Here is a 144,179-nt window from a genome sequence, read left to right on the forward strand (position 1 = left end):
GAAGACATACACATAGTCTCAGTGAGCCTCTGGTCTGGTAAAAGGTCAGAAGTGCGAGAGGTGACATCGAGGCTGAGTGAGGTCGTGACACACACACTTTAAATTAGATTTATTTAGAGGATGTTTGGCTGTAACTGCAAAATTGTCTTGGTAAAAGAGGAACCGTTTCTTGGTGTCTCGGCAAGAAAGAGGAATAGGATAAGAACTGAAAGGTACACAGGAAGTGCCAGCCATGAAAATAGACGATGATGTTCTGTGTAAAAGGTCATTGTGGTGTTGATTTGACGTATGTATAAAATGTATCTGTGACGCATGAAGGGGCGTCAGTAAACAAACCCTGATGTTATAAAATAATTGTTTGTGCTTTAGTAAGTCGAAGATCAATTGCTGTTTCCAGTGATCTTCCCACGTGTGAATTAAAATCTTCGTTTGACTTCACCCGGCCGGACCAGTGTGGTTATTTTTCGATCACCTCTTGTACCCTTCCTCAATTTTTGAATCTTAACACTGCTCTTATTATATATATATATATATATATATATATATATATATATATATATATATATATATATATATATATATATATATATTTTATTTTATTTATTTATTTATTTATTTATTTTTTTCTTTTTTCTTTTTTTTTTTTTTGCCTGTCCCGTTTGGCTCTTTTGCCATCAGAATTGTTGTCTAAAGGCAAAGAAAGATGCCCAACGGATTTACTTTACCAAATTGACCATCCCAGCCTTGCCGTAATGGTCCATTTGATTCACCTTTTATTGTTTATTTTATTTTCACTTACTGAATACGGGACAGACTTGACTGGGGGAAAGAAGGGGAGAAAGAAAGAGGGAAAGAGAAACAGCTGAGAAGAGGGACGGGGGAGAAGGGCAAAAAACAAAAACCAACAGAATGAGCAGAAAAAAAAAAAGAAATAAAAAATGCATATATTACTTTTGTAAACATATGCTTACAACCACTTACTGGACATGACACAGACCTGCCCTCTGTAATATGATCGTTTAAGTGAGACACTAGCTCTTTCACTGTTTGGAAATGGCGGGCACATAATGAAACCGCACATTTTAAATCTGCAACAAGAGCTTTAGGAGTAGCTTGAAGTGCAGGTGCATTGTGCACACGATAAAAATGCCGCTTGAAAGCAGAGTATGTGGTGAATGTTTGGCTGCAATTGGCGCCAACACATTTAAAAAAACAACAAGGCTCATTCTTGTGTACTCTGCAATGTAGTACATAGCCTCTTAATGTGACCAATACCTTTTTACAAAAGACGCAGATGATCATTTTTAGTATTTCAAAAGTTTGCCTTTGCTTTTCAGCTGAACTAGCATGCTAGCGCTAGGTTATTGAGCATTGGTCTAAATATCAACTGGTGCTTTTATCTCGAAAAAAAAGTTGCCAAGATATTAAACTTACCGTGCAGACTTTCTGACGAATAAACACAGATCCTCAAAAAAACACTTGAATTCGTATGTTTGTAATTTGTCCTAAAAACGTAGTTGCTAAAAGTTCGACGTTTTCTTCTCCCGTCTTCTCTCTCGTGCTGGCTTGTTAGCTATAGTCATGAACTAGTGAACTAGCCACGAACTGTAAGTTTGTTTAGCCTGTAATAATGAGACATTGCTAACCTAACCCAAAAAAGTAGTCTTGTCTAAGTATCACATTGCCATTAAAAGAAACATAAAGAATACAAGCATTACTTAGTCGTTAAATAATAATTTCTTATAGGTTACTCTACAATAGGCTGCAAATAGCCCGAATGATTAAAAAAAACCAAAAACATAATGTACACAATTTTAATTGTATATTTTTATATAGCCTATAAATAGAGAGGCAACCTCTCAGGTTCACAATGACATCTTCTGTGAAAACATTTTTATTAGTCCTATCCCTGAATTTGCATCATTTCATGAATCATGTTAAAAGTAGGCCCAGTACATCCATGCAGTTGTAAAGTGCATGGATATATATAATACATATAATTCTTGTATTTTTAAAAACAACTGACTAAAACTATAATTTTTACAATATTTGCATGTCAAATTAACATAATTGTTTGGTTGTGAGTATTAAGGTATTTCACTGTTTTTATTCAAAGTATTTGTAGTTTTAACCAATAAATTTGATTATAATCACACATTTAATCTGACAAAAGCCGAATGACGAATTAGTGCTTTCAGTCAGAGATTGAGCATGCACCGGTTTATTGTATTTCCAGACTTGCTTTCGGCACAATTTACAGTGCGCGCTTATGGGCAGAAATCTGTGCCATCAGAAACTGAATTTGAATAAGTTAAATTTGAATTTGAATTGCTCAGATTGAATCTGAATTGTAACTTGAATAAATGCTTTTGAAAACTGAATTTGAATTAGTCTAATTTGAAATTGAATTTATGGTTTGAAAATGATCATCACTAAATTGAAATTGCATTTTATATTTTGAAAATGAATTGATTTGCTTTGAAACTGCATTTTATCCTTTAAAAATTCAGCTCTCGAATAATTTCAGTTTCACTTCTCACCATTCAGCTTCAGTTCTACAATTCAATTTCAGTTCCAAAATTCAGTTTTTTGGAACTTACATCCGGTTCCGGTTCAAGCGCAGATTAATAGAACTACGTTTTACTAGCGGACCGAAAGTGTTACTGATGGGAATATACAGCGTCTTGAGCTGAATTAAGACTTCAGAAGTCATTCGTCATGTCGAATGACCAGCGGATAAACTCTCAGGTTGGTAATAAATGTATTACATGTATAAGAACAAGCGTCAAGTTAACAAATAATAGCCGTAAGGTAACTTTTATGCTTATTGTAGCTGTTAGCTAAAAACGCTAATTTAGCATAGTTTGCCCTGAATTCAGCTTTGACAAATATGATCGACTGTTTCTAGTAGAATTCCAAAGTTGTCATCTTGGACCCTCTCAGAGTACCCCCTCTGTATGCTTGCAGAGACCCCTACAGTAGGGAAACATGCAAAAAGGTGTCCAAACCTTTGTATTTTAGCTTTATTTATGTCTTACACAGCATCCCAACTCTTTAGCTAACTTAATAACTTTAGCTAAAGTGAATAGTTAGTCTAATTCATTAGTGCAGCATTACTGGGTCACCTCTGTTTGAAGTGATATAGTATGATATACAACTATCACTGAAACAGCAAACTTTGTAAATAAGAATACAACACTTCTCATTCTCTAAACGTTTGGCCACAGCTGTAGATTACACTATCAGTGCTTGTTCACTCTTGACAATGATTACATTTCAAAATTTACTTTGTGCATTTACAGGTAAACAATATCTAATATTTTATCTAAATGACTGCTTTGTCTTTGAAAAGGGTGAAGAGCTTGAGGCCGGTGACAGTCCAGTTCTACTCTAACTACATCCTTACAGTGGCTCACAGGACAAGGCCACATTCCTGTCCTGCCAGAAGAGAAGAGAAACTTCAGTGTCTTCATGCAGTTCAACCACACCTGTCATATTCCATATGACAGGGGTCTCAAACTCCAGTCCTCAAGGGCCAGTGTCATGTTTGAGACCCCTGCCGTATGGTGTTCATGCTGTTTTCCACCCCCCATTTACAGCATGTCTGACTGCCTGTTCAGCATATGCAAAAATATATGATGAGTTTAAGCATGTGATGACTAAGGCCTTCCATTATGGTGTTTGTCATCACATGTCACAGACATCTGGATGATCATTTGGAATAAACAAAACTAAAAACTTGTTACTTCATCTTTTATCTTTATTATTATTATTATTGTTCTTATTTTACATTTTTCATTGTTAGGCATTGGGTTTATTTGTAGTAGTCCTTTCCAACGTCTTTCCCTCTTCCATGTTACTGTGTCAGCTTGTCAGCATCTATTTGGGTATGTAAGTGGAACAGAAAGTAAGGAAATCCAAAGTGCCATTAAAACCAGGAGAGGTTCTTATATTTCAGAAGAAGGGATTAATTCAAAAGAAATGACCTCAATGCCATATTTTATTTAGGAACCCTAGAGAGCACTTTGCAAAATAACACATTCTTATAATTTCACCCTCAGATGAGCCAAGCTACAACTGTCAGGGAAGGTGATGTAGGTACAGAGCATATGAGAGTGGTTAAGTTAATGTCTCTTGTCTAGATGAAGGCACAAGAGGGATCAATGGCAAGGCGTAGAGATTCAGTATCTTCAGTCTTCAGTGGACACTCCATTTCTGGCACAAAACACCTGTAAAAGATGGTCGATTTAGGAGGTGACCCGACAACTTCAGCCTGTCAAACATATTAATGGAGCAGTATGTTTAAAAAAAAAAATCTAATTAAGCATGCACTCAGTACCCTAAGAATTATTATAGTAGTTAAACACAGTGATAGTTGTATATCATGTTATATCACTTCAAACAGAGGTGACCCAGTAATGCTGCACTAATGAATTAGACTAACTATTCACTTTAGCTAAAGTTATTAAGTTAGCTAAAGAGTTGGGATGCTGTGTAAGACATAAATAAAGCTAAAATACAAAGGTTTGGACACCGTTTTGCATGTTTCCCTACTGTAGGGCTCTCTGCAAGCATACAGAGGGGGTACTCTGAGAGGGTCCAAGATGACAACTTTGGAATTCTACTAGAAACAGTCGATCATATTTGTCAAAGCTGAATTCAGGGCAAACTATGCTAAATTAGCGTTTTTAGCTAACAGCTACAATAAGCATAAAAGTTACCTTACGGCTATTATTTGTTAACTTGACGCTTGTTCTTATACATGTAATACATTTATTACCAACCTGAGAGTTTATCCGCTGGTCATTCGACATGACGAATGACTTCTGAAGTCTTAATTCAGCTCAAGACGCTGTAGATTCCCGTCAGTAACACTTTCGGTCCGCTAGTAAAACGTAGTTCTATTAATCTGCGCTTGAACCGGAACCGGATGTAAGTTCCAAAAAACTGAATTTTGGAACTGAAATTGAATTGTAGAACTGAAACTGAATGGTGAGAAGTGAAACTGAAATTATTCGAGAGCTGAATTTTTAAAGGATAAAATGCAGTTTCAAAGCAAATCAATTCATTTTCAAAATATAAAATGCAATTTCAATTTAGTGATGATCATTTTCAAACCATAAATTCAATTTCAAATTAGACTAATTCAAACTCAGTTTTCAAAAGCATTTATTCAAGTTACAATTCAGATTCAATCTGAGCAATTCAAATTCAAATTTAACTTATTCAAATTCAGTTTCTGATGGCACAGATACGCGCTACTCTGTTTTTTGTCAGACTTGAAATAGCCGAAATACCTTCACACTACGGAACTTCTATGGCTCTTCCGTTCGACAATCTCTCCGGCATTGGAACCATCATCTGTTTTCTCTTCGGTCATGCTCTCGGCACGGCGGCTGGCTGCTTCCCAAACAAATACACATGTGCGGCTTGGCACTTGTGCTGTACGTAACAAGTCACGTGACGTGACGTTGCGGCTATGATTGGTTCGGCTCTGCGCTAGTTAATTTGGATTGGCTGTTCTTTTTTTTTTTAAGAGGACAAGAGAGATGAGGCCAATCGCAATAGTTTAAGTTTTCTATCGAGAAAAAGTTATTTCGCAATACATATCGTTATCATTCTATCGCCCAGCTCTACTTAGGATACAGTGTGCAATACAAGGGGAATTCAGAAATAGTTACTGGGACTGAATTACTATGTAATAGTTTATTCATAATTATCTCTTTCATCTTAAATGTAATCCCAACACTGAGAAATACAAAAAAGTAACTATTGAGGTTATTTTTTCAAGTTGTTACAAAAGATCCAACTACTATCAAAGCTTTTTTTTAAAGCTTTAGCTCTTAGCAATGTAATGTGTAAACCACTTATTGAAGCCTAAACAGAAACACATGAAAGGAAATCCTGTTTCTTTATTAATCACTAGAGCATGTTGCATAAAAAGAGATGATGTGTGCGAAAGTCAGGGTTTAAAAGCCGGACAGTGTTTTTTGTTTTAGTTTTTTGTTTTTTTACACAACACCAGAACGACTGCAGGTGTCCGTAAATTGCGGTATTTGAGAAGAGGAGCAAGAATTCAGAAGAGGAGAAAGCATAAAGGGGGTGACTTTTTAAAAATGTCAGGTAATTTAAAATGCAAAGTTTTTATCAACTCAACAAACATCAGCAAACACACAAACTTGTGTGCAGCGTGTAGTTTGTCACACAGTATGTTGCTAGCGCAAGCTCCAGCTGCTGTATTTCACAGGGAAAGAAAACAAAGAGAGCTAACTTCACTCAGAGATAGAGAAATATAAGAAAGACAGGACAAGAGAAGAGAAGAAGAAGAGAGGAAGAACTGCTCAGTGAGATTTGATAAACTGGAAATCCTCATGTTTTTAAGTTAGATATTGGGTCTGTACATGTGACATAATATTTTTTCATATTGTGAAACATGCTGCAAAACAAACTGAGGCAGACTAATTGTGCTATTTAAAGGCTGCATGAAAATCCTCTGCAGGTTAATTCAGGATAGCAAACCGGTTAGTTTGCTGTACTGTGATGGATTTAAAGTAAAAAACAGTGTGTGACTGGTGTGGCTGTGGTTTCTTGGTCAGAGTTAGGTTACATCAAGTGAAGCAGGGATTTATATGAAATTTAGCTGATGATGCTGAGATTCATTTACTCAATTCCACCTTCATACCAACTTTATACTGTCTAATATAAAGACAGTGTACTGTAAGTGTAGAGGATGAAAATCAGGCAGGACAACTCATGAAACATCTTTTGACATCTGGGCCCTGTTTCAGGAAGCCGGTTTAGTGGAAAAACTGAGTAAGTATACCCTGAGTTAACGAAAACTCTGGGTTTTCGGTTTCACAAAGCGAGTTCAGCTGAAGCCTGAGTGAGTCACTATGACGACACACTCCGTGAAGCTAACCTGCCCCCTAGCAGGTTTACTACAACTAACCCTGACTGTCTCCGCCCCTTTGTCGGAAACCTGACAGTAGGAAGTGTCGGACATGGCGTGTCCCTTCCTTGAAGAGCCAGTAGATCGTGAAGCCCAAATTCTCCGCAGAGCTCTCCGCCGGGAGAGAGTGATCAGAGCGCGTTTGGACATTTTATCATTTCCTGATGATTTTCTGTGCGAACGTTACCGTTTCTCAGCACAATCTATAATTTATTTGGATAACATCCTCAGGCCATATATTACGCATGTGACACATCGCGGACATGCTCTCAGTTCATTGCATATTATTTGTATTGCACTTCGGTTTCTTGCAAACGGGAGCTTTCTGTATAATATTGGTGACGCTGAGCACGTTTCCAAGGCTACCGTCTGTCGGGCAGTCAGGAATGTTACAGTTGCACTGAAACGTCTCCTGCACTCGTTTGTGGTGTTCCCCGGTCATAGACCCACAAGATTTATCAAAGAGGGATGCCACAAAATTGCAGGTATCAGGATGACCAAAACTTAATGTATGATGTGGTGATACTTGGACTACTACTTAAATTGCACATTTATTTTCAGGGTTCCCAGGCGTGATTGGCTGTACAGATGGCACTCACATTCCAATCATTGCTCCTTCAGTAAATGAAGGAGACTATGTGAACAGGAAGTCTTTCCACAGCATTAATGTACAGGTACATAGTTCCCTGTAGCATGTCAAACTAACAAATTATTTCATTATAGTAATGGATGCTAATTTGTGTTCTCTGCACTGTGAAGATCATATGTGATGCTGCCAACATTATCACAAATGTGGAAGCCAAGTGGCCAGGCTCTGTCCATGACTCACAAATATTCCGTGAATGTACACTGAGCACAAAATTTGGACATGGTGAGTTGAGAATACTTTAAAATATATAAAGACCAATTGCTTCAGGGACATTTGAACTGAAGTGTACCCTTCTGTCTTAGGAGAGTTCACTGGCTACTTGCTTGGTGATAGGGGGTATCCATGTTTACCCTATTTGCTTACCCCTTACCCTGACCCTGAACCGGGCCCACAGCAGCGATATAATCTGGCTAATTGCAGGACAAGAGCCAGAATTGAAATGACTATCGGAATGCTTAAGGCCCGGTTCCAGTGCCTGCAAAGACTCAGGGTCACCCCAGAAAGGGCATGTGACATTATTGTGGCATGTGTGATTCTTCACAACATTGCCACAATTAGAGGAGAACACTGTCCTTCTGAACCAAACATCAGCAGTGATCCAAACCATGAACATCCTGACCCTCCCACGGACATACAAGATGGAAGAGCAGTCAGAGACACCATATGTCACAATCATTTCTTTTGACCCATCACCTCAACATGTTGAAAGAAGAATAAACAGATTTTTTGTTCAACTGGCTTTATTGGTCGCCTGTATTTCCTGTACACAAAGTATTAAAAGATGTAAACCTCATAAAGTGTCTCTGTTGCTTCCTCCTCTGTAACAGCTGTCAATGTTTCTTCATTATTTTCCTGTAGTAAAGAAATAGACAACATTGCTGTTCTACTGTAAACTCATATAATCTGTGGAGTATTACTCACAACTGCATGTTGGTCTGGCTCAACAGGAGGCTGCACCAGATGCAGTACACCATCACCATCAACTGATAGAATATGAGGTTTATACAGGTCACTTATAACTTACAAGGGACCAAATGGCAATTAACAAACATACCAAGCACCTTACACTTCATTGTCATTATGCTCTCAAAGACAACCAAGGCTGAGGGAAGGCAAGATCAGTCGGAAAATAACTTCACTACAAAATAATCCATTATGGTAAAGAGTTTATCAAATGAATGAGTAGCACTGCAAAGGTGACTGTGAAGAAAGGATGTATGCACATCATGTATTATTTTGAATTTACCCCTTATGTAGGCACTTGTGTCTTGCGGGGTTATTGCCTCAGAGGATGTCCCCGCAGAGATGCCTTCGGCCACAGGGCGCCCACTGTTTTGGCTGAGGGCCAACTGCTCAGCCTCTGTGAGTGGTGGTGGTGGAGGACCCCCACCTGTTTTTCGGGCCTCCGCTTTTTTTCTGTTGGCTATAACGGGCCACATTTGAGCATACAGAGTAAGCAAATATGTACTTGTAATGTGCTCAGATAATTTCAATAAGTGCTTACAGAAAGAAAATTAATGTAGCCTCTAACTGCAATTGATTTACATGGGACAAACAGACCAAGCACTATGGCTCATAATACAATTACACCTTACCTGTTTGGACTATATTTTTATATTTCATTTTTACTTGCTGCCAGGCACGTTTGGGGCCTGTTGGGTTGCACCTGCGCTCACATCACATCACAAAATAAAATGTATAAAATAACAAATAAAATAACATATGATAAAATAACGTGTTAAATGGGTGGAAATCCCTCGATCAATGTTTATATTAACACTCACGCATTGACTCTGTCGGCTATGTTTTGCCATGCATGCTTTTGCAGCTGTGGCTGTGTTACTTTTTTCCGCGGAATTTGCATGTTATCAGCATATGCTGCCATCAGAATTTCGGCCTCAAGCGCCTTCTTTCCCTCCGTCTCCATGGTGACTCGCTTAATCTGTGCTCCGCTTATCAGGGCTTTATGTATCCTCGTCCGCGCGCTTCACTTGGGGTTAAAGCAACTCCGCGTTGACTGAACTAATTGTTATCAGCCTTTCTGAAACGGAATATTCCGAGTTGGACAGTTCGGGGTTACTCAACCGTGAGTGTCGTTTTTCACTCTGAGTTTTCCAAACCGGCTTCCTGAAACAGGGCCCTGGTCAATCCACTTTACATATTCCCATCTAGTGATATTATTTTATCATTGTGTTAATATATCACAAGGTTCAGTTAGCTTTGCACAAAAATGGAAACCTCCAAAGAGCTACTTTTCATCTTGAGTACATTTTTACTTGCGTAAAGAGGTTGAATCAGTACTAGAGTATTTTTTTTTAACAGTAGTATTTGTACTTCAACTTAAGTACAGAATGTTTGTACTTTTGTCAACTCTGTTTATACATACACAAACCTCGTTAACTTTAATATCTGAATTCACCATTGTGACAGGATGTATTACAGAAAATAAGAAACAGCATAACAAGCCCACTTTAATACTATCCACTCCACCTGTTTGACAAGCCACCATGTTTGTTGCGCAAGAGGTTTATTGAAGAAAGTAGCTGAAGCGTCAGGTTCATTGATGAAGAAACCCACACAGATATAAATCCTCGATGTTCATCAGGTGATTTTAGTTACCTTTGAGGGACAGGATGATGCATCACCTTGTGCAGAGGTTTGAAAATGGAAGGGCATTCCTGCATTATTGTGAACAAACAACAGGACCACACAAACTTTGTCAAAGTTATTATTGTAGAATACTTTGATTTTTTTTTCTTTCATACAGACAAAAGGTGTTGGACTTAATTCCCATTAAATTCTCTTAGATTTCCATACAGACTTAGTCTACAGTATACAGGTGTGTTCTTTCTCATATATAGATATTTATTCGCTTAAATAACAGGCAGGTAACTCTTTAATATATTCAATAGTCTTCATGGTTTGTTTTTTTTTCTTTTTTTTGGTCTTTTTTTTTTTTTTTTTCCTTTTTTTTTTTTATTTCAGCACAGTTAAGGCTGCATTTTCTGTCTGCAGAACAGGACTGCTTTGTGCAAGAAGGGGGACCATTCCACACATAATATTTACAATAGTATGTATAATGAATAATGTAAAAGCCTTCATTTGTTCCTGTGGTAACATGGCAGTAAATACTGGTGGCAGATCTAAAAGAGCAGCCTAAACAGCACATGGAAGCACTGCACTTCTGCAGTCTCTAGCTCTGCATTGCCTTCTGATTCTCCATCTTCTGGGTCCCCACTTTGTCCAGTCTTTCAGACTATAATGAGGTACATTTGTATCTCCTGTTCTCTATTTATAGAGTGGTGTCTCTGGTCTTAAGAGACTGTAAGCATCTCTGCACCTCAGCACACTTCAGGGGCTGTTCACTGGACAGAAAACACAGCCCTCAGAATATGCTCAGGAGAATGTGCAACTGTCTTTCCATCAGTGGGAGCACCGGTGGAGAAAATCAAGAATAATAATCATAATAATAACAATATAATACAAGCGCTTCCATTTTGTTGTTCCTCTCTTTACAAAAAGCAATTCAAATAAAAGAAAGAAACATTTAAAAAAAAAGTGTAACAGGAACATAGTACCTGTAAATCAAAGATCCACATGTGCACATTTGGGCGATCTGTACAATGGTGCAGTTGTACAATTTAGAATTTTGATAAATAATTCTGATAAATATATTCTTCTTCACATTGTTTTGTCTTTTGTGAATCTGGCTCACAACATCATGATGTAACATGGCTGGACAGATGGACAGAGATGCCTGGACAATCAAATTTACACCACTTGAGATTATTGCCCTGTAGTCTGGTGTGTGTGTGTGCGTGTTTTCATACATACAGAAAAAAGCACTGATGTAGCTGTGCTGAAATAGAGGAGACTTGAGCAGGATGTGCGCATGCGTGCGTGTGTGTCTGTGTGTGTGAGAGACAGAAAGAGAGTGAGCGAGAGGAAGAGAGCAGATGTGGAGAGATCAGAGCCTAAATGACTTACCAACACATAAAGTGTGACATTAATGATACCAAATGCATGCTTCAAAACAGACAGACCTATTGGTCACCACCTGCCCCACCCAGCTCAGGTCGGTTTAGGGTGGTGACGATGATGATGAGCATTCAAGAAGACAAGAGTTCTGTACAGGTAAGGGTGTTCCCAGAAAGCCCTGCGCACTTACTGAAACAGAACTAGCAGGACAGATGCGTTCTCTCACTGTGGTTTTAATCCAATGGTTGGGTGCGTTTGTCGACATGGCAGTCTTTTGCATAACGTCTGCCCTTGCCTTAGTCTGGCGGTGGGACAAGTCAGCTGCAGGGGAGGTGGAGGGGCAGAGAAAGGGGAGGTAGCAGGAGTTTGCATTGCTTTGAGGTGTCACACTCTGAGGCAACATGAAGTCAGCGGTCCACCCACACCTAGTACAATATGGGATACAGGAGGGCGCTCTCACAGCTGCTCTGGAATGTGATGTTTGGAATGTATGTTCCATGGAATGTCAAGGTGGAGGTGATGTCACTGGTGTCATCACTATGGTGGATATCTGATTTTTTTTTTTCTCTTCTTTTGTTGTTTTCGTTGGGCTGTGTGCTCATGCAGTGTGTTATGGCCTTTTAGGTTGGCAGCTTAGACATAATGTCTGGCAAAGTGGCAGACTGGGTTTCTTGTAGTGAGTTAGATAAAGGCATGGGTTCAGCAGGAAGTTAGCTTAGTTTAGCTTAGCTTGACATAAAGACTAGAAACAGTTCAGTTCTTCTAGCAGCACGTATAAAGCTCACAGGTTAGATGTGGTTTAATACAGAAGTGTACTTAGCCTGACCCATAAATCACTCTGCACACAAACCTTCCTAAAACCATGACTTATCCTTCTATTTCTAACCATTTCTTTTAGGGATTCTCAAAGTTTAGATGATTGGTTTCCAGCTTAGCAAGCCTACATTTACTTCACTGTTTGTCTATCCAGATGTTTTTTTATATGGGTAATTGTGGTTAATTGTTTGTTTGTTTTTTAAACACTAGTGAGCTGTTCTATTTTTTTTACACTGAAATTGAGTTGAGTCATATCTCCTTCTGCACTGCATCACACCATGGTGTGATCCACAGATGTACAGTAATGTAGTTGCTGGCTATGTTTTTAAGGGCTATGACCTGGAAAGGACTTGGTTGATACTTTTGTTTGTTACCAGAGGCTTTGGCCTTATTTCCTGGATGTGTGTTGAAAAGTGAATGAAATGCAGCAAGTTTAAATTCCATGCCCTTTCATCTTTTATATGATGAGGCACCACAACAGCAAACCTTAAGAAAGCTCTGTTGTAAAAACTGTAATAGATCTAGATTAGTGTCACAAAGAAAACTTACTACCTGTTTCATGAGCCTGCTGTCCAGAGTCTGGCTGGGGATGTTTTAAGCCCTGAAATCTTTATTGCATCCAGTTTTAATTTTAAAATAATTTAATAAATGAGACTTGGACCTGCATAAACAGCATAAAGTGGAAATAATGTGTCAACAACTATGAGACCATTATTGGGACTGTGAGCTTTGTGGTGTAGCAGCAGCAGTTCCTCTTGTTTGCTGTCTAAAACATCCTCCTGCAGCACAGTCCACTGTCACCACAATGATGCTCTTTCTTGTAGCAGTTTGATGTCTCTTGACAGCCAAGAGAGAAGAGATTTTGACCTGCACGTGTCCTGTGTTTTTTAAAGGTTACAGAACCATCAATGTATAGGCTTAACCCCTGTATCAAACACTATCAGCCTTCACTCACTACTATTGTTATATCTGCATTTAGGATGGCATTTACAGATCCTTATCTGTGTGTCATATGTTTTCATAGATATTGTGACAATAATAATGCATTGGATTTATATAGCGCTTTTCAAGGCACCCAAAGCACTTTACAATGCCACTATTCATTCACACACTGGTGGATGTAGCTACGGTTGTAGCCACAGCTGCCCTGGGGCAGACTGACAGAAGTGAGGCTGCCATATTGCGCCATCAGCCCCTCTGGCCAACACCAGTAGGGTAAAGTGTCTTGCCCAAGGACACAACGACCAGGACAGAGAGCCCGGGGATCGAACTGGCAACCTTCCGGTAACAGATACACTTCCCAACCCCCTGAGCCACAGTCGCCCCAATATGAAAAGCTGTCAGACTTTAACTAAGATTTTGCTTGTTTCCCTGGCACAAAACAAAAGCAACAAAATTGCATAACTCAAAAATTTAAAAGGGAGACGTCACGTGGTAATTGGAGTGCTTTACAGGTGTTTCTGAATAAGTTAGGCTAGCTCTTTATGCTAAATGGAGCTAACTAGCTAAAACACATAGCCTTATATCTGTACAGAGTAATGAAGGGGAATGCGCAAGGACATAATAACATTTACAATATGCTCTTCTTGGTTGTATCTGATATCTAAAAGTGAACACTGACATTAGATGCGGGCATGTGGTTGAGACACTGAGCAGGTTAAAATGGCACAATCCTTTTGTCTGCGCAGAGGGCGCTGGTTACGTAACAGAGATGACCTGATCATGTGAGCAGGAGGGGCTTCCAACCGAGTGCACGTTAAGTCTTAAAGGGCCTTCGCCTGTGCATTGCGTGTTTGATGGCATTTAAAGGGTTAATGCTTCCCAAGCATTCAGCTTTTTTTTCAAAAAGAAAAAAGCTGACACACACGCACCGACAAACTCTTGGACGTAATGCGACAAAATGAGCAAAGGAGGAACAGCAAGAGAGAAGACGATGGGACACGGAACAGAAATGAAGGGACTGGAAGAGGATGTCAGCCATGGAGGTTGCCCAAGGTGACAGGTGCAGATATTCCCCATGCATACTGGGGATATGGCAGGAGGCTTGAAATGAAATTTACACAGTAATATATCCAAATTAACATGACATCTCATACACTGTTCATCTCAGAGCAATATTCCAGATAACAGGTCATGTGAACAAATGGGGCAGCATTCAAAGACAAAGTGAGGTGATGAATGAGTTCTGTGTTGTTGCTTCCCAAACATTTATATCTATGTACCTATAGACAGATACATAGATATAAGTGCCCTGATCTTTTAGACATTGTCACAGCCATTGTATTTAAATGAACAGCAACCTTTTTTTGTTATGCTTTTGTTTGTTTTTTTCAGAAGAGACAAGACAATATACGTACACACAATGAACGAGAAAGAGGGATGAAAGAAAAATAACTCAAAGTTTCTGAGAAGAAATAAAATGATATATAAGAACGAAATAAATGAGCACCATTATGTTGGGAAATAAATGAATGGGAAATGGAAATGACTGTTAAAGCTTTAACAAAGCGTTTTACTTATACTACAAGCAAAGTAGTGACTTTGAAGCGGCTGCAGAATCTACCCAGATAAATGGTGGTAGATAAATGGTGGTGGAAAGTGGGTGACGACAACATTAATGATGAACACCAATAGAAATGGAGTGAGTCAGCCCCCATAGCCGCATGGCCTTGTTCTGCTGAAGCATTAGGGAATGTGTGGTTTTCTTCTGGACGTCTGCCCCCCCCCCCCCCACTCAGACCCTGCCAAAGCAGACCTGCAGTTGTGTGTGACAAGAGCGTGCATGAAGTTGGTGTGCAGCTGGGCAGGGTGAGTGGGGTTCCACAAGAAGGGGGTGACAGACTGAGTTGGATGGTTTTGTGGGTAAAGGAGGGGAGGGACTGGGGTGAAGGTGGGAAGTCAGACTGAGAGGGCTGGGGTAAGGGCAAAGGGAGGGAAAGTGGCAACATGTTCTCAGGGAGTTGTAAGCAGAAGTCTCCGGCCATTGTCCACTCCCTCCTTGTCCTTTGCTCCCTCTTGTGAGCTTGTTGAAAGGGCGATTAGATGAAAATGTCATGTGTGTAGGTCCTCAGCCCTCTCTTTTTCTCACCCTAACTTCATCCCCCCTTTTTCCACCCCCCCTCCCAAACCCAAGTTCAGATCAGTTATAAGGAGGTCTCCACACAGTAGAGATGGGCCGGGTAGGGGGTTGAGGGTTTCACCGGCCTGTCCCTGCCATGATGATTATGGTGGAGGTGGTGGTGGTGATGACGGGGGCTTCGGTTGTAGGTGATGACTGCGTTGGTGCTGTTTCGGTTGCTGTAGGCGACCATTGAATCAATGCTGCTGCTGCTGCTGCTGCTGCTGTTGTTGTTGTTGTTTCGGTTGCATGGGGTCACCGGGAGGCTGTACTGGCGGTAGGGCCGGGTGGGATGGGTGCGAGGCGGGGGTTGGGGCTGGGTGGGAGGCGGGGGCGGCTTGCGGAGGGCCGGGTGCAGGTGCTGGTATCTGCTGAGTTCTGATTCGTCATCCACATCGGTGTCGTCGATCAGCGGGATGTTGTGGATGAGGTCATTGATGAGGAACTCTGGGTGGACCATGAAGTTGTGGATGGAGTTGCGGGATTCCGGTTTCTCCCGGCCCTCGTACAGTGAACTACGGAATGCTTTCACCACTCGCATCTGCCCAGAAGAAAAGAGATCAGGGAGAGACCACAAAAAAGACAGAGGAGAAAGTCAGAGAAAAAGAAGAGAAAAAGGAGACATGGGACCCCAAAGACAGACCCACTTGTGTCCTCCAGCAGACAAACAGAGTAAGAGACAAGCAGACACTCAGGGCCAGGTGGCTGCAGTTAAAATAAAGGCAATGTAACTTCTAATGGTCAGTTAAATTTTTGACCAAGAGCTGCTGTGGAAGCTGAAATTAATAGGACTTGCTCAGGACAAAGGACAAAGGCACATCAATCTTCCACTTTTTAAACAGAGTACAAGTAAAATAATATTTTGAAATGATAAAATATGCTTCATTTTTTTTTACTAAGATTTAAGGTGTTTTGACACTGCAAGTGACTAGTGCTCTTCAGAATGATATCAATCATTCTAATCGACACATCAATATTATTTTCAAGGATAAGAAACCCTTAATTGTATGGTAAGTTCATTCTCTTAACTTTGGATATGGTTAGGCTAGCGCTATATCTCTTGCTTTTTTTTGTTTTTTTGTTACTTAAGTTAAGCTAAACATAAACATCAAACTCTTAGTATGAAGAAAGATTTTGAAAAAGATTTTTAAAATGCTCAAATACACAAATCTGAACTGATACCCTTCTTGTGTCAGTCTGCTAAATATAAATGTACAGCTAGCACACTGTTAGCTAGGTCTTGATTCTGATCTTCTGCTCTTGATTTATCCTGTTTAAAATCCCCATCGGAGCAGTAGCTTTAAAAAAAAAATGAATTTATTTATTTTACATGAATTACATTTAGAATTTAAGTAAAAACACAATAAAAGCATTTAATAAATGATGAATAAGTGATATTATATTTTAGGCTTTAAGGTGCTAAATAGTATGTGTCATCTGAACAACTTGACAAATTAGTTCAAATCCCTACTTAGCTGTTTTCGCTCTGCCCCACAGATGCCTTTTTGAATCATGCATCTTTAATTGCCCAGAGTGATCAAACCCAACTTCTTCATGCCCTAAGCCCCTTGATGTCATAGATTTTAACACTGTATTCTTAAAAGCAGCATAAATACTGTAAGACCTATGTTTTTAATATTTATATTATGGCATGGATTCAGGTAAGAAGCAAGTTAAGAAAATGCTATAAAGATGACGTGAGAGCACAAATTGATATAATCATTTGACTGGTATGGAAGAAGGTTGACAAATAGCCATGGAAAGGAAAACATGGATTAAATAAATATATTTATAACTTTGTTTAGATAGATGTTGTTTTAGGTAGTTTATTTCTACATCTGGATCTGCATGATGTCATTGAAAGTGGACATCCCTAACATAGACAAAAACAGCCCTGGCTATGAGCACAGAAGTCTCTTCTAGCTGTTGCTTAGACCTGTTGTTTATGAAGGGAGGCCAATCAAAAGAAAGTTGGCTTAAAGTGAGGGTAGTGTTAAAGGACGAGTTTCTTTCAGACAGGACCTCTATGACCTGAGAGGTTGTTATAAGACAGCAGAATAGGTCATCTTGAAAATAAATTGGTGCATTTCATTTAATTGAGATATATCACCATATCATGTAATAACCACCTAAGTCCTTTGTGTTGCCTGCATGTATGATCCATTCTGGATAGAAACACATTTTTCAGAAGCTACACCACATTGTTAAATAAGCAGAATAGATCTTGTTTAAAGTTTTTAACTATATCACCATCCAAACCATGGCACTGCACTAATTTAATAGCAATCTGTCTGACAATTGAAGATTAATTATACTGGGGTAACATCATATCTGGATTAATTTAGCGTCAGCTAGACATCCACCTGATCCTGTGTGTCTCCAACACACAAAAGTGAAAAATAAATAGTTTTAAAATGAGTTGGCTGATGACATGTTTCTGTCAGTTCTCACACATCGGTCACACCTTACAAGACAAAAACATTCAGTAGCCACCATCACAAAAACACTAAAGCTGCAGAAACTTTACATCACACACACTTGGCATATGTGTCTATATGGCTGTTTGTGTGTGTGCAATCTGTTGGGCTGGTGATACATTATGCATGGGAAAAACACTCATACCTCAGCACACAGGATCACAGGCATGCACACACAGATGAAGGTGTTTGTTAGGCACAAATGGAGAAAGAAGCAGGAATGGTGAGTGTGTTAATTCAATATACAATAAAAGAAGAATTTTGCAAGAACCTATAGCAGTGACCAAACACACATACACACATAAATAATACATGCATGCAGCAGAGTGGACCAGAGTTATCTCCACATCGTGCAGTTTGGAGTCTGAATTCCGCATGCATCGGGCAGCTGTCAGTCATGGGAGCTGTTTGTTAAAGAGAGCTGCTTTATAAACACAGCCAAACTGTGAGTCATTCAGTCAGCACCCCGACACGTGTGCTCATGCACATGTGCAAAGTGTTCTGTGTGCCATGCAGCAGTGACAGACAGGAGAGCAGAGTGACAAGAATGATGACGATGAAGTTGCTGCGGGATGTAAAATAACAAATCTTGCAAAACAGAAAAGTGACATCATGAAGAATCAGCAGGTTAGAACACTATGTGATTAGCTAGATTACTAGTAAGAAAAGAGTGAAGCTTGGGTGTCAGCCCTGCCACAGAGAGAGACAGTCAGGTCATGCTTAATCAGATCTTTGTCACTTACACTCTCTTTCTGTCTCTCCCTCTCTCTCACAGACATGCTCGCACACAAACACACGCACAAGTGAGTTTTACGAGTGCACTTCAAGGTGGTGTATGCGTGCATAAACACATTCCTTTGCCATAGCAGTTGGTCCATGCACCCATCTCCAACGCCCAAACAGAGGAAAAGAAGCAGCATGAGCTCAAAAGAAAGAGAGACAGTTTAATGCAAATATACTGACAGGCAGAGGCAGACAGAGCCTTATACAGAGACAGTTTGGCCGAATGAGATCGGCAAAGAAAAAGCTTCATGTTCACTGCAACACCTACTGGAGTCCCAACTGTGATTATGAGAGGCGGATGGTCAAGCAGCTGAATGGAGTTCAATGCTGCAGTTGGCCAAACTAGGAGAAGTCTCTATATATGACTCTGGCTCATATGATAGACTGAGAGACATACAGATGTACAGACAGACGGTCAAGCGGTAGGTTCAGTGCTTATCTGTTTTTCCAAAGAGCATGTCAGACAGTAGAAAAACACCTCATGCAGCCTGAGAAGGTTTCAGAATGTTACTTTCTCACTTCGTCAGTGCTCGGTTTGTTTTCATTTTGTCTCCATGGTAAGAGTAAACTTTCGAGTATATGACGCCCACCAGTGTGACCAGAGAGGCCCGGAGGTCAGGGCACTGCTGTGTTACTTATTCCTCTCAACCATTTCTTTTCTGTCTCTCCCTCTCTCCCTGTTGGCTCTTTCAGCAGTGCTTGATGGAAAAACAATGATGGTTAAAGTACGAGGAGAAAAAAGGGCGCTGGAAGATAGAGAGGCAAAAGAACTGCTGATGAGAAGAGACTGCAACATAAATACTGGGAGAAGCTGTGAGGTAGATGACTGGTTAATGGTTCTTAATTCCCGAATTGAGGCCCAACTGAAGAGGCATTCACCCCTGGTATAATGAGCTGTAATCCATAGTGACACCTTGTGGCATTAAGAGCATCTTTTCTTCATATGTCATATGCTCACATCCCATTTAAGGGTGGAGGCTGATGTATTTTTTTAATTTTTAATTTAAAAATTCTTTACTAAAGAACTGAATGGATTAGAGTAAAATAGCTTATTGCCCTTTGTTTTTTCCCGACAAAAGTAAACTTAAAGGTTAATCTCTTTAATGGGACTTGCTCATGGAATTAACTAACTCAGCTTGAAATGAAATGAAACTGGATCCATAGATCACTTCTAAAGATCCAGAGGAATCTCTAAGATCCAACACAGCTCAGGTGAATGACGGCAATAAACAAAGACTTTTATCATTTTTATATCTCCACTTATTATTTGTGATATTTCCTTCGGATTTGCCTTTGCTGTCTTCTCATAGAATTGGTCAGGGAGTCAGTGGTGTCAATGTCAGGGTGTAGGCACACCATAATTCAACAGGGCACAAGTCTGGTTGCTTTAGAAAGAACTTTGGGTAGTGGATTAGAGTCTGTCCCTGAAACAAACTGTGGATAAGCAGCAATGCTGGGGGACAGGCCACTCTGTTTGGATAGCACATGGGCATCTGCAAGTAATGTGAATTTGGTGCTTTGGTCCAATCAGACAACCAACCCCTGGCAATGAAGAGGACATTTCCCTCATCTTAAGAGGTCATTAAAAAAAAAAAAGGGTGATAATATAAAACAATTTCCTGAATTGTGACAGCTTCACTGCCAACTTAAACTTGTGGTCACTCATAGTATTACAATCCAAATCTCTTTCACACTGTTAACAAATTAATATAAATAATCATAGAGTAAAACTGTTTACAGGACAGCCACAACTACTACAAGGCCAATTTTACCTTAAATATTTTTTAAAACAATTTTCAGTCCATTTGCCCCAGAAAAGTATGACTATCCCAGCTGACACTGGACGAGTTGCAGGGTATAAACTGGACACTGCATCAGGTCATATGCGTACATGTTTGCACTGGCATAGAAGAGGAAAATACTGAAAAAAAAGTGGGGATTTTATTTCTAAAAAAATGTCACTATAAAAAGATTAATTTATACCCCTTGTAAGCTGTTATAAAATCCAGTTCTAGCTATGTGTTATGTGTGCAACTACGCTTGCTTACACACCGCTTGTGAAAAAATAAAAATGGTGCTCACAGATTTCCAATTTCCAATAAACATTCAAATTACTGTAACACAAAGTCAAAAGAGAGCCATGACTTTGATTTTCCTCCGGATTGTGGGTGTAAAAGCACACTTTACCCACTGTAAGCAGGTTAGAATGCGGACATTCACTGATAGCAGTAATGTCTACAACCAAAGAACATCTCAATACTCACAAATTTCTCACAAAAAATGGTTAAGCATTTTTATCACGATTTTGACCAAAGGGACTATAGATGGCATATTAGGGCCACATTAAGAACAGAAACATTACTGTTAATTTTGAGAATAAAGTCAAAATCTTGAGATGAAACTCAAAAGACAAAAGCTAAAACACAATTTTGACTATGCAAGTTGTAGAGCGTATAGTAGCTGTGGCAGTGTTTGATTTGAAATGACAACTTAAATCTCAACATTCTGACTTCATTCTCAAAATATTATTTTAACTTTTATTTTAATAATATTTAATCTCAAAATCTCTTTCTGTAATCATTACAGAAAGCACTTAGAGTCCGTGGTAAATCTTTAACAGAAGAATCAGCATGCATTAGCTGAATGGTAGCATTTTATGGCAAAATCTTGGCCCACGTAAAGAAAGTGTTGTTTTGTTTCAGTTAATACAGAGGGAAAGATTCACCTTGACTGGCACATGCATAAAGAGCCATGGCTGAATACTCTTCCAGGCACATTACAATATGTGTTAGCACCATACTTTCATTGTTGGTTCACCTGACCTCTCGTTTAAGAAAAACCCTTTCTGAAATATATATATATATATATACATTTCTCTGGCTTAGGCTTGTGACACATTCGGATTCATATTTTCTGCATAAACCAAGCTGGAGTTGAGAACAATGGGAGATTTTATTTGACCACTGGATGCCTCCAGACAGCACAAAGTGATTCAGAGAACACAACCTGGGTCACATCAGACTCAAAGTTAATGCTTGGTCCTTCACATTCTCTCCCTGTTCCATTTGTTTGTCCAAATCCATTTTGTTTCCCATCAGGGGCTCAGCCACTACAGGATGGCTGCAAAATGTAAAAAGTATGTGTCACGCTGCTGTTGAGTAACAGATTTGGACATAACAAGCTATTCGAATTAAGGTAGAAGACTAGAAAAAGCAAGCAAATGAGCTAGCAGACCTAAAAACTTGCTTCATACTTGGACTGTACATCCCTCCTTCCACTCCTCTACAACCAACTTTACACCAAACCAATGTTCTACTTCCAGTGTTGATTTTTTTAACATGCTATATTATAAAGTGTTGAAGTGAAGGATATGTTTCCAAAGTACTTAAACAAAGGCCAGGTTCCTCCTACTGTCTGCACAGGGTGATTGTGACAATGAGGTGTCAACAGTGCTGCCTTGGGCCTCTCTGTATTTACACCTACATGTGATGAGAATGGTGGAGAGGAGGTCAGCATGAAATGGAGGAAGGGAAGGATGGACGGAAGGGAGCAAGAAAGGTAAAGAGAAGCAACTGAGAAGACGGTTGATGACAATCAAATGAAGAGACAGCACAAACACACACATGCATGCACGCAGTCACGCAGACAGGTATACGAGCACAGGTGCACACACTCACACGCCAACAGAGAATACACACAAGTCAAACTGCAGCTCTCGGATATGTCAGCAAAGAACACGTGTTCAAACAGGCTTTCACACAGACGTGCAGAACTGACATACAAAGAAATCAAGAGAAAAGATGGAAGGGTGATTGCTATTCTAGTAAGAAAATGGAGGATGACAAAAAGGGATGAGGTAAAGGACAACGTAAGGTCCAAGAAAACTGAGAAAAAAAAATTAAATGAAGAGAAACCTACTAAAGAAATCTTATCAGTATGCTACACAAGAGCCTGTATTTAGATCTGATAAAATCTAAATACCACTACAAAAGAACAACTCTACTTATGAAGAACAATTAGAAAACATTTCACATAATATTTCTGCAAACAGGGAACCTGTAATATCTCATAAATAAGGAAGAAAGACAAGAAAGAGAAAACTGCCATTGAGAGAGAGAGAGAGAGAGAAAGGGGTGAGGAAAAACAAAGTGGACAGAGAGAGAAATCAGGACTTTTTGGAGACGTCAGGGGGCCAAACTTGTGACGTTGGAGCTGGAAATACTGTTACAGAAATAACCAGTTGACAACAATTTCAGCACCGAACAAAAGTGAGAGAAGAGGAAGAAGGAAAGCTAGAAAGATAGAGGCAAAAGGAACCGTTTCTTTATAAAACTACATTCTTAAAAAGAGCAGTGTGTTATAGGGCTTTTATACTCGAAGGTTTACAGTATTGCTGAAGCCACATGGAAGCCTTTTGTTAATGATAATGAATTCTATGGCAGTGAAAAATATTTGTAGCATTTTCCAAAGTATGTAGAGACTCAAGAATGTATTAGAGAAGTACTACATTGTGTTGTTGTTCAGAGAATAGAAAGACACCTTTACAATAGAGATTTTTACAACAGAGGCAAACCACAGTAACTACGCTTGACCTCAGTCACGGACAAGAAATAACACATTGTGCAGGAGGAGCTGTTATCTGCTCTCTAAACTTCAGGATGCATCCGTAGCTTCTGAGAATTATGCATAACAAAATCCTTGTTTTTTTAAAATCTGAGTCACTTATAAAAGTGTTGCATCTTTTGCATCAGGGCACATCAGACAGAGAGAGAACAGTTAGCTCCCTCCTGCACTGACAAACAACAAAAACAGTCTCTGGCCTGGGACCAGGAGTGGGTTGGGACCAGACCAGACAATACCAGAACTACACAGCCGTGGCAGGATTGGGTGCTGTTTGAAAGGGAGAATAAGAGCAAAGAACAGAGGACACATTGCACACAACACGAGTAGCGAGCGAGCCGGAGGGACACAACCATAGAGAGTCAAAATACTGCAGTCCACGTGCCGTGCAGCTGTGTGGCAGTGTGTGGGTGGTTGAGTGGGTGCGAGTGTGTGTTTCTGTGTCTCTGAATGAGTGTGTGAGTGTGTGCATGTATGCACGAATGCTTCTGTATGTGTGTACATGCGTTCGGCGGACTCACTCCCAGGGGCTGGGCTGGTATTGGCTGTTGCAGTAGAGAGAGCTACGTGAGAGGGGGTAGAGATAGTGTTTACGTCGTGGAGCTGACTGAGCACAGAGGAGCGCCGTCTCACCGCTCCCTGAAACGAACCGCTTCGCTTGAACGTGCTCACTACCTCCATCTGCAGGACAGAGATACAAACAGCATCATTCAGTAAGGGCAGGAAAGTCCAGTCTGAGTGTGTGCGTGTGTCTTTGGTCCTTTTAAAAGATTCTCCTGTCACAGACAGAGTAAAAAATTCTCTGATTTCAGTGTATCATAACTGATTCATGAATATTACTAACAAAATCTGTGCATCTACACACTACGCACTCAGACCAAACCCTCTTAATGAAAAACTGGCCACTTTATGCAAAGACAGGCACTTAAGCAAAGAGTCTGGGCTGGCTCTCTGACACTCCTTAGGAGGAGACTGCTGTCGTTTCCCTGTCTTAAAGTCCGCTCTCACACAAAGTTGTGCAAGAATCAATCAAAGCAATCAAGCGAATCAGTGGCCTGTCTAGTTGCATAAGCTTGCGTACAACATGTAAATACTCACTCCTGCACGCACAAACATATACACACACATACACTCACACCATTTATCTCCTGTTATGTTTCTGAGCATCTAAAATAGCACTCTCAAGGTAGAGAAGGCCATTGTGTGATTGTGACTTTGTGGAACAAAAAGGTTAGCTGCGTTGGGGAGAGAGAGAAAAACAAAAACCTGAATCATTATGTTTGGCACAATTCAGAAGAGCACAACAGCATGGATGAGAGAGACTGACTTTTGAAGAGTAAGAACAAATCTAAAATTGTAACTCTCAAAGAAGAGTCAAATATGCAGCACTTCTTTCTTTCCAAAAGTCTCTTTAGTTAGCGTGTGACGGCCATGATACTAACAGTTTATTTAGGCAGTAAGAACACTCCCATAGTAATGTGGATTTTATCATGCTGCACATGACTAAAGAAGTGCAGCTCTTTGTGATTACATACCACATCTTTTAAAGATTCCCCAATCTATCTGTAATTAACCTTAAACAAACTGCTTGTGGTCATGACCAAGTGAAGCTTCTGGCTGACATGTCTAGAAATCTGTTGGTGAGACTTTTGGTTAGGGCCTGGTTAAACAGTACCTGGGTCTGGATACGGTTGAGGCCTCTGAACCAGAGGATCTGTCCACGGCGCAGCTCTCTTTCTGCACAGTCGATCTCCTCCTCATCCTCTGCCAGCTCCTCCCCTTCCTCCTCCCCTGGTTCTAGTCCCAACCCCGCCTCCTTCAAACACGGCAGTCGCTCTGCAGGAACTGTAGCAATCACCTGGAAGCCAGATTTGTAACAATGTTACTTGACCAGAACAAACCAGAGTGACAAAATAATGAGCAGCGTGTGTGCTTTTCCAACCTTAGTTCACATGCAGTGGTTTATTATTTAACTGTCAGTTTTAGCACAAAATAGCTCTGAAGTGTTCTCTCAGGCAGTGTGAATATATTTCCTTAGCCTCACCTTGGAAAAAACCAGGTCTGCCAGCCTACACTTGCTTAGTGTTGTTTGATTCAGCAGGCTAAAGAGCTACTTACCTGCCCCCAGAGCAGCTCTCCAACTCCCACAAACAGACACCAAAGCCACTGCTCGATGTTGAGAGGAGCACAGCTGAAGGGTTTCCCTCCAAACTGCACAATCACGATCTGCAGCAGAAACACAGGAAAAGAACTCATTACACATATACACAAACAAAGCAGAAAGCAGTGCTACACCATGTAGCTCTGCTCTATCCATCACTAACTTTCACACTTCTTAGCATATGACACAAGTCCCATGATAGGGGCAGAGTTCTCATGCCACCAAAACTTACAATCCCAACAAAAAGGGGAGTCCTAAGGGCTTAACACTGAGCCCTATTTCATCATGCCCAATTTCATCTAATCTTGCAAACTAATTAGGGTCGAGATTGGTTAGTACATAGATGGGTGATTACCGTTGAATACCAGAGCCTATTTGAGTGGTTGTGGCTTAGAATGGGTCAGCAAACAAAGAAAGTTTGTAATTGATCCTTGGCTCCACAAATCTATATGCTGAAGTATCATCAGGCAAAGTACTAAAGCAAGAGGTTCGTACGGAATCAGCCATTGGTGTGTGTGTGAATGTGAATGTTGTTGTTGTTTTTTCTACTCAGAGGACAATGTCTGAACATCAGGCTTTTCAATATGTTAGTGCTAACACTGATAAGTAAAAACCACAAATGATTATATTAAATAAAGGATGATATTACTTTCAGGTTGTGATTAATGTGGCAGAGGTATGTTCACATACATATGAGGTCAGAATTACTAACCTCCCACCCAGAAAATGTCTGTTATTAAAGTAACTCTCAGGTGTTGTTAAATGGAACAAGAGAATTTCAACACAGCCAAATATCCTAGTTTTATGTGGATGCTTATATTATTTTACTTTGAAGACAGAAATACTTTTTTTTCCACAAAAAGCAATCATTTGCCTATCCTTTTTGCTCGATAACAGCCCGCAGTCATTTGTTGTCTCACTCATGTCTCCTGAGCAATCCACGCGGACTCTTCTTTGGTGAATCTCTCAAGCTCCTCCAGATTTTATGATCTTCTGGCATGGACCTTGGTCCACGAATTTTCAATGTGATTCAAGTCAGTGCTTGGTGCAGGCCAGCCAGTAATATTCACTTTGGTCTTCTGGAGGTATAATTTGGAACATTGTCGTGGGGGAAGGTGACAAAGTGACAACCCAGACCCAGTTTTGCTTCTGACTACTTAAAGCTTTCTTTCAAAATCTTTACATACAGTGGCAAAAAAGTATTTAGTCAGCCACCGATTGTGCAAGTTCCCCCACCTAAAATGATGACAGAGGTCAGTAATTTGCACCAGAGGTACACTTCAACTGTGAGAGACAGAATGTGAAAAAAAAATCCATGAATCCACATGGTAGGATTTGTAAAGAATTTATTCGTAAATCAGGGTGGAAAATAAGTATTTGGTCAATAACAAAAATACAACTCAATACTTTGTAACACAACCTTTGTTGGCAATAACAGAGGTCAAACGTTTACTATAGGTCTTTACCAGGTTTGCACACACAGTAGTTGGTATTTTGGCCCATTCCTCCATGCAGATCTTCTCGAGAGCAGTGATGCTTTGGGGCTGTCGCCGAGCAACACGGACTTTCAACTCCCGCCACAGATTTTCTATGGGGTTGAGGTCTGGAGACTGGCTAGGCCACTCCAGGACTTTCAAATGCTTCTTACGGAGCCACTCCTTTGTTGCCCGGGCGGTGTGTTTTGGATCATTGTCATGTTGGAAGACCCAGCCTCGTTTCATCTTCAAAGTTCTCACTGATGGAAGGAGGTTTTGGCTCAAAATCTCACGATACATGGCCCCATTCATTCTGTCCTTAACACGGATCAGTCGTCCTGTCCCCTTGGCAGAAAAACAGCCCCATAGCATGATGTTTCCACCCCCATGCTTCACAGTAGGTATGGTGTTCTTGGGATGCAACTCAGTATTCTTCTTCCTCCAAACACGACGAGTTGAGTTTATACCAAAAAGTTCTACTTTGGTTTCATCTGACCACATGACATTCTCCCAATCCTCTGCTGTATCATCCATGTGCTCTCTGGCAAACTTCAGACGGGCCTGGACATGCACTGGCTTCAGCAGCGGAACACGTCTGGCACTGCGGGATTTGATTCCCTGCCGTTGTAGTGTGTTACTGATAGTGACCTTTGTTACTTTGGTCCCAGCTCTCTGCAGGTCATTCACCAAGTCCCCCCATGTGGTTCTGGGATCTTTGCTCACCGTTCTCATGATCATTTTGACCCCACGGGATGAGATCTTGCGTGGAGCCCCAGATCGAGGGAGATTATCAGTGGTCTTGTATGTCTTCCATTTTCTGATGATTGCTCCCACAGTTGATTTTTTCACACCAAGCTGCTTGCCTATTGTAGATTCAATCTTCCCAGTCTGGTGCAGGTCTACAATACTTTTCCTGGTGTCCTTCGAAAGCTCTTTGGTCTTGGCCATGGCGGAGTTTGGAGTGTGACTGTTTGAGGCTGTGGACAGGTGTCTTTTATACAGATGATGAGTTCAAACAGGTGCCATTCATACAGGTAACGAGTGGGGGACAGAAAAGCTTCTTACAGAAGACGTTACAGGTCTGTGAGAGCCAGAGATTTTCCTTGTTTGAGGTGACCAAATACTTATTTTCCACCCTAATTTACAAATAAATTATTTACAAATCCTACCATGTGGATTCATGGATTTTTTTTCACATTCTGTCTCTCACAGTTGAAGTGTACCTCTGGTGCAAATTACTGACCTCTGTCATCATTTTAAGTGGGGGAACTTGCACAATCGGTGGCTGACTAAATACTTTTTTGCCCCACTGTATGCTTTTTTCTTCATAGTTCCTTCCACATTGATGAGATTCACAATTCCAACCGCTGAATAATATTCCCCCCACCGTGTTTCCGTGTAGGAAAGGTGTTCTTGGATTGTACATCTCGCTTTTCATTCTCCAACCAAAAGAGTGTGTCTATTCAATTCTATTCTATTTATACAGCGCTAAATCACAACAGTCACCTAAAGTCGCTTTATATTGTAAGGTAGACCCTACAGTAATACATACAGAAGAGCTAGCTCTATGGCTAGAATTCTAGTTTCAGCTCATCTTAACAATGGATGCATAATTGTTATGACTGCCGTCGTGTGCTGGGGTTCTGACATGTAAATGTGAGTGTGCAGGTGCGCCTCCAGGAGTGGTGGATCCCGAAGATGGTGTGCCCGGATTGGATGCTGCTCTGGAGGCGGAGTAGAAGATGGCGCGGTTGAAGACGGCAATCCATCCATCCTCGGTTTTACCCCAATCGGCTGGGGCTGCGTCATGCCCTGTGTTGCTTTGTGAATCCAGGAGGAAGTTGGGCACAGTTTTCTCATGTTTTGTTAGTCAGGAAGGTAAGTGATTATTGTTTGGTTATTTTTCTCTGGGGCTAGGCAAGCAGTTGCTCCTCTGAGTTAGTTTCCTTTTCTTTGTTATTTTGGCATGGGTCCACCCCAAAGCCTGAGTGACTCCTATGAAACCCGTTTTTGTTTCGTTCCTGTAAATAAACCATTCCTTATTTTAACTGATGGTGTGATGTGCTGCTTGGGGTCGAACTGGGGGTGGATCATTCCTCTTGCTGCGGTCGGGTCCCCTAGACCGGCCATAACAATAATCTTTTCTCAAGGTTGTCGATAGTATGCTGCAGTCTAACTTGAACTCATCTGCAGAAGTGGTTTTTCTTGGTCTTGTTAAAGGTAAACCTTGTTAGAGAAACCATAGTTGGCAAGCACAGCAGTAATGCATATCTTGTAGCTGATCACCAGGTTTGCACAGATCTTAAGAATGATTCTGGGAAACGCTCCAAATTCCTTAGTTGTCTTGGCTGCCATTTGACAGCTTAAAGCTTCAGCTCCCTCCACAGCTTTTCTACAGGACTGAGGTCTGACTTCTAGATAGACCTTTATGTGGTTCTTCTTTAGCCACTCCTTTGTTGGCTTAGTGGTGTGTTTTAGGTTACTGTCATGCTGGAGAACCCATCCATTGCCCATTTTCAGTATTCTGGCTCAGGTAATTTGTCCTGTACGCTTAGCACAAATACAGCCCCAGAGCATAATGGTTCTACCTCTGTGCTTGAGGGTGGGGATGATGCTCTTTGGATCATAAAAGCATTTATATTGCTTCATTTGACCACAGCACTTTATTCCAAACCTTCTCTGAATCATTTAGATGGTTACTGGCAAATTTAACACAGGCGACTGTGGCTCAAGAGATGGCAGTTCGTCTTGTAATCAGAAGGTTGCCAGTTCGAGCCCCGGCTCCGACAGTCTCGGTCATGGTGTCCTTGGGCAAGACTACTGGTGGCGCCAGTGTCCGGCAGCCCTGCCTCTGCGCCCCAGGGCAGCTGTGGCTACAATGTAGCTTGCCATCACCAGTGTGTGAATGGGTGGATGACTGAATATAGTGTAAAGCGCTTTGGGGTCCACAGGGACTAAGTAAAGCACTATACAAATACAGGCCATTTACCATTTTTTATATACATGTGCCTTCTTGAGCAGGAGGACCTTGTGGGTCTTGTCGCTGCAAGATTTCAATCCATTATGGTTTTTTCATCATTTGTCTCTGCTGTAGTAAATAGGCAAATATCAGCAAATAGGTTTGATAATAAATAATATCAACTCATTAATATTGTTAGATTTGTATTGTTGATTGTCATTTATGCTTAGAAATATTTAACCATATATGCTTAGAGGTGTATAATCATTTGTAGATAGAAAGGATGTCTCATCCTATTAACTCTGTGTAGAGGGGGGTGCATACATTCCTCTACTCAGAGTGTCCTGGCATGGATCACACTCCCTAGGAGAGTTTATCTTCTCCTTATTGATTTATGGTATAGCAAACACACGTATATCTGTTTGAGTATAAGAGCCTTTTGTTCAGACGTCCTGGCACCAGCCTTTGGGGAGTCTTCACAGGGTCACATCTTGACCTCACACACACACACACACACACACACACACACACACACACACACACACACACACACACACACAGTATTCTTTGTTCACATGTATACCTATGTAGACGTCATATGTTAATGAACCTATGCATATTCATGTAACCTCAATAAAAGAACAGTGGTACGGGAGAACGGACGAGAGCAACTGGGGTCAAGCGAAGGAACGGCGTTTGTCCGGTCTCTCCCGTGCACGAGAAACATGAAGAACTTTGCCTACTCGTGTCTTGCGTAATTGTCTTGTGTAATTATATTGTCCTTAACGTTCCAGCGGATAGGTTCAAGCTACAAACCTATCAAATATACTGGCCTAAAATGTATAAGGCCATCTGCACCCAAAAGCCTGTATCAGGCCAGCTCTGATAAAATGTCCTTTATTTCAGGACATTTTATCAGTCTTGCAGTCTTTTGTACAACACAAAAGACTGCAAGTGTTTTAGTCTTATTGCTGCAGGGAAAACACTCAACATTGACAAATAGAATATGTTCCTGCTGCAGTGTGCTGATTTAAACGAATGAGATTTGAGTTTAATGGAGTATATAGTCACTGAACACTTTAGTAATTTTTTGTATTTCCCAGATTTCTTTGAGTGTGGATTCTTCTGATTCCAAAAACAATCAACTGGAGAAGAGGCTTGCAGTTGCCCTTTACTGGGAGATGAAGCTTTTTTGTTTGTTTGTTTTATAGAAACAGGAAAACATGGAGTGGGCTTTGAGAAGAGTGAGTGAAATCATATGACCTCCATATATGTGAAATATATTACTTTAACTTATCTTCAACCATCAGATGTACTGCTCTTGTGTCACCCTGCAAATATTTGTTGGTTTCTAAAAGCACACTTAGATCAAGTGACACGAGTTAAAACTTTGCATGAACTCTGAACTCTTCTACAAGTACAACCTCTTCTACTTTTTCCAGATTATCTGTGATACAGATAAAAACATCAACATTACATAATCATACAATGCTGCTCTTAAAACTGGATTTTACCACTACTTGAGTTGTGGAAACTTCTGGACCCCTGGAGATCTGTGACCCCTGGGCAGATTCATCTTTGGTAACTCAGACTTGATTGTAAGCTGAGAACAGGGAATCTCTGCCATATTAGGCAGAGCAGTCAGTCTGCCCCAACTTACATTACTGTGTAAAAAGATGTATATAATGTATAGAACTAAACTTTAAGAGTAATTATTCCAAAACAATATATGTGGCTTGCTCAAACCACTTCTTTAAGCTCAAAGTAAAGCAGCACTCTTATGTCCTCTAAGGTCTACATGCCTCAGTGGATGTACCAACAGCACTTGATCATTTACACGTGGAACAAGGCTTATCAGTGACACTGCCATCTTTGGACCAACCCAGAGAGTCAGAAATCACACTGTGAATACGATCCATCATATCACATATAATATCATTTTGTAGCTTTCTTACTTATTTCTTCCTCTTTCACCTCTCTCAAGCTGCTTCCACTCTTCAGATCTCTCTGATTTTATTTTAATACAAATCTGTTTTTTCATCACTATTATACCCCAAATCCCTGCTCCTCCCCTCAAGCCCCCCCTCTCTTGTTTTTCTCTACCCAGGGTAACAACAAGCACCGTAGAGTTCTGAAAATATTCTTCTTCTTTCTTCCCTCCTCTCAGTCTCTCTTTGTTTTCTTGTCTGTATTTCTGTGTACACAGAGTTCCTTTCTCATTGCATTGCTAATGTGTTCAGCATGAGTCAATTGATCCAAATATGGACTGAATCTATAAAAGTGACCAAAACAGCAAAATAAATGACTAAAATATAAAACCCAGTTACAGTCTCACTTCTTTTGGGAACATTACTTTTTACCCCAAACTAAACTATGTTGTAATCCTTTACCAAACTGTTGAGAAGAGACATTCATTTATGTCTCACTATAAATAATTATGATACAAAAAATAATTTAGAGTTCTGGATATGGAAATGTTAAAATAAATCACATGTCAGTGACATGCCATTTATGTAATGAAGTTCCAGTAAAAAAAACATGTGTTTTGTAGACTATGAGCTTCCATTGCTAGTCTTGCATCTTAGAATAGAACTTAACTGAACCAAATGCAAATGGTCATTTTTAATAAGAATTCATCCCTCATACGGTTATTATAAAGGTGAGAACCTTAGCCATAAATCCAACCCAAGCTATTTTTGTAGCATGCTGTAAACACTTTAATTTCATGGACTTAAGTGTGACATTTTAACACTGGAGTCTGTGAGGTTTGATTCACTCTTGAAACAGCCACAAGTGGTCATTGGAGGAATTAGTTTTTGGCACTTGAATAACACAGTATGCTGTACCATAAGAAGGACAAAACATCAGCGGCTCAAAATTTCCTCTATGAAATACTAAAAGGTGTTAAAGGATTAACCTGACCTGCACAGCAAAAGTTCCCAAAACAATGGAGCAGAAGATTGGGTTAGAAAAAATGCCATCAAAAACATTTCTCTCTCCATGGATTTTGCGAGCATTGATCTCGTTGAAAAGCTGCATGAGGACAAAGGTGTTGAAGATAATGGTGTAGTGCTCAGAGGGCGGGGAGTGAAGCGGAGCATTACGACCACTGTCAATGTTGAACATTCGTTCGCCTGGAGAGCACAGAAAAAAGGAAGAAATAAAAGAACATTCAGACTTGGTCTTAGTAGTAAGATTATAGACAGGTTTAGGTTAGGGCTAGCATGGCCAATTAATTCGGGATGTTACCATGCTGCCAAAAAACAATTTTAAGTACATAAAGTCACAAAGAAAGGTGCAGTTGAGTGTGTTATATTATTCTAAAAATTTTCTAAGGTTTTCTTCCATATTGCCAAACCCTACTTCTGAACTCGCTAGTCCTCAGTGCAACACAATATTTTACCTCAATGATATAACACACTGTTGGCATTAAAGAAATTGTTCATATTTATTTGATAGATTCCAAACTGAGCATGTAAATGGGAATTTTCTTCACACATAAAAGTTATGGAGTTCCACAGGGTTCTGTGCTGGGACTAATATTGTTTCACTTAGACAATATTATTAGAAAAAATTATAAATTTTCATTCTTTCTCCATGAAACCAGATGATACAAATCAGCTAGTAAAACTACAGGTATGTCTTAAAGCCCTAAATGCCTGAATTTACTTCTTTAAAAAACTGAATGGCAATGGGCCTAGAAAGAACAACCATGTATTAGCTTATGCAGTGGCTCCTTTTAAAATCCAGAATTGAATTTAAAATCCTTTTCCTCATAAATTTTTTTTTAACAAGTCATACTTTAAAGAACTCATAGTACATTATTATCCAATCAAAGCACCAAGAATGCACGCTTACTTGTAGTTCCTAGAATTTTTAAAAGTACAAAGGAAGACAGAGCCTTTAGTTGAGGCTCCTGTGGAATCCAGTTTGGATGTGGAAGAAATACACTCTCTAATTTTCTGATGAGAAACTTGCCTTTTTGATAAAAAGTTATTGTTAGGTGACATGATAGGTGTCCTTTGTGTCTCTCTGTTCTCTTCCCTTTCCCCTCACTCTTAACTGGCCATGGTAAATGATCGCCCTACCCTGACCCTGGTTCTTCAAGAGGTTTCTTCCCGTTAAAAGGCAGTTTTTCCTTCCCATCAAATGTTTCCTAACAGGGGATGTTGCTATTTCTTTCTAATATTGTCGTACATATTAGCCTACAATACAAAGTGTTTTTAGGTGACTACTGTCGTATATTGGGAATATAGAAATAAAATGTAATTGAATTGATTAACCTCTTAAGCCCCAATGCCCCCCTGATACGGGGGCAAAAGGCAGGAGATCAGTTAGGCTTGGGGCTTAAGAGGTTAAGGTTAGCATAAAGGGAAGGATATCCTTAAGTTATACCCTTAAGTATCCTGAGCCTGTGTATCAACCAGTACTCAATCTGAGTATATAGCCTGTATGTGTGTTTATTTTTAAGTGTATTTCTGTACCTATGAACAGCAGGGTAAAGATGATGACCAGCTGGTACACTCCATGGCCCAGGATGTTCTTCATCATGGTCAGTGAAATGAGCGGGTTGTTCCGGCCATAAGGCTTTCGTAGCAACAGGGCCTCAGTGGGGGGCTCGGTAGCAAGGGCCAGAGAAGCAAACGTGTCCATGATCAGATTTACCCACAGCATCTGCACCGCCTTCAGGGGAGAGTCCTGCAGAGAGATTTGCAACCATGGGTTGGTATCACAAATCGTGCATAAAGTTCTCCTGCAGTAATTTATTTCTTCTACAGTTGGAATTACTAATTATTTTATTAATTGTCTATGTGTGTCTGCGTGGTAAAAGTAATCTAAAAGTGACTGTAAGGTTGCTGAGGACAGACTGTCTGCAGTTAAATTCGTTTTGTATTTTCCATTTGTTTTTATTTAGTTTAACATTTTTATCGTCAGTTAATTTCAGAGTAGGTTTACTAATTTAACTTTTGTTTTTATATGTGTGTGTAGGTTCTCGGTCATTCTGTCATGAATCGCTGTACGGTAGGCAGGAGTTGGACCCAAAATGCAGGCACTCAGGCACGAGGTTTAAACACAAAGAACTCAGCTTTATTTGCTGGCAGGAGTTAGGATGCCTGGGTCGTTGACCCAGGGTTTTTGAGTTTATTATATTATTTATCATTTCTAATCTTGGGTTTCTTTGTTAGAGTTCTCTTTTATGGTTTATGTCTCTGTGCATCGTTAGTTGCTGTCTCCCCTGTCTGCGATATCCCCGTATCCAGTCAATGTCTGTGTCTGTCCTGGTCCCACGTCTCTGTTCCCTCTGTTGCAGTGCCTGCGTGTGAGTCTGTGTCTTTAGTTCAGTCTGTGTTATGTTTCCTGTTTTATTTTGAAGGTCCATGTCTGATGTTAATGTATCTGGTTTCGCTTCCCCTTGTCTCGTTAGGCCTGATTTGCCCCAGCTGTGTTTCCCTCCTGTTACCCATTCCCTGCCTGATTGCTCCCTCTGTGTATTTAAGCCCTGTGTTTCTCTGTGTCCGTGTCGTGATCTACCCTCATTCATGCTGTGTGGCCTGAAAATATTCCTGCCTGCCTGCCCTGCCCTGCCCTGCCCTGCCCTGCCCTGCCCTGCCCTGCCCTGCCCTTGCCTGCCTGCCTTTCCTGCCTGCACACAGCCGGACAGCAGGAGAAAGTCATACAAAAGCAAACTAAACTGGAAACTCACAAACTAAACTCACAGTGAGACACAGGGATATCCCAAGGTAAGTTTTCTGTTCCACATTCGGAACAGAAAACAAAAGCAGTGCACAGTAAACACCGGAGCCCAAGAAAACAGCCCAAACACAGTTCAGTTCAGGGGGCCGACCGTGCGGACGGCTACGGCGGCGGCGTGGAAACAGTTCAGGCGGCTGACCGTGCGGACAGCAACGGCGGCGGCGACTCAGACGAAGGAGATCTTGGGGAAGAGCTGGCCATGCAAGGTGTGGACGAGGAAGTGGCGAGTCAACCGCAGGACCAGACCACACGGCAGCTTAGCAGCTGCGGGACCAGAGGAAGCTGAAGCTGACGCTGCAGACGAAGATCTTCATCTTCGTCTGCAGCCTCGGATGAGGCTGGACCAGACGTGGATGAAGACTCGGATGAGGCTGGACCAGACGAGGATGAAGACTCGGATGAGGCTGGACCAGACGAGGATTAAGCTGGACCAGGCCGTAGCATCTTGGACCCTCCAGCGGAGACGAGGAGGTTCTGGCCAGGCTGACCTGAACCCCCAGCGGAGACGAGGAGCGGCTGGAGAGGTTCCCCTGAACCCCCAGCAGAGACGAGGAGCGGCTCGAGGGGTTCTCCTGAACCCCCAGCGGAGACGAGGAAGTGCTGGCCGGGCTCACCAGAACCCCCAGCGGAGACGAGGAAGAGCTGACCGGGCTCACCGGAACCCCAAGCGGACGAGGTAGATGGCGGCGCGGGAGCCGCAGAGTGCTTAATCTGCTCATTCGAGCCTCCAGCAGGAGCAGATGCAGGGCTAGAGGGTGTGGGGACCCCTGACTGAACATTAGGCTGACTAGGTGGGTGAGTGTGTGGCTGACCAGGGAACTGAATTGCTACAAGGGACTGAACTGAAGTCTGAACTGGCACAGGGGACTTTGGGGTCCCTAAGGACCCCAAAGCGCTTTACACTACATTCAGTAATTCACCCATTCACACACACATTCACACACTGGCAATGGCAAGCTATACTGATGGCTGTAGTGATGGCTGATGGCTGTAGTGAGAGTGGTGAAAATGGAGTAGGTGGTGGAGTTGATGACTGCACAGGAAAATGAACTAGGGGTGACTGCACAGGAAACCGAACTAGAGGTATTAATGACGATTGGGGAGAAAGTGGAGCTGGTGGTTGAGTAGATGACTGAGCTGGAAACTGAGCGGCGACTGGGCGACAGACTGTACTGAAGGAGACTGAAGTGCTACAGGGAACTGAACTGGTGGCTGCTGAGCTGCAGGAGACTGAACTGGGGACTGTAGTGACGGTTGTGGTGACAGGGACATGGGAGACTGAGCTACAGGGAGTGGAGACACTGAAGACGGAGTTATGAGTAGCAGGGCTATAGGCTGTGCTGCGGGCAGCAGTGACGATGGTGGTGGAGGTGTAACGGGTGGAGGAGTGGCCGAATTGGTTGCGGGCCGGGCGGCTAATGGCTCAGCCACAGAGTGCATTAATGGCAGGGCTATAGGTTGAATGACTGACTGAGTAGCAGCCTGAATGGCTGAGTGTAGTGATGGTTGTGGTGGAAGAGAAGCAGCTGGTAGTGTGGATGATGGAGCTAAGGGCGACTGAGTGGCAGACCGAACTGATGACTGAAGCAATGGTAGAGGTGAAAATGGAGCTTGTGGTGGAGTTAATGACTGTGCTAGCGGGGACACAGGAGACGCAGCTAAGAGAGCTACAGGAGGCTGGGCAGCTAAGAGAGCTTCAGGAAGCTGGGCAGATTCACATTACTATCCGTAGCACAAAACACAACCCCTGAATGAATAGTCCCACGGTTCGACACAGAAAAAGAGAGTTTATGAGAGTGAGGAGAGAAAGTCAGGAGAGAATGGAGCCAGCTAAGAAGAGGAGGATGTCCTCCCCTGTGTGGGAACATTTTGATTTTATTCCTCCCAACAAGGTATGTAAATTTCTACAGAAGATGTATTTTCATAATACTGATGGTGCAATACAATTTATGTTAAGGGGCTTTACTTTTGTACAAGGTGAAGTGTTTGCTATGTGCCAGGGAGCTGGGATATAACAACATCAGATGTGCACCTTGTTAGGCCTCTGGCTTACCACCACATATTTTAAACGCAATGCAGGTTTCTGTAGAGGAAACCCTAGATGTGCCATGGGCACATTCTTTACATGGAGGAAGGGGAAAGTAAAACTCTTGGCTCTTATAAAGGGACAGCACCTAGCCACTGGTACAGACACCAACTAGGGATGAACAGAATGACAAACAGTGCTGAGGAGTAACTAGGGATGGGTACCGGTATCCGGTGCCATGATGGCACCGGTTCTGACATAAACGGTAGTAACCAGACCGAAAAGCAGCACACATTTCGGTGCTTTATTTCGGTGCTTTATTTCAGTGCTTTTTTTTCCTGAGCTGTGATACACTTTAGATTCTAGCCAATCATTTTACGTTTCCGAGGACAGTAGGCAGGTCCAGGTACGTACGTACGTTCTTTTAGAGCAGAGCTACAGATTAAAAATGCCCTAGGCGAAGCGGTCAAAAGTCTGGCTGTACTTCACAGCAAAAGATGCAAACTCAGCAGCAACAAGTGCTTTAAGCTGATACTGTGATACTGTCAAAGGAGGTAACACCTCAAATCCGATGAAACACCTGGCGACGCATAGCGGTTTTTTTTAAAAGCCGAGAAATGCGCCGTATTTGATAGCTTGCTGCGAGACCTCACACCGTGCACATCTACTGCGGGTGGGTTGCCAGTTATCGGACCCGGAGCAACATCCCCCAAAAACCCGAAGAATAAAGTCCTGGCCCCTAGCCCTGCCAGTGTAGCAGAAATGATGACGGATGATGATGGCAGCAGCCGCCGTTCTTCTCTGCGTGAGTAGCTTAATGTTGTTCGTGTGTAATTTACGTTGAGTAGGCTATTAAATTAATGCATGTAAGGTGAACTAACAAACATCATCATAGCTACATGCGGCTGTCTTCTTGTTTGATGGCAGACACTCCCTTCACCATGGCCAAAAAGGCTAAAATGACCAAAGAAAAAGTGGAAAACAGTTAAACATGAGAGGTTTTTGGACAAAGTTTGTGTTTTTTCCATTGTTTAAGCACTGCTTCCAGCCAAGAGTGATACCATATATGCCCCATAGCTGCAGAAAAGGCTAACATTGTTATCGTTTTACAAAAAAACAGCTGAACATGAGAGGTTTTTGGACCAATTTTGTGTTCTCCATTCTTCAAGCACCGGTTTGAGCACCGTTTAAGCACCGGCACCGTTTCAAAAGTACCGGTTTGGCACTGGTATCGGATAAAACCTAAACAATACCCATCCCTAGGAGTAACACAATACATGTACCGGCGTTACGTATTTAAAATACAAAATATGAGTAACTGTAGTGCGTTACAGTTACCGTTTAAATAGGTGATAATTAGAATACAGTTACTTTGTTGAAATAAACGGTTTATACGGCAGTCTTTTCCTGTTTCATATGTTAGGCTCTTAGGCTCCCTCTTTAATTTTGGATTCTTAAACGCATTGCCAGAAACCCAAAGAAAACATGCGAGAGGCTCTAGTGTAAGCATCCTGTTAATGTTGGTGGCATCAGTTATAAATGTGTCACTTCAGTCTCTTTGATGTACTATTGCTTGCTGTGTGATTTCTTACTATTACTGAAGGCTACTCACCACCGAGCTAACATTGTTAGCTGGCGTTAGCTAAGGTCAGTTCACAGACTACAGACTGTTAGACTTGATGGACAGCATTAACAACCTGCTAGCTGCAAACAATCATGTAGAGTTCTGAAAGCAGACAAAAAGAAAACATATTACTGATGAAAAGGTTTTCTATACGAAATCACTGCAAGAAGTGCAGCCTTACCTACTGTTTTTTTTACTGTTACTTATTATTTATATCTTTAACATGTTTCTTTCCACATGTTTCTTTTTCCATAGCCGACAGCACCTCTGTCACTGTGGACGGGTCACTGTCACATGTTGAAATGTAAACTGATGCAGTTTTAGAATGCTCAAAAACAGCTGAATTTAATTTTTTCATCTAGATTTTAATAGTACAGAATATAGCCATTTTTAAATATGTTTCCAGCTTGTTTCTAATGATATGATACAGTATGAAAGCATGTAATGTGAGATAAAAAGATATATGATCTGATACTCTTTTGCAAACTGACCAGAACCATTGGTGTCCTATAATAGTCCACTCTCAGTGAAGTAGTGTGTGTGGCTGTCATCTCCAAGAACAGGAACTATTCTTTGAGAACTAGCCTTCTTTCTAGTTACAGCACCTCTTCCATTGTGTCTGCCTGCAATGGCAGATCTAGAAAATTGTACTTTACATTGGGTGGGGGCAAATCAGTCTAGGCAGGGTGGCACATACCTCTTAGTAAAGTATGTGGAAATCTGCCTGGTCTCCTCTGAGTTTCAGCCATGACTTAGGGACTGAAAGCAGCAGTTGCCCAGCTGACCGGAGGGAACTAGTGGTTACATAAGGCTTCAACAAATCTGACAAATAAACGGGGCCAAACCATTTAAGGATTTAAAAAACAATAAAAGAACTTTAAAACTGATCCTAAATTTGATTGGAAGCCAATGTAGAGAGGCCAAATGTGGTCGAACTTTCTTCTACCAATTAAAAATCAAGCCACAGCATTTTGAACTAATTGTAAGACCAGCCCCTATTAAAATGGAATTACAGTAATCCAGGCGTGAAGTAATAAAGGCATGAATTACAGTTTCTAAGTTACATTTGGAAAGAAAGGGCTTGCCTTCGATAGACGTCTGAGGTGGTAGAATGCTGATTTTACCACCCCATTCATGTAGTCATCAAAGGTAAGTGCAGAATCGATCTTTACTCCAAGATTTATGTTTGAACTATTCAAATGAGAGGTCAGAACAGCGAAATCAACATCTGGAGGGTTGAAAAATTGATTTGGGCCAAGTAAAATCGCTTCCGTTTTACGATCGTTAAAATTAAAACTTTTGTTAGACAGGTATGATTTAAACCTCAACAGTGCCAAGTCAGAAATTCCCACACAATGGTGAAGGTGGGAGATCAATAGATTGTGATCCACTGTGTCGAAGGCAGCGGTCATGTCCAATAAGACCAGCACTGCATATTTACCACGATCAGCAGCTACCAGAACATCATTGATAACTCTTACAAGGGCTGTCTCCGTGCTGTGAAAAGGCTTAAAACCGGATTGAAAAATTTCAGACAACTGGAAGTCATTCAAGTAGTCCATCAGCTGAGTATAAACAATCCTTTCCAAGATCTTACTTAGAAAAGGAAGCTTAGAGATAGGTCTAAAATTTGACATGATTGAGGTATCTAAGCCAGGTTTCCTAAGCAAGGGATGTATAACTGCATGCTTAAACTCACTAGGTACTTGACCAGACAGAAGAGTAGTGTTAATAATGTTCAGAATTTGAGGTCCAATAATACGAAATACCTTTTGGAGAAAGCGGGGAGGAACCACATCATTCGGAGAACCACACGGTTTAGCATTTAACACCAGTTTCTCTAAATCAGGCAGAGCAATTGGTAGGAAGGTGGATAGCAAACATGAGCACGAAACATGCTTAGAAGGGTCGGCAATAGGAGTTGGAGGTCTCATGCTTTCAACCTTGTCCACAAAGAAATTAATAAACTTATTACACAAAGCCTCAGAGGACGGCACGGAAGCATAGCAAGTACAGAATTTATAGTGTTATACAGAACACAAGGGCTATGCCAGTTTTCTTCCGAGTGGCTGCTACTCAGAAGAAAAAACAAACAAAAAAGAAAAACAAAATTAAGTGCACGGTGAAAACTAAATGTCTGAGATGACCTTTAGTACAAATGTACAAGTTACGTCTGACCCAAAAGCTCAGACTGCTTTCAAACATTGTTTCAGAGCATTTTTCTACACTTGGCTACCAATCTAATTGTTTGCAACATTGGCCAAATTCAATATAAGCATCAAGATGCTTGGAAGCATGATAGTTCCTTCTTCGTAATTAAAGATTGTTAAAGTTGTTCATAATACAGAAATACAAACATGTAGTCACTAGGGGTGGGCTTAAAAAATCGATTTTCCCAAATCAAAACTATTTTAGTTTGAATAATGCGATATCGATTCATTAAATCCTGTATAAATGTATTTTGCCAGAAACACCAGAATCTCAGGTTAAAGCTGACAAAACTATTTCAACAACCATCAAACAGCTAAAACAGCAAATAAGAGCAGGTAAACAGATTCCGCAAAAAGATGTAAACACAAAGCGCGGATCTCGCCGTTCACCCGGTGGCACATACGCGACACGCCATTGGGTGCCGAAAGTCGACATGTCACAGATTCTGAAACTGCAGGTTTTGTCACTCTCCCACCAAAATTCACTGAACCAGCAGCAATAGAAGATCAAAACTACGCTTCATGTTTGAAAAACATTAACATGATTTCTCTCTTGCTTTTGCTGTTCTGCTTCCACCAAGATAAAAATCATACTTCCTGCACAGCTATGTGTAGACCAGTTTACCATCAGAAATCTGTTTTCTGCATTATTCGTTTGCTTATCAAACACCAGTCTACGTTGTGCACAGCACTGTCGCCCGCTGTGTTTTTTTATTCAAAAATGACCTCCAACTAGAAAGTCTAATTTCTGCTGTTCAATATTGAAAAAAGTTTAGTTTTTACAAAATATGCCTAATTGCAAAATACTTACCTCTGCCTCTAATAAAACCCCTGCAAAAAGCCAGGCCAGGAAAATCTCCTTTATGTTTTTCTATGCTTTATCCTCAGTTACTTTGACACAATTTTGACTGTCTGAGTCAAAACTGAATCAAATCAAATCAGTTATAGAAATAGAAATCGATACCCAGCCCTAATAGCCCTATTACATAACTGTGCATTTCTAAGTTGATCATCATTACTTGTCAAACATATAGAAATGTTTCCAAGTGTCAGGACATCACTGCTTATATAAGCTTGGTGTACAAATGCATAAAAAAGCATTGTGCATTACGTTTGCCCTAGCAGGTATAAGTGAGCGACATTTACAGAAGTGATATCTGTGTATGTGTGTAGGAAGGCACATGTGTCAGCATATATGTGTATTCATCTGTCTGTCTACCTGGGTGATACAGGCCCCGGTGAAGGCCACGATGACAGCCACTACGTTGACTGTGAGCTGGAACTGTAGAAACTTGGAGATGCTATCGTAGACGTTTCTTCCCCACATCACTGCCTTGACAATGCTGCTGAAGTTGTCATCAGTCAGGATAATGTCAGACGCCTCTTTAGCCACGTCCGTCCCTGCGATACCCTGACAGAGATTGAGACAGAGTGAGGGGGAGTCAGAGACTCATGACATGATTCATGCAAGCATTCAAGCATCCAAATTACTTTGGAGTGCTACTGTCTCAATATCATGCTGTCCTGCCTCCAAGTGCTACCACTTGGCATGAGTAAGAGCTGTGGCCAAAATAAAATGCACACTACTCAAAACACTTGTTATTACAAAGTACAATGGAAAATACTCTGTCCTTTACAGATTTATAATAGATGTATTTTATACATCTTGAATCATAAAAAGATTTACTTCAAAAATACAGAATAAGAGACTGATTACTACAAAAAATGTCATGACAGAAGCACATTAATCCCAAATAAACACTAATGGTGAACAGTATCTCAGGTTACCATGGCAAAGCCCACATCAGCCTTCTTCAAAGCTGGGCCGTCATTAGTTCCGTCTCCTGTTACTGCAACAACCTGCCTCTGTTCTACAACGCTGCTATCAATGATGCCTGGGTGCAAACACAAAGGAGGAAAAAAAACAGTTTTAATTGGCAGTGAATCGGTTTGTATATGAGTGTGTGTTTTGGTTTATGGACTCACCTTTAACCAAAGTGTGTTTATCAGTTGGTGAGGACCGAGCCAGCACGCGCAGTTTGGGCCAGATTTTATCGATACGCTCCTGTTCAATCTGTTAGTTTAAAACAAAGAAAAGCCATAAACTAGTCTCTGCTTTAACTACATGTCACTGTGGATTCAAAGCGTTAAACATGTTACAAAGGTGTGACTGACAGAAAAAAATAATAAGGAGAAGAAGCACTTGATTCTTATATACTGCCCTCCCTCATTCAGTGTAACCATCCTGTACCCTTGTATAGTGATCACTTACACACAGCATTTTTAAGTATACATTTAAATTCATACTCCATAGAAAACTAGAGCCACAGCACTAATCAACAGCCATCTATCCCATTAAGCATTCTGCTAAATTCAAAGCCTAAAGCTAAATAGGCGGGATAAAAGCATTGCCCATACAATTTTTTGCCTTTTATTGTGTACACTAACTACAGTGGATACAGCCATGCCAGAGGTAATCTGAACCTCTTTATATTGGTTGCAAACCTAAATAGCTTTCCTTTGATAATTTAACTGATTTTAGATGCCATCTTGGTGCAAGTGGACTATGAAAATAGAGTAGCTAATATTCTGTGTGCTGCATCCTGCATGCTCTGTCTAGGCATCTACCTCGCACAGTGTACTTCCTATAATTAGAATGCATCTGACTCCTAGTGTGTTTCATTTTAGATTTGTGAATTATTTGTGATTTGTGAATAGTTTCTCCTCCTGTCATGGTTTGGCAGCCCTCCCCAGTCGACCTTCACCCGATGTGTCTGTGTATTGTGTTTTGTTTTGGTCTTGGCTCCCCTCTGGTCCTCTATTTCCCTGTTTGTGTGTATTTGTTTTTGGACGTGTGTGTGTTTCCGGAAGTCCGGTTGCAAACGTCTGCAGACCCTGAAGATTTCCTGCGCTGAAGTCAGCCACACCTACTGCTCATCAGTTCTCGTCAGCTGCAGCTGCTTGTCATCGCGGGCAGCCTCCCTACTTAACTGTGTGGCTGAGCTTCAGTCGATGCTGGATTGTTGAGTTTAGTTGTCAGTATAGCCCCGGCTCAATAGTGAAAACTTTGTGTGTATATCTGTGTGTTGCTCGCTAGACTAATCATTGCGTCTTGTCTTGCCAGGATTTGGGATTGGAGCCCCTGTACAGATTGAAATTTGGAGTTTCCCGATACACGCCACAGACATGAACACTGTGTGGGATTTGGGAGAAATCGCCACGGGGGCCACAGTGCGGGGATTGTCACATTGTTATTCACCTTTGTTCACTGTAAATAAATTCACTGTCTCTCTTTTGGAAAAGTCCTGTGTTTGGGTCAGATTCTTACCACAAATGTCACACCTCCCAAATGTCATAAATTGACTACAAATTTATGACAGAAAGTTTTTTAAAAAATTGAGCCACCTATGACTTGTCAGTTTATCAGCATATTTTACATATTGACACATTAAATAATCAGGCCCCATCTTATCTTAATGACCTTGTAGTACCATATCACCCTATTAGAGCACTTCGCTCTCGCTCTGCAGGCCTACTTGTTGTTCCTAGAGTATTTAAAAGTAGAATGGGAGGCAGAGCCTTCAGTTTTCAGGCCCCTCTTCTGTGGAACCAGCTTCCAGTTTGGATTCGGGAGACAGACACTATCTCTACTTTTAAGATTAGGCTTAAAACTTTCCTTTTTGCTAAAGCATATAGTTAGGGCTGGACCAGGTGACCCTGAATCCTCCCTTAGTTATGCTGCAATAGACGTAGGCTGCCGGGGGATTCCCATGATGCATTGAGTTTTTCCTTTCCAGTCACCTTTCTCACTCACTAATAGACCTCTCTGCATTGAATCATATCTGTTATTAACCTCTGTCTCTCTTCCACAGCATGTCTTTTACCCTGTCTTCCTTCTCTCACCCCAACCGGTCGCAGCAGATGGCCGCCCCTCCCTGAGCCTGGTTCTGCCGGAGGTTTCTTCCTGTTAAAAGGGAGTTTTTCCTTCCCACTGTCGCCAAAGTGCTTGCTCATAGGGGGTCATATGATTGTTGGGTTTTTCTCTGTATCTATGAAGCGCCTTGAGGCGACTTTTGTTGTGATTTGGCGCTATATAAATAAAATTGAATTGAATTGAAATTGAATTGAATAAATACAAGCTTATATATAATAAACCCGGATTAAAAAGATGCATAAATAGTAAAAGATAAGTAAAGTCTGAGAATATAAATACCAAAGAGTAAAATTCATTTGTTCAATTTTCTTGTATATTAAAAAGATCAAAGTTCATGTAAAATGATTAAAAACATGTTTGCATTGTTTAAAATAAGTTATCTTTCTTTTATTGGGAATTGCTTGTGAGAACTGTAATTTCCTACGGGGATATGGTCTATGAAGGTAACACAGGGTGGAGAAAGAAAAGGAGAAATAAAAAGACAAGGCAAGAAGAGAGGGCGGTCTTGTTTTTATGTAATGTTAGTAAGTGTGTTTTGACTTTTCGTAAAGACAAGTCACAATGTCGATAAGCTAGTGACATTACACGTAAAGTTTCAGCGTGAGTCTGCTGGACTGTGTGTTTTGTTTCTTGTGGCCGCGCACGCATTTGAGTTAAAGTGAGGCTAACCCAGCCGTTCGCTAATAAGGACTACTGTAGACTGCCGTTTCTCTAAAGTTGTGGAACGTAACAAGCTGCAGAGGATCGTTACTGAACTGGATAACGACGGACAGACCCCAGATAGTCACTTAGAGTACCTCTGGCAACGTGGGAAGCTAAAACAGGTAGCTTGTGGAGCACGTGGAGATCACAGACCTTCCTCATCTTTGTGCTACTGCATCCTGTTGCCTGGATTAATCTGGTGGGAGTTGCAAGTTTCACAAGGTATTGAGTTTATTTATTTTTTGCTCATTGAGTGAAGAACTTCCGGTTGGGAGATCTTTTGGATTTATACTGGAGCAATACAGGCCTGCAACGTAGGGTGTATTTCTGACGGCTTTAGGGTTAGGGACTATAATTGTTTTATCACTGGTGGTTTACATTGTATATGAGGAAATTCTGTGTACAGCTGGTAAATTGCTGTGTGTATTTTGCTTTGCCTGAATACTGAAACCTGCCATTTTATTATTTTATTGTTTTCATTGTTTGGTAAATTGAAGGAGGGTTGCAATGCTCTACTTTACATGGTGTATGACATAATTTACTGCACTGTAGACACTAGTGTTCATTTTCCCGTGTAGTGCTACTGTTAAGGAATAAGCTTCATTGATCCCAGAAACAAAAGAGAAGTTAATTTAAAAATATCATACGAGAGTACACTAGAAAAAGAACCCAAAGCCCATTTATTTAATGGTATTGAGTAAATGAGGGCTACATAAAATGGAGGCACCGCTGGGATGTTTTTGGGTTTCATAGAAGTATTAAAGGGGCAACACACTAAAAAAAAAAAAAAGTTAACCTACAGTAGCTAGTTTACATTTCTTAGTATTTTTTGCTACAAAGAGTATGGCAGACCACACCGGGCTTGCTGCAGAGCTGAAGAGTTGGTGTCGGGGTGAAGGTTTGGAGGAAGCTAAAGCACTCTTGGTTCTGGTTCCAGAAGAAGTGGAAATAGCCCAGATAGAAGAAACCTGGGAGACTATTAAGTGTCTAGGGCGAGTCCGGGTTAGAGGGCACTTGTTCCACACCCCCTTGAGCTGCCTAATGGTTCTCTGCGAATGCAAACAAAGTATACCTAAAGATAATGCACCCAAAGAAGTGCTGGACCAGCACAGTGGTAAGAAATGAATGTGCAGCTCCTGACGATTTTGCTGTGAAGTTGAAGAGTCTCTTAGACACTGAGGGTAGGACTATGGAAGACATATACAAAGCTTATTAATCAGCCTTGCTCCTCCGCAGCCCAGCTCTGATCCTTCCATAAACTCCACTGAGTCTGTCTTGCAAGTGGTTGGTGATTTTTTGGAGAAGGCACATAAACCACAAGCTGAAGGTGGTTATTGGCGTTTGAGGCTGTTTTCAGGGAACTTGCCAGTTCCCCCTAGTGAAGACCCCTTTGACCATTGGCTTGAGCAGGCATGGCTCATGGTAGAGGAAAGGGACTGTACAGACAAGGAGAAAAGGCACAGGCTGATGGAAAGTTTAAAGGGGCCAGCGTTGGAGATTGCCAAATCGGTTCGTGAGTCAGACCCCGAGGCAGGTCCCGTTGAATACTTGGAGGCGTTGGAAAGCACATTTGGCAGTGCTGAGTCTGGGGATGATCTCTATTTCGCTTTCTGCTTAATGCAGCAACAACCAAGTGAAAAACTGTCTAATTTCTGAGGCGTCTGGAAAGGGCCCTTACTAAAGTTGTCCAGAGAGGATGATTTCCAGCTTCTAGCAAAGACAATGCTCACCTAGAACAACTTCTGAGAGGGGCTGTCACTTCCGATCTCATGCTAATTAATCTGCACCTGAGAGAAAGAAAGTCCAAACCCCCAACTTTCCTCCACCTCTTAAGTGAGATTCGCACAGAGGAAGAGTGTGAGGCATCAAGGAGAAAACTAAATACCTCAGTCCAGCATGTACAGACAAAACCTTCAGGGACTGGCAATACAGAATACAAAGTCTCGAAGCTGAAGTTAAAGAGCTTAAGGCCAAGTTAGCCACTTGAAGTCCCCTGATGTCATAGATAAAGATTCGTCCTCAGTACAGTCAAGTGAGCACAGTGACACCAGAGAACTGGCTGCTTTGAAAAGACAAGTGAAAAGACTGCAACAGAAAGTAGCCCAACGAGATACTGCTCCAGACTCTTCGGTAAAACTGGCTACCATGGGAGCAGTAGAGGCTACCTCAAAGACAAGGACCCTTTACCAGAACAGAACGCCTTTGGATGAGCAGTTCTGTTACCATTGTGGGGAAAAGGGACATTTTGTCGCAAAGTGTCAAAATCCTGAAAATCAGAGCAAAGTTATACGAAAGCTCATCCGAACTGTCAAGACACTGAAAGAAAGTTCAGGTACTTCAACAAGTAATGCCACTGACACTGACTGCCATCTCAAGCAGTGTCTTCTGACTTCTTCCACCCCAGCTGGAATTCCAGAAGGACTGATTGGGCCGCCAAGTATTGTGCCACTTAAAGTGAATGGACAGCCCTGTGATGCCTTATTTGACAGTGGATCACAGGTCACCATAATATTCGAGTCCTGGTATAAAGCCCATCTGCCTTCCATCCCAGTGCATCCGCTCACTGGTCTCAACATTTGGGGTGAGTCCAATGTCAGTTACCCCTACCTTGGCTATGTTGTGGTAGATGTTGAGTATCCGGCTGAAGTGACTGGCACCAAACACACTGTACCAGACCTTGCCTTGATCTGTACAAGCCCAAAAGAAGAGCAGATTCCTGTCATTGTTGGCACTAACACCAGCCATGTCCGCAATTTGGTACAGGAATGCAGAAAAGAGGGGCTTGACATAACCAAAAGCCTGGGCATCCAAATTCACAGGGAGTCGCTACCCACATTCACAGACTCCCTCACGCTAAGCTCTCGAGATGACCAGGTTGGCTGTGTGACTTGGCAAGGTTCAAATCCCTTGTCCTTACCCCCCAGAAAAGACTTGCAAATAACCTGCAAAGTTAATTTTCAGCAGACAGTTGGCAAAGAGATCTTCATGTTTGACTCTTCTCCCTTAGCTCCTCTGCCAGGTGATGTCCTGCTACAGCCCATGGTTGTGCCCGCCAATGCGGTACAAGTTAACAGCTTCAGAATCCTGGTGCAGAACCAGTCCGCCAGGGAAACCATTATCCCTGTTGGAACCGTCATGGGTCACCTTTATCGCACCGAAAGCGTCATCACCATGCCAAGCAAAAAACCAGAGATGACAGCATTTGACAGCAGCCAGATCGACTTTGGTGACTCTCCTGCGCCTGAAGAGTAGAAGGACCGGCTTAGACAGAAACTAGCGGAACGCTCCCACGTCTTCTCAGTCCATAAATGCGACGTTGGCCTCGCAAAAGAGGTGGAGCACACCATCCGCCTGGCTGACACAAGACCTTTTCGGCAAAGATCACGTCGACTGGCACCTGCAGACATAGAGGATGTAAGAAAACATCTGCAAGAGTTACTATGTGCATCATTAAAGAGTCCCGTAGCCCCTATGCCTCGCCGATTGTAATTGTTAGAAAGAAAAATGGAACCATACGGATGTGCATAGACTACAGGCTCCTTAACAGCCGGATCGTGCCCGACCAGCAGTGTTGGGACTAACGCGTTATTAAGTAACGCGTTACAGTAACTACGTTATTATTGTGGTAATGAGCATGGTAACTAGTTATTATACCAAAATCAGGAACGCGTTAATCATTACTGGGATTTAGATAGGCTCGTTATTCGTTACTTCGTGTGGTGGCATCGCGGAGCTTCCACAGATTCAGTAACATTAGCAAGTGGTGGAGGCCAGCAGGTGGATGAGGGAAAGGGGAGGCAGGAGGAGCAGAGACCTCAGGCGGCCACCGGTCCGGTCCGAGTGTCAGGTGAACTGAACTTCAGGTAAGAAGTTGTGACCTGCAGTCTATCTGGGTCAGATATAAACCAAGTTTAGGTGGAGTTTATTTTCGTTGTGCTGGCTTTTTCGTACTGCGTACTAGCTAGCATGACGGGGTTTCTATACAGCTGGGTGGGTGCTATGATGTTAACTGAACTTTATTTTGTTCATAAGGTTAATTATTAGAGTTGCCAACCATCCCGTAAAAAACGGAATCATTCCGTATTCAGAGAAAATATCATGCGTTTGGTATTGAGGTGAAAAGGAATGCAGTTTGTCCCGGACTTCAGCTACAATGAAAAACAGACAAAGCTGGAGTTATTCCGTTTCTTTACGCTGCAGCTGCTTCTTCTTCTCTCATTCTCTCCCCTCCCTCTCCAGTTTCTACTTCAATCATGAAACTGATCAATGATCAGCTGATCGGCTTTTCTCTCTTGTTTGTTTATCTTGTCCCAGTCAAGCCCTGTATGCAGCTCATCTGCAGTCTGGTGTTACCTACATCTTCCTATTCAGAAGGCAGAATTTCCGAGTTCTTAGTATAATCGAAAGCACCACGACTGCAGTTTTTGTGTTGGATGTAAAAAGCGCACATGACGCTGTGACGTTGGCTAGAATCATGTCGGCGATCAACGACGGTCCAGGCGTGGGATTTCTTTCGTGGAAATATGCAGATTATTTTTTCCTTTCTATTGGTAGGTGGCACAGTGCACTTGTGGCAAGTAAGCAAGCTAGAAGACTGGCAATCTTGCTGGGTATCCAGTTATGGAAGCAACACATTAACAAGAGAATTCTGAGTAAAACCAAAGTTACTTTCCCTAGTAACTAGTTACTTTGAAAGTAACGAGTAACTTGCAGTAACTGAGTTACTTTTGATAGAAGTAACTAGTAATGTAACTAAGTTACTAATTTAAAGTAACTTACCCAACACTGCCGACCAGTACATGACCCCCTGCATTGACGAAGCACTGGATTCTTTGTCTGGGAGCAAATGGTTCCCAGTGCTGGATTTGCGTAGTGGATACTACCAGATTCCAATGGCAGAGGAAGATAAAGAGAAGACGGCGTTCATCTGCCCCCTAGGCTTCTTCCAATTTGAGAGAATGCCGCAGGGAATAACAGGAGCGCCTGCGACTTTCCAGCGTCTAATGGAAAAAAACAGTCGGAGACATGAACCTCCTCCAAGTCCTGGTATACCTGGACGACCTGATTGTCTTCGGAAAGTCACTGGAGGAACATGAAGAGCGGCTCATTAAAGTCCTAGATCGTCTTGGAGAAGCAGGACTAAAGATCTCCCTGGACAAATGCCAGTTTTGTCAGCCACAGGTGAAGTACCTCGGGCATATTGTGTCTGCCAAAGGTGTCTCTCCTGATCCGCAGAAGATTGAGGCTGTTACCACCTGGCCTCAGCCCCACGACCTAAAGTCTCTGAGATCGTTCTTAGGTTTCTGCGGGTACTACAGGCGATTCATTGCTAACTACGCCTCTTACTGAACTGACCTATGCTCCGATACAAAAGAGCAAGAAAAAGAGTCCAGACCTCAACAAGTCCTACTTGAAAGAGTCAGAACCCTTTGGAGATCGGTGGGATGACTCCTGCAGCAAAGCCTTTCAGCAGATCATCCACTGTCTAACCTATGCACCGGTATTAGCCTTTGCTGATCCTACCAAGCCTTATGAGCTCCACGTGGACGCAAGCTTCAAAGGACTGGGGGCTGTCCTATACCAGCTACAAGAAGGGGACCTAAGGCCGGTTGCATTTGCCAGCAGGAAGCTAAGTCAGGCTGAGAAGAGGTACTCCATACATCAGCTGGAGTTCCTGTCGTTAAAGTGGGCTGTGGTGGATCGCTTTCATGACTATCTGTATGGGGTGCACTTTACATTGCGTACAGATAATAACCCCTTGACTTATGTTCTGTCTACGGCAAAGCTCAATGCCATGGGACACAGATGGTTAGCTGCTTTGTCCACATATGACTTCGATGTCCATTACAGACCAGGCAAGCATAACATAGATGCAAACATCCTCTCCAGAAACTTTGACACTGACACTGAATGGGAGACTATACCAGAGGCAGCTGTTAAATCCATCTGCAAAAGAGTACGTGTGTCAGAAAGCCCAGAGTTACCCACCAGATGTGTCGACCAAACCGGGGCTTCCCCGGAATACATCCCTGACATCTATGCATTTCCTCTTACGATGGAGTTACAGTCACTGGAACACGTCTCAAAATCTGATCTCGCTAAGGCACAGAAAGAGGATTCAGTCATTGGTCCAGCGGTCAAAGCTGTCCAACAGAATTTATGGACAGGCAACAGTCCGGAGCTGTTGCTCCTAAAAAGAGAGAAAGATAAGCTGACTCTCCTGAGTGACGGTCTGCTCTACCGCATCACCAAACGTCACTCAGTGGAGGAGGTCCGTCAGCTAGTCCTGCCAAAGGTGTATCATGACGTTTTGTTGAGATCAGTACACAATGACTCAGGACACTCTGGATTTACTCCGTCGAAGGTTCTACTGGCCAAGAATGTTGCAAGACACTGCGCAACATATCAAAAGTTGTGGTGAATGCATAACACGTAAGACTCCTGCCCAGAGAGCCGCACCACTTCACCAGATCTCCAGCAGTGGACCTATGGATCTGGTGTGCATTGACTTTCTGTCAATGGAGACGGATTCCAAGGGCATAAGAAATGTCTTAGTGGTCACCGATCACTCCACACGCTATGCCCAGGCATTGCCGACCAAGAATCAGACACTCAAACAGTGGCCAAAACCTTAGTGGATAAGTTTTTCGTCCACTATGGTCTTCCGGCTCATATCCATTCAGACCAGGGGCGAGACTTTGAGAGTCTTCTGATCAAAGACTTGTTGAAGAACATGGGGATACAGAAGTCGCGCACTACTCCGTATCATCCGCAAGGAGACCCTCAGCCAGAGCGGTTCAATTGAACGCTGCTTTCAATGTTGGGTACTCTAAGCACAGAGAAAAAACATCAGTGGAGCCAGCATGTCCCTTATTTGGTCCATGCTTATAACAGTACAAAATGTGATGCAACTGGTTTTTCACCATACTTCCTAATGTTTGGTCGTGAAGCCAGACTGCCAGTGGACTTGTTGTTTGGGACCACAATTGACAAAGCTGAGGAAAGTCACTCATGCTATGTGTCAAAGCTTAAAGAAGATCTCCGTCAAGCCAACAAGCTAGCATCCGAGAAAGCAGACAAAGTCCATCAGAAGAACAAAAAGGGCTATGACAAGAGAGTTTGTTTCCAGTCTCTAGAAATAGGAGACAGAGTCCTATTGAAGAACTGGGGTCTCAAAGGGAAGCACAAGTTGCAAACAAGATGGAGTCCAATACCTTACCAAGTTGTTGGAAAAATGCCCAATCTCCCTGTCTACCAACTAAAGAAGGAGAATGGAAGTGGTCGTCACATCCACAGAGATCACATCCTTCCTATTGGCCAACATGTAAAATTGCCAATCCCTGAAGTAGGCAATAACTGTTGTGACAGACAAAAACCAAAGGGCAAGAAACCAAAGCAGGCCACAGTTGTGTCTGACCCTCAGCTGTCACAGGATTCTGATTTGTCGTCAGAGAGTGAGTACTATGAGCCTCAGAGGCACTACTATACTCAAGAAAGAGTGAGAGAAGCACTAAGACAGGCTCTTAGATCTCAAGCAGTGCCACAAGAGGATTGTGCAAATGACCAGGACAAGGTCAGTGATGAAACTGCTTCTGATGAGCGCAGTGAAAATGAGGAACTGCAACCGGAGGATGGAGGCATTATTCAGGACAGAGAGACTGAGCCCGACCAAATGGTGGATATTAAGGAGGAGTATGACCAAAATGAAGAAGATGATGAAAATTCTATCCCAGAACCTGATCTGGATCCCAGAACAGCCTGTTCTGTCTGCCAAAACTGAGAAACCAAATACACACCGTGATCTGTTGGGTGACACTCCTAAAATAAGGCCTAGGAGACAGATTAAACCAGTAGTTCGTTTAACTTATGATGAGCCAGGAAAAGCTAAAGATCAGCCTATCACTATTATACATAGAGGGGTTGTCATCACTATAGGCAAAGACTAAGAACCATAGCATGTAAAAAGGATCATCCTAATTCCCAAGAAGTTCTTGTAGTTCCTTGGTAGTCTGTTGTAGTAATGGGTCGGGGATCTTTGACGTGAACGACGCGAGTCGGCTCCTTATCGCGAGCCGTGGGGGTTTTTCTTTCTTTCTCTCAGCCTCTCTCTCTCTCGCACTTTTTTTCCACTTCACTCCGCATGCGAGCCTTGTGCATTGCGCTGGGAAGAGGGGCAGTAGTTACACTCGGTAGCACAGGAACAGAGTAGGAGAGAGAGACAGAAAGAGCCAGGGACAACAGCGTCACATTAGAAAGGTATAGTAATCATCCACAACTATTTTCAGTTGCAGATGATAAAGGATTCAGAAAGTTTATTCATGCAGGCCCATATGACAGAGAATATGCATGTTCTTTTTGTTTTCATATTTTAATTTATATTTAATTGTGTTGTTGTTTGCAGTGTTTTGTGTTGTTTCACTTTAAATTTGTAAAAGGAAAAAGCTGAAAATTTAAATAGTTAAAAGTTGAAATGTGAATAGTTGATTTTTGTATTATATGATTTATTTATTAAATTTTATGTGGAGTGAATAAATAAAAGTATATTTACGGTGGCCCCTACAGACAAAGCACATACAAACTTCAAATCACATACGAACTCTGAAGCACGTACAAACTCCAAAACACGTAAAAACTCCAAAACACGTAAAAACACGTACAAACTCAGAAGCACATAAAAACTCTAAACACGTACAAAAGACAACAGAAGTGATCCAGGATGCTAGGTGCAGTGTTGAGCTTTTGTTACCTTGTGGCTACACAAGCCAGCAAGTACCAACGACCGGATTTGGTGTGTGGTAATAACAGGTAAATGAACTTTTTTTTTAAATTATTTGACTATAAATGTATAAATACACAAACAATGTACATATGCTTTCATGCTTTCAATTGTGTAATTTAAGTGATCTAGGTAGCTCTGTTTTGGAAGTTCAGTTCATGCTAGAAATGTGTTTTGGAGTTTGTATGTGCTTTTTGGAGTTTGTACGTGCTTTGTCTCTAGGGGCCACCGCATATATTTTTATATAAACATATATAAATAAAACCACTTTTTTTTTTACATTAGTAATTCCTTTTGTGTATAATTTTATATTATTGTTAATAATAAATTAATAAACCCTCTGGGTTTGTTCAAAATCACTACCCTTTCAGCTTGTTTGTGGCCAAAAGTGGCCACCAACAGATTAGGTCTGTAATTTTTATTATTTTTGTGTTTTTATGCCATTTTTTCTGCATAAAGCTTTTAAGTAACTTCAGTTCTTTTCATAAATATAAAACAATTATTACTTTTTAAATTTTTAACCCTTTAAACACCAGTTTGTTTGTCCACTGCACTAGCTGGAAGACAACCTCAAATTTCGCAATTTTATATAATTGCATTGCTACTGAAATTTCTTGTATTGTTAATAGTAGAGTCTGGGGCATGTAATTGATTCACATCAACATTGATTATAATGCATTGTTATTTTTGTGCAGAGAGAGCAAAAACATAAAAACTCCCTCTCAGCTTGTTGGTGGCCAAAAATGGCCACTCCTTGTTTACGTTTACAAAATGCTATAAAATTCATATATATTAAGAAAAATTTCCACTTTTTTTGACATGATTTTTTAGATTAGTATCAGTGCTGTTCATGAAAATCAAAATTTCATTCAAATTCAGAATTTTAACCTTTTAAATACCAGTTAAATCAAATAATCCTAGGAACTCATAAATGGAAAAAATCACAAAACCCCAATTTTTTTCCAAATAAAACATGTCGTCTGATTTATTTTCTAACCATGGTGGAGGTTAGATGTATAGCAATAATTAACAGTATTAATGACTTTTATGCATCTTTGTTTTTTTGCGCAGTGACAGAAAAACAAAAAAAATCCCTCTCAGCTTGTTCGTGGCCAAAAATGGCCACCTCCTGTTTACGTTTACAAAATACTATAAAATTAATAAATATCAAAAAACATTTTTCTACTTTCATTGACTTGATTTTTTAAATTAGCACCGCTCCTAGTCATGAAAACCAAAATATAATTCAAATTCAGATATTATACCCTTTGAATACCAGTCAGATTATGTATTATTGCTACGCTTTTGGGGGAAAATAGTAATAAAGGTCAAGGTCAAATTTATTTATATAGCACATTTCAAACAGCCGATGCTGCACAAAGTGCTTAACAATATAAAAATGGTATTAAAAAGCAACAATGTAATACAATAATAACAGTAAAAAAAACAATAATAGGACAGTAAAAGAATTAAAACAATAACTAAACTAATTCAAATAAGACCAAAATGCTTGGGTCATAGTGTGTTAAAAGCCAGGGCATAGAAATGTGTCTTTAGTAATGATTTAAATTGCTCAAGTGTTTGTGCAGATCTAATATTTAAGGGGAGACTATTCCAAAGTCTGGGACCTGCCACAGAGAAGGATCTATCACCACGGGATTTGAGGTTAGTCCGTGGGATGGACAGCATTAGTTTTGAGCTAGACCTCGTGGTTTTTCCTGGAGCATAGGCAGAGAGGAGCTCAGACAGGTAAGGAGGGGCTCGGGCATTAAGTGACTTAAAAACAAAAAGTAGAAGTTTAAATTGGATCCTGTAGGAGACAGGAAGCCAGTGTAAAGAAGCCCAAACTGGAGTTATATGCTCTCTCCGTTTGGTACCAGTTAGCAGGCGAGCAGCTGCATTTTGAACCATCTGAAGACGATGGATGGTGGCCTGATCTAGACCATAATACAATGAATTGCAGTAGTCTAATCTGCAAGTAAGAAAAAGGTGAATAACACGCTCAAAGACGTTAGCCGGAAGGTATGGCTTTACCTTGGCTAGCTGTCTTAACTGAAAAAAACAGGACTGAACTACTGCACTCACCTGCTTATTCAATTTAAAAGAACCATCAATGTAGACACCGAGGTTTTTTATATGTGTTTTACAATATGAGGAAAAGGCGCCCAGAGTGCTGTCGATATGATTAAAGTTGCCAAAAATGACAACCTCAGTTTTATTTTCATTTAGCTTTAAAAAATTTAATGACAACCAATGTTTGACATCATCCAGGCAGCGTAATAAGAGCTGCGGATGGTCTAAAGTTCACATTTTTTAGCATATGAATGGTGAAACCTAATATTTTTTATCATCATTGCAGGTCAGTAACAGTAACTGTAACAATGATTTATTTTTACTTTATTTTTTTTTTCTTTGGGGGGGGGATGAATGGCCAAAAAGAATATCACACATGGTGTGTTAGTGGCCAGAAAGGCAATTTAATGACCAAATAACCCCTGAAATCACCAATAAAATGATCAAAATTTATATTCCAGTATGTGTGTGCTTCTGTGTGCATCATCATTAGCAGCAAGATGTACTAACCAGATTAGAGTGGTTTTTGTAGGCACACTTTCTACACCTGGTGCAAGGGGCTGCTGTTCCAATCCTGGAGGTGCGCCTTTTGCACCTTCTTCTTATTTTGTTGGTGGGGTGTGGGTCACACTCTGGTTCAGACTACTCTATCAAGGTTCAAGGTTCTTTATTTGTCACATGCATAGTTATACAAGTATAACACACAGTGAAATGTAGCCTGACACGCTCCTCGACATGTGCAAAAATTGGGGGGGGGTGTAGAGGAAGAACATTATATATATATATACATACATATTGTATATACACTGGGTGAATGTGCAGTAGTAGCAGCAAGCAGGTGAATTCTGTACATTAATATGAATAGACATCTGACTATTTTACAGGATAGACAATATAAACATATTTAAAATTAAAGGAATTGAAATGTACATTGTGCCTTGGTTTAGAGTGTCTGGAAGAGAGTCCTGTCTCAGTCAATTATAGATGATGTGAGAGGGCGGGTGTGTGTGTTTAGGGCACGGATGGCTTGGGGATAGAAGCTCCTCTTGAGTCTCTCTGTCCTTGCCCGGAAGATGCGGAACCTTCTACCAGATTGCAGAAGTTGGAACAGTTTGTTGCCAGGATGGGACGGGTCCTTCAGTATCTGCGCTGCTCTAGTCCGGCATCTCCTGGTGTAGGTGTCCTGAAGCGGGGGGAGAGCAATCCTGCAGCAGCGTTCTGCTGTACGGATCACTCTCTGGAGAGCTTTTTGGTCCTTCACACAGCTGTTCCCAAACCACGATGTCATGTTCTGTGTGAGGATGCTCTCCACAGCGCCTGTATAGAAAATCCTGAGGATCTTTGGAGAGACCCTGAACTTCCTCAGTTGTCGTAGGTGATACAGGCGCTGCCTAGCCTTTTTGGTCTGGATGTGGGCAGCCCATGTCAGGTCTGAGGAGATGTGGACACCAAGATACTTGAAGGACTGCACCCTCTCCACTGGAGCTCCATTGATGATGATGGGCTTGTAGTCTCTGTGCTGAGATCAATCTTGAGATCAATGGCAGAAGTGGCTGAGAATCAGGGAGAAGGGTGTATTGCAGTTGTTGAGGTCACCAGCATGTGTCCCAGCTCTCCCAGGATCACTTTTCATTTGTAGGTTGTAGAGGACTCCCCCACTTCAGTGAAGTTGTTTCCGGCGGGACAAAGGCATCATATCTATATCCAAGACATCCAGGAACTTGGAGAAAAGAGCCATCAGCCATCAGTTTTCCTTCTACAACTCGAGGTGCCAACATCCTCTCTAAGTTATCCAAGCAATATTTGTGCCTATTGTAGTCCAGGATTGCTTCTTGCTTTTACGCATCCTTTATTCCCCATCACTGACTGCTGGTTCCTTGTGTGTTGCTGTCAAAAGAAACACATTCCTCCGTTGCTTTGGCATGTGGGATATCGCTGTGGTAGTTTTGGTGAAGCCAAAGACAGACAACAAAATCTTCCTGCATTAGCAGCCTGAGATCTACTTTTGACTTCTTTATAACAAAGGAGATCTTTTAGCTGCTGTGCACCCTTACAAACCTGCACGGGAGGCGAAGGTGTGAGGATTGGAGGATTATAGATGAAGTGGAGATGTGAGCCTAAACCAGAATAAAGCAATACGTAGCATGTTGGATGACAACACTGGAAGTTCTCAGGAAGTAAAAAAGGGCAAGGGGTTCAGACTCCAACTGACGGAGGAGCCCCGAGGACAACGTCTTTACTTCGGTCACCTTGGCAGAGGAACTCCTCAGATGAAAAATGGCACAGGGGAAACATCCCAGAGCGTCCTCCTCAGCTCCTCCAGTTGCAACAGAGGGAACTGCATACAGGGTGACCCCTGGTTTGATACCAGTGGGTACTGGATTGTAGAGCAGTTTCTCTTCAGTGGTGGGACCCACATGGTTTTCCTTTCATGAGGGATCCACTCAGTCACCGGCTCCTCTGTCTCAGAAAATGCTCCTATGTTCTTTTCCATCATCTGCTCAGCCTCCACCTCCATGCCCCCCAACCCCAATCCTCCCCCAAAGAAGAGGATTCAGGCACTGGCTGGTACTCAACATCAGTGGTAATGCAGTCAGCCTCTTTGGAGATTGTCCCCTCATCTTCTGGAGAGGAAGTTTCTTCATCTTGGGTAGATGACTTTTCTTCAAGGGCAGAGGACTGCTTGCTGTCCTTGCTCTCTGACCATCATATAGGCAATGCTTGAAGCAGTGATGACCTTCTTGCCTTATCGCCAGAATAAATGATCTGGAAGCTGTTAGGCTTACTTACAGCAGTAGCAACGTCTGCACCTGCATAAACTCCAGGACACGTTTACAAACAGTGTTTGTTGTTTGTGCTGCATGTGGGTGAAGTTGCCCCCCCCCCCCCCCCCCCCCAACACCTTCTTCAAATCCAACAAAAGTGGTATCAAACATTTGTGCTGGTTTGTGCTGCAAAAAGTTTCATTTGTGCTGCTATCATTTTAAAGATATTAATAAAAATTTCTAGAGGTCATCAGAGGTCAACCAGCCCCCCCACATTACCCAAATCCAACAAAAGTGGTATCAAACGTTTGTGCTACATTTGTGCTGGTTTGTGCTGCAAAAAGTTTCGTTTGTGCTGCTATCATTTTAAAGATATTAATAAAAATTTCTAGAGGTCATCAAAGGTCAACCAGCCCCCCCACATTAATGGAATCAAACAAAATTGGTGTCAATCAACTGTGCTATGTTTGTGCTGGTCTGTGAAGGTTCTCAGTCATCCAGGTCATTGTAGTCAAAGGAGCTTGCAAAGAAAAGCGTCTGGACTTCTTTAAGTTACTTGAAGACGTTTCACCTCTCATTCGAGAAGCTTCTTCAGTTCTAAGGTCAAATGGTGGAGAGTCCCAGGTATAAACCTAGTGGGAGTTTCCCCCCACAGAGGGACAAAAAGACCCCCTGATGATCCTCTAATCGCCTGAGCCAAGGTGTGAAAATGGGTGTGGGTCCCAATCAGCCAGAGTTTCGGGTGAGTTCATTGTGAAACCTGGTCATTTCACATTTTGGACAGAGAGAACAGATGGTTTGAAAGAGGAGTGAAAGAAGCCATCTATGTCCACTGTGAGCGACCATCTTTGAACAGAGGCGGTGGTTTACGACACCAACTCTCTGCCATCTATAATCCAGTTTTGAGATCCCTTCCCAGACGCCTTAACACCCACTCACATCCTGGGCCATCTGATCTCAGGAATTCGCATGATAAGGTGGGGCCAGGTTTCACAATGAACTCACCCGAAACTCTGGCTGATTGGGACCCACACCCATTTTCACACCTTGACTAGGTTTATATATGGGACTCTCCACCATTTGACCTTAGAACTGAAGAAGGTGAAACGTCTTCAAGTAACTTAAAGAAGTCCAGACGCTTTTCTTTGCAGGCTCCTTTGACTATGGTTTGTGCTGCCTAAATTGTCGTTTGTGCTGCTTCTGTTTTAAAGATATTAATGAAAAGGTAAAGGTCAAAAGGTCAACCAGCTCCCCCACATTACCCAAATCAAAGAAAATTGATGTCAAACGTTTGTGCTACGTTTGTGCTGGTTTGTGCTGCAAACATTTTTGTTTGTGCTGCTAACATTTTAAACATTTTAATAAAATAACGTCTTGATGCGTGCTTAATCATCCAGGTAAGTAAATCCCAAAAGGTTGATTCTGTTCATCTGGACATTTTCAGTTGGAGAAACGTTTCGTCACTCATCCAAGTGACTTCTTCAGTCTCAGCTGACTGCAGGTTTCCCCAACCTTATAAACAGTACATTTGCATAGTGAAGGAAACTAGCACCACTGAATGAACAATGGGCTCGGGGGTTAGTTCCATGATTGTTAGTATGCAAATTCTTATGACCATTGATCAATGACAACTAATCAAAGCCTACTGATTAATGGCCATGAGTACCATTCACAGAAAGTGGGGAATGGCTACAATCACAGCATTGTAGGATGGCGAAAGATGTACCCTTGGGCCCCCCTTCTCGATTCAGAGATGGTCAGCATCCTGACAGCCCGATGGACGAAGCTGTCTCTCAGTCTGTGTGTTCTGGTCCGGAGGCTCTTCAGTATCCTTCCTGATGGCAGCAAACTGAAGACGCTGCTGAAGGGATGAGTGGAGTCACCTGTAATGGAGAGGACCTTCCAGATGAGGCAGGTGCAGCTGCTCTCACTACCCGTTGTTATTTTTTCCTGCAGAACCCAGTGCAGGAGTCATACTTGTGCTTCTCAGTTTGCAGAGGAAGTAGAGTCGCTGTTGGTCTTCTCCACATTCAGGGACAGGTTGTTGTTGTTTTACCACTCTGCCAGATGGTTAACTTCACCCCTGTAGTAGATCTCGTCGTGGGTCAGCAGAGTAAAGAGAAGAGGGCTCAACACACATCCTTGGGGAGCCCCCGTATTCAGTGTTCTTGGGCTGGAGTTGTTGCTGTCGACCCGTATTGTCTGCTGTCTTCCTGTCAAGAAATCTAGCAGCAAGGTGCTGATCCCCAGCAGATCCAGTTTGTGAATGAGTTGCTGGGGAATGAATTCAAATTCAAATTCAAATTCAAATTTTATTTGTCACGTACACAGTCATACACAGTACGATATGTAGTGAAATGCTTGGACAATTGCTCGTGACCTAAAGAAAACAAAAAAGGAAAAGGCTATGAATAAGATAGGAAATAAATATGAAAAATTAAAAAGGGTAAATTTAACTAGGAAGGAATAAAATATAAATTAAGGTTAAAAATGAAATAACTGTACAACACAAATTAGAATATGATGATGCTGAAGGCTGAACTGAAGTCTATGAACAGCACTCTGACATATGAGTCTCTAGTGTTGAGATGTGTGAGGGCTGAGTAAGGGGCAGTTGAAATTCCATCATCACTTGAGCATTTTGACGAAAGCAATAATTTGATTTGATGCATGACTAACCGTTCAAAGCACTTCATAATGATGGAAGTGAGTTTGACAGGACGGTAGTCCTTAAAGCAGGAGGTAGATGACTTCTTGGGTACAGTAATGATGTTGGAGGCTTTGAGGCATGTGGGAACGGCGGTACTGATTTTGGCAAGGGATCTCCACACACTGTCTGGGGATTGTGTCACCACGGTCTGCAGAGTGGGCTTGTAGTCTGTGATGGTTTGTATTCCTTGCCACTGCCTCCAAGTATCTCTGCTGTCGCTGAAGCTTTGCTGTAGCTGATGCCACGTGATGCCCTTGCTGTTCTTTGGCTCACCTAATTCTGAAGGCTTGCATTTTTCAACCTTAGGAGTATTTAAACCTGACCTGTGAGCCATGGTTTCTGATTGGCCCGGACAGTGATAGGCCTGGTGTCACGACCTGCAGGATTGGCAAGGTGCTGATCAGAATCTCTCCACTCCTAGCCCTCCTTCTCTTCTCTTTTTCCCTCTCTCTCCCCCTCTCTCCTTCTCTGCCCTGTTTTGCAGGGGCGGAACTCATGGCGACTTCACGCCCTCGGTCCACGCCTTCCTGGATTGGGAACACCTGGGCCTCATCAGACCAGCTGGTATATTAGAAGGAGGAGATCAGCTGTTCAACGCTGGATTGTTGTGAAGGTTCTAGTCAGTACACGTCTAGCTCAACTTTCCTGTGCCTCCGTCTCAGAGACTTAACGAGTGTTTCTTTGTTCCTAGATTCCCTGTCTTTCCCTGTGTGGAGTGTGGAAGGAGTGACTGGTCGCTAGCGGAGAAGAGAGAGGTTGAACTGAGCGCGTGTGTGATATCCCTGTTTTCCCAGGAGCCCTGCCCCTCACGTCTTGTATATAGCACTAACCCCGCACTGTCTGTACATACACTTGGTGAAGATCTGTAAATAAACCGTCTCTGTTTAAACGCTACTCAGGAGTCCTGCGAGTGGATCCTCTAAGCAACCCGTGACACCTGGTCTCTGTGACATCATCGATGCATTTTGGGATGTAGGCAGTAACAGTTTCTCTATATTCCTGAAAGTCTGTGGTGTTGTCGTGTGTAGCAGCCTGTGGTGGAAAAGCAGTCTTGCAGTGCCTCTGAGGACCCTTCTGGCCACACCTGTACCTGCTTACGAACTGGTTTGGTGACTTTGACCAGGGGCCTGTTGGAACCCATGGCACACCTAGGTTTCCGCCTGTACTGACCCTTATGCAAAATAAGTGGAATTAAGACACAGTTCCAAAAGCAAACACAACTGATCAGTGCTGAGAGTGGTCCTGTTGCTGAGGTTGGGGTGATCCTGTAATCTTTTATGAACTATCTCCAAAGCATCTATGACTGGGATGCAAGTGAAGACAGATGTAACATCTCTCTCTCACCGTACATGTACTGTTTATAAAATTAGGGAAACACAACCTGCACAAACAAAATAATTTGCAGGACAAATGTTTGACATCAATTTTGTTCGATTTGAAGAAGGTAGGGGGGGAAATTTCACTCACATGTGTTTATAAGGTTGGGGAAACCTGCAATCAGCTGAGACTGAAGAAGTCACTTGGATGAGTGATGAAACGTTTCTCCAACTGAAAATGTCCAGATGAACAGAATCAACCTTTTGGGATTTACTTACCTGGATGATTAAGCACGCATCAAGACGTTATTTTATTAAAATGTTTAAAATGTTAGCAGCACAAACAAAAATGTTTGCAGCACAAACAAATCAATTTTCTTTGATTTGGGTAATGTGGGGGGGCTGGTTGACCTTTTGACCTTTACCTTTTCATTAATATCTTTAAAACAGAAGCAGCACAAACGACAATTTAAGCAGCACAAACCAGCACAAGCATAGCCAACACGTTCTCACTCCCAAAGCGTAACATTTTACGCTAGGTGACAAATCGTCAACATATTACATTTTCGGCTACCCACCACGTTCCTAAATGACGACCTCGGAAAAAAGAGGAAATATGAGAACCGTCTGGACTCCATCTACACATGTTCGCTCTTTTTCTTCAAATCGCTTAGAAACACGCTATTTCACATCATTATAGTCCTGGTTAAGATCAGGAATAAGGTTATGGTTAGGGCTAGGGATAAGGTTAGGTTTAGGGCTGGAATACAGGGCTGCAACGTCTATTACCGCGGGAGCCATAACCCGCGGCGTACCATAAGAATGCAGAAGGTCTCCTTTCATGTTCCTCAGGAACGCCGCGGGACGTGACAAAACGTCGACATGTTACGCCTCGGGAGTGAGAATGGGCTGACATAGCACAGTTGATTGACACCAATTTTGTTTGATTCCATTAATGTGGGGGGACTGGTTGACCTTTGATGACCTCTAGAATTTTTTTTAATATCTTTAAAATGATAGCAGCACAAACGAAACTTTTTGCAGCACAAACCAGCACAAACGTAGCACAAACGTCTGATACCACTTTTGTTGGATTTGGGTAATGTGGGGGGGCTGGTTGACCTCTGATGACCTCTAGAAATTTTTATTAATATCTTTAAAATGATAGCAGCACAAACGAAACTTTTTGCAGCACAAACCAGCACAAACGTAGCACAAACGTTTGATACCACTTTTGTTGGATTTGGGTAATGTGGGGGGGCTGGTTGACCTCTGATGACCTCTAGAAATTTTTATTAATATCTTTAAAATGATAGCAGCACAAATGAAAATTTTTGCAGCACAAACCAGCACAAACGTAGCACAAACGTTTGATACCACTTTTGTTGGATTTGAAGAAGGTGGGGGGGCTGGTTGACCTTTTGACCTTTACATATACATTAATATCTTAAAAACAGAAACAGCACAAACGACAATTTTAGCAGCACAAACCAGCACAAACGTAACACAGTTGATTGACACCCATTTTGTTTGATTTAATTAATGTGGGGGGGCTGGTTGACCTCTGATGACCTCTAGAAATTTTTATCAATATCTTTAAAATGATAGCAGCACAAACAAAAAATTTTGCAGCACAAACCAGCACAAACCAGCACAAACGTAGCACAAACGTTTGATACCACTTTTGTTGGATTTGAAGAAGGTGGGGGGGGGGCAACTTCACTCACATTTGTGCTGCAGCTGCAGCTGCAGGTTTGAACTCTGCAAAATGTCCTGTGATTGGGGGTTTTTTTGTTTTTGTTTTTGTTTCTAGAGTTAATATTTTGGGTATGGTCTCTTTTATGAAAAATACAAGAGTAAAAGTGCTTTTAACATGTGCTTCAATGCTAAGTTTGACTGGGAACATCAAAGCTCAATAGCCTGCATCCACAGAAATTCACTGGAGTCTATGTAATGTTTGATGCATCATTATTTATTCCAGTCTATCTTGCAAATACATGTTTGTGCTGCAATGTCATGCACAAACACAAACTATTAGATCCGTAAGATCAAACCTGTGTCAAAATTGTGTCATTATTCTGGTCCATTGGAGTGTGGTAAGCCATCAAAGGCCACTACTAGAAACTAGGAATATTACATGAAATCGCTTGCTTGGCCAAAAATGGGTAAATGATGTAATTTGGTAAAAAACATTAAAAACTACAATTTCCATGTGTTGAGTTTAGAATGAAAGCAATTTTACCTAAATCGCATGATATAGTACTGTCAATGACAAGGAATCAAAAGAGGTGGTTATAATGGGTTTCAATTGGCCAAAAATGGCCACGATAGAGCCAAGTGGAACAATTTGGTGTATAGTGTATATTATTGACATTATTAATTTGCATTAACAGATCAAAAATGGTTGAAAAAAGAAAAGTGAAGTGGCCACAAATGGCCAGGATAGAGCCCAGAGGGTTAAAGCAACAAAACAACCTGAACAGCCGGTTTGGAACCGAAAGAGCCGGCTCTTTTTAGTGAGCCGAGCCGAAAGAGCCGGTACTTAAAAAGAGCCGGTACTCTAAAAAGAGCCGGAAATCCCATCACTAGTGGGAAGCTAAAACAGGTAGCTTGTGGAGCATGTGGAGATCACAGACCGTCCTCATCTTTGTGCTACTGCATTAAGAGCAGGTGACAGGTTTGGAGGAGCTGAAAACAGCCTGTTGCCTGGATTAATCTGGTGGGAGTTGCAAGTTTCACAAGGTACTGAGTTTATTTATTTATTTTTTGCTCGTTGAGTGAAGAACTTCCGGTTGGGAGATCTTTTGGATTTATACTGGAGCAATACAGGCCTGCAATGTAGGGTGTATTTCTGCCGGCTTTAGGTTTAGTTTGGGACTATGATTGTTTGTCACTGGTGGTTTACATTGTATATGAGGAGATTCTGTGTACAGCTGGTAAATTGCTGTGTGTGTTTTGCTTTGCCTGAATACTGAAACCTGCCATTTTACACTATTGAGTTCCTGTTTCTCTTTATTCTTTATTTTTTGTGTGGATGCCCTCAAAGGGCATTCACTATTTGTGTGGACACTATTGAGTTCCTGTTTCTCTTTATTCTTTATTCCACTATTTACTAGTTGCTTCCGTACACTTTTTGGCACTCAACTACTCCCACAGTTTTCAGCCGATTTTCGGCATTCAAAGTTTAAAAAATTCTGCTCTTTCTGCTGATGCCGGCTATGACTTTTGGTGCTCATAACTTCTATACTTTTTGAGATATTGAATTTTTTTTGCAATATTTTTTGCCCATTTCTGCCATATCATCAGTGGCCTCACTGATTTTCCTTGCTGGGTTGACCTGTGTTTTAGCTCAGTGAGATGAGCATCCGTTCTCAGACTGGGAGGCCCGGGTTCAAATCCCACTTATGGCAACATTTCTTTCAGTTAACATTTAAACTTTTTTTAACTCTTTTGAACACAAATTTCAGCTTTTTCACCCCTTTTCAGCACAATTTTAATTTTTTTCACCACTTTTCAGCACAAATAACAGCTTTTTCAGCTGTTTTCAGCAAAAACCTCTTTTCAGCAGAATTCTGCTCATTCAACTCTTTTCAGCAGAAATTCTGCTAATTGAACTAATTTCAGCAGAAATTCATCTGATTGAACTCTTTTCAGCAAAATTTTCAGCCTTTTCACCTCTTATTAGCACAAATCTCAGCTGTTTTCAGAAAAAACTATTTTGAGCAGAAATTCTGCTAATTGAACTCTTTTCAGCAGAAATTCTGCTGATTGAACTCTTTTCAGCAGAAATTCTGCTGATTGAACTCTAATCAGCAACTCTTTTCAGCATAAATTCTGCTGATTGAACTCTTTTCAGCAGAAATTCTGCTGATTCACCTCTTTTCTGCAAAGTTTTTTCACGACGTTTTGTAACTCCAAAAAACAGCGTTTTTCGCATCTCACAGCTATCGAATTCTGGCTGCTCATCACCCTGTTTTCCAGGCGCCCGCTCTCTTTGCCAGTGGCGCAATTGGTAATGAAACGGATCTTCAGACCAAAGTTCAAGGGTTCAATTCCACCATGGCCCAAATGTTTTTTTCACTACAAATTGATACACTATCACAGACCTGTAATTCATATTGATAATTTATTACAATTCGGCAATGTTTTATGATTTTGGCAGCTTTTCTAATATGGACCTCAGATTCTTGTTAACGCTCCATGGCAGAAATACATACAAATACACAGCCTGATGAAGCAGACAGAAGCAGTACCTCTGATTGGTTCAGCATTTTCACCTCTTATCAGCACAAATCTCAGCCTCTTCTGCTGCTTTCATTAGAATTTTAAGCTTTTCCAGAAATTCTGCTGATTGAACTCTTTTCAGCAGAAATTCTGCTCATTCAACTCTTTTCAGCAGAAATTCTGCTGATTAACCCTTGAGACCAGAAGGACAAGGTTCGAATCCTGCTCAGGGCAACGTTTTTTTCAACTTTTTCAGCTCTTTTCAGCAGAAATCTTCAGCGTTAAGGCATCCACACAGCATTTTCGCAGAAAATGCAATTCTTTCTAGTTGTGTGGATGCCCTCAAAGGCATCCACACTATTGAGTTCCTGTTTCTCTTTATTCTTTATCTTTATTATTCTGCTAGTTGCTTCCATACGTCTTTTGGACGTTAACTACTCCGTCAGTTTTCAGCCGATTTTCTCCGTTCAAACTTTAAAAAGTTCTGCTCTTTCTGCTAATGGGTTCTATGACTTTTGGTGCTCATAACTTCTATACTTTTTGAGATATTGAATTTTTTTTGCAATATTTTTTACCCATTTCTGCCATATTATCAGTGGCCTCACTGATTTTCCTTGCTGGGTTGACCTGTGTTTTAGCTCAGTGAGATGAGCATCTGTTCTCAGACTCGGAGGCCCGGGTTCAAATCACGCTTATGGCAACATTTTTCAGTTAACACTTTAACTTTTTTTAACTCTTTTGAACACAAATTTCAGCTTTTTCACCCCTTTTCAGCACAATTTTCCGTTTTTTCACCACTTTTCAGCACAAATACCAGCTTTTTCAGCTATTTTCAGCAAAAACCTCTTTTCAGCACAATTCTGCTCATTCAACTCTGTTCAGCAGAAATTCATCTGATTGAACTCTTTTCAGCAAAATTTTGAGTTTTTTCTGCTGTTTTCAGGAAAAACCTCCTTTCAGCAGAAAATCTGCTGATTAAACTCTTTTCAGCAGAAATTCTGCTGATTAACCTCTTTTCAGCAGAATTCTGCTCATTCAACTCTTTTCAGCAGAAATTCTGCTCATTCAACTCTTTTCAGCAGAAATTTTGCTGATTCACCTCTTTTCTGCAAAGTTTTCAGCCTTTTCACTAATTATCAGCACAATTCTCAGCCGCTTCTGCTCATTTCAGCACAATTGTCAGTCTCTCCACCTCTTCTTTGTAAAGCGCTATATAAATACAGGCCATTTACCATTTGTGAGAAAGAATTTGGCGCAGTGAGATGAATAGCCGCCTTGAGACCAGAAGGGCCAGGTTCGAATGCTGCTCAGGGCAACATTTTTTTTGTTTCAACTTTTTCAGCTTTTTTCAGCAGACATCTTCAGCGTTAAGGCATCCACACAGCATTTTCGCAGGAAATGCAAATTTTTCTAGTTCTTTATTATTCAGCAAGTTGCCTCCGTACGTTTTTGGACGTTAACTACTCCCTCAGCTTTCAGCCGATTTTCTCCGTTCAAACTTTAAAAAATTCTGCTCTTTCTGCTAATGGGTGCTATGACTTTCGGTGCTCATAACTTCTATACTTTTTGAAATATTGAATTTTTTATGCAATGTTTTTTGCCCATTTCTGCCATATTATCAGTGGCCTCACTGATTTTTCTTGCCGGGTTGACTTGTGTTTTAGCTCAGTGAGATGAGCATCCATTCTCAGACTGGGAGGCCCGGGTTCAAATCCCGCTTATGGCAACATTTCTTTCAGTTAACAGTAAAAAAATTTTAACTCTTTTGAACACAAATTTCAGCTTTTTCACCCCTTTTCAGCATAATTGTAAGTTTTTTCACCACTTTTCAGCACAAATACCAGCTTTTTCAGCTGTTTTCAGCAGAATTCTGCTCATTCACCTCTTTTCAGCAGAAATTCTGCTGATTGAACTCTTTTCTGCAAAGTTTTCAGCCTTTTCACCTCTTATCAGTACAATTGTCAGTCACGCCACCTCTTCTTTGTGAGAATCCGTTTGGCTCAGTGAGATGAGTAACTACCTTGAGACCAGAAGGACCAGGTTCGAATCCTGCTTAGGGTAACATTTTTTTTTTCAGCTCTTTTCAGCAGAAATCTTCAGCGTTAAGGCATCCACACAGCATTTTCGCAGGAAATGCAAATTTGTTCTAGTTATTTTATTGTTTTCATTGTTTGGTAAATTAAAGGAGGGTTGCAATGCTCTACTTTACATGGTGTATGACATGATTTACTGCACTGTAGACACTAGTGTTCATTTTCGCGTGTAGTGCTACTGTTAAGGGATAAGCTTCATTGATCCCAGAAACAAAACAGAAGTTAATTGAAAAATATCGTACGAGAGTACACTAGAAAAAGAACCCAAAGCCCATTTATTTAATGGTATTGAGTAAATGAGCGCTACATAAACATTTGGATAAATGAATGTATAAACGACTCACACTGCATTAGAGAAGTGAAACTAATGCAAATGTTCTGTAAACCTGCATTCTTTTTAATGACCAGCAGGTGGCGACTCCTATGATTGTAAAAGACCTCTCCAATTGTATAGAAGTCAGTGGCAAACTTGCACTTAGCTCTCAGGAAACATTTTCACTTCAACATGAAAATGATTTTATAAATTTAATTAACTAGCTCATATACAATAGCTAATAGCTTATTATTGACAAATCGTGGCTGGTGAGTGTGCAGTGTTATGCTCTCATGATGATTTCAAAAAGCAAAGTTGGCAACATATGTGTCTGCTTCATTCTTGTTAAAAACAGGGTCAATAATTCAAAAATCTCTGTTTTAAGTGTCTTTAAAGGAAAGAGAAGCCCAGCTGTTTGACATGAAAGAGATGCAATCATTTTATAGTTTTAAAACAAATGTATTAGTGTGCATGGAATCCAGTTGACAAGGTATTCAACTAATTTGAGACCACCACTTACCTCTCCTTTCTCGTTTCTGATTCGTCGGTTAAAGTCTTTGCCCTCTAGACAGATAAAATCATCTCCGGGGTGGATGATGCCACATTTAGCAGCAATGGCCCTGGCTGTGTTAATGTTATCACCAGTCACCATCCGCACTGTAATGCCTGCACGCTGACACTTACGGATGGCATCGGGCACCTTGGAGAACAAGGACATTTGTTCACAAAAAAATATAACAATATTATTTTTAACAGCACAGTCGCATTATGGCATGAACAAACCCAAAGAACCAATTCAAATTCCAACTATTCCAAAACACATGCTAGCTCTCAAATCCCATACTTCCATACTGACACTTGAAAAAGTGTATTCACTCAGTAAAGGACACCTAAATGCTAAGTGTTTGACAAGTGGCCAGATGGTGTACTCAGTTGCTGAGTGGACACATCTTGCCCTCGACTGTCACTGTCCTGAGTAATACAAAGCAGCAACCGAAGGACCACCAAACAATTTCCAGCCAGTGGAAGGAGCAGAAATCATCAGTACAATAATCATACTAATGCTAGCTGGCTACCTATATGGCTAACAGCACAATTTACTTAATACACAAGTATATATGTAGTGGACTATACAAAAATGAAAATGGATTTATCCAAATTACCCAAACTGAGGCAAACAAACACACTTCGTTGTATCCTACCTCAGGCCGTACAGGATCCTCTATCCCAACTACAGTGATGCAGGTCAACTCCGTTACTATCTCTGTCTCGTTGTCCCATTCTGGTTCCGGATTGGATGGAAGGTCACGGTATGCAATGCATATGGTCCTCAACCCCTCACATGCCATGGGCTCAATCACCTATTAATAATCATTATTGCAGCAATAATCAGGAAGATTAGACCACACTATATTGTCCTGTATATAACATTTAAATATGAATACACAGCTGGAAGGAAAAGACCTCAAGCTGCAGACAGCAGTAATGTAAAGATGAGGTGACTAAAGCTGCCACAGTGGAAACTGAACTACTGAGCTGGAACAAAATTGTGTAAGAAATTATTTTTCTCACGGCAGAAGTTGTTTATCAAAACGCAAATGTAGGCCAGTCAGGCAGTCTGTCAATTAACAATACTCAGCCTGCGCAGGCTTAGAACTATGTGGAACAAATACATGTGTTTTGCTGTTACAAGTTTTAGTTACATCAAAGCTGATCTGGTGAACACGTATAGCAGATTTAGAATGTAAGTCTACCAACGCTGGTCTTAACTCACATTCTGTTCTGTGATGCTTATGGTGTTTAGTGTGACTCCAAGTGTGACTTCTTATCTATAATGTGTGAAGAATATTTTTGCTAGTGGATATTTAAGGTACAATATGGGCAGACTGAGTCAGGAAAGCAGTGGCCTTACAGAGTTTTTATCTGGTTTCACAAAGTAACAGCCAAACGTAATGATGCTGCAATAGGCCTCTGTCTATCAGCAGAATACTGGTACAAGAGATCCTTGAGGCAGCACCACTGGTGAAGCTTGTGCTTATCATGACAATTTCACGATGTAATAAGAGGTGTCGGCATCTCAAAGTTTGTCCTACACAATAGCATAGCTCCTCACTAACATCACGCATCTAACAAGATTATTAAACAAAAGAGGTACAGTATTCAACTCTGTATTCTGTTTTATTTCACTTTCATAGCTTTCTCATATTTCTGTTTGCAGATTTACCTGCTTGGCATAAAACAGCAGAAAGGCACAGTTAGAGACTGTGACGATTACTTTAAGTTTTGGCACTCAGCACTCAATCTGGGTTTTAGTTTCTGTTTAAGTCACCCCTCTGGATAGAATTTCTGTTTGATGTTTGTGGAAAACAAAAGAAAATCTATCATGTTTTGTGACATGTAAAATCTTCTAGTTTCTGAAAAGGGAAAGTCTTGAAAATTACTGAGAAGGTAGCTAAAATCTATTAGGAGAAGGACTTTTAGAACGATACAATGAAGGAATCAGAAGTCTTACCTGTTTTACCATCTCATCTCTGTCACGTGGGCGGAAACTGCGAGATTCTCCATTGGCATCGAGAATGTAGGAACACCTGGAAGACAGATGAAGATTTTTGGGGAGGAAAAAGAGCAGCTTTTATTTCACAGATTAAAACCATTTAAACAATTACATTAAACACAGTGTGAGCTGTTGCTGTTATATTAGTTTACATAATCTCGTGTAACACCAGACCACTTCCTCCTTTGCTCATCCTCCCCTATCACTCACTTCTTTAACATGATTTCAGATGCTCCTTTGCTGTAAAGCCGGAAGGAACCATCAGGCAGCTTGATCACCGTGCTCATGGATTTACGCACTGAGTTGAATGTATACACCTGAGAGAGAGGGGAGATGTGTGATACATAAGAGTACAATCAAAAATAGACTTTAATATCTCTGACTTAACGCCCCGCGGGGTGTGCTGAAGGTGTACTTAAGGGTTTGAATCTTTATCAATGTAAGAAATCATGCTTGCTGCACTGTCAGCATGTCAACTCATCATAAAGTAGGGGAAATCAGCTATACCCTCATCATTTCATCACTGAAACGCGATTGTAGTTTATGTAGCTATGAATAAGTGATGATTTGAGTCATCACTGTGATCTGCCAGCACCAAGGAAAACAACAGGCTTGTTTGTCTCCCATCATTGTAGCGGAGAGAATGCTGTTGAACCCAATCGTCAACAGAGTGTTTGAAAATCCTGTAAGATTTTACAGCAGAGGTGTCAAACTCAGATTTACCAAGTCTGATACCCCTTCTCATTTAGCAAGTTTAAAGATTGCACAATGAGAATCAAATCAAGGGCCAAATGTACAGCATAGTTCAGTTCAATTCCATTTCAGTTATTCAGCAACAAATCACAATTAAGTATAATCCTTGCGACCTGCTTACATCATCAAAAGTGCAACAGAATGCAGTTCTTGCTTTGTTTTGAGGACACTGAGTGTGATTAGCTCCCACTTGATTTTGTTTATTAAAGCATATTGTGAAAATGTATAATTTAATTCTCAGACTGTTGATTCTTTCAGTTAGATGAGTTCAAATACATAGTGACCTAACCTTCTGGCAAACTTTTACTAAAATGTTCTAAAAATAAAAATTTACTGGTAAAAGTGAAATGTGCTGCATGAGTTCCTACCTTGTACAGTCGCTCCTCAGGGATCTGCTCTCTGATGGGGGCATAGTCCTGTTGTAGGTCTAATACAAATCCCAGCAGGCCACACTCTGTCTTGTTGCCCACCTGCTTTGCCAAACCCCCTTCCACATCAGGTGGCTGATGGAAAGTTAGTTGAGGTGTTTGATTGGAGAGCGAGAAATGATGGAGGGTAGAGAAAGTACAAAAATAAAAATGATATTAAAGAAAAGGAACAGGAAAAAGAAAACCCACAAGTCCAATTAATTAGTGACAACCAAGGACCGGTAAAGCATTATTAAACCAGAGAGCAACCTGCAACATAATGGCACCTCTGTCAATACATGACTCACTAAGATCTTGGAGGTGTAGGCGCTGTTGATTGCGATAGCATTGACTAACAGATTCAGTGTCCGGGGGTTGATTTGTCCAGGTTCTGGGATCACACGGTGGTGCACATCACCTGAAAACAAGAATATCACTTTAATCCCCATTGGTAATAGATTTTTTCTGTGCTGCTATTGTGCCATCAAGCTGTTAATGAGTCACCCATGACAGAAAGTTGTTTTGTCAAGACAGAACACTGCTATGCTGCTAAAGCTTTTTTCACCATTGTTTCCACTGGTGAGTTTTTGTATGTAGTACAGTTATGTGCCAATACATTACTGACGGCATTTCACAGAGGCACTGTTTTCATCATGCAGAGTGCTGCTGAGCCTGTCAGAACAGTTGTATAACGTATTCTGTGGCTCTGCAGGCGCTTTGTCAAGCCCTAGAAAATAACCCTGCCGATGTCATCACGTGACTACAAATTTATGACAGAAAGTAATTGTTACAAACTAGGACATTGTGTTTGAATGACATCGCTAGAAACTACTGAGTAAAAAGGATTCAGTATGTTTTGGAGCTTGACTCATAGCAAGAATTAAAAGTCAAAAGTTCATCTTAGCCTCTGCCAGTCACTGTTAACCAATCTTTTTGAAACACGTTTCTTAACTTTGTAAAAGTGAGAAGTCTGATTTTGAAAAAGGAACATGAAATATAAACAGCAACAAAAAGGAAGAGGTGGCTGTAACCAATTCATTGTGGATGTAGAAAGACAGTCAACAACTAGCATGTAAAGTATTAACTAACAACGACAACTATTATTGTTGTAAAAGAGTTATATAAAGCTGCGCATCATCTGCAAAACAGTCAAAAGATCTAATATTTCTGGACACACTGAGCAGGCGCATGCATAAACAACAGTTCCATCTCCTTTATACCTTGAGGCAATGTTAAAAGGGATGTCATATATTTATTGTTTCAAATCATAGGTCAACGTTTCAATTAATGAGGTCAGTTTATAGAATCTTTCAATTTATTTATTTAACTAGAACTAGACTGTCACTAATTGCAATACTGAACTACACTACAGAATATTAGAATGGATGAAAGTTTGATTCATTCTAATATGAACTAAGGGAGAGGCCAGCCACCCTTCGGAGGAAGTTCATTTTCTGCCGATTGTATCTCGTGTATATCTCCTTCTTTCAGTCACTACCCACAACTCTTCAGCATTCACAAATTTGTTCACCAATCTTCAGCATGGCATTTATGAATTATCACTTGTACTCACCGATGTAAGCCTGCACTACAGTCATGCGGTTCGTGGTGAGGGTGCCTGTCTTGTCAGAGCAGATGGCCGTAGCATTACCCATGGTCTCACATGCATCAAGGTGCCGTACAAGGTTGTTGTCTTTCATCATTTTCTATAAATGACATAGCAGTGTGTGAGGGGAGGGGAGGAGGGAGGGTGGGATGGTGTGAATGAGGATAGATAGATAGATAGATAGATAGATAGATAGATAGATAGATAGATAGATAGATAGATAGATAGATAGATAGATAGATAGATAGATAGATAGGATAAGGGAGGATATGGAGAAAATGTTAAATGTAAAATTAATGTATTAATAGTATACACTACGACACCAAACCCTTTTTCTGAAACTAGATGGACACTTTCTTAAGGTTCTCAATTATATTCTTTTAGAAAACTGATTTAGACACACCTCCTCCCCATCTTACCTGCCACCAGTGTCTAGACTCCGGAGGGTCCTGTTCTAATTCCTAACACCACTGGGATTCTGTTCTGCTATCATGGGTCATCTGAGTCTAATTGCCAAATATGTTAATAGAATTCTGTATTTCAATAAATCACTTCACTTCTTACAAATGAGCTCTCTTCATTGAACTGGCACAGTGGGATTCTCATGGTCATTTCAGAGCTCTTAATCATTTATTTATTTTCTTCATAAGGATTTCTGCTCTTTCCCTGGCCCTTCCTCTGCCTGACCCTCCAGTGATAAGAGTGGGCAGGTTCAGCCTGTCATTCTCTATCCTCTTCGCTCTCCAGATAACCTCCAACATCTCCATCTATATTCAACCTTGAGGAAAAGGGGCTTGGGGCAGCGAAGAAAGGCTGGTTACAAGACTGAGTATGGTGGCCTCACACCAAAGAAGTCTCTCTTTCAATTTCTGAGGATTCAAGACTCTGCGCTAGCCTGCTCTCCTGCCTCAGGATGGCCGTTCAGCGTACCAGAGCTCCCGCTGCCTGGCCCGTCAGCCTTGTCGTTTACATGGGAACATACAGCACGGGACTGTTTGCCAGCCTGTGTCAGCCAAGCTGGGTTTTCCAAGACCATGCCTGTCATGAGTAAGACTGACGTGTGCCTTTTCTGAGTTGGCCAATCTAAAATTTGTGTTTCCTCTTCATCAGTCGGTCGATATGTCTGGGACCATGAAGTTTGTTTCTTTAATGAACATTAAGAACGTTGAGTCTTGTCTTCCTGAGCCAGCTAATAAACAAAGTGTGTTTTGTATTTCAGAAACGGTTAATAAGAAGAACATGTTTGGTGCTTCTGTACTGGCCAAATTTAAAACAGTGTTTCCTTTTGCTAAGCTAGTAGACAAGATAAGTCCATATGGTCTTACAGAGTTGATCTTTTCAGAAAGTGCTATTGTGTTTTGTCCAGCCTTTTTAAAGCCTGTTTCTGTGACTGAGCCACTCTCCCCAGAGACTGTTAAGGTTTCACAGCATGTCTCCCCAAGAACTGATTCACAGCACGACTCCCTGGAGACCATTAGTGGTTTGGCTGAGCTGGCCTCCCCAGAAACTGTTGCCCTGCTGGGGGTTTCCTCAAAGACTGCTAAGAGCGCAACTATGCTAAGCAGCCTAAAAGACTGTTCCGCTTCCTAGCTTGGTTTGTAGAGACTGCTGCTCCACCCAGGGCCACTCCAGAACCTAACCCTTCACCTTTCCCATCCCCCAGAGTGAGCGTAGCCAGGATCCCCCCTGTCCCTGCATCCGTACCCACTCCCAGGGTGAGGACAGCTGTGGTTCCTTCTACTGGTCCCTCCTTCCCAGGGAAGCTAGTGCCCAGACAGGGCTCAGCATGTCCCTACTCCTGTTCCAGTCCCCAGGATGAAGGTGGCTAAGTCTCTTTTAGCTGACTTTTTTTCCCATGACAGTCTCAGCGTGAAGCCAACGTGACCAGCTAAAGAAGTAGCAGTTCCTACATGTCCATGTGGTTAATCATTCATTAAAGCTGACAGGCGAATGTACCTTGACAGAGTAAGCCAGAGAGATTGTGACAGCGAGAGGTAAGCCTTCTGGGACAGCAACAACCAACACAGTGACTCCAATAATGAAGAACTTGACAAAGTACTGGATGTAGACTGGAGTGCACTCTGGCAACCATGAGTGACCTGCAACACACAGCAAACTGCATATTAAACCTACACAACCTCTGTTGAAAGCCTAAGAAATGTTCGACATGACAAGAAAACACTGTTGTGTTTAAAACAGTAATGAGCAATTGTGTATGTTGGGAAGCTGCATAAACACAAACCTTCAACGACAAATGTGTTGATGACAAAGAACAGCACCAAAATGATGACAGTGATGGCTGACATCACCAAACCTGTAGGGAGATTAAGGAAGAGACAGCTCATCAGAGTTGCTCAGTCAAGACTGCATTGCATTTTATGTTGGGCCTGTAGTGACACATGCCAAGAATAAAAACATGTCGTTCACATTCTTGTAGCAGTCAAGAACATCATCTTGCACACATGCCTGTCTCTAAACAGTAATACAGCATCTTTCTACCCAAGTCTTCACACTTTCACACTCAGACCTTCACACTATTCCCACAATTTGTTTTTCATACTGAGAAACCCATACATTGTTGCAACAAAAGCTCAGTAGGACATACAGCTGCAGATTCCACTTTGTGTGCTGATATTTTAGAGGACACTGAAACTATAAGGGCGTGAAATTCTGCCCGGTATAGGGATGAGTTGTGTACCTGCTTTGCCAATCTGAACAGCCAGTTTTGTGAGCTTTCCCTGCAACACACTCTTCTCTTTCTTTGGAACATTGGTCTTCTTCTTCTCTCTGTCCTCTACCTCTCCTCCTTCTGCACTCTTCAGAGGTTGCATCTCCATGGCAACTCCCCCATCCTGTTTTTTGGCTGAAAAACACACACAGCAAAAAGATTTGAAAACTGTAAATGTCTTCAGCACCTGACAATAAAACAAACTCACTCGACATGCAAACCAAATTCCAACCAAACACAAGCCTCTACCTTTGTTCTGATTGTTCTCCACTGCACCATCAGGTTGCTTTCCTGAGACAAAAGGAGGCCAAGTTAGACAGGGCCATAAAGGTCAAAGAACAAGAACACAAAAAATAATAAAACAAATAGTGCATTTTTATTGTGACAACTTGCAGAAACAGAAAACACACAGAACAATACTAAAGGGAACAGTTCATACTTCATACACTGGGTTATACAAGAGAGTGAGAGGCATTTTCAAAGGTATTATCCAAAGGTAATCCACATAATCTGATATCACCACAATGGTGTTCCTACAACATGATGACCAATGTTGCTCTGGTAGTCACCTCACTCAAATGGTTTTGGCTTCATGACATTGTTCCAATCAGTGTTTTCTCCATTACAAAAAACACAAAATAGCACTAGAAACAGAGATCATGCTTCCCTTATATAGGCTTCTCTTGACAAGCTTCCAGTAAAATATAAAATTGAATTGATTTTAAAATCATTTTCTTCACATACAAAGTCTTCAATAATAAGGTGCAGCCATATCTTAAAGACCTCATAGTACCACATTATACTAATAGAGCACTTTGCTTTCAGACTGCAGGTCTAATTACTGAAGGCACTCTTCTGTGGAACCAGCTCTTGGTTTGAAATTGGGAAACAAACAGTTGATGATTAGATTTAAAACATTCCTTTTTGATAAATCTTATAGTTACGACCGCATCAGGCAACCTTGTAGCATTCCTTAGTTACACTGTCAAAGGCTGCTGGGAGATTTCTTGTGATACACTGAGCATTTCTTCTCCACTAACTTCTTTTCAAGCCCAGATGTTAATGTCCCTACTGCTGCATATCATTATTTTTTGTCTTCTCTCTTTCCAATAGATTGTATTTTGTCCTTGTTTCTCCATGCTCTCATTTTTCTTCCCCAACCACTCATGGCTGCATCTCCATGGTTCTGCTGAAAGGGAGTATTTTCTCCCTATCATCATCTAGCCCTTACTCATAGGGGATCTTCTGATTGTTAGTGTTTCCGCTGTAATATTGTGGAGTCATCACAATATAAAGTTTTTCTGTAGTGATTTTAGGATAAAAAAGCTGTGTGTGTGTGTGTGTGGGGGGGGGGGGTGGGGGGGGGGGTTGGAGGGTGACAGCTGCTCTCAAACCAGTGTGGGATAAAACCAAAAAACTTAAAATTGGTTAAAAATTCTACAGCACTTGCCATAATCTTTGACTTGTTGTCTTGTTGTTGTCTCTTGAATGTTTACTATGTACTGATGAAAAAAATAAAAGTCCACTAAGTCTTAATATTTCGTTTCCCCACTCCTGCACACCCACCACAACAACATGAGTTGCAATAACAGTTCCAGAGTAACATCATTATGATACTGCAGGATGAACATCAACACGGTGATATCAGATACAAAGTGGCATCATACGGCACTGTCACTTTCACTGTGTACACTATGAGTTCAATTCATTGGTTGAGGAAAGGAGTGGGGCGGATAACTTTATGCTCACATACCATTGGTGACTGTGCTGTAACTGGCATCTGTAGTGATGAGCAACTCAGTACTCTCCTCTGTTAAATGTGTGACAAAGGAAGGTTTTTGTGGGAAGGGGCACATGAAGGATTTGGCAAAAAGGGAAAAACAAAAAACAGCAAATCTGTATAAAAAAAACTCAAGAAGTGAATGTGGTTGTATGCACAGCTCTGCGTGCGTAATATGTATTGCATAGAATGAAACCTCAATATAGGAGACAGATTAAAGAAGAAACGTAAACAGCCCCACAGCAAAATCCCACTGCATGAGGAAAAACTAACAAGTTCTGGCATTTGTAGAAGTCTTCTGAATAATGTATTAGTTCCAGTAAACGAGTGTCTGAATGATCCAGCCCACACAGGCAGCTGCACTGAGCTGCAACACATCCCAGGATGCAACGAACACTTTGGGAACAGAACGAAAACAACAAGCTGTAAGAGTATTCTTTAATAAAATAAGTGTCATCAGACCCTTTGTTGCTGTTGCTTCAAGACGTCAACAGTAGCAGACACATTTCAATGCAGAAGTGAGAACTGCAGCAGTACTGTAGAGGCACAGAAGAGTGCACTAATAATGATATTAACCTTAAGTGCTTCTGAAAATATTTGTAGCTTCTGCTGTCTGCAGCTCTGCTCTGACTGCATGGCTCCTATGGAACAAATATGAGCACAGACTAATGCTTTGTGCACTGACCAATCAACACTCTTCCCTGAAACTCTCCAGCTGCCTCACTCTCCCCTGCTCTTTCAATAATTGATTCAATCTGCAGCCTCAACCTCTCTCTCTCAGATTAAGGGTGGGGAGGAGAGACAGTGGAGGGCAACGCCAGAGAGAGGAAAGTGAAAGAGGGCACAGGAGCGGGGTAAACAAGAGAAACAGTGAAAGAATCGGAGAATGACGGACAGGCTGATAGAAGAAAGGGAAAATGAGAAAACAAGTGGGGAAAGAGAAAGGGAAACAGGTAGTGGAGAGAGAGATGACGAGGATGTGGGCTAAATTATCTATGAGGTTAAACTGGTGTGTTTCCTGTTGAAGCTCTTATCTGAAATCATTCAGGCATTCAGCTAACCCCTTACACACACATCCCAGCACACACATGTCACAATGTGTGAGCATGGATGGATTATGAAACAATAGCCCCCTGGGCACAGACATGTAACAGCCTCCCCCCCCCCCCCAATAAGAGCAAGACCTCCCTATTGAAGCAGACACAAAAGAAGATGGCTGTGTTATTTGTAGTTTCTGGTCTTTTCTTTACCATATTGTGTCTTATTTTTATGCTGGGTTTTACGTCTTTTGTGTTTGTTTTGTATGTTTGATTGTTTTGTTTCTGTTGGTGTGTGTCTCTTTGTAGTCATCTTGGCTATTCAAAATGTATAATATACATTTTGAATGTCCAAGATGGGGTGTATGTATAATATACATTTTGAATGTCCTTATAGATTTTTCACATCAGCACAGTCTCATTTAGTTACAATTTCAATGTAATTTCATTTATATAGCATCAAATCACAACAACAGTTGCCTCGAGGCTCTTTGTATTAGTGAGTTTTTTAAGCTTACCACACTGTGAATTTTCATTTTTTGTTTTGTTTTGTTTTCTTTTTCTTTTTTTAAAATTTCAGTTAAATAATGTTGTAATATGTGTGTCAGATGCTAACCAAAAGATAGTAAAGAAAGGGCGACTAAACCAAAGGTCACAGAGGTGATAAAAGAGAGAGCTTTATCTGCTTCATCTTTTTACATCCTCTACTGGTTTGAATATATCAACAACAATACTGCACGTATTAATAATAAAGATGAAAATATTTAAACCTATCATAAAAGTGAAACGCATCTTCAACAAAATTATCTTAATTATTCTCATTTATTGTCTCCACTGGGTCACTTACCTTTCTTCTCTTTCCCATCTTCCTCCACATCTCCAGCTCCCAGGAGAGTGAAGATGATGCCTGTCTGTGAGTTGACACCAACAGCTGTCACCAGCATCCTCCCCGAGCCCTCCATCACATGGGTACCTTTAATAGTTTAGATGAGTGCTACATGTAAAGTGTTGGTCTCAATAGTTACAGTAAAAAAAGACAACCTGGAGGAAAAAAAAATTAGTTAAGGCTAAACCCTAACCCTCAGGAGCAGGGTCACAAAAATACTGACTTGTCTTTCATTGACTTGAATTGATGGCAAAAAGCTTACAAGACTTGACTTGGTGACCCATAGTATTTATAAATTGAATATGTTTGTATAGTTTTACAATCTGTTACTTTACCAGACAGTTATGAATAATAAATAACATCACGAGGATGTGCTTTATCTTCATAGGTGCATGCACACTTGTAGTTGCAACTGCTGGCGCAAGAGCAACATGAAAAAAACTCAGACTGCACAAGCCAACTAAAAATTAGCCACTGGATGTTTCATTCTGTTTAAAAGCTACAGCTTGTTTCCGCCTGATGTTTGGCGTCAGGCCGACAGGTACTTTACCAGAGCTTTTTCATTGGTTGCTGGAAAAAAAGTAGTGACACAGACAAACAACAAGAGCAGTCAGAGAACGCAACTCCCCCCAAAGGGCAAGTGCTATACTAAAACTTTGATGATGTTTTTATTACAACATGTTGATGAGGGCCTGCTTTTATAACATGCTGATGTCTGACCTTTGACCTATGAACTTGAAGCATTACATACTATAATTGTGTATTGTATTACCTTTACCCATATGGTTGGAGCAGAAGTGGCTGAAATCTTTGGCTTCTATAAGCTGTAAAACTTAAGATTTAAGATATATTCATGCAGTGTGTAATTTTCCAAAAGTTTATGGTGTCATTGTGATGTCACAGGGTGTTGTACTGAAGAAAGAAAAAGTGTGTTGCATTGTTCTCTCCATAATATACTGGTTTTGACATTTGGTGTTGGTGTTGACTTGACCCAATTTTCACCAAAATTAAATCAGCTCGAGCTGATATTGGTATCTACCGACACACAAACTGTTAATTAGAATGTTGATATCTTAATAACTGTGGACTCTAGACTGCTAACAAACAGACAGACAGACAGACAGACAAAAAAACGAACAGAATGATCTCTCTGATCTCTCTTTTTGGTGGGAGAATTAAATATAATAAACAGTGAGTTAAGGGGCATTAAATCCCCAGTACATTTAAGTACGTTATGTACTTAAAAATACCTGGGGGGAAAAAACACTTGCCACTTTTTGAGCAAAAAAACAACAAACCTGAGAGCAGCATGGGGTCCTTATCCACAGATTTGCGTACATGGTCAGACTCTCCGGTAAGAGAGCTCTCATCTATCTTCAGATCATTTCCTTGGACCAAGATACCATCAGCTGGCAGTAGGTCACCTGAACATAGACATACACATATCAGTGTTTTACTCAGCTTGCTTGCATTATATATCCTCACTATTACTGCACAGCACCAATTAAATTCACTTGACTTTAACTGCTTTTTATGCCATTTCCCTCTCTCGCTGTCTCTTTTTTTCTCACTGCAGATAGTATCCCCATCAATGCATGCATGCAAATGGCGTGACATAAATTCTACAACAAACACATGAAGGAACAATAAATGTATGGAATGGATGGTGTTCTTGATTATTTTTGTGTGTCTGCTCGTTTCAGTGGTCACTGTGGCTGGTAGCTTGACTAATGAAAAATGCCTTACCTAAAAGAAAAAAGCTTTTAAACTCTTTACTCTGTGGCAAGAAGTATAATCATTTAAAAAATAATTACTTTCTATCAATGAGAAGAGTGTCCAAAATTTGAGTGTACACGTGTGCATTCACTGTTAAGGTATTGATTGCCATCTCCCCCTGGTTCTTTACCTGACATGCAAACCCATATTATAAATGAGTGGGGAAATGTCAGTGATATTTTTATGTTTTAGCATGACATAAATGATTAGCATCATCTAAAGGACATTTGTGATTCATAACTGAAATCAGTGTTATTCAATCATCCACAATCCAGGGTTGATTCTCTTTCCTTCTATGACCTTCACATTTTCTTTTAGACACTGCTGATTTGGAAAAAAACAACATCCCTCTTAGTTCCCACTCATTTTACAGGCTGTCATTCTGGATGCTTGAAGCTTTGCCTTGATTCCTCACTTCCAGTACCAGCATCAACAGAGAGTATCAATAGCTAATGGTATCTTTGGTCCCAGTCATAGAGACTTAGAGACTTAGAGACTTGTTTGGTGATTACCTGGCAAACAATGATCATTAGGGTAAAGTATTCCCCGCAAGTGGTTTCTGAAGGTTCCTTGCTGTCTCTATGATTTTAGCTGAACCACAGTCATGCAGGCCTACAGAATGATCAGTGGCTCCAAGCCATGAAAAGTGTGTTTCTGGGTGGTTGGTGGTTGTTTGCTGACACTAGGTAAATTGGTCACAAAAGGGTATATGGTGATTCACCATGGTCTCCTGGTGACCAAATTACATGGAGGTTAATGGTGTAGAAGCTTCTTTGTGACCAATTTGACCTAGCAATACAAGCAACTTCCAGCAACCAGCTGGTCGGAAAGGCACATTTTTCCCTAGTGATCAGAATTTGCCAGGACTGTCTCTAGGCATGTGTGACTGAGGCCTTACCTAAAAAAACCCTAAACATATCTAAGTGCAAATGCTGGTTAGCTAACCTGTTGAATTATTGTTATTATTGAACAAGCTAGCACAAGCATATGTATGACGTCAAATAGTATTGATTTTAGCCATAAGGAAATCATATAATGACCTAAAGTGAAAATGTTGCCTAGCATTGGTTAATATTAAGTTAACACCATCTTATACAATATCTATCATATCTTAGTTGTTGTACAAGATACATAACACACAGTACATAAAACAGAGCCTCGTGCATGTCTCATCACTGTTTTGGATGACAGTAGCAGACACATGAATTCAACACAGGCAATAGTGTTGATGTGGTTCATTTATTGCTATGGGTGTCAATAATTGCAATGGTTTTCTGAGGTTACACAGAGCTCCCCTAACAGCATACATTACATCTGTGTTTTACTAAACTGAGGTAGGTTTTGTGAAATTTGTACATCAGCTTTCATTCTTTATCAGATATGTTTGTGATTGACTCTTATGATTAAGTTTTATTTGATCTGCAGTGTCCTTAGATCTTCTAAATTAATCAAAATACTTACAAAAATGAAACTGAACAAATCATTTAATTTGTTGGTATGTTGTTGGGTTTTTTGTATGGGAAGATCTTATAATGGATTCCTTACCATATTTGACCTGAGCCATGTCCCCCACCACCATGTCAGCCACAGGGATCTGGATGACGTTTCCTTTTCGCACAACAGTGAACTTCTGCTCTTGCTCAATTCGACTCTGTAGACCCCGGAACTGCTTCTCTTTGGACCAGTCGTTAAACGCTGTCACCAAGACAACACACACAACAGAAAGCAGGATGGCAGCGCCCTCAATCCAGCCAGCATCTGCCTCGCCTTCATCCTCTGCACCCGCCGACACATTCCCGCATGCTGAAGATGGAGCAATTGTTTAGAGTCAGATATTTTTTGAACATGCCTCAGAAAATCAATAGCTGTTTTCCCAAAAAATATCTAATTTCAAACGGGGAGGAAAATAACAGGGAAAAATATAATAAAATGGTCCACAAGAAAAACTCATATTAGGTAAATATCAAAACCTCATCATTGTTTCTGGTGAGTCACAGAGAGCAAAACAATATGGCTTAAGCTTAGAAGTGCAGAGGCTACTTTTGACTGTTATTTTCAGCATCATCTAATGACTACACATGGTCATTGCTCTTTTTAATTTGCATGTGTGTCTGGTTTAACACAGCGCCACAGTGTCCCATATCTGCATCCTCTGATGAGACCACTTCCTCTCTATCATGACTCTTCATTGTCACTGAATGGCTCACCAATCAAACAGACCCAATTTGGTGAGCCATTTCACTTTCTGTCTCTTCAGCTTTTGTCTATTGTGTGCTTGTATTTTTCTTCCTTATATAAAAAGATTCTTATTTTTTTCACTCCTCTCTGATTTCACCAAACAACAGGAAAATCAACAGCAACAAAGTATAATATTTTGCTAAACAGAACATCTAGAGGCAACATTTGAGAATGTTTTGCTGGAAGTACTTGTACATCTAAATGAGATAATAAAACAGCATGCGAATTTGTCACAAGAATAACTTAAATCATCCTGGTCTGATCCTGAGTAAAATGGGTCTACTGGAATGGGTCTCTGTATACATAGACAATTTGATGTTTAAAAGTCTCAATGCTGATGCCATTTTGGGCGTCAGCATCTTGGTCTTAGTTGGCATTAGTTGGCTAAAAAAGTAAATATGATAATAAATGAGCAGTTACCTTTGGGTAAAAAGAAAATCAGGACTAAAAAAAAATGTACTCGCTCTTGCACCAGGCTCTAAATTATGTTTATTTCTTCTCTAAAGTCTGGTATTATAGGTAGCATAGGACTCTATAGGGACTGACTCACTATTAGATCCACCATTCAAAGAATTTCTCTAGCTTATACAGCAATTTTCAATAAGCTGTAGCTGACATCACTGAACAGCTGGCTGACTTTAGTGCTTTTATAAACACTTAATCTAATGCTTTCTTACTTATGTGAGGCCAAAAAATAAATTAGTTAGTGGTGATTGTTACTGTATTTAGCATTTTGCTTTTTTGTAATTTTTGAAAGTCTAGATTAAGTTTAACAGAAATAAAACACGTTCAAGTTACTGCTGCATTATAATATTTGCTAACGCTAATAAAATTTGAAAACAGATAAAACTAAAAATAAATAACTTTGCATTTGTCTCAGTCCTAGCAGTCCTAGTCCTAGCAATTCTTCTTAGCTTTGCTTTAATATACTTTATATATTGGTTTCATAATTTGATTTGACCAAGTCTTCTCAACTCAAGTTCCACTTCCTTTTTTCCAACAGCATTTAGTTTTTCACTAGCAGATTGGATTTGGATGAATTTAGCTCTTCTTTATTAACTTTTGACTTCTCTTTTTCAATTGCCATCAACATGTAAATGCAAGCTGGACCACAGTGCTGAGCAAAATGGCTTGCTACAACCCTCCCCCTTTGTATTCTTTTCCAGTGTTTGTGTGTTTTCTTCATATAACCTTAACTTCTCCTCCGTCTTGTTCCTCCTCTCTTATCCTACTGTATGTATACTGACAATGTCTTACTTTTACTTCTCTCTATCTCGTTTTCATTTTTCACGTCCACCTTTTTCACTCTTGCTGACAGACCTTTTGTCACACCCTCCCAAACCAGCAACCACACCCTTTGTCCACATCCTCACATTCAGTTTCTTTTCCAGGAGGCTGGTAGAAGGAGAGGCCAAGGGAGATGATGGCAGCGGCCTCCAAAATGATAAGTGTGACATCCTGTAAGGCCTCCCACACAAGTTCCAGGAACGTCTTGGCCTTTTTGGGGGGAATGAAGTTTTGGCCGAAGGTTTGGCACCGACGTTCCAGGTCTGCCGGCTCCCCACTGAGACCTGATAAAGGAGGATGAGGCACGATAGGCAAGACTGAGACAGAAAATACAATTTCGTAACATAAATGCTTTAAGATTTACATAGCCAAGTGAAAAAACAAAACACATTTGCATGCACAGATGTGCAAGTTTCATTCCTAAGTGAAGATATATGTGGAGATAAACCAACAGTGTACATAGGGACAGTAAGACACTTGGAATGCGACATACATGCACAAAGCATCACCCACACTAAATTTAACAAAAGCCCTTTGCCCAGTAAAATAATCTCAAAGTCTTTAAAAAATGTAGCTAAACATGGCTCTATATTTCGTTTAAGGATTTTGTGGACAAGAGACTAGGCGTTGAGTCTTGTTGTACTCTCTCTGGGAATTTTAATGGGTGATAGGGGTTGTCACCTGAGTCCACCTGAAATGAGGAGGACTGTTGTTGTCAAAAGTCTATCTACACTCATCATGTGCATGGATATCATGGTTAATTTGGGTGTTTAATGACTTCTTTGAACTGTTCCTTTTCCAGGGTGGAATGATTGTACACCACTTGTCATTATGACTTTAAATAAGTTTGAATTTATTTGGGATTTTCTCCAATATAGACAGAGTCAAAAGCACACATACAGACTTAAATATATGCATACACTTAAATCTTTTAAGACGTGCTGCTCAGTGTTCTACAATTTCTTTTAACTAGACAAGGCAATGACCTATTAACATGATCATGTTTAACTGTAACTGTAACTATCATCCAGCACAAAAAGGATATGTTTGAAATAACTAATCAATATTCAGGGAGAAGGGAGAAGTCAGTGAACTCAGTAAAGATTTACACAGATTAGGAAGGTCTTTGACAACGTCTGAAAGAAGAAACAGATGAGATCTGGCACTATATTAATTGACTTAAATTGAATTGAACAGAACTGAATTGAGATACATTTACTTACAATGTAAAGAACCCAAGAACCATCAAGGCTCAAGCTTGCTATGAACTAGTAAACTAGTAACTACTGAAACATCTCTGACTGTCAGCAGTAAAGTGAATTTTGCACCGCTATGGACTGAGAGGGTTCCAACCAAGAAAAACCGGCACCTTCAAGCTCAACTGAAATTTGCAGTTGCCTTCTGGAGAAAAACAATTGAGCTACTTGGCCACAAGGATGAAATGCATGTTTAGAGGAGTAAAGGTGAGGCTTTCAGACCTAAGCACAATACACGGTAGTGGTAGCCTCATGTTCTGAGGTTGTTAATAAATTAGATGGAATAATGGAGAACTACCTTCAAATTTTTCAACATTGCTTCAGATTAACAGTTAAATGGTTGAAATATGGACACAATCGGGTGGACCGACACAACAATGATCACAAACACATTGGTTTTTGAATGGATAACATTAAGCTAAGAATAATTAAGAACAATAAGCTAAGAATTGGCCTTCCTGAAACTACAACCTCAAACCTATAGAACGTTTGTGGATTATGCTGAAAAGCCAGATTCAGGAAATACAGCAAATTTAAATAAACCTGAAGAGATTGATCAACTATCCAAGAATTGTCTGTGAAGGTTCTCAGTCATCCAGGTCATCGTAGTCAAAGGAGCTTGCAAAGAAAAGCGTCTGGACTTCTTTAAGTTGCTTGAAGACGTTTCACCTCTCATCCGAGAAGCTTCTTCAGTTCTAAGGTCAAATGGTGGAGAGTCCCAGATATAAACCTAGTGGGAGTGAGGGCAGCACGGTGGCACGGTGGTTAGCACTGTTGCCTCACAGCAAGAAGGTCCTGAGTTCAATTCCACCATCAGGCCGGGGTCTTTCTGTGTGGAGTTTGCATGTTCTCCCCGTGTTTGCGTGGGTTCTCTCCGGGTACTCCGGCTTCCTCCCACGTCCAAAGACATGCAGCTTGTGGGGATAGGTTAATTGGATAATACAAATTGCCACTAGGTGTGAATGTGCGAGTGAATGTGAGTGTGAATGGTTGTCTGTCTTTGTGTGTTGGCCCTGCGACAGACTGGCGACCTGTCCAGGGTGTACCCTGCCTCTCGCCCTATGACAGCTGGGATAGGCTCCTGCGACCCTGAAAAGGATAAGCGGAAGCGAATGGATGGATGGGAGTAACCCCCCACAGAGGGACAAAAGGACCCCCTGATGATCCTCTAATCGCCTGAGCCAAGGTGTGAAACTGGGCGTGGGTCCCAATCAGCCAGAGTTTCGGGTGTGTTCATTGTGAAACCTGGCCCCACCTTATCATGCGAATTCCTGAGGTCAGATGGCCCAGGATGTGAGTGGGCGTTAAGGCGTCTGGGAAGGGATCTCAAAACTGGATTATAGATGGCAGAGAGTTGGTGTCGTAAACCCCCGCCTCTGTTCAAAGATGGTCGCTCACAGTGGACATAGATGGCTTCTTTCACTCCTCTTTCAAACCATCTGTCCTCTCTGTCCAAAATGTGAACATTGGCATCCTCGAAAGAGTGTCCTTTATCCTTAAGATGCAGATGGACTGCTGAGTCTTGTCCTGTGGAGGTGGCTCTTCTGTGTTGTGCCATGCACTTGTGAAGTGGCTGTTTGGTCTCTCCAATGTAGAGGTCTGAGCATTCCTCGCTGCACTGTACAGCATACACCACATTGTTAAGTTTGTGTTTTGGCGTTTTGTCTTTCGGGTGAACCAGCAGACAAAGCAGAGTTGTTCCTAAGAGCCTGCGCCTTGGATCCACTGTCAGGGGATACAGAGCAGACTTGATTCTACAGAGAGCACAAAATCACCTTTTAAGTGAAAGGATAAGACAGGTCCATTTCACCATAGATGCCCTCCAGATCAAGATCAGCCAGACCCTGCAGGAACTGGAAATCCTTCTACCCTCTCCAATCTTAGAAGAGGTTTACAAGTTTGTGGACAAGGCTCAGCGGGCCCAACACTCTAAAGGAAAAGAAAGACAACGCAGGAAATTTCACACCTTGCTTTCAAAAACATTCACTCCTCATCCTGAACCTACACAACCCAGAGAAGAAAACACACCTGATGCCAGTCAGGAGAAATGGGTTAAGAACTTTTCAGACAGGATTCTCACTGAACCTGAAAAGAGAGTATTAGCCAGAGGACTCAATTTTGCCATTTCTCCACAACAGTTGCCCATAGTGGACCTCATCACAGCCACAGAATCTGCCATACGGATTAATAAATTATCACAGACAGAAGCAGAGCAAATCAGGATGAAAGTCTCAGCCACGCTCTCCAGTGCCAAAGTCCCTCCATCCAACCTCACAATACAGGAAAAGAAGGCCGTCGCTTCCCTGAGCAAAGACCACAACATCACTGTTTTACCAGCTGATAAGGGAAGATGCACCGTGGTCCTAAACACTACAGATTACCATACAAAGATCACTACTCTCCTCAGTGACAACAATACCTACGAAGCCCTAAAGCGAGACCCCACAAGCAGCTACAAAAAGAAAGTTATAGCTTGCCTTCAAGACTTTGAAAAGGACAAAATTATTGACCGCTTTACATATCACCGCCTTTACCCAGGGGATGCCATACCCTGCATCTATGGACTTCCCAAGACCCACAAGGAAGCTGTCCCACTCAGACCCATAGTCAGTAGCATAAACTCAGCCACTTACAACATTGCTAAACACCTTGCTACCATCCTTGCGCCTCTCGTGGGGAACACCCCACACCACATCAAGAACTCCACCGACTTCACCGACAAGGTCCAGAAACTTACCCTGGATCCAGATGAAACCATGGTGTCCTTTGATGTAGTCTCTCTTTTCACTTGCATACCCACCACGGAGGCCGTGGAGACTGTCAGAAAACGACTACAAGAAGACAGCTTCTTGGAGGACAGGACCAACTTCACACCCGATCAGATCTGCACACTGTTAGACCTCTGCCTCACCACTACATATTTCAAGTACAACGAAGGCTTTTACAGACAAAAACATGGCTGTGCCATGGGCTCCCCCGTGTCACCTATTGTAGCCAACCTTTACATGGAGGAAGTGGAAAGGAAGGCTCTTGACTCTTTCAAAGGAAGAGTACCCAGCCACTGGTACAGATATGTGGACGACACCTGGGTCAAAATCAAGACACAAGAAGTGGAATCCTTCACTGCGCACATTAACGCTGTGGATAAAAACATCAGGTTCACCAGGGAAGACACAACGGACAACTGTTTGCCTTTCCTGGACTGCGCCGTGCACATTGAAGAGAACGGCAAACTCAACATCGAAGTTTACCGGAAGCCCACACACACGGACCAGTACCTCCTCTTTGACTCCCATCACCCTTTGGAACACAAACTTGGAGTAATTAGGACCCTACACCACCGGGCAGAACGTGTTCCCTCTAAGCCTGAAGGTAAAAAGAAGGAACACACACATGTAAAGGAAGCATTCAAAACGTGCGGCTATCCTAAATGGGCGTTCTTAAAGTCAGCAAAGAGGCACAGAAAAGAAGACCAGACACCAGCGAGGGAGGATAAGAAGAACAGACGCAACAACATTGTCATCCCCTATGTAGCCGGTGTATCAGAGAAACTCAGGAGAGTTTTCTCCAAGCATGACATCCCAGTGTATTTCAGACCCAGCAACACGCTCAGACAGAAACTGGTTCACCCGAAAGACAAAACGCCAAAACACAAACTTAACAATGTGGTGTATGCTGTACAGTGCAGCGAGGAATGCTCAGACCTCTACATTGGAGAGACCAAACAGCCACTTCACAAGCGCATGGCACAACACAGAAGAGCCACCTCCACAGGACAAGACTCAGCAGTCCATCTGCATCTTAAGGATAAAGGACACTCTTTCGAGGATGCCAATGTTCACATTTTGGACAGAGAGGACAGATGGTTTGAAAGAGGAGTGAAAGAAGCCATCTATGTCCACTGTGAGCGACCATCTTTGAACAGAGGCGGGGGTTTACGACACCAACTCTCTGCCATCTATAATCCAGTTTTGAGATCCCTTCCCAGACGCCTTAACGCCCACTCACATCCTGGGCCATCTGACCTCAGGAATTCGCATGATAAGGTGGGGCCAGGTTTCACAATGAACACACCCGAAACTCTGGCTGATTGGGACCCACGCCCAGTTTCACACCTTGGCTCAGGCGATTAGAGGATCATCAGGGGGTCCTTTTGTCCCTCTGTGGGGGGTTACTCCCACTAGGTTTATATCTGGGACTCTCCACCATTTGACCTTAGAACTGAAGAAGCTTCTCGGATGAGAGGTGAAACGTCTTCAAGCAACTTAAAGAAGTCCAGACGCTTTTCTTTGCAAGCTCCTTTGACTATCCAAGAATTGTGCCAGCAGCTTGTTGATGGCTACCAAAAGTGTTAAGGTTCAACTTGCTTAGAGATATTTAAACAAATATTAATGGGAGCTCTATGTATTTTTGATCCTGTGTGAATTAGAGAAAATCCTAATTAAATTTACATTTAAAATTGTGCAGCCAGTTCTTTAAAAAGTAATTAAAGCTGTATGCTGTACAGCCATTCCACCCTGTAATCAAAGGCTCAAATTTACCATGACATTTATGCCCATGATGAGTGTACGCAAACTACTGACTACAACCATCCATCTATGAAGGTAATACATCTCCATACTCACCCTCCTCTCCCCTCCCTAAATGATTCCGTTTCCATAGTGACTAGGACATCAGGACCAGGGCTTCCTGTCTCTAAGAGGTTTCTGCCCAGCAACAGGTGATGTCATTTCTCCTGCATGGTAGGTTTGAAACAGAATCATTTTTTTCTTTTGTGATTGGCCGCGGGGGATAGGAAATGGCAATTTGTATGCTACTGTGGTTGGCTGAGCTCAATGACTTGTGTGCGTGCATGCATGTGTGTGTTTTTAGACATCCTGCTCCAGCGTGCTTGCAGGAGAGAGAGAGAGAGAGAGAGAGAGAGACAGAAAACAGGTGACCTTATGCTGAGTAATTGTATCCTCCTTTTATTAGTCCCACCTCTTCATTCTATTCCATAGACTCTCTACTCCTCCTCCTCTCTCTTTCTCCCTCACTCAATCTCCCCTTGATGTGTCCTTGACAATGCGGCAAGCTGTTCTAGCTTTTCCTCCTCAACCACATCACACACACACACACACACACACACACACACACACACACACACACAGTTTATCTTATGCCCTCTTTCTCATCATTTCTTCTCCCATTCCATGTCTTCAGTCTTGGTATAATGGTCACACACTGCAGTGTTCTAGTATCCATACACTGTGCGTAAGTGAGAGAGAGAGAGAGTGCTTCCATGCTGATCGGTGGATCATGTTACAGATGATGTTCAGCATTAACTGCATCATAATGTATACTTGTGTGGTGTGTTTTCCCTGGTGTGTCTGTTCAACACTGTATATACCCATAGTCTCCAATCTGATCTGTCAATACACATTCCAGCTCTATGTTCGCCGTGATTGTAATCATAGAGAGCATAAGAAGCAGCTTTTGTTGGTGTGTCAGATCTGGAGCAGAAAATATTTCATGGAAATTATCAGCCACAAGTTTTTAAGCAGATCATTACAAGGTGGGGATAGGAGCATCTTTCTTCATGTGTGTTTGCACTCTGGCTACTTTGAGATGACACCATATGTGATTTGTGAAAGCGAGCACAGTGCAAGAGAAGATGGTCAAAGTGTGTGGAGATCACCATTTGTGTGTGTGTGTTTGTGTGTTGTTTGCCAACTGTGCTTTGTAGGGACATCTGCAGATACATGACACCGTGTCAGAGAGGGAGAGAGTGACCGTGTGTGTATTTATGTGTGTGTTTTTGCATTAGGTTTGTTGGGACTTGCTGCACTGACTCCTGCCCAGCTCACAGTATCAAATTAGCAACACTCAACACAGACTTACTGTAGCTCAACACCCACCACCCCTCTCGTGTTTTTTCAATCTCTCTTCTCTGTCTCTCATTCTTACACACACATCTCACAGATTTTACTTACACTTGAGTACACACACACACTCTCTCTAACTTCTTGCTCTATTCACCTCTCTCTGTTCATCACCATCTCACTCTTCTTTCACTCTCTCTTGCTGACTTCCCAAGCCAACTTCTCTCTGCCGTTGTGTTGCTAGGTTACAAACTAGTTGAAGGAGTGGGCGTAGTGTGGTACCACACCCCTGGTAGAATACACAAGTGTGCGCATCTACACATTCAAAAATATTAAAGACACAAATATCCAAAATCTAGTTTGGCAAATTCATTATAACTTGATCTTTGGGAATCATGTGTGTCAGAAAAAGAGACTGCATGAAATTTAAGCACTGCAGAAGAAATTACCGTATTTCCCGGACTACAAAGCGCACCTGAATATTAGCCACACAAGCTAAAATCAGGGGAAAATCCTGTTTTGTACATACATTAGCCGCACCTGACTAAAAGCCGCAGGTGTTTCAATGTTGACTTATCATATGTAAGAGAATATGCACAAAGGGAATTGTCAGGAAAGAGATGGCTGTTTGGAGACACACGCCTTTTATTAATATTTTGAAAAACAAGTTATGGGTACATATTTGCATAACTTTTTAGGTATATGTACAAGTAGCGGTAATTACAAGTACAAAACATGTACTGTGCTTCATAAATGAGTAACAAATGTAGTACATAACAATAACCTACAGCACACCAGAAAAATAGATTCAGACCAAGGCTGGACTGGGACAAAAAATCGGCCCGGGCATTTTGACTAGAGACCGGCCCACCAGGATAAAGATTGAAAATGTGACATCATTCAGGGGTAAAAACCGCAAAGGATTCTGGGAACTTGTGGCAAGAGGTACTAGCGCACGCAGGCTTTCAATTGAACTCAGTTACACAGGGATAAAAAGAAACACAAAAAATGGCAAGAAGCTGTTGTATTATTAACTGCAACAGCCGGTCGCATGACAGCCACGGGAAGCCGATCGTTTTTTTTTAAATCGGATTACGTCCTTGAAGAGAAATGTTTTAAGCCATGTTTCCGAAGTAAGAGCCGACGGATGGTCTGGATATACCAAATATAACGTCCCAGAACACTCCAGCTCACATGTTAGTCTGCTCCAACCATTCCCACAAAGGTCAGAGTTTTTTAGTCGTTAATACGTCATTTTTCTTAACATAATTGGTGATATAGGTTACAAGCAAGTCCGGCGCTGAACAGAAATTGTCGCGCTATGCTCCTTTGTTTATTGTGCATAAATAGTAAATTGTCCTGACACAATATTGCGTTTCACTTCTGTTATTACCATGGTACATTGACAAAAACATATACTTTTATTCACAGGATAAAACAGTTGTTTTGTATCACTAATTGTCCAGTGCGATTACAGCATACAATATTATTGTCACTGCTACATTTCTGTAATGAACCAGAAATTATTTCCACTACTAATTAATTACCGTTGAGCTCAAAGGTTATATTAATAAACGGTTAACAAATGTGTATTTATGACGACGATTTGTGAGACTGGTAAACTTACCTTTGTTCGTACGATGGTCTTTCGTTCTACACCGTGCGTTTCAAGGTCCTGTACCCATCTGTCGGTAAACTGTACCTGGGCTTGTTGCAGTGACCTGAAGTTACTAAACTTCATGAGTGTATGCACTCACTCCAAGAACCGTGTAATTATAAATATGAGCGTGGTGAAAGTTGGGCAGCACGCTAACGTCTTTTGTCCCTCTGTGTGCTTGTAAGGGTCTAACCCTTTCACACCTTTGATTTTTTCCTCGTATCCTTTCTTTGTCTTTTCGTCGAGTCTGTCTTTGTACGGACCGGCATTGTTCTCCTTTTGTTTTGTACATTCCTTTTTTGTGCGGCAAAGAAAAAACAAGAAGGTATTGGAACCGGAGAATGAACGTTTTGCGGTGCTGCAAATGCTTGCATTTGATGCGGTACTTGGATTGTTTTGCCACGAGTTCCCGGCATGCAATGCGCGAAAATCACGTGATTGCTAAACAAGGGGGCGGGTGCATTCGGCCTCCCCGGCTGTAATTGGTCCAGCCCAGAGTCGATCATGACCAATTGGCCAATCCAACACCTTTCATTATATATACCCTTCCTAAAAAAAAAAAAAAAAAAATCCATCGGCCCATAAAAACAAAAAATCGCCAGCGGCCCACCGGGCAAATGCCCGGTATGCCCGATGGCTAGTCCAGCTATGATTCAGACTAACTTTTAGGCTCAGGTGCAGTGACACGGCTTTAACAAGAAGAAAAGTCAGTCATTCACCACCATCTTTCTCTTCTTCCTGCGCACTAAAACCACCAAAGTCCTCTCCTCCAGTGTTGGAAACGAACAGGCTCAGGATGGCTTCGTCATCCACTCCATCCACTCTCAGCTTCTTTCCTTCGTTGTCACTTTCAAAACCAAACAAATCCTCGTTGTCAGTGTCAGAGTCGAACACCCTCAGAAGGGCCGTGGCGGTGTCCTCCATCATGCAGCAGTCCAGCCCTTCGAAATCCGTTGGTGATCATGGATGTTTTCACACTTTTCCACGCTGTTAGAATCCAATGGTGGAGTTGGGCATAACTTGCTTTTTGCAAGTTTATCGCCGCACATCATCCAGGCCTCCAGCTGAACGCGTAGCGCTACTTTGAAGTTTGTTTTTCGCGCTACTTCGTACGGCACTACGTTGCCTGGCAGATGGACATGTGACCAACATACCACTCTTGAACCCCGATCCTTCCGCCAGGCAACGTAGTGCCGTACAACAGTAGAACAAACAAAACAAATCCGCTCATGGACAATCCATAGAAAAGCCGCACCTGACTAAAAGCCGCAGGGTTCAAAGCTTGTGCAAAAAGTAGCGGCTTATAGCCCGACAATTACGGTAGTTGCTTAATCAGTTAGTTGTATGAAAAGATCAGCTGACTTGTTTAGTGTTTCTCACACACACACTTTGCATGTTCTTTTTTTATCCGAGACAAGATATAATCAACATAGTTTGGAATAATACACAAACTTTTATTTTGAATAAACTGGTTACCAGCTAACATAAGGTCTGTGTTGTAGCCAATTTGAACGTCCACCATTTGAAATGCAGCTGGCGATGGCAATTGTTCTGCTATATTGGATTTGGATTTCTGCTGCAAGTTGGAAGGTCAGTCTAACCAGAACCTGAACCAGCTGGAGAGCCAGCGGTGCTGTGTTGTAGCTCACTGAGTCTGCAGAACGAAAAGAGGAATACTATTGCCAGTGGCAGTGCAAGACTATAAAGATGAAATGGGAAGAACTCATAAGACAAACACCTGATTATTGTTATAATATTATTGTTATTATTATTATTGCTTTTATCGTGCGATCGTGGCTCAATAGTTGGGAGTTCGCCTTGTAATCGGAAGGTTGCCGGTTCGAACCCCGGCTTGGACAGTCTCGGCCGTTGTGTCCTTGGGCAAGACACTTCCCCCGTTGCCTACTGGTAGTGGTCAGAGGGCCCGGTGGTGCCAGTGTCCGGCAGCCCTGCCTCTGTCAGTGCGCCCCAGGGTGGCTGTGGCTACAACTTGCCATCACCAGTGGGTGGATGACTGGATGTGTAAAGCACTTTTGGGTCCTTAGGGACTAGTAAAGCGCTATACAAATAAAGGCCATTTACCATTATTATCATGTTACAATATATTGGTAGCATTATGAATTCATTTAAGAAAGTGTGTGTGCGCCTTTCTCTCATGCACAGGAACACACATGCAAATGCAATACAATCTAATTCTGGGGGAAACACTTATTTATTAAGTTAAAGTTTGTCTCCTGGCATTGTCGATCTCCTTTTGTCTGCTAGAGTCTTTCTGAATAAGCAGCTGAATCAGTTTAAACACCTGAGAGGGGCAGGGAGGGCTAGCTGGTTAGCAGAACTATCAATATAACTGTGACAAAATTAATTCCTAGTTAATGTTTTTTCCTAAGTTAATCACAGATCAGCTGTTCACTATAGTGTATAAAAAGATAAAAGCTCAAAATACACTTCAGCCAGACATCATTCTACCTGGGCAACCCTACCAAAGTGTGATAAGCGCTGACATTACATATTTAAAGGTTTCATACTCTGCCATGAATTATACATGTGTAAAAGTAAACCTCCGTGTCCCTGAATTGGGGCAAATCTTTGAATATGCAATTTGGTTCAATTCCATCTCCACCAACACCTACACCATTCACTCAAGCCTAGCTCCCCGCCTCCTCACAGACTGCAAGCTGTAATAATTCATCCATAATGTTCTACTCAAAAACCAGAGGAGGAGCAAACTGAACAGGTATCAGAACGGGCATGAATTTTATGTGAACTACAATGTTATAAATGTAACAACAGTTACCAAGCATTACAAAGCATTACCAATTAATGCATTAATGTACTCACATTACATTTTTCTGTGACACAATAATGATGCCAGTATGTCACATGGTCACATAATGTAGAATTATCAGCTTCATATATTAGAAGAAAAACAGAAGAAAATCAACTATTTTTATCTGGATTTACATAACATACTTCTTTTGAGTGGAGATATGCACATTCCTTCAAATTTGTTACCTAAAAAGACAATAATGAGATAGTTATACGTGCTGTTATTGGGATACATATGTGGAACAATAGGATGTCAACTGGCTATTACAAGGCAGTGTATCTCAGGCCATGTTGCAGAATAAGGCTATATAAGTAGCAGCGGAACGAATTACCTTCTACAGTGACCAAACAGAAAAATAATGTCATTTTTACTACTTAGCATTACATCTATTTTTCTTTTTTTTTTTGCATTGCAACCGCACTACAGTACTGCACAGTATTAATATTGGGCAGTGGGCACACCTCAGGTTTGAGGGGTGTGTTGGCTGCTAATCTCCATGGCAAACTAATGACTTCAACCTAACAATGACAACTTACCACATCCCTGTGGGTTGTGAACAAAAATGGCCATTGTGCACATCAATTAACTTTCACTACTGTGTCATGATAAGCGACAGTTTATTACACACTGAGAAGAAGGACTGATGTCCAAATTTAAAGCCTTGTTTTCCTGTTACTATGATGTTGATCAGTCTGAGCAATTTGTCTAATGCTCAACTTGTGTACAGTTGTACACAACTGTACACAAGCTTCTTCTTTATAGTTATAAAGAAGACAAAGCAAAAGAGGAGTAATGTTGTTGGTGTAGCTAGGTCGAACTGAGACGGCATAAACAGGCAGTAAACCATAAAACACTTGGTTGCCATTGTCTATTTATATCTTTTTCTGGACCTCGCTAGTTAACAACATTAAACATGACTGATACCCTTGTCTTTCACAAAATGGCAGGAGTTTGTGCCTCTGTAACGGCCTAATCTCACACGGTGCCCACCATGCCTCCAATAGCAGTTAGTGTGAGACTGGAGGCATGGTGGCTAATGTTAGTGGTTTAACTAACATTAAATATAACAAAAAGGTGAGATATCTGACAACAATGATGATCTTTTATTATTATTATTATTATTAACTTCACCTCCATCAACCGCCAAGTTCTCCCAAGATATTAACATGATTTGAGATATTATTTCCACATACTGAATAAAACATTCAGGTCATTTTGCAATTTTTAGTCATTATACATGCCAGAAAGGAGGAGCAGACCAAGGATCTGATCATTGACTAATGGCTTGTAATCGGGAAGTTGTTAACCAATGAGCAAGCAGCTTCACAGTCAGAGCCGCCATATTTGGTTTCAAAACACAAAGCTGTTGTTGCCAAAAAACACTCATCTTAACGCTTCAGAACGAGTTCTCACAAACCTATAGATGGCATTATGGTGGCTATATCCATCTTTTATACCATCAATGTTTAAATTTAGAATATTACATGAATATTGATATTATTATATATTGCTGATAATATATAATGTTGTAAATATGATAAACCATCAGCAACTCTGGCAAGTTACCGCCACCAGGCAAGTCAATTTGTTACATCACGTCTCCTTTCTCAAGCTGTCAAACTCAATTCTGTTGTCACCACTCTGGTCCATTAATTTGCTTGCCCACCTTCTGCAAGCCAGTTAGCTTTCTCTGTTCTCTGTGCCTTAATTCTGTGCTCCTCTGTCATTCTACCTTTCAGACTCTCATTCATGCCACCTGCCTCCCCATCTACACCTCATCATCTCTCCAGTCACTAGTATCTAGGCCCCAGGAGGTCCTGTCCTACTTCCTACCATTGTTGGACTCCACTCTGCTGCGTAGCTTTATCACAGTCTAATTATCAAATAGTTTATTACCCAAACTCATTGTTCCTTTAAAAAATAGTTTTAAGTTATTTCAAAACATCCTATTTATTCATTGTTTAAGTCCACAAATAATCAAACATTAGCGATAACTAATCTCCAATATACACCAATCCAACTTTTTCCAGTTCTGTACTGATGATATTGGCACTTTGGCTTCAGGTATCTGCTGATACCAAATACTGAAATCATACCACAAATAAATTAATAAGCCTAATTTATCACTGTTCTCATTAGTCGTTTTTTTATGATAAGCAACAGACTCATTAAACACCTCTTTGTAAATTAGCAGTTTAAAACCTAATATAGAATGCAGAAAAAATCACTAAAAAATCGAAATAAATTTGTCCCAATTTCAGCCTCTACTTATCTCAGTTTGAGAGTTTTTAGTGTGCAGCTCTTCACATCTAAGAAAGACAATGGCTAACTGAGTTGACAAAAGAGAGAAAGGAAAACACTGTTGGTGCTTTTCATTTGTGTCAATGCACTTTGCAGTTCATTCAAAACTACTTTAAACATGCAAAAACAAGCTGTAAGCCTAGCAGGTGTGAAAGACCTGCAAACTTGAAAAATGGGCAGTTAAAAAAAGCAAACGAATTCAAAGACAAAAAAACATAACAAAACATTTGTCAAATTTGAAAGCAAGGGCGTAGATTTGGCATGGACGGAAGGGACACATCCCCACCAATATCCAGCGATTACTGAATCGTCCCCACCAATAATTTGATCTCTTCGAGTAAAGAAAAACAAAACCTATAGAAAAAAAGAAAAACGATCTGTCAACGTCTCGTTCACCTGACGGTGCAGAAAGAGTTAAATTACATTCTCTACTGGAGTCCTACCTCATGTGACAAATATGGCCAATGTGATTGGCTGTGCCTTTCAGGGAGCTCTGTTTAGTTTTATCAGCTGCAAGCCTGCGCTGCCAGGACCTGCAAGGAGGAGAGGAGGATGGCAGCAACAAGGAAGAAGCTGGATATAAGAGAGTGTTTCAAAGAAACCTGTAAGTCACTTAAAGTTAAGTTCACTCATAAAATGTGTCTGTCATAATAACGTTACAGGCTATGCTAGGCTATGGCCCACATCAGTCTAAAATTGTATGTAACCACGAATAACATGTTTTGGAAACTAACTACACAACAGGCATCACTATTAGTTATTTCAGTCTCCCAGAGTAGCATTTCTAATTTTGATTGAAACTGTCAGAGAAAACGGCAGCCTCGAGCGAGCCAGGATATTCGTTTACAGAGGCTGTTAACATTATATGTCTAACGTTAAAATGTTGGTGACACAATAATTTCATCCTAATGGCACTGACGTATTCATAGGGTTAATTTTTGAGACAAAATATCATGAGGTAGTTATGATTTTGCAAATATTCCACCTTGTAGTGCAGTTTGCACAAATAGTTTTAAAAATGCACTCACCCTACAAACATTACAGATGTGTGACTCATCAGCATGGTGTGTCTAAAATGTTGCATACCGTAATTTTGCTGAGAGATCTGTTACTTTGTGGTAATCTTAGATGAGTAGTTTTATGGACAAAAACCACCAGGTCATTCAGTGTTCCCTTAGTGCTAATGTATAAGAGATGTTGGTGTACTATAACTGAAGTAATGTTGTTAAGTCCTTAAAGTCATATTCTTTTATTGTCATGACTCTATTTTTATTTTTGTATGATACTTGATTTGTCTGGAATATGGCTGAAGTAAACTAAAGCCTAAAATACTTAGTCATTTGTTTAATAGTAATTTAACATTATATAATTCACATATAAAACTATGAATTTAAATTTTAAATGGTTTAAAAGCATGTAGAATAACATATGTAAGCAAGTATATTTCTCCTTTTTTATCAAGAAGCAAAAACAAAAAGGAAGAAAAAAAAAGAATCAGGGCAGGGTTCGGTGGCTGAATCATCCGTCCCCACCAATGCCAAAACCAAATCTACACCTTTGTTTGAAAGGCTCAAAAGAAATGACAAGCACATCCGTGGCCAGGTGAGGCCAGAACCCTGAGACTCAATGACACATTAAGCAGATAAAAGAAGTGTTGTACTTGCATTAGCTGTTTAATTAAACTCTCAAAAGGAAGTCCAAAGAGATCTAAAAGGAGGCCTTTATTATGCTGAAAAACCAAAATAAACCTGTCAATCTATTGGGTTCTCAAAAATAACAGTAAACAGGCTAAACAGTTAATACTTTTGTTAAGCCTCTTGAACTAAAATGGAAAATCTGTAAATAATAATAATAATAATAATAATAATAACAACAACAACAACAACAACAATATAAGAACAGATATAAGTTAAAGTACTTCTTATCTTGATGGCCTGAATGTATTACTTTAGTGAGTGAGGGTTTATAACCGTCCTGCAATCAACCCTAACTTCATGAATGTTGTGATGTTCAGTATTTGCACAAACCATCAAAATGAGTAATACAGAGAGGTATATTAAGGCTAACTTCACTGATGTGAATAAGACAGGAAAAACACTAAGCAAACACAGGTATAGCTGAACAGCTTCAACACCTGCGAGACAACATTTGGGCATCATAATAACTTTGAAAAGGATTTATTAAAGGTTTATTTTATTAGCATGTCCTGGTAACTGGCAGCCAATGAAAATGATTATTTTTCCTTTTGCCTCCTTGACTGTTAACAGTTGTTAGACAAACATAATAGACTTTCACCTAAACCACCCTTGCAGGTATACTGTTAAGAGATTGTAGTTCATCCATTTATTGATTTACTCTATCAGCTTCCCATTCACCCATCCAATATAATCCCATCATCCCTTCACCAATCAGACCATCCGCCCATATTCTCTTTACACGCACCTCAACCAGAAGCTGCCTTCCAAGGTCAGGATTACAACTACAGGAAAATGGAGGCACCAGCACTTAATTCAGAATTCATCTAACATGTGTTGCACTCATTTGTGTATTGATATTGCGCACAACAATAAACATCATTAGCAGTTTTAGTGTATGTTCGTAGCTTGTTAAAATAAAAGGTGGCTTTGTTCTAAAATGACTGGTGACCACACCTAATCTGTTTCTGTTGGCCAAATGATGCCAAATGATGATGAGACAGAATCCCCACCAGTGATGGCGTTACAACGGCGTTACCGTTACTAACAAGAAAATGCGGTGCGGTCGCATTACTATTTTTCAACAAACAGACGGTTGAAACTGTCTTCAGCTTACCGCACCTTATATCAGTTGCATGGAAGTAGCTGTCCATGTAAGTAATCTGGGCGCTACAGCTTTAAACAGCTGCGCGCGGTCCCGCGGATGGCAATCACTTTCTGCCCGACGATCACTTTTTTGCACCACACCTGGAGCTCAGGGGGGCAAAACAATCGCATGAGTGCTGCTGCTTGACTGAGGAAGAATAAAGTAGTCGTGGTAAGCCAATCACATGACCCGTTCAAGATGACAAAGCAACAAGGTGATATATACCAGTTTTTAAATTGTGTTGATAGGCCACGTAAAACTAGAGTCATGATAAACAATATATACGAGTGTTTTTTTCCTGAATAATTTCGTCATGTTTACTGTTTAAGGACATCACTAGCAAGCACTCTCTGCATATGCCCCAAAAAAAAAAAAAAAACCAAAAACAGCCCTTTCGTGGAAAAATACACCATGTCAACCAATAAAAAAATAATATGGAAACATGACATTTGGTTGTTTAGGAAGAGGGGGAAGATTGAGGAGTGACCACGAGAGAGAGAGAAAGAAAGACAGCAGAAAAAGAGAGAGAGAGAGAGTTTTGAGATGTGAGAGATTTGTGACGTTTAGCGTGTTTGGAGTGTGTAGTTAATGTGTTGTCTTGTGTAGTTAGCGTGTAGTGTTGTGGATAGTTTTGTGTTGTGTGTCAGAACAATGAGGCGACTGCTGTCTCCAGATAAAAAACAGGATGAGTGACACACCTGCTGCTGTCAGACCTGCAGGTATCAGGTTGTGATGTTCTCCTTTATAGTGGACAGAAATTATTTTTTTGGGAGTGGCACAAATAATTTAGGTAGCATCCTATTGAATGCAGAACAGCTGATTGTTATGTAAATAGTTTGAAATGGTTATTAAAAAATGGGGTAAAAGGTAAATGGCTGCTAATAACTTTGTTGTTTGCAAAACTTGTGCATATGATTTTAAAATTGACAATTTATATTTACATTTAAAGTTCTGAAATATGATTCATTAAACATATTTGTGGTTGTTTCTACTTGGATTTTATGTTTTTTGTCTGATTTTAGATCAATTGTGTTAATACAGTATGTCAAAATGAAAACATAACTGTAAATTCAGACACGCGAGGTTGTGCTGAAACAGATGATACCAAACAAGGCAAAGTAAATCGTTTTTAAAGGAGAAATGTAGAGGTAAAATCAAAAGTGGTTAAAATGGCCAATTATACCCTGGACCCCAGAGGGTTAAACTTTTTTTTATAATGCGGTAGTTACTTTTAAAGTAATTAATTACTTTTAGAATCTTGTAACTCAGTTACTAACTCAGTGACTTTTTTGAAGAAGTAACTAGTAACTATAATTAATTACTTTTTCAACGTAACTTGCCCAACACTGATCCCCACTGATGCACTGGTGCCTGTGTTTGACTCCAATCAAGAGTACAATCTCATTCATCCTCCATCTTCTGCTCTATAAATTCATCCAACCAGCAACCACCTACTCATCCACTGTACCATTCCTCCACCAGCCCATTCATCCATCTAGGCACGTCTTCTTTTGTTATCAATTCTTCCCACTGAACCATTTCTACACCCATGTCTGCTCACCATCAGTGGTATTGGACTGTAGTCGCCGGCAGAGACCCTCTGTGTCTCCATAGCTGTCCTCTATCTTCTGTAGGGCATCAGCCCCTCGGAGCTCCATCAGCTCCCTGAGCTCCTTCACTGTGACCCCAAAGTCTCCCCCTGCATGGCTGCCATCTGCCCTTCCTCCTCCTCCACCCCCACCTCGTGTCCCTTTGGGGTAAAACTCCACAGCGCTGTTTGCCATTTCACCCATTGTGGCTGTTGTTGACATGTCAGTAAAAGGTTTTGTGTGTGTGTGATTTTCTTTCTCTCCGTTGTCTACTCAGGCCCCCTTTGGTTTGGATTCTGGAGGGTTGTTCATGTGCTCAACAGTCCTGTTTCTGACTAAATGTTTTATTCAAAAATGATTTTATATCAGGGTAATATGTATTTTTTTCACTTTAATGTCTTGGCAATAGTCTCTCACTGCTCCTTTAAATCTCCATAACTGAAGAAGGCTGAAGAGGAGGATGAGGGGGTGAAGGACAGCGAGCAGGGCCACTTCAGAAGCGTGACATCTGAATGAATCCAGCTTTCTCTTCCGTCGTCTCCTCTGCGACTCAACTCTTTCCTTGTTTCTGTCCCCCTCCCTCCAGAGTCACGGCCAGTCCATGGACAGGCGCAGGTACGGTCAGGTGGACCAGCTGTTGGGCTTACTGATGGGGATGAAGTGATGATGAATGGATGGAGAGAGGGGCGATCAAGGCAAAGGCAGCTGATAAATAAGAGACAGGATGTGGAGCCAGTTCAGAGGTAGCTACACCAGGACCTAAGAGCAAGAGAGAGAGAGAGAAATTACCAGCCTGTTCTACTAGTCTCAGTCATTGAGATTACATCAAATCATTTCTCGGGGCAAGTCGGCAGAGTCAGATGCAAAACTGGTGCTTTCTATGCAATAGTTAAAAATGAAAGCATTAATCTTAACATAAATAAATGTACAAAGAGGAAAAAGTCACAATAAAACCCTGAAACGCAAAAACCAAAGATCATCACCCATATAGTGTTACGTTCCCCTGAGGGGTCTAGGCAGTTAAGGGGAAGTAACAAAAAGTGTCCAGGTCAGAAAAAGGAGTCAAGGAGGCAAAAGGGTTAAATTAAAGAGTTTTATTAAAGTAGCTCAACTAAAAGAGACGGACAAGCCGCTATCACCATTTAAGAAAACAAACAAAACTCAGGCGTTGGTCAATAAAGTAAACCCTATGTCAAAAAGAGAGAGCAGCTCACTAACTGCAAATATACCAAACACTCAGCTCACTAGCTGCAACCACACTAATGGCACTCTGGCCCAGAGCTCACCTTTCCCTGGGCTTAAATCTCTTTAATTACTGACGAGAGTCAGCTGCACAAAAGGGAAAGGTGGCACCTCAGGCAGAAGAGGTGGTGGGACACGCCCACACAGGCACCTTCAGGAGGAGGCCCAGCTAGGGCCGTAACACCCCCTCCCATAAATACAAACCCGTGGTTTGTCACATAATTATGATAACCAAAACAACTAATCAAGTCCGTAACCGTTGCATCACCAAATTGCAGGCTTTCCACCTACCAAACCCCATAGCAACGGTTAGGCATTGCCTGCGGAAGCTGCCAACCCCATCTCAATGGGTTCATAATACGGACTGAGGGTCGCCGCAGACCCTCAAAATAGTGTCCCATGTGATAGCCAGGGCTTGGAACGATCACATGTGGAGAACCCAGGAGGCAGCTAGCAGGCTTTACTGAAACACAGACATGTTTGTTAGCAAGGGATGCAGGTCTGAGGGGTGGTTTTATACATGATCTTTCTCCCTGCAAATCATTTTGAGGACCGGAGAACCACGACTAACTTTTCTCAAAGCAGGCCCTTTTTGCTTTGAGTGGGCTTTCTGTTTGAGTTTCAATTTCAAACAGTTAGCAACGAGGTGTCCAGGTTTGTGGCAGAAGAAACAAAGCTTCGTTTTGGGTCTCGAAACCACAACTTTTTCAGCCTTGTTAGCTGGCCCACTCTTACCTCGCCAAGATGTACTATGGCACAGAGGGGTATCACATTCTACAGCATTTATTTTATGACTTAGGGTGAACTCATCTGCCAGTGTGGCAGCCTGCTGTAATGTGGAAACCCTTTGTTCACTTAAAGAAAGAGCAATACACTCAGGAACAGAGTTTTTAAAATCCTCCACAAGCATGAGCTCACGTAACGACCCCAAACTGTTAACCTGGCTTGCAGAGCACCACCTACCAAAAAGCTTTGCCTTCTCCTGAGCAAAGTCAAGGTAGGACTGACCCTGTGCCAACTCCAAACCTCGAAAATGCTGCCTATAGGCCTCAGGTACAAGCTCATCGGCTAGGAGGACGGCACTTTTAATCTTTTCATAAACTAGGCAGTCATCCCCGGACAGACCAGAACAAGCTTCCTGAGCCCTACCTGTGAATTTACACAGCAATATCACCCCCCACACGTCTTCAGGCCACTGTAATGCAGTTTCTATGCTTTCAAACACACTGAAGAAGCTCTCAACACTGGATTCACAGAAAACGGGAACCAGGTGGATGTTATTACTTACAAACAAGCTTCTAGACACCTGTGCACTGATAGCCGTATCATCCATTTCGGGGGCGGAGATATAAGCTGGGGATGAGCTGTGAGCAGTGTGGGGTGTTCTTGGTGTGTAGTTATCCTGCCTGAAGTGTGGAGTTGTGGAAAGAGTATAGCTGCTTTAGGTGAGAAGTGTGGGCTTGTGGGCCTCGGCAGCAGTAAAGCTAGCTGCTGCTAGTGATAGGGTGAGCTTGTGGGCCCCTGGAAGTGCCTCCTCGTGGTGTGGAGTTTTTGTTTGGTTGTTGTGTTCTTTGTTGTTGCAACCTTTTTTTCCCTTTTTCCAAGTGTTATTGGTAAAACGGCGTTGCCGGCTCTTTATGTTAAGATTATCTATAATAAAGACTATTTTATTTACCAAAAACACCTGTCTTTTTTCCTTTCATTCTGTTCTGGACTCATTTGTTACTGGTCCCCTCACTCGCATGCCTAGACCCCTTCGGGCGGACGTAACACTGTTAAAAGATTTTTTAGTACAACTTTGGTAAGCCACACTGCTTGATGGATTGTCAGAGCATTACAGCTGCCATAGTGAGGATCTTCGCGGAGTAATCTGGGTCCAAAACTCCATCCTGTTCAGGTCCCAAAGTCAAACGAACACTAAGAGTTAAAAACGGTCTAAATTATTTCATCTTTAAGAAAATCATCAGCGTTGCTGCTTTATCGGGTGTAACAATTAAGTTTAACATCCATGCATCCATGAAAACAGAATTTATTAAATTTAACGGAGTTAGAAGTTAACAGGAAGTTAGCTCGCTAGTTTACACCTAAACATTTCATACCATGTTCTGACTGAAAGATTTTTGAAACTAATTAAAACGTACAGCTCTGCTACCACTTCCAACATAAATGAAGACAGAAAACTAAACAGCAGTGGCGTTTTCAGGGTTACTGAAGTTGGACTACCTGGTATATAATATTGTGCTATGTGATTGCTAGCGACACAGCTATGTTAGTATAACATTAGCACAGTGAAGCTGGAGGATGAACGCCAACTTTTTTTCCACTCAATAAAAGTTAACGTGAGGGATTCTGGTGGTTGGGGACAAATGCAATCGCATAGCAGGATGCTATACACGGGCCAAACTTCAGTCAGGAGAACAACTGAGATTACTCATCCACAATACGAGGTTAGTTATTAATATACTGCAACAACATGGGAATAGAACAGCTGTGAGAGAATTCAACATTAATGAATCAATGTTACGGAAGTGGAGGAAGTGCAGTTTTTGGCTTTCCCCATATTTCAAAAGTGCTTCATCTCTTTGCTATGACTGTCGCCCGCCATAATTTGCAGATGATAATGGTTTTAGCCGCTGCGATGCTTTCGACCAAAACAGGTGCAGCTTGATGACATCATCAACATTGCGCTATCGCGATAGAGTGATATAGTCAAAATCTCTATCATTGGCCAAATTTATATCGTTTCTATCGTATATCATTTATATCGCCCACCCCTACTGTAGACCATTGTCAATCAATCTCGTGCCGTGTCTCCTCTACAGTACAGAATGCGTTCAGCTTGTCAAATTTACATAAATCTTCGATCGCTAGCAGTGTGACTCTGAAGTGCTGTACTGTATGTCTGTAAGTTTTCTCCCCAACAAACACAACAATGTCGTGTTTTGCACCGTCAAAGGCAACCGCGGGTGCCTTGGTTTCATTCTATAATACTAGAGTAATTTTTCTACGAAGGTTTGAACTTTGAGTGTTTAAACAAGTGAGAAAAGTGTGAAAATGCTCATGCCTGTCTGAGAAAAGTGTATAATGTGTGTAATGAGGAGTTTTACAGCCTATAATTGTAAAAAATAAAGTTGGCTACTTCGCGGATTTCACCTATCACGAGTTATTTTTAGAACCTAACTCCCGCAATAAACGAGGGACCACTGTAACACTCAAAGGTTTTGCTTTAGTTTGCTATTTATACCCTTGTTATTAATTTAAAATACAGTTGTTGCAGTACATTTATAATGTTCAGCTTCTGACAGAAATAATATTTAAACCATAATTGACCTTATATTTTCACATCTCACTTAAAATTAAAAAGGAAGAGGAAAAAGTCATCCTTGTATTTTATATCATGACATATATCAATATGAAAATAGTTAATTGTTTTCCATATCTCCCAGCCCTACTCTGGTGCGTTGTTGCTCAGTACTTCTCTGTCCTGTCCATGTTACTGAGCCACAAGCTGTGGGACAGAGAGCTTTTTATCGAAGATGTAAAATATTGGTCCCAAATTCAGAGCTCTTTCCTCCCTTTCCTTAAAGTGGGTCTGAGAGGGTCTGCTCATTTCAAACTTAATATGCTTAATCTCTACTGTTTACTGTGTGTGTACTCTTTCATGCTTCACAGTTAGGGCTGCTCAATTAATCGAATTTTAATCTCGATTACGATCTGGGCTTTCAACGATCATTAAAAATGACTGAGCCGATTATTAGCCCCTCCCTCGTGCTTTACTCTCGCGCTGCTCCGTGTGGCAAATCGAGCGCACCTCTCTGCGCACCTCTCCGCTGCTCTTAATTGTCACAACAATTAAGAGCAGCGGTCCCCAACCTTTTTTGCGCCACGGACCAGTTTATGCCCGACAATATTTTCATGGACCGGCCTTTAAGGTGTCGCGGATAAATACAAAAAAATAAAACGAGTACCGGTACCGAAAAAAAGAAAATTTATTCATAACACACGTGAAAAGACCAAGGAAAACCGAGTAAACGATAAAAACGATAACAAAATAACGCTGAAAACCGATAAAAACCCTGAAAACCATACGTTTCACACCTGAGCCTCAACTCTTGCGGCCCGGTACCAAACGACTCACGTACCGGTCCGAGGCCCAGGGGTTGGGGACTGCTGATTAAGACTACCCGAGGGAAGCTCGGAAAGCTCGGAAAGCTAAGCAGAAGTTATTTGGAGAGGAGAGTGACTGCTGTTGGTTGAAAAGAGAGGTAAAAAAAACTTCAGTGGTGTGGAAACACTATGGGTTCGCGGAGTCAGACGTGGATCAAGTAGACAGAGTGTGTAAACGTTGCTACAGAGCAACACTGCAAAGTTCACTAAACATAGATGTTTGCATTTTTCATTTATTTTTTATATTGCAAACATTTGCACACTATTTTATATTATTTTTTGACAATCTTTAAAGTCATTATTCAATACATTGTTATTGTTAAATAAATATCGTCAAATAATCGAGATCTCAATTTCAGTGAAAATAATCGTGATTATCATTTTTTCCATAATCGAGCAGCCCTATTCACAGTTCAGAGTAATCTTACACTAATCATTTATGAAGCTCCTCAGCTGATGCTGATCTAAAATAATCTGTTTTCAGTCCCCTACCGCTCCCTTTCAGATAATTTTCTTCTGATTGGCTGCCCCTCACAAAGTTTTATAAAGTCATGTGAATAAGGCTTATATGCGTGCCACCAGACCTACTCTCACTGACATCACACAGAGTCAAACAGAAAACAAAAGACTGTGTCAAAGTACGTGAGTGGAGCAGTCTGAATCCTGAGCTTTTCACTCAGACCGATTACTTACATACGATAACCACATTAATTGAAAGACTGGCTATGTTTTACAGTATCATGCACCTTTGGAACAGTATACAGGGAACAGAAATACGGGTAAAGCAGAATAGACCCATTTAAAAACAGAGCACTGCAGTTTTTTATTTCTTAAAGAGGACTAAACTGATGTTTTACAGAGAACTATTTACAACTGTGGGTCAAAATGCGAATGTGTGCAAACGTGGGAGAGCATGTCACCCAATGTAACACTGTGCCTAAATAGCAATAGTGGGGGTTTTTTTCTACAGCCATCCATTCTCTAACTTCTTTACTTCACAATAGAGGACTTCACGCAAAGTATGTGTGAGACGTTATTCTTTAATTCTACCACTCAATAAAATAGTTTTGTATTTACAGCACTGCACTGTTTTAGCCCTACTATCCCCGGGAATCTTGTCCTGCATCATACATGGGGTCACCATATGGTTATAGGGCAGCCACATGTCCTACTGTAGAACCCCTTGATGTAGTTGGGAGGTCTGTGATTATTAATGTCGTGGGAACTCACTGAATTTGCAAGTAATTTTAGCTGGTTTGGTTTTACATCAGATGGAATTTTCTAATCCCATCCCTAATGTAATAGCCCCAGCGAACCGCTGGGGCTATTACATTAAAAAAGGGGGAAAAAATTTGAAAAAAAAAAACTGAAAACGCCACTGGTGGGGAAACTAGATATATTCTTTTTCCTGCTTTGGATATTTTGATATTTTTGTGGGACTTCTAAACAGTAAGCTACCCTGTCATACTCCGGTAGTATTAATTTAGACCAGTTGAATACACTACATCTGGAATTTCCTGAAGTGAGCTCCTCATCTTAATCTATTGAAAAACAATTTCCTAATCACTGACATGTTAACCTATCTCTGGGACAAATTTCATTAAAATAAATCTGACACCAACAACACTCAGCATCGCCTAGGACAGCAGCACATTCCTTTCTCTTTCCACTGCACCAACACTAACGAAGCTTCATCCTGCATGAGCAAATAGCACCACCTTTAACTATTCTCAGCATCACACATGACACATCAGATTCTTTTTCCCTATAAGAGTATTTTACATGTGGACGAGCAGAAAAAACCCCAAAGTGAAACTGATTATTAATTCCTTTTCTCCTCCCTCCTCTCCACTCTTCAGTCTCTGCCTCTTGCATCTTCTCCCTCCCCTTTTTCTTCTCTTCCCTGTCATGCTTCTATCCTGACTGAGAGTGTTAGTTTATGACTGAGTCACCCTCCTTTGCCTTTGAAGCTTCTTCTTGCTCTATATCTATCTTTCTGCTCCATCTATATGGTTTTACCACCTTTTTGTGTTCTTCCATTCTGTGTCTTGTGGTGTCTCATTGCTTGTTATTATTTTTACCTATTTTTACCTCCGCCCCAATCCCAACACCCTTTTCTTGCTGCTCTCCCCGTCTACCTGCTTCCTGCTACTGCAATCATTTATTTAGTCAGCCAGTTGCACATTTTCTTATCCAGCCTGATGTCTTACTCACTGATTCCGTCTGATTTTGTAACAGTCACGTAACAAACAGCTTCTGTTCATCGTCCAAACTACTGCACCCAACTCTGAATGTGGCCTTCTGCTTGACTCAGCTTTGATGTGTGCAACACACAAGTGCATGTAAGGCTGCATTACATACATAGCAAAAAAAGAGAAGCACTTTGTTTTGTCATGCATTTCTAACTCTTATGCACACAAACCTTTAGGCACAGGATGCAAGCATCACAAATGGACAGTAAGCACACAAAGACACAAACCCTCATGCCCAGAGACATCAATTATATGATCTGTCATGACGCACACAAATGTGTCATACACAACAACGCTTTCAAAATAAGAGAGTCAGCAAAGGGGGTAGGGGTGTCCTGTCCTGACTGAAAATGTGTCTGAACATGAAAAGAGTCAAACAAAAGGTCACCACAATTGTCAGCAGCCTGTCCATTTATACTGAATGCTGGACCTGCTTGTCCACACACTATCCCTTAGAGGGTTGAAGCAATTTTATTTTTTTTAAAAAGAGAAAGTGTCTGTTCTGTTCCCTCTGGTGTTTTCTCTTCATTGCAGCAGCAAGGAGGTTGAGAAGTGTGCAGAAGACACAGGAGAGAAGATCCTCATGGGATTTGAATTCGGGCCAGGAGGTCCATGTATGCTTTCTGACTTTGTATGTGTGTGTGAGTATGTGTGTTTATGTGTTGTGTGTGGTGGATAGAGGCAAACCAGGCTCCACAGACTTGAGCATGTGTAACTGAATAAGTTTGTGTGCAGCAGTGTGTTCACGTTTCTAAATCTTGTGCACACTGTTGTCATCTGTGGTGAGATTGTCCACATTCCATGTATGCGAGCGTGTCAGTATTCCCTATAGCTCGCTGCAGTCCACCTGTGCACCTGCAGTCCTACTTTCCGAAAGGCCCTCTGGTGGGGCCTTTGTATCTGGGCAGCTGCCTGCCTGGCTTGGTGCCAGTCACACTTCTGTTATTCCCCAGTGGGAATAGCACACTTAGAATTTAACACAGTCAAGAGGCTGAAGCCATTAAAGGTGGGCCGCCAACAGGGCTTAGATATCCACATTACGGTAGAGCCCGTTAAAGAAACAGGATAATGATGAGGGGGGTGGGGATGGAAAACGTTTGAGAAAGACAACAAAATGTGGGCATAAATTAGGGGAAAGAAAGAATGAAAGAAAATGGCCTAGTGATAACTAGTTAATGGGTACTATCGTGTATCCATCTGTATCCATCACATCCAGCATTGATATACTCAAGGTATCCCATGTCCTTCCCACATGAGCGCATATACATCTCCACCCACCCAAAGCTAAAGTCACATTCACACACATTACTAATTCTTGGTGCACCTGGAACTGCCTCATGCAACAGTGTATTTCCCATTCAAAACGACCTTTCCTGGTCACCTTCACACTTACTCAAGCTTCATCTCTCGGCTCATCTTCAACACATACAGCAACAAGAGGAGGTTATGAATAAAGTCGAGACACTTACACGGCAGGCCCGCTCAAAGGCAAGGAGAGACAGAGTGAAGCCAGTGGTGCGCCACTAGCTTACCCGATGTCCCTCCGCAAGGTTACTGGCCCGGCCACCGCCGGCCCACTCTGCCTAACTCACACCCACGCGACGCCGGGCGACATGTGAAGATCCCTTGGGCCACGGATCATTACCGGATCAAAATGAAACCTCTCCGCAGTTGGCGCTGCAGGTGCGATGCGCCGTAACCGAGACAAACAACGTAACTGATCCCAAATAGCCCTTACATGTCTGCTGCATACAGCGCCCGGGAAAGGCAAGAGACAGGCGCGAGAACAGCGCGTGCTGCTCGGTGATAATGTGGGACTGTAGCCCTTCATCAACTGACACGGGACACGGATGAGTGGACGGATGGAAGGATGAATATATATGTAGATTTACACACGCGTGTGCACGCACATCGGCGCGTAGACGCGCGTACACGCAGGCACACACTTCCTTATAATGTCATAGCGCTGCTCGCCAGGTTATTATGGTATGCTCTACTGTATAGGCTTTATTATAGCTGTGTAAGGCCTGCGATGACAAATGCCACATCAGGCCATGTTGCATATTCTGTAAGCCCGTAAAAACCTCCCGACATGCGAGTAACGAATCACAGCGAAAGCAGCACATCTTCCCCATTAAAAAGGCGCTCGGGTACCCGGGGTAAATAACAGTGACGCACGCGAGCACGCACGGACTCATCGACTCACCGTCCAGGCCGAGCTCAAGGACATCAGCATCAGCGCGCGGGTGGGGAGGCAGAATCCCCGTTAATCTGCGTGTGCGTGGAGCGGAGAATGTCCCAAACCGGATGAGAGGACACGGGGGGACAGGGAATGCGGCAGCTCCCGTTGCCTGGAGTCCGAAGGAGTGAAGGGATGAAAGTCGACGGCCGTGCGGGTGAATATTCCGCTCCGCGCGGTCACCTGACGGTTGGTCGGCGGAGTTCTGCGGCGGTTGGAGAGAGAGAGAGAGAGAGAGAGAGAGAGAGAGAGAGAGAGAGAATGCGCCGGTTGAGGGTTTAAACACCTCCGTTGTGGGGAGGGGGCGTCCGTGTGCCTGGACGAGGATAGCTACTCCCTGCTTTGAAAGCAGCTAATTTAACCAAATTCGGCGAACTGTGAAGGGCAGTGGGAGAAAAAGGAAAGAAAAGAAACGTGTGAGGAGAAGCTCATGCGACATCTTTGCAGGATGAGGAGGAGATTGAGCTGCTACCAGAGCTCGCGCGCACAGGAGCTCAGTCTCAGCATCCGTTAGAGGGGGTTGAGGAATGCTCTGTACGTCACCCCCACCTACTCGACTGCGTCATGACGACACCAGACACACCGCAACGAACGTTTTCCCTCTAGAGCAGTCTCTGTTATCAGTTGGCATCTAAAGCCATCTTTTAAAAAAATCCCAGCACGGGCACGCATTGATCTCAACATTACCTTTTAAAAATAAAGCTTCCAGTCGTTCACTTATAGACCTAAAGCCACAAACTAACCATTCTAATCCACTTCACCACTGTTCAGGTCCTTAATTTGGCTTAAATCGAGTTCTCCAAGTTACCAAAATAGGCAGCCATTTTGGTAATTTGGAGAACTCATTTTATGCCAAATCAACTAACGGCAAATCTTATAACAACGGAAAACATCAAAACTCTTATTCTGCAAACAGCAAAATATGTAATCCAGCACCTTTAAACAAAATGGCAATTAGTACTACATTTAAAGAACACGTGGATCAGATCCTGTCCATTTAAATTCACTACAATCTTTAGATGTCTGGCATTTGAGTTACGAACACTTTATACAGAAAGAACACCGACATTTTCCTTAAAGGTTTACATAAATGGTGTGGTGTTTGTGGTGATATGTTATTTTGCCAAATGTGTGCATTATGATATGCCTTCACTAGCTGGGACCACATCCTCATTTAGAGTTTCAGGTAGATAATGGTTAAGCAAGAATTAAGGCTGCAGTTTAGGGACAATCTTAGCTTCTGGGCCAGGCATAGCTTCATGTGCTAATGAAAGGTAAATGAGTTTTAAAAAGGGAGGGAGGATGTGCCATAAAAACAAGTAAAAACAACAAACAGCTTGTCTTTCAGGAGGTGGGGGGTCATATACAGACAGACAACTGGAAGGGGTGTGTACAAGGTGGCCCACTCCTGAAATTCAGATAAATTGTCTCGAATTATTTTGTCTTGTCCATCCAAAGGACATTATTCCAGAAGTCTTGTGACTTCTTCACATGCAGTTTTGCACCTCTAAGCCATGCTGCCATGTTCTTTTTAGAGAGGAGGCTTTCTTCTGGCAACCCTTCCAAACAAGCCAGACTGGTTCAGATTTTTTGTTATTGTACTTTCATGAACTTTAACATTTAACATGCTAACTGAGACATGTGGAATCTGAGATATAGTGCTTGGGTCTTTCTGTTTTTGGGTATTTTTTTTCTCTCTCTGAGCATTGCATAGTCTGACAGGACAGCCAGTCCTGCGAAGATTGTGACATTGTTTTAACACACACCTGAATGCTCCATACAAGCAAACTGCCACAACTTCTTTTATAGAGGTGTTCACACTTGCTCGTTGAGTGCTCGATTAGCAGCACCTGGATACTAATTACCTTCTTAATTCCTGGCAGCACTAATGGTATACTTACCTTTCACAGGACTGCATAGAGTCCCGTTAACACTTGTTTTGTTGTTTATCATATTACTGTAGTAGCTCTGTTCCAGTCTTACTAACCAACATTTGATTGTATAGAAGTCTGTGAGAAAACAACACATTTTAATGACCTTGTATTGCCCCCTAAGTAAACAGTGTCCTGATGACTTTAAATTCTCTATAATGCCACACAATGTTTCAGGTAGGCCTGCTTTGTTGTAGAAAAGTTACTGTTACCAGCATGCAGAGTCATTTGGTTTCTTAGTTGCTCTTTGTTTCTAATTTCAAAACACCAAGAACGCAAAAGCTAAATTCTCAACTTAAAGCTCCAAAACGAGACTTCACTAAAGAACAGGTGGATAACTTCATTGTGTATAGTTTACAGTCAGATAGTTTTTTTTGTTTGTTTTTTGCTTAAGTGTGTAAAATCTTTAAACCTCTGCCATTTATTTAAATAAAGTTGTGAGCTTTGTTACAACTGCCAATCTGAAAACTGACCGAAAAGACAAACACTATGCGTCTTTGTTGTTACTGTTTTAATCTTAGTTTAGTACCAAATGATTGAAAAAATGGCACAGAAAATTTTCAGCAAGTTGTAATTATTTTTGATTGTGGACAGACCTACTGCCTCTATAAAAATGCATTAGAACATTTGTCTACTTTGTAGCAATACAACAGCTGTACTGTAATACAAAATTCCCTGTAAGGTGGCAGAGGGAACAAAATGGTGTCTGGGGAGAGCCAGAAATATGTCTTATTCTAATGTGTCACACATTCATCTTTAAGTTCACCTTTGCAAAGTAAGGGAAATGTTAGGCAGTCGGCCAAGCCGCTGAAAACCGTATAAGACCTACCTAGTACCATCTGAGGTCCTCCACTGCAGTACAGGATACTAATGAATATACCATGTTACTCTCCAACTTTAAACTTTAATACTTTAAAGCTAACATGCAGACAGTAGCTGTGCTTAACTGTGCTTGCATGCTTAAGCAATTTGCTTGAGCACCATTTGTATCCAGTTAATTAAAGCCCTTCCTGTTCTGTTTGCAGTGTGTGGTTCTGGGAAATCTCCTCTGGGGCACAGGAGAAGATGAGTTTATATTTCTGGAAGCAGCAGCAATTCTTATGACATGAATGGAAAAGGATGCCCTGTTATGTGGAGTGAGATCAACTGAAGAGACAAAGTGTTCTTTTCATGCAAACTCTATGAAGTCAAGTGCAAAAACAATTCTTTTCAGAGTCTGCACATACAAGCCCTGTAGATAGTGGCCTCCACACATTGGGAAGCTGGTCCACAGCTCATGTGTCTGGGTGAGAGGGACCAGAGTTAATCCCACTTTAGAAGCTGGGGGCTGTTCTTCTGTTCTCTGCAACTCCACAAAGCTCAGGAACTGTCCACTGTGCTGAAAGCTTGCATATCCTGGCGCTGAAGAACAGAGAGTCATATGTTCACTTCATGTAATCTCCAGCCAACACACACACGTACACCAGTCACCCAGACCCACACCACCCTCCCCCATCCACATGCATGGCTGCTGTTGTACAGCATTATACAGCACGCCAGTGTGAGGAGAAAGAGGAGAAATGTATTTATAGATGAATCAAATGAATTTATTAATAGATATCCTCTACACTGCAGGGAGATGGACCACAGACTGTCCATGCACACACACACACACACACACACACACACACACACACACACACACACACACACACACATCTTGATGAAAGCTTTGGTGCTGATTTTATAGTTTCATCTTGTTATCTTTAATTCAAGTAAAGTCTTACGTCTTTATTTGAGGTTCACATTTGTGTTGTTAGCTCAATCACAGTTGAGAGTGATTTGCATTCCACATGATGAATGAGAGATAGTATATCTTGATTTCAGGAGTTGGTTCTCTGTCCATATATGACTCCCCTGTACTAAAAGCTGTTTGTTCTTGTTTTAGTGCCCCACCCTCCCTCCGTCCCTTTTTCAATTCATTTACCTCTCATTAGTACATGAGGATCTGGCTTGCCTGGGAGCCGGCGCCAGTCCCCTCTGAGCCCTTCCCCAAACTGCAGGCTCAATTCATGCACACACCATCTGCCATTATCTACTCGAAACACTGCCAAACCTAAACGTGGATGTGGTCCCAGGTAGTGAATTGTAATTCCTTTGCTGATCGTTTTAATCTAGCACCAGCCTCAGGTCAAAATTTTATCCTGTCAAATTCTGTACCTTACTGATAATTATCAACATGCTGGAGACATGCTTATGATTACAAGTTAACAAACAAGCTCCTGCTTCCATTTAAGTTTCATTTGAGTTTAATTAAATTTCCAAAAAATTGAGAAGCTGTAAAAATTTATATTGCAGAAAAGACAGTGCAAAGTCACATAGTGGAGCTACTGAAGTCTCCGAGGAACAAGACACAAAATTCTGATATGACGCCTCTTATTAAACAAACCTTTGTCATTTGTCATGATGTGGCAGGTAATTGAGGGGATCCAGTGAGTGAAATATGTTCATCTGCTTTAAAAAAAAAAATTAAAAAAAAGCATCTCAGCAGTAGATATTGTAGTTAACTCTTGCATTAAAAAAGAATAAAAAACAACAACAACAACATATTTTCTAGTCAGACTGAAAAGACGACTCAGGATATGATATCATCTGATGGATGATACAAATCTTTTTTTTGTAAATATATACTTTCCCACCTCGTACCAAATTTGAATATTATTCTTGACAACTGGATCACCAGCGTTCGTTTACAGGTTTTTCATATTAGCATATCCGCTCAAAGCATGGCTACATCCAAGTAAAGCTTCCAAGCTGCTGGCATGCCTAGAGACTCTTGGCCTTGAGTCTTAACTCTTAATAAATTATAACTGAAGATGTTTTTTCAGAACACTTTGTTTTTGTTATATAACATCTATTTTTACAAAGAAATGCTTCACATTTGAACAGTTTCTTTATAATTATATTCCCACTAAGAAAGGCTGTGTCTCATAAGGCCTTGACAGACCTTCAGCTGACAGTACGATGGATTTTTCTGTCTGCTGACCGATCCATCTTTTCATTATCACTCTGTTTACACGAACGATGAATCATGCAAACTGCTCTTTTTGCTCCTCCCCTAAATACTAAGACCAGGCACACACGCACGCACACAAACTGACAGACAAACTTGCTCTCTTCAATCTATTGTCTGTGCATTAGGCATTTAGTGTGTTTAGAAGCACTTGGTTGATCTCTCATAGGTCTGAAGCTGAAGACTGCAGGGCTTTTATCAGGTCAAGGACACTCAGCTCCTAGACTGCAGGCTTGATACAGCTTCAACATCCCAAACTGTCATTTTGATATAAACACTCGTGCACATGGAGATGCACATGAACACAGCTGGTTGTGTGAGTGTGACCTTCTGACTTGCCCTCAAGCCCAGAGTAAAGGCTGAAGTGATGTGTAAACAGATCAGAAGTCGACAGAGGAGAGGGGAGGCCATCCAAGCAGGCTGGAGAGTGCTGAAGTGCGATACAAAGATAAACTCTCCAATCCTCCACTCGTCATTTTACCTTCATCTTTGCCTCCTTCTTCTCCTCACCTACCAACCTTACTTCCACTCCTCTCACATCCATCTATGTTGCTCTCCTTTCTCCCTACTCCTCTGCTCCTTCCCATCTGATGGTTAATTTATGGAGCCTGCCTGAACGTGCACCTTCTCCATTATTAATACAACATTAGGGAGACAGAGGGAGGAGGACAGCAGAAGGGAGGAGAAGCAGAGAAAAATGTGGGAGATGCAGGGACACAGGACAGACGGTGAAAACAAAAGCAGTGGAAGGAAGCTGAGGATTTGGGCAGAGGGATAAGTACGGAGATGGACAGGAACAGAGAGAGAAGAAAAACAGAGACAAGGAAGACAGGAAAGGAGCAACTGAGGAGAGAAGCAGACAGATTTTTCCCAGTACATGCACAAGGGGGGAAAAAAGCTGGAGTTAAACGAGAGTGACAGATGAGAAGGGAGAAAATGTGTCAAGAAGAGGAATGCTACATGACACGTGATGCTGTTGGGATGCATGCAATGTATCCTGCCCCGTGAAGAGAGGCAGAATGCACGAAGAGGACGAGGGGGGGAGGGGGGCAGAGACTCAGATGTGTCACAAATGATCATGTGACTATCTTCAACCTGGACAAACACACACGTACAGGCAGACCTGATTTTTTTTTTTTGCAAGCTAAATTCAGGAAAGTAAGGTGCTCATCTGCTAAATATATCACATCTAAGAAGCTTTGAACAGAAGGAAGAAAAAAAAGACTTTAATAGTATCCACAATTTCAGTTTTCTCCTCGCACACAGCAGCAATGGCAACATACAGAATGTAAGGATGGATATATTCCATATTCATCTTATCATCAGTATATCTTCAAGAGATAATCACAACCAGCAGTGTGGCAGACATCCAAGCACAGTGCCAAACAAGAAGGAAGAAAACATACATTTCACCATATTGATTTATCTCAGTTTAGTGTTTTTCTGTAGTGTAGGTTCACAACAACAATCTTCTTATGGTGTTTTCTATTGGGGCGACCGTGGTTCAGGGGGTTGGGAAGCTCATCTTGTAACAGGAAGGTTGCCGGTTCGATCCTCAACTCTGTCTGTGTTTGTCATTGTGTCCTTGGGCAAGACACTCCACCTACTGGTAATGGGCCGCTGGCACGATATGGCAGCCTCGCTTCTGTCAGTCTGCCCCAGGGCAGCTGTGGCTACAACTGTAGCTTGCCTCCACCAGTGTGTGTGTGTGAATGAATATTAGTGCATGGGTGAATGAGACATGTTGTATAAGAACCAGTACATTCACCAAAGGATTCAGGAATACCTTGAGTAAGAATAGGATCCACAAGTTTTTCATTTATTTTGGATTTCCTCTAATCCACACAAGATAAAAGTATACATATATACCCAGGAAAATATCTGGCTAATTGTTAAATGTCCCTTGAGAAGTTGCACATTGACCAGATGCTTCTGGTAAGCCATCAACAAGCCTCTGGTATTTGCTGGATATTTGATACAATTTTTCAGTAGGGTTGAAAACGGGGCTTTGGGAAGGCCATTCCAGCAAGTTAATATTAGCCTGCTTTATCCAGTCCAAAACCAGTTTTGGTGTGTGTTTGGAATCACTGTTGAAACACTAAGTTGAATTCAAGTTTCAACTGTCTAGCCATTGATTTGAGTTAAAGGTATTAAAGATGTACAGATGAGGATTACAGAATTTGTAGCCCTCTATGAAGATTTATTGGTAGTTAAATATTTTCCAAGTCCTGTTAAACAGAGCAGGGAATTTTTGACATAGCTTTCCCAAACATTGTAGTTTTATTTTGGATACTTTGATTATTTTTACTCTGCTTACTGAAACAAAATATTACACAAAACCCCCAAACTACCAGCGCGAAAAATTATTAGCCACCTGACGCTAATGGTTAACTTTATATGAGTTTGCTAAATAACAACTTGCAGTCATTTGTTGCAGTATTGAAATGCATCCGAATACTAACAGCGAGAAGTCCAATCATTAGGTGATGCATTTTGAACAAGCACTTGGTGATAAGTAAAACTACATTTTAACAGGAAGATAGGTACAGCAGAACCAGCCTCAGAGAGGGAAAAGCAGTCTGCCTAAAAAAAGTTGGTTGGTGAAGGAAAGACAAGAATATGAGGACTGAGGACCAAAGAAAAGTGACTTCACAAACAGTGTTGACATATTTTCTTTTATTTATTATTAACTTTGTTTACTGGTATTTGTTGCCATAAAAACAACTGAACACCTGTTCAAGTCACATTAGGTGACACAATGCAGTGAATCAAGCATTTTTGAAATGTAAGAAATTACATTTAAGACTTGTTGAGGACTTATTTATATACCAAACAGAATGAAATTTAATCCCTGCTTCATGATCAAACCTTCTAAAGAATCAAGACATCACTAAAATCCAGTAGGGATTTACAGAGAGCAAAAATTGCTTTAATTTTTTTCCAGTACTTCCCAGCAGTCTTAGATAAAACAAAGCATTTCAGTTGTGAGTCGAGATGGTTATATTTAGTATTGATGGAGATTTTTCAGTCCTTAACCCTAAAATGAGTAATAGGTTTGCCATTAACTTCTGCATACTCACTCTTGATAATTAAAAAAAACAAAACAAACAAACAAACAAACAAAAAGCCGCTCTTAAATTGGACCTATTCTGCTCATTTCCAGTTCAGTAGTAGTATTATTATTTGACTAAAGGAATTTCATATGCCCTTACAAGAAATAAGTGGAACATGATTTAAAAAAAATATACTTCTGCCAGGTTTCTCATCATTGTAGAAGTTAATCAAATGAATTTAATTATTGTCAATGTATGCCATATTAGATTATGCTGAAATGTTATTTTGTATGTTATGTTGTTTTGTCACAAAACGCATCAGACTCTGCAAAATGTAGTGATGTTCCAGGGAAAATAGCAGCTGCATTGTTGTGGCTAATGTGAATCTTACTAAATGAAACATGCTATGTAACCACAAAAAGCACTAAGAAGGGAATAATATACCTGTTATGGACATCACTGTAACATCATTATCTTCCTTTTGTTTATTTTGTCAAAAAACAACACAAGAATTTCTTAGTCTGTTTCTCAGCATTTCCCTTTATTGTCTCAGTCCCAAACAAATTGGTTACAAATTTAGTTCCTTTTTATAGTTTCCTTAAAAAGATCTTATTTTCATTTCCAACACCATATTTTCATTTTTGGGTGACACAATGTTAACTTTAAATGATTAAACTTTAAAAGTTCAACATCGTCTTTTCCATTCAAAGTATTTCCTATAAATGAGCTTGAAAAAAATATAAGTAAAACTTGGGAATAAAGAACCATTTAAAAATCTCTTAACACTGTTTTATCTATTCATTTGACATCCATGAACTTAAGGTAGGCTCAGTCTTATAATCATACTGTAAGTGAATGAGGTCAGCTCTCCCCTGGTATATAGACATGTTACTTTCTCGCCATGCTGGAAGTGGGAAATATACTCCCTCGTCTCCCCGTCTACAGAGCTGCACTTACTCAGCTTGCTCATGTCTGTGCATTTTGCAATAAGCATTTTAGTTGCTCTATAGCACTATACCCGACTCCACTTGCTGGTTTAACATCTTTCCTGGTGGAAAGCCATTGTAACACAATGTATTTCTGACAGAATATAGGGGAAACGAGTCCCAAATATTTGTATTATTATCAGAATGAGCCCCCTTTAAATTACAAATAGTTTCTAATCATAATATGTAAACATTATTATACATGGAGAAAATGTATGAATATGTAAAAATTTGCTAGCCCTGAAACAGACTTGCAAGTTGTTTAGCCACGATGCCTCTCGCCCTAAGCGAGAGGCATCGTGGCTGGGATAGGCTCCAGGCCTCCTGTGACCCTGAACTGAACAAGCAGTTAATAAAAATGAATGGATTAATGGAAATTACAGATATTCCTCTATAATACTTCATCCAACCAATGCATTTGTATGTGAATACTATGCATCGTAAAAATACAAGATATTTATGGTATCCAGTATGTAGCATCCATTGTCCTTGAAAATATGCAGGTTTATTCTGCAAGGTACTAATCAAGCCTATAATCTCAAAGAAAAAACAAACAAACAAAAAAACTGTGCTGTACTACCCTAGTCCAGAAAGATCTAAGAGTAGTCACCATCTAGCATTTGTAGTAAAAATGTGTGATGTGTGGAATATGAAGAGATCGGTGGTACTGAGAGTCAGCATGTTTTTGAAGCGCTCAGGATGTATTATGCAGTGCAAGGCCGACAAATAACAGATCAGAAATGAAAGAAATGTCTCCCCACACTGGAAGAAATCAGTAGTGCAGGCATGTTTTTGTTAACTCACAGAATAACTGGGGCAAAGACACAAAGTGCTCTTCTACCTTAGACACACCTGAACACAAGCACTTTGAGTGCTCAGTTGTAGCAGAGCACTATATAAGTACAGTTTTACACTACAATGTGCACCATAACACACATTCAGCTTTGTACTGCACAGTCAAGTGGCAAAACAGAGACGTGATGGTCTTGTAGGTGTGTTGTTCAGATACATCAGATACACTTGGCCTCCATATCATAGAGCTGAAGAAGGTCTGCGATCACAGCGTCGATATCTGCTTTCATCACGTCGTCACACAGCACCTACACACACACACACACACACACACACACACACACACCTCAATAAACAGCAGACATCAAAAGGTCGACACACCATTTTTAAAAAACATATTTTTTTTGTCCTCTTGCCTTGAGGACCAAAGCAGAAAGACAGAAAAAAACTGGGTTTGCCCCATTTCCATTTGAATACTGCAACTTAGAAAAAAAAAAAATCTAATCTGGACAGGTTAATGTTACTTCGGTTTAAGTGCACAGTGGCACAAACAGTACAGATCTTGCATAGGCACTCCATGATTTTAGTTTTATCAAAGTTAGTGTCAAACATACTGTTTCTCCACCTTACAGTGCTGTTATAGACAAATCTAAATGCAGCTCACACACTTAAAGCCAGGAGCTCACGTTCCACATCCTGCAGGCTCCTTCAAAGAATAATTCCAATTTGTGTCAACCAGCTGGATTTTTCATTGACATGGCTATTGTCTCCTGCAGACACTTGAGGAAATGAGGACATGCTGAACAAAAAGTTATCCACAGGTAAACAAGTCTCTCTCATGTGGACCAATATACAACAGGAGTTTCAAACCAAGGGTTTCATTCAGCAAACTGAGCCTTTGAAAACTATGAAAATTATAGTGAAGTCATTAATTTTTAAACAAAAGGTACTTGTATTCTTGTTCTTCTGGTGTCTGCATAACTATGCTAGAGTGAAATGTATGGAAAGTGAAAATTCAAGAAAATATCCAGATATTAACAAGTTGTTTGAATAATAAAGTTGGATATTATTATTGTTGTTGTTTATCATTTAGTTTAAAAAAACAAAAAAAAAAAACAACTCAACATGCAAAGGTTTTGTGCTTCTTGGTAAACACTTACCAAGAATGCAGGCAGCGAATCCTGACCGCATGTTATAAAACGGCCAAACCTCTCACATGTCTGGAAATGCAACCTGGGCCAGTCAGACAATGAAATCTGCTGGCTGACAGGCCCAGGAAGGCTTTTCCATCTTTAACTTGTGTAGCATGCTGTAAGAACTGTGATCGATCCACGAGTTTCTTATAAACATATAAAGTAGAGTTTAGTCAGAAGTTTAGACATTTATGAATGTGCTATACATAAGTATTTATCCATTTGTGTCATTATAAATCACAAAAGTTCAAAAGGTTTTAATTTTTCAAGTTAAAAACTTATAGAATATAGACAAAAATACATTTAATAAATGAACTGTGAATTGTGGCGTATTAATTCAGAATTTGGAAATGTTCTCAGGCATTCCATACCACTCAATAAAAGAAGAAAATGATCTCTGATATAGAGGAGTAGGACATCATGTAACTTTGTCTGGGGCTTGTGGTTTCAATGTAAAAAAAAAAGTGGCTGATGTGAGGTTTTCTTCTCCAGTCAAGCTCAAACTGTTCTGGATGTGAAAGAGTGCTGTGGCGCAACATCAGCATACAACCCTGACCACCTGGATGAGGCAGTAAACACCACTTTGGTACTGCAGATTATTCCTTAATTTTTGAAGCTACAGCAGCTCTATAAAAGATCTATTTACTTTTCGACTGCTATCAACTTCAGCACATAAACTAACGGTTCAATTAACTGAACACAGATGCTTTAACTGACATTTTAAATGCAGTGTCGGGGTGGCTGAAGCTCAGGAGGCAGAGAAGGTCATTTGCTAATCGGAAGGTTAGCGGTTTGATCCCTGGCTGCTCCAGTCTGCATGCCAAATATCCTTGGGCAAGATACTAACCCCTAAGTTACTCTCTGATGTATCCATCAGAGTCTGAATGTGTGTGAATGTTAGATATAAAGCACTTACATAGAAAAAGCATAGATAAAAGTGCTTGTGTGGATGGGTGAATGTGGCAAGTTGTGTAAAGCACTTTGAGTGCTCAGGTCGATTAGAAAAGAGCTCTATAAGAACCCTGTCCACTTACCATTTACCAGTTGGTGGTTTCACACAGTTACCATTACTGGCTGCATATGAGCTCATCAGTCAGCTGCTTTCAAATAACACATCAAGAGTGAAGAGTAGGCTTTAACTAAAGACACATGGCAGATGCTGCCTCTCTCTAAGCCTGGTTCTACTGGAGGTTTCTTCCTCTTAAAAGGGAGTTTTTCCTTTCCACTTTTCTCTGTATTATTGTAGGGTCTTTACCTTAGAGTACAGCTGTTGTTGTGATCTGGCATTATGCGAATAAAATGGAATTGAACTGATATCTATAACTATGGTCACTGTAAACATACAGACTGTCACTTCAAGTATTTTCAGCCATGATATTTCACTTGCTTTCATTGCCATACTTCAGCTACTCATCCTTATTCATCGAGTTAAATGTTTCTTGTTGCTGCTAACATGTTGACACTGGACACTTAACGGCTGTCACTTCCTACACACAAATGAGTACCAGAGGTTTGCACACTAAAATACTTTAAGTATCTTTAGTGCTTAGAAGTTAACTGAAACTTTAATCACATTTACAGTTTACATTCTTCCCTGAGATTTCAGTTGCTTTCACTGGAACACTTTGACTGATATCCCACTTGCTTCCATCTCTTACTCTTTGACATTTGCCGTCACATATCTGCCATTTCAGTTGCTTTCATTGGTGACACATCAGTTGATAAATCGCACCAACCAAATGGGACTAAAACCTTTTTCAAAATCTGACACTGCAACTGGTATACCAACTTGTGTTGTTTTGACGAACTGTGACCTTGGACGTAATGCTGAGCTTGTCATTGGATGTAATTTGTTAGCTTGTTTTCTAATTTTTAATTCATTTTCTCTATTATTAAATTTATATTAGATTTAATCTGCCTCCCTGTAGTTTCATGTTGGCATCCAGGCATAAAACTGACACTCGTGATACACAGTGTAAATGCCTGCGCCTCTACCCTCACTAAATTGAAAGTGCGATGTGAGCAGCTACTCTGATCCGACATCATCATCTCAAAATGAGGGAAAAACAGAAGGAAAGTGAAGGAGGGTTTCTGTTCTGTTTAAACTGGAGCTTAATGGAAAAGTAGAGATGTCAGTTCATCATCATCAGAATTTCCTGTGTTGATTTCAGAGCTAAATGAAGGAGGAAATAACTTTCATCTTCTGGGTTTATCAGCTAACACCTGCTAGCCTCTAACTTCCTATAAGATGATGTCTTGAAGTAATAAATCCACCTACAGTGCACAGATTCTTTCTCTCACTTGAGCACGGACACACGCACTTTGGATTAGCCCTCTCTCTTCAGAGAGAATAGGAACACTTTTCAGCACATACCTGCCACCACTCTCTCTCCCCAGCAGGCAGTTCCACTCCATAGCTGTTTAGAGCCAGGTACAGCATTGCTATGGCGATGTGTTGGGGTCTGTGGCAGATGACCATGGCTCCATGGTAACAGTCTCTAAGCAGCGCCCAGGAAGTTTCAGCTACAGGAGTTCGAGACCAAGCATGGCGGTTCACAAGTGACTTGACAGACAGCAGGTAGTGGAGCAAATACTGAAGATGAAAGACAGCAGACAAATTTAAACTTCAGAGATCAGGCACTACTACACTTACTATTTTATTAAATGCAAGGGTCATGTAAGTAAAACTAAAAGCATTCAAGCCAACAGAAAACACTTATTTGTCCCAGAGATCACAGAGATCATAAACACAAGCACATTTGCATCAGAAAATCAGGCAGTAACACAGACCAAAAAGGAGGTTTAGCACCAAATAAGGAGGGAACAGGGATCCGTGCACGTGCGCTCACAACTACCTTGTGAGGGTGTTCGAAGGAGACTTGGAAGTTGAGCTGTCGGAGGATGAGGAGCTCACACTGCACCACGCTGTCCCTCAGGTCCCAGAACTCCTTGTCACATTCTAAAGGAGTACTGCCACTGTTGAAATACCTGAAAGGGTGGAGGAGAGCATTTAAGGTGACAGCTCCAAAAACTGAATGGTTAAACTGCCTGGTAAAGAATTTGTTATTTAATGTATCCACTTCCATAAAAGTGTGATGTGAAATGTAAAATAAAACAGGATTCACAGTTGCCTGCTCATCCAGCTGAGCTAAACTGGTGCCCGCCCACATGTTTTTAAAGCACTGGGACAAGAGCCTGGAAGGGTTGTGCTTTTTTTTTTTTTTAAAAAGGATGTCCATTTATAGCATGCTTGTCTACTTCAGTTTAAGAGCAATATGTGCTGTATGTGTAGATGATATTTCCTCAGAAAAATTAGTGCCAAACTACATAATACATATGTTCCATGTGCAGAGTGGAGTTCAGGTTTTTTTAAGGCACAGGGAAAATTTCAGTGAATGCAAATATTGAAACAATCAAAAGCTTCAGAACAAGCCACTATGTGGAGGAGTGGGACGGGCAACTTTTAACTTGGCTTAATTTTTAACAGAAATACTTTTTATTATTATTCATGTTGATGTTTTTTTTTTTTCACTTTTTAATATGTCTACTCTTAAGTTAATGTGTTTTCTCCATGCATTTTCTCACACATGAGTGGGTTAGAGCCTGCCCAAAGTCATACTTTAAGAAAATCAGGGTACCAAGTGCAGATCCCAGAAAATTAACATACTTTTGCACTTTGTTTTATGTCTTATTTAAATGTATGTTTATGACTGGAGACTGAGTATATTCTGGTTTTGCACTTGTTGATGGGACAGAGTCTTATCTAAAAATATTACCTTGGGCTTTACAAGCCTTCCTGGTCAAGGCTATTTTGTTTTTACTCTTGTGATGTTTTTCAGACCAAACCATTTATTCAAGAAAAGCAGACTACTCATTAAAAATGATTTATTAAATGTTTGGGGCTTTTTAATGTCCCTCTCATAACAAAAAGAGTTCAGAAAGACAAAACACAACCTTTTTGTTCTCAAGCAAAGTCAAATATCTAAGAGGCTCAGTTAGCAAGAAATTGTTTTTCTCTCAGCAGTGAGGTTAAAATGTCGATTATACACTCCATCTTTTAAATTATTACCTGTGGCTTACATTGATGATATCACGGGTCCTGATGTGCTGCTCCTCCACTTTACCAGCCAGGTACACACAGCTCATGGCCACTAGGTAGGGTTCATAGGCATGGATACTGACCCTCTCAAAGAAACGATGATAGAGCACACATGCTGTAGCCACGGGCACCGAGCGCATGCAGAGTTTCACTCCTGAATAACAGAGGAGGGGGTAAGATGTAGGTCTTTAAGGGCACACTAATGTTTTATCATCTTTAGCTGACTGATTCACACCTATTTTCACCCGCTGTAATCCTGAAATGCAGTTTCAGTTCACATTACTATTTGTTTGAAATCCCATTAAATCAACAAATCAAAAACCAGGAAAGAATACATAATACTGGACACATGTTTCAAAAACCTTAAACCTTGACTTTCTTAAAGAGAACCTGCTCATTTCCAACTCAATATTTTTTTTCTTGAATTCTCGTAAAGAAGCTCTATATGATTTAAAATTTCAAATAGTCCTTATTTAGATTTTACTGGGTCTCAGCACAGCATTCATACGCTGTGTGAAACAGACTGTCTTCCCCCTTTAAGCTTCAGAGCAATGGGAGATGACTATTATAGGGAACTCCGATATCTCTCACTGTCATCAGACAGAGTGTAGAGCAAAATTATTTTGGCTCATTCTTTGATACTATGGTGATATGAACATCTACCACTGGAGCAATGTATTTGAAAGAAAATAAAGACGAGCATAAAATGTGTTCTTTAATTTATCATTACACCAAAATAAGCAATCACTTGCCTTATGTCAAAAACTAAATGTCAATGGGAGCTGCTTAATCACGGGTGTGATCACATGTGTCAGAAAGTGAGGACCATTTCAGGAAAAAGGCTGATTAGTCTTTCTAAATTTCTGGCACCATCTATCTAATTTTATAGATGCCCATTTCCACTTGGTAGAAAAAAAAAACATGATATAAATAAAAACAAACAAAAAAAACAAAAAACAATAATGCATACTTTAACCATCTAGATCTAGATCGTAGGGCAGCAAAGGTTAGTCAAAATCTATGTTTTCACTGAGTAAGTACATAGACAAAGTATTGTCCTATAACGAAACCTCTTTTTTTCCAGGCTTAGACAAAATACAAAAGATGAACGTAGACAGTGTTAGCACTTTGCCCGCTGCCTCGTTGTTTATTTGAGACAGAACTGGCTATATTTAGACCGGAAGATGCAGCGCTGAGCTCAAACAGAAAATAGGAAAACAAAAATTATTATGGTTTTTTGGTGTGCTGTATATTCTTAGCAAACCATAGTCTTTATTAGATATAATATACATACAGATATAACAATACATTTTTAAAATAGAATCAAGATGAGCACCTCTGTACAGTTGTAATGAGGGGAGTGATTAACTATAGAGACCAAAAGCATTTTTTGTGAACATGTTTACCATGCATTGCTGAATTCAGGCATTTAAACATGGGTTTCTAATGTTCAAAACACTCTTAAGCACAATGAAGTGGGTAAGAGGGGAGGTGTCAAGGGGAATGGGGGGGGGGGGGGGGGGATTTGAGACAAGAGCAAGAGTAAAATTTACAAGAAGCTAGTGAGACCTGCTATGATGTAAGGTTTGGAGATGGTGGGGCTGAAAGAAAGATGGGATGCGGAGCTTCAAGTGGCAGAACTGAAGACGTTAAGATATTTACTAGGGTCCACCATGATGGACTCACTTAAATGTTTAAAGTGTGTGTCTTTTAACTTGACACAGGGTTATTAACTTCTCATTAGTGATCATGATTGACTATAACTTGTAGTTAATCTTGACCAGCATAAAAAGGATTTCTTTGACAGCAATAACTGGAATGTATTCAGAACAAAGGGAAAGTACTACAACGTGTGACGCAGAAGTGTACATTTACACAAGTTGGGAATGTCTCTTGGAGACATTTATGAATAACTGTGCTTTCAGTATAATCAGTTCAGACAATTGTGCATAAGTACACGTTATTCAGATGTCACCACTTCGCCAAGTCTGGAGGAAAACCCAAATGAGACAAAATTGGTTACGATGTTCGCAAATAACCCAGGAACCAACTAGGCTCAAGCCAACAATGAAACTTTCAAGCTCAGCTGAAATTTAATGCTGCTCACATGGTTGCCTCTTTAGGCATTTGACTTTAGGCATTTAGCTTTTTGGACAAAATAACAAGAGATCGTTTTGAGGAGTAAAGGTGGAGCTTTCAAACCTAAGAACATTGTACCATCTTGCCAAGCATGGTGGTGGAAGTATCATGCTCTGGGGCCGTTTGTGGTGGTACGAGTTGTACTGGTACATTGCACAAAATAGGCAGCATTATGAAGAAGGAGGACTACCTCCAAACTCTTCAACTTCAGCACACCTTAAGGGCTAGCTGGCTAGCTAAAACTTTGATAATAACTGAGTGTTCCAACAGAACAGCGATCTCAAACACATGAAACCAATTAATAAAAATGAACAACAACTCACTTTTTTAAAAAACTTTTGATACAACTGATGACGTAAATCAGCTGATACATTAATCTGAATTCATTATACTTTTTTTTTTAAATCAAAGACTTTACTTGTCATTCCTAGCAGGTAAGACTTAATAAGTTTACTTTATAGCCCTGAAAACTTGCTCTTCGAACCCTCTCTCACACTCACACACAGACCACCCCTGGATTACCTGTCTCCATGATGAAACGACAAACGCGAAAGTGTTTCGTGTCAAGGCTCGGGTCAGCCGCTATATCCCCACCAGAGTCTCTCCTTCCAGCAACGCGCAGAGATGCGGTCGAGTAAGCAGATGGTCCCTGCATGTCTAGTGGAGTACAAGCAGGGGTAACCAACAATAGAAAAAAAGCACAGACTGTCTACAAGAGTCAAGAAGATGATAATTGAAGGCTGTGAGTTTCATTGTAAACTTTTAACTTACCCATCCAAAGTGCAAATTCTACGTGATATATTTATTCCTACTTTTTGAAAAACAAACATAAGATCTGCTTGTTAGTTACATATCTTAATCAACTTGTCTTCTTAGTTGCCGCTAGTAATACCCGGAAGAAAAATAGTTGGACTTCCGGTTATATATATATATATATATATTTTAAGTGCGTAAGAAAGAAATATGCTTTATGCAACACTCTGTGCAATCCCGTCTGCAGGAAAATAAAAACATAATTAAACGCAAGCATCCGCACATGATGTGTTTTGACATACGAAATAATTTCTACCTCATAACTTCCGTTTGAGATCTTTCAAAATAAAAGCCCCCTGAATGCGGAACAGATCACATTTAGGCCAATAAAACAACTTGTAAATTAATCATTACAAACACGGAATCAGATAGTACTGATAAAACATGTATGAACAACAACAAAAAAACACAAACAAAAAATAAATAAACTGTACAAACTGATTCATATGAGGGGTTTTTTCAGGCCATAGTTTGTAACTCTTTTCAAATAAGCTGTTGTAGGGAGAAGTCTGTTTGTCTATATTGCTAAGCAACGAGTCAACAATTTAACAGATTAGGAAACCGTAACTTACAGATCCAGCAATGTCTTCCAGCTATTCGGCAAACCAGGTAATCTAAATAACAACGCCAATAAAAACTCTAAACATTACACATTTTACTTCTCTGTTTATGCGTTTTTAAAACTTCTATTCACAGTATGACAGCGCCTTTAAACCGCACAGGCTGCAGAACTGGTGTGAGACTAAGCACTTCAAAGAGGTATAGGAAGTTTTCAACTCTTGATCATTTCCATTTCGTGTTAGATTTAAACAAATTTGTGCAAAAATAGATTTTTACAAAGATTTTATCTCCCTCTATGTGTGGGTATTTGCAGAGACCTAGTGCACAGGTGGGCCGTACCACCTTCATCGCTGATGATAGAGGACACCTGCTCCCAGGAGTGGGGAAGGTGAGATCACATCTTTCTTCTTTCCCCTCTTCACTGGAAGTGACGTTTTTCACTGTGAATATATGACTTCACTCCCTCACTGCGTGTGTGTTGCTACAGAGAGGCCTTGCATGGCCTGACTTTAAAGGCACCTGGGATCTACCTGCTCGCATCCCAGGCCAGCGAATCAACCCTACCGCCCGCTCTGTGGAGGGCCTCAACAGGCTCAAATCATGGGGACGGTACCCAAAGAACGCTGACATGTCTCAGCCACACAGAGGCAGCAAAAGCACAAATAGGCAGAAGGAAACTGGCGAGCAGGTTAGAGCCACACAAACACAACAACCTGGTGTGGTGTTGAGTCTGGAATTTTTCCATCCAGACTGATGTTTTCACAAACTCTGTGCTGTTTTCACAGTGTGTTTGTCAGTCATATGACTTACCCAAAAAAAGTTGCTGAGTACTGCTTCATCTTTCCAAGTAAATGTAATGTTTGAGCTGAATCTTGAGACTGCCTGAGCAGGTTTCAGCGAAGACTATCTTTATTTTTAACTACATGCTTTGGTACAAACATTACTGATTCACTATGATGAGTACAGAGAAAGCATATTGCTGTGAATGCTTTCATCAGCAACTACACTCATGTGAAAGAGACAATTTTCATAGGATTCTATGATATTCCATGATATATTCATTGTTCAGTAGCTTAACAAATGACCACAAAAAGAACATTCCTCTGAAAACAGTCAGGTAAAAAGACTGGATGGAAAATGAGTGAAAAAGAAACCAATATCTAAAGTAAAAGTTTAAAAAATCTTCAGAAAGCCTGGAACACTATTTCTCAAGACCACTTTAAAAATTGCAAGAAAATCTGGCTCCAGGAAACAAAATATAAAGAAATGAGTAGTGAAGACTTGTTATAGTTATGGTTGGAAAATTGTAGGTACATATTACTTTCCACAAGTCAAGGTCAAGGTAACTTTATTTATGCCCATAGGCAAGGTAAATTTTCTTTACAGAAAAATGTTAGCATTTGGCATCCCTTCAAAAACACACAATGTCAATAGAAAATTGTATTTGTTTAGTCAGTATAAGCTTTTAATGATATAAGTTTATTTGTGATAGAATGCTGCATGATGATCTTTTCCTTGCTTAGAACTGATTGTTCTTCATGAAACGTGTTCTGATACTTGTATCTGAATCTTTCCACAGCGATAGTAAGAAGTTGAACAAGCAGTTCTGATCTTGCACACACACACACACACACACACACACAACAATCACATTTTACAGGGTATCTGATTGAGTCAGATTTTTGTTCAGATGTTACATCATATCCTTAAAAATGTATTTAGTGTGTCATCAAATAGAAAAACTTTCTAGATGCTCCTAATATCTTCTGTATATAAAAGACACTGTTCAGATTATGTCTTTAAAGCTAAAGGGAGGCCATGCTTATCTTTGAAAGACCATAACTATACCACTCCAAATAATATCTTCTTGGAGAGGAGGAATATACAAATAGGTTGTAAGTAACCGGAGCTACTGTCTTGTTTCCATGTGGTGAGAGGATGGAAATTAGCTGGCTTCAGGTTGCCTCAGAGCGTTGTTGACATTTAAAGGTCTCTCTGGTCACTCTGGACCAAAACAGAAGAGGTAGAGGACCAAAGAAAAACAATAAGGAACCCAAGAGTACGGAAAACAAAGGGGTAGTTCTAAGGGTCTGCCTGGTAAGACAGATGAGCCATAGGGACCGGCTGTAAGGCAGAGAGTGCTTTGGAGGGCCGACCCCGGTGGAGAGGACCTTTTTAGAAACTTGACTGGGGGCTCACTTGGGACGGACAAAGGCAATCTAACACCCATGAGGAATTTTTATTTTTATTTTTTAGATAATTTTGGTTCTGTTTTTCAAAGAAACATGTTGTGTCATTATTTTGTTTCACATTTTTCATTTACTTATTTATTATCTTCTGTCCCTTGAAGTGGAAATCAGGTTTTATTTGATCGCAGAATAATGATGATAGGTGAGCGAGGCAGAGAGGGTTTTCCTCAGAACTGGAGTCATACTTAGAGCAGTCAGATGATTAGGGCTGCAACTAACAATTATTTTGATAGTCGACTAATCTGCCTAATTTTTCTTCTATTAGTCGATTAGTCAACTATTATTTCAGCAACTCTTATGTCCGCTTCCTGTGGGCAGACCTCATGTTCTGGCTTTAGTGCCTCACCTGCTCAAGTCTGCCCACCCATGAATTTCACCCTGTTATCTCCTGACCCAGAAAACATTTGAATTTGAAAAAAATCTGATTTATTTTTAACATAAGACCGTCAGAATAAAAATGAAATAAATGAAAATATTAAGTAATACAAATTTAAGTGCAAGTAGTATTTAAACAAAATTAATGATGTGCAAACAGGAAACTAAAATGGCTTCTGTCCACAAGTTCGAATATGTCATGGATCGCTGTGTGGCAAGCAGGAGGAGGACCCAAATGCAAAACTCAGACACGGGGATGAACTCGAGAAACACAGCTTTAATGCTGGCACGGCAGAACACAGGAAATACAAAACTAAACTGGGAAAAGTAAACTAACACTCGCAGGTAGACACAGGAAGATCCACACAACATGAGGGAGAACGCGACACAGCACTGAGGGAGACGCAGACATAAATACACCAAGGGTTAACGAGCGGAGTGGGAGCACATGGGGAACACAGGTGACACTGATAATAATCACGAGACATGGCAGGAGTGAACACAACACTGGCGGGGAGACGGGCGAAGCGAAACAGGAAGTACAGAGGTTCAGACAGGAGGAGAGAGAGCACGAGTAGAACACCAACATAACGGGCAGGGGAGACACGGAATAAACACGAAAGGGGACGAGGGCTCATGAATACACAGAGGGGCACACAGGGGGTGAGAGTCATAAAGGGAAAGCACTCAGGAAACACCACAACAGGGCAACTCAGGAAACAGAGCCTAAACAGGGAACTGAATACAAAGATACATGAGAATTAAAAATACTGGGCCAACATGGCCCATGACCCCCCCCCCCCGCAAGGGCTGGCACCCGACAGCCCCAACCCGCGAACAAAAACAAGAAAAACAGAAAACAACCCACCCAGGGCGGGAGGCGGGGGACCAGGACGGAGGGACCAGAACAGGAAACAAAACCACCAACAGAAAACACAGGAGCACAAGACACTAGTCCATAATAAATGTCAGGAGGCCGACCCAGGGCCCACAGGCACAAAAGTTCACGGGTCACACGGTCGGGGGGCCGACCAGACGGGTGGCACAGGTGACAGAGCTGGTCCGGAGGCCGGCCGCGTAGAAGAAGGCGGCGGCCAAGGAGATGATAGAGCAGTTCAGGAGGCCGACCGTGCGGAAGGCAACGGCGGCACTCCGGCGTCAGGCGTGGTGGCCGAGGCCCGGTGGGCACAGGACCGGACGAGGCAGGACCAGACGGTGGCGTGGCAGCCACAGGCGAAGCGGGGGCCGGACCAGGCGAAGCGGGGGCCGGACCAGGCGAAGCGGGGGCCGGACCAGGCGAAGCGGGAGCAGATGCTGGAGCTGGAGCTGGACCAGGCAAAGACAAGGCTGAAGCAGATGCTAGAGCCGGACCGGGCGAAGCTGAGGCGGAGGCCGGACCAGGCGAGGATGCAGATTCTGATGAAGCCGGACCAGGCAAAGACAGGGCCGGACCAGGCGAAGCTGCAGAGGCCGGACCAGGCGAAGACGGGGCCGGACCAGGCAGAGCTGCAGAGGCCGGACCAGGCGAAGACGGGGCTGGGCGAGGCGGGCGCAGGTGGCAGCTGAACGGGCCCCTCGGACCCTCCAGCGGAAACTGATGCAGAGCCAGCGGGTGCGGGGACCTTTGGCACCGCGGGCGCTGACTGTGGCGGCACAGGGCACGCAGTCGGCTTAGGATGCAATGGCTGGGGCTGTGCAGGGCAAACAGTCAGTTCAAAGTGTGTCAGCACCGCGTAATCCTCAGCTGGCAAAGAAGGCTCACAAAGGCTTCCAGCTGAGGTGGACAGTGACTGAACGGGTTGCTGGGCTAAGCACTGAGCTGGTGACAGAGTCAATAACTGAGCTGACAAACGAACAGGCAATGAAGCAAAGGACTGGAGCGGTAACGGAGCGGATGACTGAGCAGACTGAGGAGCTAATGGCTGCGCTAGAGACTGAGCTGGTAACAAAACAGGAACCTGTGCTATGACCTGAGCTACTGACTGCGCTAAAGACAGGGGTGCACGTTGCAGTGATGGCGGGACAGCAGGTAGTAGAACCGATGACTGAACAGGAGACGGCGCTGCTAACTGTGCTAAAGTCTGGACTGGTGACAAAACAAGAATCTGTGTTAACAACTGAGCTACAGACTGTGTTATGGATAGTAATGCTAGTTGAAGTGGTAGTTGCGCTTGTGGTTGAACAGGTGTCTGACTCTGGGTTGCTCTCCTTCTGGGAACAGGAACAGGTGCTAGGCCTGGCCGAACACCAGCCATCCCCACCCGAGAAACAGATACGGGTGCAGGGACGAGCTGGGCTCTGGCTGCCTTTACCCTGGGGGCCGGTGTAGGTGCAGGAGCAAGCTGGACCTCTGTCGCTCCCACCCGAGGAACTGAGACGGGTGCAGGAGGCGGCAGGGTCGCAGCTGACCTCACCCGGGGAACCGGAACAGGAGCAGGCAAAGTCTGGGTGTCCATCAACCCCACCCGAGGAGCAGGTACAGGTGCCGGGATGATAGGAGCCTCTGCCAGTCTGGGAACAGAAGCAGGGACCAGCTGGACCTCAGCTACCCTCTCCCGAAGAACTGATACGGGAGCTAGGGGAGGCTGGGCCCACGCTGCCTTGGTTACAGAAACTGAAGCGGGAGAGCTGAGCTCAGGAGCAGAAACAGACACAGGGAAAACGGAGTTAGTGGAACTAGAAACAGTGTTAGCGAACAGAGATTCATGGCGGGCCACTCCCAGCGACTCTGTAGGCCTTAAGCTGTCCATGTTAGGTGTAGCAGTCCCTAAAACAGTCATTGCACAGGAAGATCCAGGTTTAGCAGAGTCAGAGTCTGTAATACCGGGCACAAAGGGATCCATTATGGACACAGGAGCATTCACACAGACCGTTTCTAAATGTACAGGTTGGGGAGCAGCATAGTCCAGGAGTGGAGACACTGTTAACTTCACAGTGCTGTTCACAAGTATGCGGCTCAAAAACGGTCTTTTGCTTCTCTACGGTGAAATAATCTGTCTGTGAGTTAATTGCTGCTGACCTGGGAGGAGCACAGGAAACATAGTCGCTCTCAAACACGGGCGTGAGGGTAGGCACTGCAGGACCAGAATTAACAGACCCAGACTTCCCAGACACGGAGTTAATGGCCTCAGGGATGACGCGCACGGGGCTTACAGTGCCAGGATTCTTTAATTTAGCATGAACAGCAGTCTCTAGAGGGGTGATGAAGTCAGTCTCGTGCGTAATAGAAGCGGAGGCGAACGTAGAAACAGTATGAGGAGTAGCTTTAGCGTGGCGACGGCGTGAGCGTCGTGTTTCCCCGGGAACTGTGCCATGAGTTACCGAGGCAGTGGGTGCAGGCACTTCGGTGATGTCGGCTGGCTGAGCCGATGACGAACCGGGCTGCGCCGGAGAAACAGGGAGCTTGTGCAGCTCTGAGCGCGGAAGTCCCAGGTAGAGCGCAAAAGCCTGCAGGGGAGTAAGGTCGTTTGTCGACGGCTCAAAACCACTCCCCGACCGCCGAGTAACCCTCTTCTTTGCGCGGGACGTGGGCGGTGACCGGAGAGGCGAACCAGAAGTCGAAAAGGCCGGAGGAGTTGTGGCAGGCGATAGGCTGACTCCTCCAACTCTTCTTACCGTGGGGCGGTGTGGGGAAAAAGCAGCAGCCTTTGCCATTTGGACGCTGCGCGGCCCACCTAGCGCCCATCGAGTCCCATGAAAGGCAGACTCGTGCTCCCGGGCGTGCCGAGCCTCCTGCCTTCTCCTCTCGCTAGGGAAGGCGGAGTTTGCACGCTGCCGGTTCCGAACGGAGTTTGCTGGGTCCATTACTGGTCGCGTTCTTCTGTCATGGATCGCTGTGTGGCAAGCAGGAGGAGGACCCAAATGCAAAACTCACAGACACGGGGATGAACTCGAGAAACACAGCTTTAATGCTGGCACGGCAGAACACAGGAAATACAAAACTAAACTGGGAAAAGTAAACTAACACTCGCAGGTAGACACAGGAAGATCCACACAACATGAGGGAGAACGCGACACAGCACTGAGGGAGACGCAGACATAAATACACCAAGGGTTAACGAGCGGAGTGGGAGCACATGGGGAACACAGGTGACACTGATAATAATCACGAGACATGGCAGGAGTGAACACAACACTGGCGGGGAGACGGGCGAGGCGAAACAGGAAGTACAGAGGTTCAGACAGGAGGAGAGAGAGCACGAGTAGAACACCAACATAACGGGCAGGGGAGACACGGAATAAACACGAAAGGGGACAAGGGCTCATGAATACACAGAGGGGCACACAGGGGGTGAGAGTCATAAAGGGAAAGCACTCAGGAAACAACACAACAGGGCAACTCAGGAAACAGAGCCTAAACAGGGAACTGAATACAAAGATACATGAGAACTAAGAATACTGGGCCAACATGGCCCAGGACCGTGACAGCATAAAGTTTCAAATTAATTTAAAAAGATTTTATTTTCGAGTTTAGAGATGATTCAGTTCATTAATTTCCGATTGTAGTGAACATGCTCTGGAGTGAGGCTTGCTCTTATCTTTGAGATGATGTTCCCAGCTGTTGATAACTATGCTAAAGATGCTCTCTATCATGACTTCAGCCATTTGAAAGGTGCATGAGCTTCTCAAATGGCTTTAGTGTTTTTTAGCCCAACCAGAAGCCTTGGATGAACCGGGATGTTCGTCTCCTCCTGAAGGCCCACAACACTGCCTTTAGGTCAGGAGATGCACACGCCTACAGTACAGCCAGGGCTAATCTAAAGAAGGGCATCAAAAAAGCCAAACACCATTACAAAAAGAAGGTAGAAGAACACTTCTCCAACTCCAACCCCTGACGCATGTGGCAAGGACTCCAGACCATTACAGACTACAGGACCACCAAACCCTCCCCGCATCCTCTGATGTCTCCTTCCTCAATGAGCTCAACAACTTTTATGCTCGTTTTGAGCGAGGGAACCCCACAACCACAACCAAAACAGACATGATGCCAGACCACCAACCTTTGACTCTCTCCCCCACCAATGTAGGAGCGGTGCTGAGCAGGATCAATGTCCACAAGGCTGCAGGTCCTGATGGCATCCCCGGGCGTGTTCTCAGAGCGTGTTCTGGGGAGCTTGCAGGAGTGCTCACAGACATATTCAATCTGTCCTTGGCCCACGCTGTGGTACCGGCCTGCTTCAAATCCACCTCCATCGTCACGATACCCAAAAACTCCAACCCATCTTGCCTCAATGACTACCGCCCAGTAGCACTCACCCCCATCATCGCTAAGTGCTTAGAGCTAGCACACTTCAAATCCTGTCTCCCCCCCACCCTGGACCCCCACCAATTCGCATACCGCCAGAACAGGAGCACAGAGGATGCAGTCTCCATCACACTGCACTCTGTCCTCTCACACCTGGACAACAACAACACAGAACAGCCAGAATGCTGTTTATAGACTTAAGTTCAGCATTCAATACAATCCACCCCTCACAATTCATCAGGAAACTGACAGACCTGGGCATTAGTTCCCTCATCTGCAAATGGTTACTGGACTTCCTGACCAACCGCCCCCAACATGTCCGGCTGGATAACCGCTGCTCATCATCAATCACAATGAACACCGGTGTACCACAAGGCTGTGTGATGAGCCCTTTCCTCTACTCCCTCTTCACCCACGACTGCAGACCTGCTGATGGTTCCAACACCATCATTAAGTTTGCAGATGACACCAAGCTCCAAGCTGGTCAAGAAGGCTCAGCAGCGCCTCTTCTTCTTGAGGACTCTGAGGAAGAACTACCTGTCCTCAGACATCCTGGTGAACTTCTATCGCTGCACCATCGAGAGCATCCTGACCAACTGTATAACAGTCTGGTACGGGAACTGCTCTGCCTCGGACCGGAAGGCGTTGCAGAGGGTCGTGAAAACTGCCCAGCGCATCGCCGGAGCACCACTTCCGACCATAAAGAACATCTACAGGAAGCGGTGTCTGAAAAGGGCTGGGAAAATCATCAAAGACCCCAGTCACCCATCACATGGACTCTTCACCCTCCTGCCCTCTGGGAGGCGCTACAGGAGCCTCCGGACTAAGACCACCAGGTACCGGAACAGCTTCTTCCCCACAGCTGTCAGACTCCTGAACTCTGCCTCCTGACATCTGACCCACGTTAAACTCATGGACTGAACATACACACACCCACAACCACCTACACACACACACAATGGACAACTGTACCCTCAAACACACAATAATAACATGGACTGAACCACCACTCACAACCACTAGCACTTTATATAGCCTCTGTAGAAATTATCCACATACCTCACTTATCTTAACTGCACTACTGTATAGCTCTGTGTAAATAATCATTCTGTACATACGATAATTTTTAATCCTACAACTGTTTATAACTTGCATAGTTCACATTTTTGTATAGCAGTAGATCTCAGATTTCTGTATAGTTTTTTATATTTATATCCTGTTCATAGCCTGTACATAGCTTGTACTCACTACATACTTATAGTTATAGAATATTCATAACATACTTCATACCGTGTACATTATAACATACCATAATAGACCCATTTCTGTAATATACTTACATATCTATATTATTGCTAATATATATAGTAATATATCTATATCACGGCTAAAGCACTTCTGGATGGATGCAAACTGCATGTCGTTGCCCTGTGCCTGTGCATGTGCAATGACAATAAAGTTGAATTCTATTCTATTCTATTCTAACAATAAAATTCTGTGTCAACAAATTTTATATATTCGACGACAGCGATTATGGCGACGAATCCTTGCAGCCCTACAGCAGATGAGGTGGAGGCATGCCAGACAATAGAGCAAGAAGGTGAAAGCTAACACAGAGGACATATACCAGCTTTTGGGGAACCCGCGAAAGGGAAAAATGACAACAGGCAAAGCTATTATGGATAAGAAGTATTGTGTAAGCTGGGGCTTTGAAATTGTGGGATTTGGTTTCTCAGTTTCCATGCAGGACACTAGCCTGTGAAGGGAATCATTTTTCCATGGCAGCCTTGTTGCATTATGTTTAAGTGGCTTTAAGAGCAGAATAAAGCCCTGACTTTCCACAGGGCTTTATTATTTTCCTGTTTATCAGTTACAAGACAATATAACTTCTAACTATTA

At 41.6% G+C, this 144,179-nt stretch overlaps 3 protein-coding genes across 6 annotated transcripts in view; 1 reads left to right on the forward strand and 2 right to left on the reverse strand.

Annotated features, from left to right (window-relative positions):
* Positions 1-10,310: 10,310 nt before the first annotated feature.
* On the reverse strand, positions 10,311-116,318 carry atp2b3b (ATPase plasma membrane Ca2+ transporting 3b). Of its 3 annotated transcripts, XM_085448363.1 has the most exons (26): positions 115,760-116,318; positions 105,865-106,651; positions 87,644-87,841; positions 85,578-85,835; positions 83,555-83,680; positions 82,218-82,343; positions 78,803-78,844; positions 78,524-78,688; positions 78,068-78,139; positions 77,782-77,924; positions 75,793-75,925; positions 74,528-74,637; positions 74,181-74,315; positions 73,270-73,376; positions 73,018-73,093; positions 71,708-71,866; positions 71,026-71,205; positions 43,586-43,673; positions 43,388-43,494; positions 42,819-43,010; positions 34,470-34,683; positions 32,908-33,119; positions 25,509-25,616; positions 25,066-25,248; positions 23,912-24,071; positions 15,952-16,051 (listed from the first exon to the last, which is right to left on the reverse strand). In XM_085448363.1, exons 2-26 carry the CDS (start codon positions 106,112-106,114, stop codon positions 16,026-16,028), a joined length of 3,570 nt encoding a protein of 1,189 aa, XP_085304489.1. In that variant the 5' UTR covers positions 106,115-106,651; positions 115,760-116,318; the 3' UTR covers positions 15,952-16,025. The 3 variants fall into 3 exon arrangements, with proteins under 3 accessions (XP_085304488.1, XP_085304490.1, XP_085304489.1); XM_085448362.1 differs by lacking the exon at positions 23,912-24,071 and having other exon boundaries at positions 10,311-16,051; XM_085448364.1 differs by lacking the exons at positions 23,912-24,071; positions 32,908-33,119; positions 34,470-34,683 and having other exon boundaries at positions 10,311-16,051.
* Positions 116,319-124,348: 8,030 nt separating this feature from the next.
* Positions 124,349-133,934, reverse strand: ccnq (cyclin Q). Of its 2 annotated transcripts, none has more exons than XM_085448975.1 (6): positions 133,809-133,934; positions 133,560-133,694; positions 130,869-131,052; positions 129,655-129,787; positions 129,174-129,392; positions 124,349-125,914 (listed from the first exon to the last, which is right to left on the reverse strand). In XM_085448975.1, exons 1-6 carry the CDS (start codon positions 133,810-133,812, stop codon positions 125,825-125,827), a joined length of 765 nt encoding a protein of 254 aa, XP_085305101.1. In that variant the 5' UTR covers positions 133,813-133,934; the 3' UTR covers positions 124,349-125,824. The 2 variants fall into 2 exon arrangements, with proteins under 2 accessions (XP_085305101.1, XP_085305100.1); XM_085448974.1 differs by having other exon boundaries at positions 129,652-129,787.
* Positions 133,935-134,329: 395 nt separating this feature from the next.
* cfap126 (cilia and flagella associated protein 126) overlaps positions 134,330-144,179 on the forward strand; it is a 13,296-nt gene continuing 3,446 nt past the window's right edge. Inside the window, exons 1-4 of the mRNA XM_085448317.1 lie at positions 134,330-134,459; positions 134,547-134,609; positions 134,725-134,799; positions 134,899-135,099. Of these exons, the coding sequence (XP_085304443.1) occupies positions 134,433-134,459; positions 134,547-134,609; positions 134,725-134,799; positions 134,899-135,099 (366 nt within the window). The 5' untranslated portion in view covers positions 134,330-134,432. The remainder of the gene's footprint in view (positions 134,460-134,546; positions 134,610-134,724; positions 134,800-134,898; positions 135,100-144,179) is intronic.

Source organism: Copadichromis virginalis, linkage group LG23, assembly GCF_057382275.1.
Source record: "Copadichromis virginalis isolate Kocher_CV1m ecotype Utaka linkage group LG23, C_Virginalis_male_GT1.1, whole genome shotgun sequence".
NCBI lineage: Eukaryota > Metazoa > Chordata > Actinopteri > Cichliformes > Cichlidae > Copadichromis > Copadichromis virginalis.

Coding starts and splice junctions, on each gene's coding strand:
- atp2b3b (XM_085448362.1), bottom strand. CDS start 106,114: ATGTCAACAACAGCCACAATGGGTGAAATGGCAAACAGCGCTGTGGAG. Junction 78,845..82,217: donor AGATGGGAAAGAGAAGAAAG/GTAAGTGACCCA, acceptor CTTTTGTCTCAG/GAAAGCAACCTGATGGTGCA. Junction 73,377..74,180: donor CTGAGGAGCGACTGTACAAG/GTAGGAACTCAT, acceptor CCTCTCTCTCAG/GTGTATACATTCAACTCAGT.
- ccnq (XM_085448974.1), bottom strand. Junction 129,393..129,651: donor TCGAACACCCTCACAAGGTA/GTTGTGAGCGCA, acceptor TTTCATCTTCAG/TATTTGCTCCACTACCTGCT. Junction 125,915..129,173: donor GGGAGAGAGAGTGGTGGCAG/GTATGTGCTGAA, acceptor GTGTGTGTGTAG/GTGCTGTGTGACGACGTGAT.